At 35.4% G+C, this 143,696-nt stretch overlaps 7 protein-coding genes and 2 pseudogenes across 10 annotated transcripts; 6 read left to right on the top strand and 3 right to left on the bottom strand.

Moving 5' to 3' along the window:
• Nucleotides 1-11,147: 11,147 nt before the first annotated feature.
• On the top strand, nucleotides 11,148-17,335 carry LOC143593219 (cysteine-rich receptor-like protein kinase 2). Of its 2 annotated transcripts, XM_077072922.1 has the most exons (9): nucleotides 11,149-11,639; nucleotides 12,575-12,972; nucleotides 13,060-13,182; nucleotides 13,289-13,419; nucleotides 15,748-15,958; nucleotides 16,048-16,279; nucleotides 16,544-16,703; nucleotides 16,826-16,968; nucleotides 17,007-17,335. In XM_077072922.1, exons 1-9 carry the CDS (start codon nucleotides 11,233-11,235, stop codon nucleotides 17,044-17,046), a joined length of 1,845 nt encoding a protein of 614 aa, XP_076929037.1. In that variant the 5' UTR covers nucleotides 11,149-11,232; the 3' UTR covers nucleotides 17,047-17,335. The 2 variants fall into 2 exon arrangements, with proteins under 2 accessions (XP_076929034.1, XP_076929037.1); XM_077072919.1 differs by having other exon boundaries at nucleotides 11,148-11,639; nucleotides 16,826-17,334.
• A 10,507-nt stretch (nucleotides 17,336-27,842) lies between these two features.
• On the top strand, nucleotides 27,843-59,832 carry LOC143593208 (cysteine-rich receptor-like protein kinase 3). The gene is made up of 8 exons (XM_077072911.1): nucleotides 27,843-28,408; nucleotides 57,056-57,474; nucleotides 57,580-57,699; nucleotides 57,870-57,985; nucleotides 58,181-58,391; nucleotides 58,586-58,817; nucleotides 58,912-59,065; nucleotides 59,172-59,832. The coding sequence occupies exons 1-8, from the start codon at nucleotides 27,999-28,001 to the stop codon at nucleotides 59,439-59,441; spliced, it is 1,932 nt and encodes a 643-aa protein (XP_076929026.1). The 5' UTR covers nucleotides 27,843-27,998; the 3' UTR covers nucleotides 59,442-59,832.
• A 485-nt stretch (nucleotides 59,833-60,317) lies between these two features.
• LOC143592206 (cysteine-rich receptor-like protein kinase 3) lies at nucleotides 60,318-72,789 on the top strand. Its single transcript, XM_077072172.1, has 9 exons — nucleotides 60,318-60,554; nucleotides 68,003-68,193; nucleotides 70,393-70,811; nucleotides 70,917-71,036; nucleotides 71,208-71,323; nucleotides 71,518-71,728; nucleotides 71,863-72,097; nucleotides 72,198-72,351; nucleotides 72,520-72,789. The coding sequence occupies exons 1-9, from the start codon at nucleotides 60,318-60,320 to the stop codon at nucleotides 72,787-72,789; spliced, it is 1,953 nt and encodes a 650-aa protein (XP_076928287.1).
• Nucleotides 72,790-75,577: 2,788 nt separating this feature from the next.
• Nucleotides 75,578-79,177, top strand: LOC143591454 (protein SRG1-like; annotated as a pseudogene). Its single transcript, XR_013145682.1, has 4 exons — nucleotides 75,578-75,812; nucleotides 75,895-76,141; nucleotides 77,652-77,976; nucleotides 78,639-79,177. The product of XR_013145682.1 is annotated as a protein SRG1-like (transcript).
• Nucleotides 79,178-82,587: 3,410 nt separating this feature from the next.
• Nucleotides 82,588-84,737, bottom strand: LOC143593266 (cytochrome P450 CYP72A219-like). The gene is made up of 5 exons (XM_077072954.1): nucleotides 84,441-84,737; nucleotides 84,019-84,236; nucleotides 83,693-83,937; nucleotides 83,172-83,556; nucleotides 82,588-83,088 (listed from the first exon to the last, which is right to left on the bottom strand). The coding sequence occupies exons 1-5, from the start codon at nucleotides 84,718-84,720 to the stop codon at nucleotides 82,660-82,662; spliced, it is 1,557 nt and encodes a 518-aa protein (XP_076929069.1). The 5' UTR covers nucleotides 84,721-84,737; the 3' UTR covers nucleotides 82,588-82,659.
• Nucleotides 84,738-86,967: 2,230 nt separating this feature from the next.
• Nucleotides 86,968-89,342, top strand: LOC143592201 (uncharacterized). The gene is made up of 3 exons (XM_077072167.1): nucleotides 86,968-87,046; nucleotides 88,824-88,897; nucleotides 88,965-89,342. Exons 1-3 carry the CDS (start codon nucleotides 86,968-86,970, stop codon nucleotides 89,340-89,342), a joined length of 531 nt encoding a protein of 176 aa, XP_076928282.1.
• Nucleotides 89,343-96,698: 7,356 nt separating this feature from the next.
• On the bottom strand, nucleotides 96,699-101,754 carry LOC143593257 (cytochrome P450 CYP72A219-like). Its single transcript, XM_077072945.1, has 5 exons — nucleotides 101,414-101,754; nucleotides 98,138-98,355; nucleotides 97,776-98,020; nucleotides 97,301-97,685; nucleotides 96,699-97,219 (listed from the first exon to the last, which is right to left on the bottom strand). The coding sequence occupies exons 1-5, from the start codon at nucleotides 101,700-101,702 to the stop codon at nucleotides 96,794-96,796; spliced, it is 1,563 nt and encodes a 520-aa protein (XP_076929060.1). The 5' UTR covers nucleotides 101,703-101,754; the 3' UTR covers nucleotides 96,699-96,793.
• Nucleotides 101,755-112,606: 10,852 nt separating this feature from the next.
• Nucleotides 112,607-114,082, top strand: LOC143591447 (microtubule-destabilizing protein 60-like). Its single transcript, XM_077071651.1, has 6 exons — nucleotides 112,607-112,837; nucleotides 112,917-113,003; nucleotides 113,075-113,227; nucleotides 113,427-113,486; nucleotides 113,592-113,686; nucleotides 113,796-114,082. Exons 1-6 carry the CDS (start codon nucleotides 112,805-112,807, stop codon nucleotides 113,905-113,907), a joined length of 540 nt encoding a protein of 179 aa, XP_076927766.1. The 5' UTR covers nucleotides 112,607-112,804; the 3' UTR covers nucleotides 113,908-114,082.
• Nucleotides 114,083-114,624: 542 nt separating this feature from the next.
• On the bottom strand, nucleotides 114,625-120,636 carry LOC143592190 (transmembrane 9 superfamily member 2-like; annotated as a pseudogene). Its single transcript, XR_013145871.1, has 7 exons — nucleotides 120,602-120,636; nucleotides 120,185-120,322; nucleotides 119,937-120,093; nucleotides 119,139-119,251; nucleotides 115,861-116,232; nucleotides 115,012-115,263; nucleotides 114,625-114,938 (listed from the first exon to the last, which is right to left on the bottom strand). The product of XR_013145871.1 is annotated as a transmembrane 9 superfamily member 2-like (transcript).
• Between the last annotated feature and the right edge of the window lie 23,060 nt (nucleotides 120,637-143,696).

Raw genomic sequence — 143,696 nt, 5'->3', positions numbered from 1 at the left:
TCGAACCAGCCTGGAAAAGATATTTGAAATTTTAGATACGTTCAATAAATGAATAATCAGGTATACATTCGCATACAAGCATTTTATTAGATGACACCTTCCATGATAACTAGGAAATCGACATCATAGTAGCTTTTACCTACACTAAAGCTGTATATATAATTATTTCCTGATGCTACCAAATATAGTAAATAATATGTAGAAGTTATTAGAAAAATAAAAATTTTGAATTGGAATAGTACGAATGCATTTGAGATTTCAAGCCAACTTTTTATGAGTTTGAGATCGAGATTCGAGTTCCAAGAGGTATTTTGAATCGTACAAATTGCTTATCCTGTGGGAAAATTTTCAAACTTTTTACTATAATCCCAAAAAGTATTATTGTAAAGGTATATTAGTTTTTATACTCTCAACTTTTACTCATTGGTAGATAATACTTCTAAGTTACGTTTTGTCTTCCACCACTCCCAAGTCCCAACTTGTAACTTGTTTTCTCCTGTCACTTCTCAACCTAACAAGACCTAAATCCGTTAGTTTTTTTTTTGCTGACGTGGCAAGTTTTTTATGCTACCTTTAGGAATAATATGTAGAAGTTTTTTTCTCCTGGCAAGTTTTTAGTAGTTTGGCGCATAAGAGACCTACTTGTCTATTTGGAGGCACCTGATTGGTGCACCTTTTTATTTTTTTCATTTTTTGTTTAAGTAATTTATTTTTATTTTTTGGTTGTCATTATTACTACACTGTTGATACCGGCCGGATTCGCATTGATTCATGCCTGCAAAATGTGTTGGTTATTATTATTCCTTTTGGTTCGTAGAGCTTTTTTCAAATATGTTTGTTTGTTGTATTTGTGCTTGAATTCGCATTGGTTCATGACTGCAACACGTTTTTTTGTGTTTGCCTAATGCCATCACCTTTGATACCAGTCAAATTTTCGTCAGTTTGCGGTGGCAACGCACAAGTTTTTCTTCGCCCAATTTTGTTGCTGAATTTTTTTTTGTTTAGTTTCGGTGTCTCGATACCGACTGAATTCGTGTTGGCGCGCCACTATCACACGTAGTTTTAATTCTTTTTTGAATTTGTTAATTTGTTGTATTTGGACATTGGTAAATTTAGTTTTTTTACCGACTAAACTACTAGCCTAGCGCAACATGCTGGGTGCGATACCTAATTATATTTAAAATGCAACTTGTCTTTATGAGATAAAAGTTACTGTAGCTAGGTAGTAACAATTCATTAAGCCATGGTTACATGTAATTAACGTATGAGCCTCCTAGGATGATTGTGAGTTGTCTTCGTTTGCATGTGGTGATGGAAATTTTTTGTATAACTGAGTGCGTTTGGAAATTATTAAGTGCTCGTAGGTGGGATATTAAAAAGTGGACTGCTTACAAGCGGACTCTAACCAATTCATAACCAACAAAATGAGGTGGTACATTGAAACTCGCACCTGTTAGTCTGCTCACGTGTCAAGCAGACTTGTATAGTCTGCTCACATTGGAACTTGAGATTCTTAGTCTGCTTATGTGTTAAGCAGACTTGTATAATCTGCCTCTTGAACAAGCAAACTCTAGCTAAAAGAAAAAAATATATGTAAGAGAATCTAAAGCTGAGAACGGATTGTACAAGGGGAAAATTTGTCTATAGGGAAAAACGGTAGCAGATTCTGAACCATTAAGATCATCTGATCTAGGGCTGTGATTGGTCTTTGTGAATGTTTACTACCGAACCTCCCAACAGATATATCATCTGTTTAGCAGCCACTGTTGACATTCGAAAACTTTAAGGTTTAGCAGAAATCCTTCTTCACGTTCTACAGCTAGATTCATGGAATATGTTTCTTAATCTATACTATTTAATAAATAAAACTTTCTAAAATACCACATGTCATCACTATATTTATCCTTATAAAATTTTCCCTCCCCTCTCTCATATTAAATACATTTATCTTTTTAATATTTCATTTTCAATTTTTAATAATTCCATTCTAACTTAAAAGAATTAATATCATCACAAATATGTTAATTTGTTTAATATAAAATATATTGCATTAGTTATTAATATTAGATTTTTATAAGTAACCAATACGAAACGGGTGGGTTTATTAACTGAGTAAAGTATCAAAGATTGTTCATGTCAAAACCGTTTAAGATTAAAATAAGTTTTGGTCCACGAGTTGGTTTAAAAAAGTAGCAATTTACACCTAAGTTTTGATATAGAAAATAACAAAGAAATAATTTATGATTTTCTAATAGCTTTTTATTTCCAAATTACGTAATCAAGGTTGCAAAAGTCGCTAGGCGGACCCTAGGCGGTCGACTGGGAGTTGGGAGTACTCGACCTTAGTCGGTGAGTACTCGGCCTTAGTCGGAGAGTACTCGGGGATGGCTCACCGAGAACTCGGCCTAGGCGGGGATTACTCGTTGAGTACTCGGCGCCTAGGCGCGATTTTTACAACCATGTACGTAATATGTAATTTTTTTTACCGTATAATATATCTTTATATATGCGATACCTTTTTTTTGTATTTCACATTATGTTATTATTTAAAAAAAATACTTATTCTAACCCGTGTGCTACACGGGTAACTAACCTAGTTATTTATATATAAACTCCAATAATAGTTAGAAGGAAACAATAAATAAAGAAACATAAATGGACACCGAGATGAGCTTGTAACAACATGAAAAAGGCTGGTTGACATGTGCGATGGTGGTGGTGCTGTAATAATAGAAAGTTAGAAACAACACCCTGATAAGATACCATTGTAGTTATTATCTAGTTGCTAACCCAAGGTATTTCTTGAGCAACCTCAACATCACTCTTTCTAGTCTCGGTAAGCAGTTATCGATCAATGGTCTGCCAGGCAGTTTGTTTAATGGTGAGTCCGTGTGTGGCCTTGCTTCGTGTCGCGGTTATGTCTCCACAGCTGAATGTGTTGCTTGTTTCAACTACGGCGTCGATCAGCTAAAAGTATGTGGGTATGGCACTGGGGCTCATGCTGTTTACGACGACTGCGATGTCAAGTGATTTGAACTTTTTCTTATTTGTTTTTAGTTGTAAGTTTGGGATATAGTTCTTTTAGCAAACTTTTCAAGTAGACTGTTAATTGGCCTTTTTATTCAAGGGATGAGCAATAGAATGGGATCTCACTATGCTTCATGATTTCTTCCAAACTTTGTAACTTTCTTCATTGAAGTACTGTTAGGGAATTAAAAAGATTACTACCCAATTGAGTCACTATTCCTATGTATCCAACCTAAAAATCATTAATTTACAATCAGTTAATATGATTTATGATATGTCTAGACAAAATTGAAGCGTGAGAAGGATTTGTGACCACACATGGTCACAAAAAACTCCTTAAAAATAAATTCAAAATATATAATAAAAAAATCATAACTCAAAATATAAATACAAAACAAAAAAAATTTAATAACTAAAATGTTTCTGCCATCATTCTCGTTCAAGAAAAAAATTACAAAAAATAAAAAAAATTGACGAAAAGACACAACGCCAAGATCAAAGGCACAATGACGAAAATGACTAAATCAAACTATTGATATCACTCTTTCCAAGTTATTTGGAATTTTTACTGAGGTTGATATTTGGTTAATTAAGTATAACAGCACAAAAATAACGCAATATTTGACATGTAGAATGACAGGAGGAATGTAATGAATCATTGTGAGAGAATGAGAAAATGGGTGTTTCGTTGGTCAACGGAATTAACCATTACACAAATAAACAATAAATCTCATTCCATCAAAATTATTCATTCCTATCTCTCCACCCCATCCCCCTTTTATGTGATCAGTCTGTGATGACTACCACAAAACTGTCTTGGACCATGTAACTCATGCTCGTTTTATGTTGGGTCTATTTCGACCTGTCTTGTTTATATATAATATAGTGCCTAGATGGTCCATGCAGTAGTTGACAAGCTCTTCGATCAACTTCTTACCCATAGAACTTTGTGATTAGCCATTCACTTTAAATCATGTTTTCTATATCACAATTACTCTAGTTTCGTATCAACCATTTCGACGGCATTGTATATCTTACAGGAGATTCAAATAAGAAACGATACATAATTGTGAGGGTTGTTGGAGATGCTTTCTGTTGCTGGCATAGTAATTATATTTTTTTATACTACATTTGATGTTGTATCAGTTAGTTTACATTGTTTAATATAAACCTGAAAATATTGTGATATTGATTGCCTGATTGGTATAACTTTTAACACTTATAAAAGTAAGTTTAATAAATTTAAGAATTCCAAAAGTAGCTATCTTTAATACAATTTAAATATTTATTTAGTTATTATCGTCCTTGAAATTAGTATTTAATAGCTATCAGCTAATGAATAACTGGTAATGAAATATTTTATATAGATTTAATTGGTTTTAAATTATGAGGATTATTGTGAAGTGAGAAGTGACAACATTGAAGCTTTTTATTAGATACTATAGATAATTTTTTTTAAAAAGCCAATTTTATAAAAGAAAAAAAAGGAACCCAAATAAGTTACTAGGGCCGAAAGAGTACAAATGTTATCAAAATTACAAGCAACATATAGGAATTATAGTGATCCCTAACTCTTAACATTCATAGTTCCTCTATATTAAAGAAAGGAGGCAGTCTTTATAATTTATATCACTCAGAATTTTTCTTGTTGCAAAAGGTTAGTTATTAAAATTTAAAAAATCGTTTCTTGCTTTCCATAACAACCACATTGTGACCACCATCACTGCTTGAACAATTTCACATTTTCTTTTTATTAACCCGTGTTTATTTGAAAAATGTATGTCCCCTAACGCTTGATCCGATAAAAGAATAGATTTTGTTCTTGATAATCGATCGACACGGGTGCGTTGAATCAAACGATCAAACATATAATGTAAAGATAATTAAGGATAATGAACGACTCCGTAATCGGTTTAAAAGATTGATAATATTAAATGAACCGATCCCACTCCCCTTGGGTGGTTGATTACACCTTATATAAGGCTATGCGTAGTTGAGGGGCTACAAATTGAGGCGAATTGCGACACGTGGCGCGCAGTCAACAAAGAGTGATAATTTGTTTTTGGGGTATAATGGTGTATGGGCTATAAATAGTAATATAATCTTCGATATAATAAAAGAACTGGTTCTCCACGTGTTTCCCCCAGGTTATCCTTGCTATCGTGTTCGACATACGCTTGGCCACGCTTCCCCTTCAACAAAAGCTTCCTTCCTATGAAAGCTTCTCCTTTTTCACACTTTCATTTAACAAGCAGATTCAAAATTCAAATAACTTCATCTGATTATTTCTCCATTCATACTCCACATAACCACAATCTTCTTTTGAGAAACCTTAATACCTCCATATAACAGTCGCATATGGAATGTTGATGCAAATTAGCTTAAAGAATCCTGCAATTCAATCTGCTTCTTTTCACAAGACAATGTGAAAATTGAAACCTCTCTTCGATTGGGTTGTCTTTGTCTATATTGTTGGCGACCAATTTCTTCAATATCAGTACTTGGTTAGGGTTTATAGTTTTACTTTTATCCTGTCTGTCTAGATTCGTAATGCGAAGTTTACAGTTTCTTATATGAAATTTTTATGGTTCGTTTTGTTTCTATTGAATCTAAATTTTATTGTTTTGTGTTGCGTTTCATCATAATAATTTGGATGATATTTGTGCTAACCTCACGCACATTCCAATTTGGAACGGGCCCAACTGGAACAAAGTCTTGCCTGCACATGTGTGCTACTCATACAAACACAGAGACTCATGAAAGTCTTTAGATATAGAGAGGAGAGGGACAACATTCGCCAAATTAATAATTTTTTGGAGGGTTTTAGGTAATAATTGACAAAATGGGTAATTTTTAACATGGTTCAGGTTGGGTGGCTGAATAACAGTTTTTTGTTATCCATTACGGGGTTGTTTGGATGTGCGTTTTTAAAGTGATCATGTACAAGACATTCTTGTGCATAAAAGATATTCTTCTTTAGGAGATTGAGTAAAAGTCATATGATGCTTAGGCTCAGTTTTGTAATATTGGATATACCTTTTGCTATTATGGGTATGGACGAAGTAGCCACATTTATAACTGGTAAAATTTATAAACACTTAATTGCTATTAATTGTTATTTACCAATTTTAGATGGTCTTTTTAATTTTTAAATTTTTATAGTGATACATTTCATGAGAACATGCCACCAACACAGAGGACCCTGAATACATTTCTTCGCTGGTTGTTGCAACTTTTAATTCAATGCAAAGTGGTGCTAATGATGGTGTTTGGTTAATGCAGGTAAAAAAAAAAACTCTTATCAAGTGATGATGTTTGGTTTATTTATTAATATTGTGTGTGTAGGGATGGCTATTTGCATATGATCCATACCGGAGGCATATGCAGGTACTAACAATGAAGATAATACTTAAAATCATTAATTAGTTTTGATGGAAATTTCTGATGTAAAATAACTTATTTCAGGCACTTCTGCATGCTGTTTCTATAAAAGTCTTAAGTGGAGTAGGAAAAAATGGAGTTAAAAACGAGGGGCATACTAGGAATTCTATAAAAAAAGATCAAGTTAATAAAGGGTATATTAGGAATTTAAAGATTTGAAGTGGGTTTTGAGTAGGTTTGACCACGTGGTTAAAATATTAGATGGGGACACTGGTAATAGCGAGTACTGTAGCCCGTAAGCTAATAATGTTATGGACTTATGGTTCTCTTAGTGGAACTCATTTTTGGACTTTATTAATTTGGCTTTTCATAATTAGTGTGACCCATTTTTATATTATAAGTATAATACAAAATATAAATAATAAGATAACACCCGTGAAGCTAATATGAGCAGATGAACCCAGTGAAAATTGTTAGCAACAAAGCAAAAAATATATGAATATATACGATAGTAGATCAGCCAATATACTTGGAAATCGATTTTGGATGTCAAAATACTTTTGAACAAATTTTAAATATTTATTCATCTTTTATGGCATCTAAGGTTACACATTTTATTTGATTATAAAATCTTAATAGATTATATTTATTAATATATTTCAAAAACAATTTTTTAACCCGTGTATTACATGGGTATATAGACTAGTATATATATATATATATATATAAAAGATCAAATAAGAAGTTTGATTATCCTAAGAAGGCTAGGAAGGAGAGTATTTTGTCTAATATATATTGAAAACCCACTTAATTTAATTTCAAAAACCAACTTAATTAAAACCCACTTAAATTTTCACTTATCTCCTACAACTACCACCGCCCACCGCCACCACCTTGCCAGAAAAGTCTTCGGAAATTTCGTCGTAAAATAAAACACTATGAAAAACACAATGAAAAAGACGCAATATAAAAAACACAATGGAATAAACACTATGAAAATAAAAACATAATGACAAAAACATAATGAAGAACACAATTTAATTACATAATGTAAAAAACACAATGCAAAAAACACTATGAAAAAATAAAACACACTTGTATAACATAATTTTGTAAAACACAATTTTGGTAAAACACACTTTGTAAAAAACCCACGATTTTTTTTTATTTTTATGTAGCAATATGGTACTCATATAAAAGATAAAAAAACACTCGTCAGTAGGTGATATTGTTTTGAAAAAAAAATGTTGTATAAAAAGTTATGGCGTTTTAAAATGATGGGGGTATTTGACATGTGCCTTGCATATAGAGAGAGAAAGTCAACAAATGTGTTATCCCTATTATACCATTACCCTTGTTTTACACTTTTTGATCTCTCTAATCTAATCTCAACCATTCAATTTTAAAATGAATGGACAAGATTATTTCCTATCATTCTTAGGAAAACTAATCTTCTGATTATAACTCAACCCTATATATATATATATATATATATACACACACACACACATATATATATATACACACAATACACATAGTAATATAATAATAATAAAACCAAAACTCTTTCCGGCGACAAAACCCTCCTGCCCCTTATCGCCCCAATATCGCCCGGGGGGCGGTGTCCCCCCCCCACCAAAAAAAAATCGCCCCATTTCGCCCACTACGTAGAGCCTAACACACAAACAAAGACAATACAAGTCCCTATTTATAGCTAACCAATAAACATTCTAGAAGCTTTCCCCATTTCTCGTCCCGGATCCGGATTGTTTGCCAACATTGACCGATTGGTTGACCAAAATAAGTTTAATAAGTTTCGCCACATTGATATCGCAAGTCACAATATTTGGCCTTATAAAAAATCTAACAAGTTATGTGTTGATGAGCAGTCTTAGGGTCCTGATAGCCTCAACCATTATGATACAACAGACCTGAGTTTATACAACAATTATAAACATTCTAGGAGCTTTCCCTGTTGAAGCTAAACGTGTGTACCAAAGCTCTCGTCCTATATCTGGATTATTTGCCGACATTGACCGATTGGTTGACCAAAATAAATTTAATAAGTTTTGCCACATTGATATCGCAAGTCACAATTTTTGGCCTTATAAAAAATCTAGCAGGTTATGTATTGATGAGCAGTCTAAGGGTCTTGAGCTAGCCTTATCCATTATGATACAATAGACCCGAGTTTCCACCTCCCTATCACATAACACACAATTTAAATTGTCAAAATATATTTTCCTCTTCCCGATAATGCACCCTTTGTTGCAATCCGGTCTTGTAGCAAACGCCAAATGAAGCAGTTTAACTGTATCGATAACGTTTTTAGCCAACAACATAATTCTATTTTTGGACGATCAATACTATCTAGCTCGTATATGAGGCCTTTGACTATGAGTGGGTTATCCATATGGTTGTTCCTCACCATGACTGTACCTGGTCATCCGGTTTATTTATGAATTCCACCTTAAAGAGCATTTGCACAAAGTTCACATAGGCTTATGAATTGAAATAAACCGGAATAAATAAGGTACTTTTGAATTTTGTAAATTCGCAGTCATTCAAGCATAATTTTACTTTTATCAATCAATCAATCATACCTAGTGGAATCCCACCAATAGCAAAGCTATAAGTAGGGTCTGGGGAGGGTGGGATGTAGACACACCGTACCTCTATTCGATGGGATAGAGAGGTGGCTTTCAGGGAGACCCTCAGCTCAAGATAACATTGTATAGGAGAAAAAGAAGGGGCATCAAAGTACAATAGTGATAAAATTGATAATAGCACGTAGTAAAATTAATAATACTAATACATGTATAGAAAACCATACTAAACTAAATGAGAAGAGAAAACATAATGGTGTGTGACCAAATTCAGGTAAAGAAAAACCGCTAAGGTATTCCTTTCTCCCTAAAAATCCTTTGCCTTAATTATAAGTCTCCAAGAATTTCTTTCCTCAACCATGTCCTCTGAGAGGCTTAGGTCTAGCAAATCATGTCTAATTCTCTCATCCCAAGTCAATTTAGGTCGGCTTCTACCCCTCCTCCCCCCTATAGTAATGTTTTCTACTGATCTAACAGGGTTCGTCACGTGTCTTCTCTTCACATGTCCAAACCATCTCAATCTCCACTCTCTTATCTTGTCGGATATGTTAGCTACCCCTAATCTCTCCCGAAACACCATGTTTGTTATTCGGTCTAACCTTGTGTGCCCACACATCCAGCGTAACATTCTCATCTCTGCTACCTCCGATTTCCGCTCTTGTGTCTTCTTGATGGCCCAACAATCTGTTCCATATAACATTGAAGGTCTTACTACAACCCTATAAAATTTTCCCTTTAGTTTAGTTGGGAAACTCTTGTCGCACAATATACCTGTGGCTGCTCTCCATCTACACCATCCTACCTGAACTCGATGTGCCACATCGCTGTCTAATTCCCCATCGCTCTGAACAAATGATCCTAGGTACTTGAACTTCGTTACCTGCGTAACCACTTGCCCTTCGATGGTGATCTGAACGTCCTTATTGTCATTTACCCCGCTAAAATCACAGTGTAGGTACTCCGTCTTAGAGCGATTAATCCTTAATCCTTTTGTCTCAAAGGCTGTTCGCCACTCCTCTAGCCTCCCGTTTAGTTCTTGTTTACTCTCAGCAATTAAAACAATGTCGTCTGCGAACATCATGCACCACGGGAGTGTCTCTTGAATTGACTTTGATAACTCATCCAAGACTACTGCAAAAAGAAACGGACTCAACGCCGACCCTTGGTGAAGGCCTACCTCCACAGGGAAGAAATCAGTATCCCCCACAGGCGTACGAACACTTGTTGCACTCCTGGTATACATATCCATAATTACCTCTATATATTTCCTCGGAACCCTTCTACCCTGTAGGCACTTCCAAAGAACTTTGCGTGGCACACTGTTGTACGCCTTTTCTAGGTCAATAAACACCATATGAAGGTCGCGCTTCTTCTCTCTATACTTTTCCATCAATCTTCTTATATGTGTATTGCCTCTGTGGTGGAACGCCCCGGCTTGAATCCAAATTGCTTCATCGTAACCTGAGTTTCCCGTCTAAGTCTAGCCTCCATCACTCTTCCCAAAGCTTCATAGTATGGCTTAGTAGTTTGATTCCTCGGTAGTTACCACAACATTGGGCGTCTCCTTTATTCTTATAAATAGGTACTACGACACTGGTCCTCCACTGGTCTGGCATTTTACCAGATTTGAGGATAATGTTGAACAAAGTAGTTTACCACAAGAGTCCTTCTCCCAGGCACTTCACACCTCGATGGTATGTTGTCTGGGCAAACCGCCTTAGCCCTTCCCATCCTCCTAATTTTACTTTTATCATATATATATATATAATCAACAAAAAGGTTGCAGTTCATTTTGAAAATTAGAAAACTTTCACAACTTTGATTTTCTTTTCACTAAGTTGATTTTTTATATGTTATTCTGCGTTATATATACACATAAGTAATATTAGAACAGTATATTTAGAGTTTGCTGGTAATTATCATTTCATGTAAATTATATATCTAAAAAGTATAAAGAATTTTTACATATTTTTTTATCATACAAATCTTTATTTTCAAACTCAATATCTGAGGTGAGTGGTTCCAGTTTGTCAACGGCTGTGATTGGTTCAGCTGGACGGCTGCTAAATAATATTCAAACTAATTTGCATCCACCTTTGACCATGGATAATGACTTAAAAATTGTATATTACAAGTTCCATGAACTATAAGTCTATAATTATTGAAGCCAGCTAACCAAGAAATCCAAAAATAAAAAAACAAGAACAAGAAGATTAACATGAAGCAACCAGAAAGCAACTGGTTTTCATGGCGGCTAGCCTGTGTGATGGTGGTGACGATGGTGTTCATATCCATGGCAGAGCCAGTTACATCACAGTCCAATAATAGAAATAGTACCTTGATGAGATATTATTGTAGTTTATATTATGGTAGAAGCGCCAACTATTTCTTGAGCAATCTTAACACCACCCTTTCTAGTCTCCATGAACAATTATCGGTCAACCGTGTACGTTATGCTGTCGCGCGCACTTTGCTCAATGGCGAGTCTGTGTGGGGCCTTGCTGCATGTCGCGGCTACGTCTCAACTTCCGAATGTGTTGCTTGTTTCAACTATGCTGTGGCTCAGCTGAAAGTGTGTGGAAGTGCCAATGGAGCTCATGTTTTTTACAATGACTGCGATGTTAGGTAATTAATTTAACTCTTTCATATTTAGTTTGGTAACTAACTTTGCTGTAATCTATCCATCCAACCATTTATAAAAGTTGTGAGCTAAAGAATCAAATCTTGTTTTCAGGAAATTGAAAAAAATGATCATGGTCAACTTTAGTATTTTTTTGTTTCAAGAATTAATATGATTAATATATAACAAATTGGATTTAATAATTCAAACAATAAGTTTTGAACAATAATAATTCATACGGGTAATAACCAATGACACAACTAGCTTTCACTTTAATTGGTTAGCGCAAAAATCCCACTCTAACAAAAAACTAACTTAGATGACCAATTTAATGATTTTTATCCTAATAAGGATGTTATCATATTTGTTAAATGACATTAATGAAACTTAGGAGCAAATAGAGGTACTCCGTTGTACTTGGATTACCTTAGTTAACGAAAACGAAAGCTAAATTTAACGAAACAACCTTTGATATTTTAAAACTGTCAATCAAACAGAGCGTGACAAGTGTCTTTTAGCGTAGTGGAATTCAATCTCACACATTTAATCAGGTGTCTAATTTGTTAGTTTTTTGCGACACATGTCCTCGTGTGATTAGTGAAAATTATTGGAAATTAAAAATAAAACAGTCAAACGACTATTTGTTAATGTCATTGGTCAAAATAGATATTTTCATTATTTTTCCTTTTTAAAACAAATTTTCTTTAATAAAATACCAGATATTTTAAATTCTAAATTGGTTATATTGTGGAAATACATGATACACATCCACAAAAATTAAAGCAAATTAATCCATGGGGTTTAATTTGAAATATAGTGATTACTGAGTAGTGACTACCGACTATCAGGTTTATGTCAATGGCTTGGAGACAAAAATTACAATTATACGAGACTCATAAGATATCATGACTTAAATAAGACGGAAAATATTTTTATGCAGGTACGAGAATTTTAACTTTTACGCTGACGCCAATATTCGGGCTGGTGTGGTAATATGTGGCAATATGACATCACCTCAGCAAGCAAACTTTAGGAAAACAGTAGAAGGTTTGATGTCAGACCTTCGAACTGCTGCACCAAGAACCTCTGATTATTATGCCGCTTCAACAAGACCGGTAGCTAATAGCAACCATACAGTGTATGCAATTGCTCAATGTAATCTAAACTTAAGCCAGAGTGTTTGTCAGGAGTGCTTAAACTCCAGATATAGTTCTTTAGATTCGTGTCTTCCTGTCACGAACGGGAGGGCCATTGACAACGGATGCTTTATGAGGTATTCTAGTACTCGGTTTTTTGAACTAAACCAGACTACTGATATCACACCTTTCCTTGGAGACAGTGAGGCCTCTACTATTCTAGATGTATATTCATGTTTTTGTTCACAATTATGTTAAATTTTAAACATTGCATATCAATGATTTACAGGAGATTCTAGTAAGAAGGGGTACATAATTGGGGGGGTTGTTGGAGGTGTATGCTTTCTTTTGCTGGTAGTACTTGCATTTTGTTTATGTCGACGATCAAAACATGCAAGTAGTCGTCCCCAAGGTTTAATTTCTTTCGAACTTATGCCAATCTAACATATTACTGGATCGTTTAATGTATTTACAACCTTCATGGTTTCCATATTAAATTTATGATTTCCAATGCTTAGATAAATCAACTGGATCAACCGACTTGCTTCAAGGTGCAGCAAAATACAGCTATGATGATATAAAAATAGCTACAAATAATTTTAGTGATGAGCACAAACTTGGTGGAGGGGTGTTTGGTGAAGTATATAAGGTACTACTGATGTAATTACTTGCAATACATTTGGTAGTTGACGCATAATGTGTTAAACGTGTCCAACACCAAATCAAATTGAAGACTCCTAGAATCTCAGAGAATATTTAATATAATAATTAGTTTATTATTATAAGATAAGTTAGTCTTATTTATTTAATCCTATTTGTTTTTTTAATTCAAATTATGTATTTGAGTTAGTATAGGATTAGGAACCATGGGTTTATATATACCATTGGTTCAATGTGTTAGTTAATTATTAAGTTTTTCTCGTTTGTCGTTTTCTTATTAAAAGAGTCGATCGTGTGTTGATCAAATCTCGTGTTTGTGTTCTTGATTCGCTTGCTCAAAGTTTAACAAGTGGTATCAGAGCCCGACGCTCATACCGGGAAGCGGTTTGAAGATCGAAGGTAGCCTCCGCCAGCGGGTGTGTCCGTCAGTGGAGGGCACGCATGAAAGATTGGCTTCTTCCGCAACCAGAAAACATAACATCAGTAGATGGAGACCAGTGCGGTGTTTCGTTCGACCGTTTTCATGTCATGCGAGAGTTCCGTTTGGGACGACAGGGGTGTCCGAAAGTCCGTGGCTGTTTTACAACAGATAAATAGTGGTGGCCAATCTTGGTTGGCTCATGTTAAGAAGTTTACCGTGTATCTAGTTTTCTTTATCGTAAGTCGATTAATAAGAAAAGCTCTTCGAGCAAACCATGTGACGGTGCGCGTGTTGCGTTGTTCTAGATACCCACTTCCAAGGAAGAACACGTTCAAGAAAGAAAGTTATTGACGTGGAGTGGAGTAAAAGGAAGCAATGAGCAAAGGTTTTGAGTGGTATTTTATATTTATTGGTGAGCCCCAAGAAAAGATTTCGATCAATGGTGTGTCCAGGATCGGATGTGTCCAGATTCCGATTAAACCGCTTGTGGTGAGTTTTCGATCAAAGGTTAGGCAGAATTGTAATGGCAGGAGCAAAGAAAACCTGATTGCTGTAGAGAATAGTTGACAGTTAACACAACATCAAAAGACGACAACAGATGTGAGGGTTGTCTACAGGTGTTAAAAGGAAGTTACAAGGTGGTTCGGGTCCGCCGATATAACGAGTCCAACAAGGTTGTCTGTCAACTTTGTTTTGGTGCTCATCGAGTTGAATGTTTCGGTGGTGATGTGCCATCACCGTGTGTCGGGATGGTTAAACCTCTGTGTGTCGAGCAATGATATTGTGCCATGACCGTGTGTCGGGTTAAATATCCGTGTGTCGGGGTAGTTAAGTGGGCTGGATTGATGACCCAACAGTCCCGAGTGATAACATTATTGGGCTGTCCAAACGGGACAGCAACATCATATGTTCGGGTCCGGTTTCGGGACTAGATCATGGCGTACGGAGCTGCAGCAAATTGAGGTGTTTGGAAGCTGCATGGGAGGTAACACTGGGCTGAAACTAGTGGTCAAGTGCTACCAAATAGTAGCGGTTTTGAGCTGCCAACTAGGACCATAAATAGGAGATCACGTTCGGTAAGATCGGATGTGATTTCGAGGCTGAATGAACATGTGTGGTTTGTTCATAGGAGAGTGTTGAAGATAATGAATACATGCAAGTTGCAACAAAGGTTGTTTGGATGTGAGTTGAATCTGTCTAAGGGTCTAATGGTGGTTCGTAACCAAAGGCCGAGGCAAGTGGTGAACAAATTATCAAAGCAAGGAGGTAAGCAACTTTTGAACCGAGTTTGAAGAGATCTTGCGTGGATCAAGGAGTAATCGACTAAGACACAACTTCATGTGAAGGCGTGTGACGAGTCCGAAAAATCAAGTCCAAAAGAGATACGAGTGTTGCAGGGCGTGAAAGACCTTAAAGTAACAAGTATGGATCTAGAGGGAGTGTTGAAATTCAACATTTGAGCTGATGTCAGAAGACGTGACATGTTGTGTTGAGTCGCGGGTTGTTTCAAGTCGAGGTGCTTCGTGTGTGTCACGGTTAGAAGAAGTTTGGTGTTGAGAGGGAGTGTTAAACATGTCCAACACCAAATCAAATTGAAGACTCCTAGAATCTAGGAGAATATTTAATATAATAATTAGTTTATTATTATAAGATAAGTTAGTATTATTTTATTTAATCCTATTTGTTTTTTTATTCAAATTATGTATTTGAGTTAGTATAGGATTAGGAACCATGGGTTTATATATACCATTGGTTCAATGTGTTAGTTAATTATTAAGTTTTTCTCGTTTGTCGTTTTCTTAATAAAAGAGTCGGTCATGTGCTGATCAAATCTCGTGTTTGTGTTCTTGATTCGCTTGCTCAAAGTTTAACATAATGTACGGTGATATGATACAGGGCATTCTCAAGAACGGGGACACTGTTGCAATCAAGAAAACAGTTATGGCCACTACTAGAGGAAAGACACACGTTGATGATGAACTTAAGATCATATGTAATGTTCACCACCGGCATCTTGTACGCCTTCTTGGATATTGTAACAAAGCGCCACTTCTATTTCTTGTCCATGAGTACATGGACAATGGCAGCCTTGATCAATTTCTCTATGGTGAGTCATACATTTTATTTCGTTCACAACTGCTTAATGTCTTTAAATCCTAATGATATCCATTCTGAATCAAGTAAACTTTTTTGCAGGTGACAAATCAAAGAATCTAAACTGGAGACAAAGGTTTGACATAATCTATGGGACGGCACGAGGTCTTGCATATTTACATGAGCAATATCACGTTACCATCATTCACAGGGATATCAAAACCAGCAACATTCTACTTGATAATGAGTTTCAACCCAAAATTGCTGATTTTGGGTTGATACGACTACTGCCAGAAGACAAGACTCATCTGAGCACCAATATGGCAGGATCCATGTAGGTTTAAATTAATAAATTTGTTAAGTTGGCATTAGTTTTGCTTATATATAGTGGTAGTGAATTCTCTAGAAGTACAAGAACTTTTAAACAACGCCTAAAAGTACTTAGCAAAATCCTAAACCAGGTACTAGCTAATCCCAAAAGGTACTTAGCAAACTACTCAATTACTACACTCAAGACCGAACAACATGTACACTGGATTTTGTTTCCCTTTTCTAACTCTCTTGAGGGTATCTCTAAAAAGATAGTTAATCTTAACAGGGATAGTGGTTACGTTGCACCTGAATATGCCATTCATGGGCAATTATCTGAGAAAGTAGATACATACAGCTTTGGTATCGTGGTCCTTGAAATCATTAGCGGGAAGAGGTGTCACAATGTCGAAGGCGATGAATCAATTGGTCAAAGCCTCCTTGATCATGTAAGTATCCCAAAGATACGGATTTATATTTTAAACACCAGTATATTTAATTTGGTTCTATTCTTTATGGTCAATTGGTACTAAGTTCTCATTAACTTCTCTTATTGTGTTTGCATTAATAGGCATGGAATCTATACGAAAGTGGCACACATTTGAATCTTGTGGATGAAAGACTTGATCCAAATGAATATGTAATAGATGTGAAGAAGATCATAGAGATAGCATTGATGTGCACACAATCACCTGTTTCTTCAAGGCCTGCAATGTCTGAAGTGGTTACACTTTTAAGTGACAAATCACAAGAAGAAATGCCACCGGTAAGGTCTACCTTTCACGAAGATGACAAAAATATTAAAGTTGATACATTGACATCATTGTCTTCCAATGCAACTGCATCCAGCATTCAGCTTTCTGGTCGTTAAAATTTCAGCTATATTAGATGATTCACATTACATATTTACACGTTGTTAATGTATAATAAGATCATGCGGTTGTGTTTCTCCCCGTATTTTCTATATTGATTTCCTCCCTTCTTTGGAGCTCTAGAGAGAAATCGTTCTCTTCATACATATGAATTTTGATGCACCAGTTTCATAGCTTTTAAGTTATTTATGAAATGTTTTTTTTCATACAAATATCAGTAACCTATATACATTTATGTTATAAATGTTGGATTTAATGGTCGGTTCGGGTCAAGTCAACGCGACCGACCCGAATGTGACCCGGTATGAGTTACACCGGGGGTAACGAAATATAAACCCACTTAAACGTTTACGTTAACTGGGCCCTACACAATCACTTGAAATAATAAGATGGTGTTTTAGGCTTTGGTTGGATAATTGGGCTCAAGCCCAATGGGTTTTATTTGATTAAACCCTATTTAGCTTTCTATACATAATAACATATTGTTATTAAGATGGTGTTTTAGGCTTTGGTTGGATAATTGGGCTCAAGCCCAATGGGTTTTATTTGATTAAACCCTATTTAGCTTTCTATACATAATAACATATTGTTATTAAGATTGAAACCTAACAAACTAAAACCCTAATTGCCACCATTTATTCCGGTGCCGTTTTTTGGTAACTCGATTTTCCGGCAGTCACTTCCGGCCACCGGAATTGCGTGTTAATCATCTTCTCCGGCTCCAAGACATAGCATATCACCACCCGAGCCCTTATAGGCCACTCGTGCTGTTCGTTGTTGCTGTCTGTCCGTTTGCAGCCGGTTTCCGGCGAACCCGACTTTCCGGCAAGCTTTTTCCGTCCACCGGAAAAACGCCACCACCCTCCAACGGTCTTTAAAACTTCGACGGAGTGCCGTCAAGTCAGTCGGAGCACCACCGCAGCCAACCCTCCATAGCTACGCTGCTGTTGCCGCCTCTTACTAGCCACTGGAGTTCCGCCGCCACTACTTCCGGACACCCACTGACCGCCGCCGCTGCAGCTGCTGTTCCGCCATCAGTGCCGCCGATCAGTTGCTGGATTCATTGGTTGTTTGGTTCTTTGATTGTGTCATCTAGCTCATATCGTTAGCCATCGGTGTCTTCACGGTTTCGATAACCGAGGTATATCGACTAACTTAACTATGGTTGATTTATTATTCGTTTATACGTACTCGTTTAACGTTGTAATCGGATCCGGGTTTTGGGTTTCGGTTTTGGTTCGTTTAATCGTTTAATCGTTCCGTTGCGTTTTTATAGTTTGTTTATATATCCATGTTTATTAATATTGATTAATAACTATCGAAACGAAATAATTACTAAAACGAGTTTAAAAGGTTTATCCGTTTTCGTGCCGAACCACCGTTGAAACCCAACAGTGGTATCAGAGCCGCGGTTACAACGTACGAGTCGATACCGGTTCGTTTAAAACCGGATCTACATCATAAATTTAAACCGTTTAAAGTTTTGATCTAGATTTATTTTCGGGTGATTTTAGATTTGGTCAAAGTTTTGTTTATTTTATTTGACCAAGTCAAAACGACCCGAAATTTTATTTATTTTGAATATGTAAATCCGGCCCCGACCTATGTTTGTTTGGTTGTGTTTGGTGTTTGAGCTTGTTTTGGCCATATGGTTGGTTCAAAAGTTGTAAAAGGTTATTATTTATTTTTCGGTTTTCTTTTGGCCATAAAGATGGTTCAAATTTGTAATAGGGCAAATTATTGTTAGTTTATAAATTTGTAATTAAAAAGATGCGAAGATAATCGAGGACGAGCTCAAGGATTTCTTGGAGTTAGTGGGAGTTCGGACAAGATGACGGGATGCACATAGAAGTCCATCCTTGTGGTTGTTTGTGTTGTGAACCCCTTGACCTGATCGGTCTCCCTAATTGGCTCTAGCAAGACCGATCACATTTTGGCCATAAGGATTTACATATTATTGTTATTTGCTATTTGTGGTTGCTTGGATTGTTTATAATAGAATTATAATATCACTGACCTAATACCAAATAAATTTGAAAATAAACATTTTATTAACCAATTATGTTTTGCAAATTAAAAACGTTTTGATTTTCAAAACTAATAACTTAATAGATTTTCTATTAACTTAAAATTGGTTAGTCATATCGTGACAAACTTAGTTTTTAATAGGTTATTTAAAACTAAGTGTCCTGAGAGATGAAAGGGTTCATCAATTCGTCCCGATAATAAATACAGTAAAATTTGACTTTTACTCTATTTTGGTAATTTTAAAATTAATCCTAATTTAAAACCAATAGTTTATGCCAATCCTACTACAAGTCACACTTGAGGCATACTGCGAAATTTCGAGTGTTTGGAGCTACAGCACCGCACTCGTTTTCTAGCCTATCCCATCAAGTTGAAAAGCGTTTCGTTGACACATCCGGCGCTTCACAAGTCACGGTACTAGGAAAACTATTACTTTACTCTCCTGTTACGTGCTAAAGCTGTCTGGAGACTTAAAGTAGGCAAAGATGAGGCTAAACGTATCTATACAGACAATCGTTGTCTTTATAGGCCTCATAACCGAGAGTTGTGCTCTATTCACAATTGGCAATCGTTGTCAGTCTGCCTAACCACTTATTAATGTTGTGTGCTACAGTTGCCTTTAATAACTGGAAGCCAGATTCTCATAATCATAATTAATTAATGTTATTGGGTCATTAATAATAGGACTACAACATCGAAAATACTAATTAAATTTACTTTTGCTTAATTAATCAGATGTCGTCAAACGAAATCTCACCCTACGCCCTTAAGACTATCCTTGAGAAGGATAAAATGAACGGTACCAACTTCATCGAATGGCACCGTAACTTGAGACTTGTTCTCACCATGGCAAAGAGCCTGTATGTTCTCGATGGACCTGTTCCAACCGAGCCTGAAAACAACACAGCCGCTGCACGAAAAGTTCTTGACAAGCATAAGGATGACTCGGCTGAGGTCTCCTGTATTATGCTAGCCACCAGGACTTCTGAGCTTGCTAAAGGCTTGGAAGACTTTGGTACCTATGAGATGCTTGAGCAACTCAAGGGCATGTTCCAGAAACAAGCCCGTCAAGAACGTTTCGACACCATGAAACAACTCATCAGTTGCAAGATGGCAGAGGGGTCTCCCGTCAGTTCACATGTTCTTAAGATGAAGGGGCACATCGATCAGCTTAAGAAACTTGATTATCCCCTGCCCGATGAGATGACATATGATTTCATCCTCAACTCTCTCCCCAAATCATACGACCAGTTCGTAATGAATTTCAACATGAATGGTTGGGTGAAGAAAATGCCGGAGCTTCATAACATGCTCAATACGGCTGAGATGAACATTCCTTCAAGGACCAATCAAGTTCTGATGATCCGATCTGCTGGTGTCAAGTAGCCTAATCCCAAGAACCGGGGTTATAAGGGTAAAGGCAAGAAGAATGTTACCATTGCTGCCCCTCGTGCCACCAATGCTAACAAAGGGGTTCCAAAGATACCACCGCCGCCTCCTGAGGAGCGCAAGTGTTACCGATGCAACCAAATGGGACACTGGATGCGAAACTGTCCCGAATACCTTGTTGAGATCAAGATGAAGAGAGCCAATGGTGAAGGCTCTTCTCGAGGTATTTCCATATACGTTATTGAACTTTTCACTGTCTCTAGCAACACATGGGTATTTGATACCAGATGTGGTTTCCACATCATTAATGTCTTGCAGGAGCCTGAGAAGTGGAGGAAACTGAATAAAGGCAGCATGGAACTCACCGTTGGAGATGAGAAGCAAGTACCAGTTCTGGCAACTGGAGCTTTTCATTTTTACTTGTCCATCTGACCTAGTTTTTCATTTGAATAATTGTTTGTATGCTACTGGTTTGACCAGAAACATCATTTCAGTTTTGTTGTTGTTTGAAAAAGGATTTAAACATGTTCTTAATGGCATGGCTATTTCTGCTTACTTAAATGATATCTTTTATTTTGAGGCTAAACCTCGAAATGGTATTTATGAGATTGATGTTCAACCTGACAATAACGTATATCATCTTTCAAAACGTATCAAGACTAGCATCAATGATACTTTTCTATGGCATTGCCGACTTGGCTACATAAGCAAGGCAAGAGTTAAAAGACTCCAATCCGAAGGGATTATTGAATCCACAGGACCGGACTCTTTTGACGATTGTGAATCTTGCTTAGCTGGCAAACTCGCCAAAGACTCCTTCACTAATAAAAGTGAACGAGCAAGTGATCTGTTAGGACTCATACATACTGATGTATGTGGACCGTTCAGAACCATGACTAGAAACCATGAAAGATACTTCGTTTCCTTTATCGACGATTATAGTCGATACGCTTATGTGTATCTTATGAAACACAAGCATGAAACTTTTGAAAGGTTCAAAGAGTTTCAAAACGAAGTAGAAAACCCACTTGGTAAAACCATTAAGATACTTCGATCAGATCGAGGTGGAGAGTATCTCAGCTCAGAGTTCATCACTCATCTAAAAGAGCATGGAATTGTTTCACAACTCACTCCACCTGGCACACCCCAACATAATGGCGTGAGCGAGAGGAGGAATCGAACTTTGCTAAACATGGTTTGATCGATGATGTGTAGAACCATCTTGCCTCACTCCCTTTTGGAGTTTCGCCCTTATGACTGTTTCCCGCATTCGTCAAATACTACTACCAAAGCGGTTATTACTTCTTTCATCCTGATACAAATATGATTTCTATCAAGAGGAAATACCACTTCCTCGAGAAAGAATTTCTCGATCGTGAACTGGAGATTATTTTGTCGATCTTGAAAAAATTCAAGAACCAAAAACAACCGCTGAGAAGCTAGAGTGTCTGATCAACAAGTTGTTGTTGTTGATACATCAGACATGAACACGAGCGTTCGCAGAAGTACTAGGACTCTCGCACCCAATCCTAGATACCTATGGCATCTGGATGTTCCGGAAGTCATATTAGTGGCCGAGTCTGGCGACGAAGTTACTAACTACATATCTGCAATCTTGGATCCGGAATCTGAGAAACGGCGAGATGCCATGACGCCGAGATGCAATCTATTCATGACAATCAAGTCTAGAACTTGATTGAGCTACCCCCCGAAGTTCAGGCAATAGGGAGTAAGTGAATTTTAAGCAAGCATCTCGAAGCTGGAATCTTCACTTGATGAGAAATTCAAAGAGTTTGGTTTTATCAACAATGAAGATGAGCCTTGTGTTTACAGAAAGGCTAGTGGGAGCACTATATCATTCCTCATCTTGTATGTGTATGATATACTGATAATTGGAAACAACATTCCTATGCTTAATGGAGTTAAGCACTGGTTGGAATCTTGTTTTACAATGAAAGATCTTGGAGAAGCTGTTTATATTCTGGGAATCGAGATCTACCGAGATAGATCTAAGCGGCTTCTAGGGCTAAGTCAAAGTACATACATAAGCAAGGTCATGACACGCTTCTCAATGGACAACTCCAAGATAGGAGCTGTTCCATTGTTAAAGGGACTGTTTTAGCAAATCGCAATCTCCGGCAACGGACATTGAGACAAAGCACATGCAAGAAATTCCATATGCTTCAGCAATTGGCTCTGTCATGTATGCCCTATTATGCACTAGACTTGACGTCTCGTAAGCGTGTTTGGAGGAGTGGAAGAGGAGCTCATTGTAAGATGTTACACTGACGCTAACTTCCAAAATGACCGAGATGCTTCTCGCTCATAATTTGCTTGGATGAAGAAATTCATAGCCAACCTCGATCTAATTCCAAGTTTAGGAAAATGATCGACGTGATATGTGATAACACAGGTGCTATTGCTCAAGCCAAAGAGCCCAATTATGGTCACATGGCCAAGCACATTTTTAGTTCCACTATGTACGAGTAATACTGGAACGAGGTGACATCATGATAAGCAAAGTAGACACAGATCAAAATCTAGCTGACCCGTTCACTAAGCCGATGACTCAGGACAAGCATAGAGATGCTATCAGGCTTAGATTTGCTAGTGATTTATTTTTGATTTAGTATTTGGATGTATGAACATTCAAACAGTTGTACTTTTCAGTTCACATTTGATTTAATGGTTAAATGCAAACGTTGAATGATACAATTGTGTTCTTTTTAATACGTTTAATCCATGAATATTATCTTCTAAACTATCCGTAGTCGGTCAGACTCGTGGGAACGATTCTGAATTAAGACTATTCTGACTTTGGACTCAAGCAGTTGACTTCCAAACTCACAGACCTCATTATGAATGACGTTGGATGTAACTCGCATCAAATCATCTTCATGGATCTTGATCATAAGATGTTTTGATAATAGTATGCTCATTTAGTATCCTAAGACCTGAGATACATATTAGAACTTTCGTTTACCGAGGAATATTCTTTGATCATGTCAACCGCTGTTGCGTAACTGCCAGCCATAAAGGCATTGATTGGGAATGTTCTGGAGTTCAGTGGGAGTTGTATGTAGTCAAGATGGGATTCTGTACTCTTACATTAAAATTTAACAGTTAGACATATTAGTGTCCTCGTTGATTCAAACTGGTAATGTGTGAGGCCTCACCCAAACTTACTGTGGGTTTGATAGACCACTTTGACTCTATATCGAGAACTACAATAATTGAACACTATATGAGATTGATTTGATCCATGTCTCATTGTTCAATTAAAGTCTTATACAGAAAGGGTAGATGACAACGATTACTATAAATTCATTATCTTGCAATAAGGTATTCCAAGATACTTTGGTTATGGATTTAAAAATTGTCATATTTGGTTGGGGACAGCTATGTGTAGCTAGAACGCCTCTGGCTGTTAGCGTTGTGATACTTGACCCAAATCCGTCCAAGTGGGAGACTGTTGGATTTAATGGTCGGTTCGGGTCAAGTCAACGCGACCGACCCGAATGTGACCCGGTATGAGTTACACCAGGGGTAACGAAATATAAACCCACTTAAACGTTTACGTTAACTGGGCCCAACACAATCACTTGAAATAATAAATTGGTGGTTTAGGCTTTGGTTGGATAATTGAGCTCAAGCCCAATGGGTTTTATTTGATTAAACCCAACTTAGCTTTCTATACATAATAACATGTTGTTATTAAGATTGAAACCTAACAAATTAAAACCCTAACAGCCACCATTTATTCCGGCGCCGTTTTCCGGTAACTCGATTTTCCGGCAGTCACTTCCGGCCACCGGAATTGCGTGTTAATCATCTTCTCCGGCTCCTAGACATAGCATATCACCACCCGAGCCCTTATAGGCCACCCGTGCTGTTCACTGCTGCTGTCTGTCCGTCTGCAGCCGGTTTCCGGCGAACCCGACTTTCCGGCAAGCTTTTTCCGTCCACCGAAAAAACGCCACCACCCTCCAACGGTCTTTAAAACTTCGACGGAGTGCCGTCAAGTCAGCCGGAGCACCACCGCAGCCGACCCTCCATAGCTGCGCTGCTGTTGCCGCCTCTTACTAGCCACCGGAGTTCCGCCGCCGCTACTTCAGGCCACCCACTGACCGCCGCCGCTGCAACTGCTGTTCCGCCATCAGTGCCGCCGATCAGTTGCTGGATTCGTTGGTTGTTTGGTTCTTTGATTGTGTCATCTAGCTCATATCATTAGCCCTCGGTGTCTTCCCGGTTTCGATAACCGAGGTGTATCGACTAACTTAACTATGGTTGATTTATTATTCGTTTATACGTACTCGTTTAACGTTGTAATCGGATCCGGGTTTTGGGTTTCGGTTTTGGTTCGTTTAATCGTTTAATCGTTCCTTTGCGTTTTTATAGTTCGTTTATATATCCATGTTTATTAATATTGATTAATAACTATTGAAACGAAATAATTACTAAAACGGGTTGAAAAGGTTTATCCGTTTTCGTGCCGAACCACCGTTGAAACCCAACAATAAATGCATGTTAATGATCTTGATGTACAAGCTTTGGAATAAAACAATGTATTATACTACTTTGCTATGATATACTCTTAACATGTCCGACAATTTTTATATATCAATTTCCATAAAGAAATATTTTCATTGATAGTTCAATGAAAATCCATGTTGATAAGTTAAACCTCACATGCATATTGCTGTTCTCGAGAATCACTAACATTAAAAAGAGCCATGATTTGAAGAAAACCCTATAAATAAATGAGATTTCTATATAATAAATCTTAGTCAACGATGACGACCATTCTGGTGCCTAGAAACTCTTCTTGACATAATCATTTATCTTCAAAGTAACCATCCATCCCAGTTCTCACAAAAGAAATTGTTAGTTTCATATACATGAGGGAGACCTCAGTGATAGTTCGTCACAAACCGTAGTCAATTTATTGGCTCGTTTGTTGGAAACCATCGGAATGTAGAGTTGTTCATGTAGCAAACACTATTTGGAGTTCTATTCAAAACTTACAGTGGGTCTAAAGCCTTTGCTTGATAACATGGGCCCACAAGCCGGCCCTACATATGGGTGATTATTTTTACCATAATTTAAATTTGGCCTAATATATTAATCTACTGATATATAACATGTAACATATACATCCTTACTAGCACACTCACAGGAGTACTAGTTATTGACAAAATAAAGAGGTGGTGGCCCCAGTTATGTAAAATGACACCACCTTAGGTCATGTGTAGTGGATGAGCTACAATTAGGGGCGAATTGTGACACGTGGCGCCCGGTTAGCATAGAGTGGAAATTTATTTTTGGGGTGTAATGGTGTAGGGGCTACAAGTTGGGCCCACAGGGTGTTTTTTTATTATTTTCTTTTTATAATTAAACTAATTAAATAAAAACCAATTTATTTAAATAATTAAATAAAAATGTATTAAAATTAAAAAATAAATACAAAAAAATACATAAACTAAAAAAAATACACGAATAATAAAAATAAATTATAATAAAAAAACACACAAAAATAAAAATACACATAAAAATTTCTATAAAAAAACTAATATATTCGTCTTCATCTTCGTCTTCGTCCCCGTCGTCGTCATTGTCCTCCTCCTCGTCTTCGTCCTCGTACTCATCTCCGTCCTCGTACTCGTCCTCGTCCTCCTCAATGGGACGATTATCCCACACGTGTTGAACCAAATCCGCCTTCAGTTGGTTATGTATATCACTTGATGTGAGCTGGTGAATGTTATACGTTCGTTGGTCTTGGGTTGGTTCAGGGAACTGTTCTGGAACGCTTCCTGGTATATAGTGTTGACATATTGCTTTTCCCTTGTCTTCTAAAATCATATTATGCAATATGATATACGTATACATGGCATCGCTCATTTTTGCCAACGTCCATACACGACAAGGGTTTTTCAAATAATGCCAACGTTTTTTTAGAACACCGAAACACCTCTCGATATCCTTTCTCGTGGACTCTTGCTTCTTCTTAAAATAATCTCTTTTTTCTTCGATAGGGTCTTGAACGTCTTGACGATGATCGAGTACTCTTGATATATCCGATCTCCCAAATAGTATCCGTGACGATAGAAGGTATCGTTGGAATAAAACGGTAAGACCGGTATGCTACGGCTTATGTAATACTCTAACACGGGTGACGCGTTGAGAACATTTATGTCGTTGTTGGACTCGACTGAGCCGAAATAGGCTGACCAAATCCAGAGGTCGTGTGAACAAATGGCTTGAAGACTAACCGTTGGCACTCCATGGTCACCACGAGTGTATTGACCTCGTCATGCGGTTGGACAGTTGGCCCACTCCCAATGCATGCAATCTATACTCCCGATCATGCCTGGAAAAGAATGTTTGCTTTCGTGTACATCATATATGCGAGTCAGGTCGTTTGAAGTAGGAATCCTCAGATAACGACGAGAGTATAATTGTATTATCCCTATACAAATAAATTATTAAACAATATTTATATTAAAAACAATAGTTAATACAAACAATTTAAATATTACCGATGCAAAAATTCTCCAACGCATCTCTCGTTGTTTTCTCAGCCATCTTTAAATACTCGTCATTGATATCGGTCGTGTTGCCGTATGCGAGGATGCGTAGAGCCGAAGTACACTTTTGGATGGCGGAGAATCCTAAATATCCTCTTGCGTCGGGTTTCTGTTGAAAATACTCATACTCCCGCTCCATATCTCCAACGATGCGCAAAAATAAACGCTTGGACATCCGAAAACGACGTCGAAACATAACGTCGTTAAATGTAGGTGTGCCGTCGAAGTAGTCCTTCATCAAACGAGCGTTCGCTTGCGTACGATCCCGAAGGATATATGACCGTCTACGTGGTGCCGTAGATGGAGCAAAGCCGGACACCATGTTATTGGCGACGGCCCGAACTGCGTTCGTGACTTGTCGGTGAATCTGATGAATCATTCGACTCTCGTGGAATCCGGGGAACTCATTGAGTTTGAAAAAGTATGAAAATAATAAAAATGATTGGTATTTTTATGTTTGAGTTTGTGTATGATAGGGTGAAAATGGTTAGATAAAGTTTGATATATATGTTAAGTTTTTAAATTAATTTTTTTTATATTTAGCCGTTACCCAACGGTAAGATTATTATTATTATATTATTATTAATCAATCTCGCAGGCGATAAACTAACCCCGCCCCCGCCCCATTTTGCCCAAATTTCGCCCAGGGGGCGGTGTTCCACCCTAAAATTGTCCCAAATTCGCCCACTTTCTCGCCCACTACGTTTGGCCTTATTAAAGATTCTTTCCAACCAAACATTTAAGAGAGCCATTATTGACTCAATGTCCAATTGTCATACTGGGCTATAACTAATAAAAAGTCAACGATGAGAACCACTCTCGTTCCTACAAAGAGGACATTTCTCTTAGTCTTCTTGACTCAGTACTCACAATGGGGAAAAAAGGCCAAAGCCCCAACACAAGCATCTGGATATCATCATGGATTTTCAGCATGGTAGTTGTCGTGTTCATAGTGATGGCTAAACAGGTGGCTTCACAGTCAACTGCTAACAAGACTTTGCTTAGAAAGTATTGTAGAATATACAAAGCGTCGAATGGAGAGTCATACTTAAGCAACATCAATATCACCCTTTCTAGCCTCCAGAGGCAGCTGTCCAATCCACAGGTATACTACGCCTTTGCACAGAGTAACAGTGGTGAATTTGTCTACGCCTTCGCTTTGTGTAGGGACTATCTCTCGACCACCCAGTGTCTGGCTTGTTTTGAGTCACTGGTTAACGAGACGAAGTCGTGTGGGACTTCTGACGGTGTTAACTTGATTAATGATGATTGCAGTGTCAGGTTAGTATCACATTTGTCTGTAATTTTCTTACACATGTTTGGAATTTATTAAAGAAATTGATATCTATAGGAACTAAATTTTGAATCAAAACATCATAAAAGGAAATAGAATAGAAGATATTAAAAGGAATTGAAATTTATGAAATGATTTTAAAATTGAGGGTGCGTTTGTGGAATCTTTTCGAAGGAATTAGAAATTACAAAAAAAATGGAATCCGTAATGTCGACCGCAATCTAATTAACATCACTAACCGACGTCTGACGCGTTAACCGGCACCAGACGCATAACTGACACCAGACATGTAATCAACTACATACACCTTATGCGTTAACAGGTGTTAATTAGATGCCTAACTGACGTCTAGCACGGTAATCAACGTTGGGTGCCAGACGCGTCATCGATTTAACCAACGCCAAACGTATACCGACAAGCATGAATCTTATTAGAATGCAACTAGGGTCAGAGATTCCATTTAATTTGGGTGAAATCCTTCACATGTTGGAAGATTTGTGAAGAGTTTAAAATCCAATTCTAATTCATTTGAACCAAACACGTAAATAGAATAAATTGAATTCTGCGAACCAAACGTGATCTAAAACTCGGCATAATTAACCTATCCACGTGAATTTGTTGTTCAATACTTCAATACAATAAGTTTAGACATCAAGTTGTGAAGGTTTTAAAAAATATATAAAAATTATAAAAATACTTATTTTAGTCTAATAATTAGAAGCCGCCGACGGCCACTTGTGCAGGTCCTTCACTATAAGGCTGAGGGGTGTGGGGGGCTCTAATGGGGGCTCTAGTGGGGGCTCCAGCCAATAATATTATGACGTGTTGCAGAGAGAGAAATTGGATAAGGGGGGTGTTGGAGCCCCCGTTGGAGCCCCTGGCCCTGGTGTGGAGGGGCTCCAGCCAATAATATTTTTTTTTAATTTTATAAGAGCTCAACGGCTCTTTTTCGAACTCCAAGACACCTTTTATCTCTCTTCTCCCGCGACCAGCCTCACGCCTGCCTGGATTTCCGCGCTCGCGCCCCTGCTCGCGCCCCGGTGGTGTGGGGTTCGCGCCCCGGAGGGGCTCTAGCGCCCCGGTTAGCGCCCCACACCCCTCATCCTAATATCAACGTCATATCGTTTGTGCACATTGCCAACTTGATTTTGACATCTTTGAGAGTTGAGACTATATTGACTTAAAATCAACACTATGCTAGTAAAGATGGGTTATTAATCATTATTAATTCTAGGTTTTTTATTTTAAAAGTAAGAAAAGAAATACACACACACACCCAAATTCACAATTTATTGTTAAATAGGAGCGGAAATCTTTTATGTCGTTAAGCAATTTATAAACGTCTGTTATGCCGTTACGCAATTTATAAATATCTGTTATGCCGTTAAACAATTTATAAATATCTGTTATGTCGTTAAGCAATTTATGGAGTTTATTATTGAAAGACAACAATAAGTCTTCAAATGCTTGAAAGTTTTTTGAAAACCCTTCGTTTATTAATTTTGTCCTTGTAAGAGACATCATAAAAAAGTCTTCAATTGCATGAAATCTTTTGAAAACCTTTTGTTTATTGATTTTTTTATAAGACATGAGTATATGTCTTTGGATTTATAAAAGACATGAAGTCTTCATTTGTGTTCTTAGGTTTATTAAATTTCCAATGAGAAATCATTTAGTTTTGATAAAGATTAATCGAGTTTTGTTTTGAGAAATCAAATTTTGTAAAGATGCTTAAGGAGAGATTATAACAAATACTTTTTGAAGTAAATTAACAGTTATGAAATAAACCATACATCTTCTTCTTATCCAGCTAAGTGAACCTTTTAAGTTGAATTTTACAAGTGACCAACCCAACCAATCTGTTCCCTACGGCCTCCCGCCTCAACGGTACTCTTATGGCTCCAGGTTTTACAAAATTCTTAAAGATGAACTTGATGGATAATAAGAACTGATATATTTATTTCACAACTGTTCTTCCCGAGGGAAGAACTTCTTAGTACTTACATAATACTCTCCTTTAACAAGGAGATTACTCACTAATACACATGATTACAAGAGAGAAAAGAAAGATAGAATGGGATCGAGAATGAGATGCCTAAACTTAAGAATTATTCTCCTTTATATAGGAGGAGAAGATTTATACAATGGACTAAAATGCCCTTCTAATTTCGTCATGCATGACGTTTTTAATCGACATACCCATGTGTTGGGTCCAGTTCCCTGATGTCTTCATCCGAGTAATAGCTGTAAAGTTGAGAGCTATTATCTTCTTTTGTACTGTCTGAACAGTATTCGCAATTATGATTTTCATAAGTGCGCTGAAGCTCCTGACATAGTCTTTCTTTTGTGACTGGCCCTGCTTCTACTTTATTAAAGATGATTCATTGTTCCATTTTTTCTAAAGCTTCTTTCTCTTGCTTTGGTAGTGGAAGACTACTAAAGCTGGTAATTACACAGTGGTGACTGTAATAGTTTACTTTATTAAAGCTTCCAGCTTTTATTTTTTGCAAGTTTTCAAGAATTTTTAGAAAACTCTTGACTCTTATTTCAACCCAGTTGCTTGGGTCTTCATATTTTTCTTCCATGACTTTGGATGGGTTCACGGTTCTTGTTTTAGCAAGACCGATTTCCAGATGATGGTAACTTTGGGAGGACTTTCCTTGGTGCCAATCTGGGAGTGTAGAGGTACACTTGATGAAGATGTTAGCATCTTTTGCTGCTGCAATCTTTTTTCGAAAGTTTTTGATAGCTTTCTTCATTCCTTTGGCCATTAAATTAATTTCTTGTAAATTAGAGGAAGGATAAATATACTTAACTAACCCAGCAGAGAATGCTAAGGAGATAAGTTCTGGGCTTGCGCCTGGACAAAAGACAATTAAACTTTTAGTAGCCTTATCTTCTGTGTAAATGTGCTCGGATTCAAAGTCATTTTGACTTAAAGACTGTGCCTTAGACCATAATGGTCTAAATTCATCAAGAGATACAATATCGTGGGATTCTTCTTCTTTCTCTTCAGAAAATTTTAATTTTGAAGGAAATGGGGAAGCTTTTATGAACTCAACGGTTTTTTCTTGTTTTCCTGGTTTTAAAGGTTCAGGAAAAATTGTTACCTTCAAAGGTATTTCCCTCTTTCCAAGATTTGCTGAATAGCGGGTGGCTTCTTGTTGGGCTTGTGCTAACGTCCCAAACTTTTTGAATGGATAGCTTCTTCCATCCAAGTAACTTTTGACTGTTGACCGGTCTTCGTATATCCCTCTATGCTCACCGTCAAAGATAACATAGAACCTTGTTTTTGGATTTTCTGGTCTCTGTGTGATTTGAGAGTAACTTGGTCTTAATGAGACCTCTTCAGTTTTTGGCAAACTGTCAGCCATCAACGGATTTGATTTGTCTTTACCAGAGCCGTTTGCTTCTGGACTAGATGAAGATCTTAGTTCTTCATTAACTTTTCTTTTGCTTTTTTCCAAAGCAACAGGAGTAAACGAACTTGTTTTTTCTTTACCCTTTGCCGTTTGAAAGGGAATAGATTCAGATTGTCTCCTTTCGGATTCCCGCTCTGAATTAGCAGTTGTTTCTAGACTTTCGTCATAGAGTGCTATTTTTTCTTGAATAGACTTTAATTCTATAAGAAGAATTTTTTCTTTGAGACGTAATGCCTTTAGCTCTTCCATGGGTTTTTTTCTTTTTATGGAAAAGATTTGTATGCTCCATTTGAGGAAGGTTTTAGCTCCTTAAATAGGAGAAATAAGGTGTGAATAGTTTTCACGATTATTGAAAGTCTCGTGTCAGGCAGTCAGCCAACACGTTTTTGGTTCCCTCAAGATGCTCAATGTCGAAAGCATATCTAGAAAACCACATTTGCCATCTGACTAGACAGCCTTTGATATAATTGGAATTTGAATTTAAATAAACCAATTCATTTTTCTTTTGAAGATTTTTTCGAAGATTTTTATAAAAATTGTCCGGGTATTCATCTTCATTCATCCCCCAGTTTAAAAGTTTTATTTTATTCATCTCGAACTATTAGAGCTATTGCTACTGTCTGAAGATGAATCATACATTATTTCAATTGAGTATACCTGCATATAGTCATCAAAAATATTTTTCGAAGGATAATATCCTTCAATTTCTGCCTCAGAAATGAATTTTACATTTTCTGGGAACTTTTGTCTATTAGGACATTCGTTGGCATAATGCCCCTCTTCCGAGCATATCCAGCAACGGCATTTCTTTTTTCCTTGGGGACAAACCTTAGGTTTTTCTTTTGAAAAGTATTTTCCAGTGACGAATTTTCTTTTCTTGGGTTTCCAAAACCTTCTTTTAGTTTTATATTTTCTTTTATATTTCTTTTTGAAATATTTGTTTTTGTCCTCATCACACCCAAAAGATAATTGAGGTGTATCAGTAATTCTATGGCAACAATTTTTGTTAAATCTTTTTAACTGTTTTTGCTTGTTGGAAAACTCGCAGTAAATAGCAATTTCTTCTTTAACAATTCTTGTAGCAAAACCTAGGGAGTGTTTTGTTAAGTCGTTCTTTTCCTTATTCCATCGTTCTTTGGCTTTTTCGCCAATAATAGGAATTTCCATTTGGTAAACTTCTATCCAAGAATGATATTCACCTGTACTTAGCTTGTATAAGTTTTGTTTAAAAAGACAAGTAAAATCATCTAAAAGACATATATCACAAAGTTGTGATTGAGTTAATATTTGTCTTGCTTTTTCAAGCAATTTTTGGTTCTCATGATCTTTATTTGTAAGGAAATCAAGACCTAAGAACATCATATACATGGCATTAATAATTTGATCAAAGAGATCATCCCCATGTAAATCTTCATTCCAAGTTGTACCTTTAATAAAATCTTGGACTATTCCTGCGGACTTATGTTCTATTAATAACAATAAGGCCTTGGCATTGGAAAATTCTTCTGGATTAGACTGGATAATCAGACTAATCTCAGTGTTCCATTTGTCGATTGTTTCTTTTCTTTGATTAAAATAAAAAATACAATCAATTTTTATGGTACCAATTTCAGTTGAACTACCATTATTTTTATCTGAATTTGGTATCCCCTTATGATAGGGCATAGAGAATTCATATTGTGTGTTCTCTTTCTTGTAGGATGGCTTGCGGTTACTACTACTAGCAGCGCTGGATTGATTCATCCTATGTTTTGGAATTTCTTCTTCCGAAGAATCTTCTTCTTCAGTTTCGGGTTCTTTTAAAGCAAAGATTTTTTCTTTATTTTCTGGAAAATATTTTTCTTTTAATTATTTATTTTCAGAAAATTTCTTTTCGCACCCTTGATCGCTTAAGGTCATGAGTTGGACGAGTTCCTGTATTTTTTCGGGTGAATAGCTTTCCAGCTGCTCGTCAAAAATTTGTTCTAATCTTTGTGTGATAGAACTCATTTATTTACAAGACAAAATAGTTTTATTATTTTGAAGATTTTGTATTTCTTTTTCGAAATTTCGTTTTTGTTGCATCAAAAGATCCAGTTTTTTAAGCTTATCGCATGGATGGATGCTTAAGTTATTTTGAAGCTCATTTATTTTTTGAAAGATATTTTGAAGATTAGAATAGTTCATTCTAATTTCTGGATTTATCTTTTGAATAGGATTTCTCATCTGACTTTTATTAGTCTTTTGAGGTAGATCCGAAAGGCCATTCCAAAGCGTTAGGACTTTTAGAACTTCCTAGTGAAGGATTTCCAACATTAAAGTTGGGAAAAGAGTATTTTTGAAATCTCTTTTTCTCATTAGAAGTATTTTCTTTATGTTCTTCAGGCTTTAGTGTTTTTTCTTCTTTAATCTTATCAATTTTGTCTGAGACATCCTTGATAATTTTTGCCGCTATGGCTTCTAAGCCTTCATTGGTAGTTAATTTTTCTACCTTTTTGATTAATTCTTTAATCGATTCTTCGATTTTTATTAGACTCATGCTATAGAAATTATTGCTTTTCTAGCCTTGAGATTGTCAATTCTTTTTCTAATAGCAAGAATTTCTTCTTTTAAAGCTTTTATTTTTGGAGTTTTTGCTTTATGACTTGTCATAATATCTACTCTAACTTGCTCTATTTTTATAAGAAAAATTTGTATTGAAGCTTCTTCTTGAATAATTTCTTCATTTAGAAGCTCTAAATTTTTAAGGATTGGCTGTGATGAAGTCATTTCCCAGCTATTTCCTTAAGAATTTCATCATATCTGTCAACTTTTTCAGACATAGATCTTATTAATTGTGATTCAGTAAAACTGGATTCTCCTATTCTCAAAGGGTTTCCAGTAAAACTGTGTCTAGGTCGGGACACTAGAGGTTGTTTATTGCGAGCAATATTAATTGCCCAATCTTCTTGTAACTGTGAAGGTTTAGAAAATTTACTTCCTTCGACAGTTCCAATTTCTGAGAATATATCATCAATTGTTATATTCTCTTTCTCTTTATAATCAATTGAATGAGTACTATTTGTTAAAGCATACGAGATTAAATAATTAATCGTAAATACTTTATTACCCGGTTCCATAAGGTCGGTTCTTTCACATTGATGTATGAAACTTAATGTTTTATCGAAATCTTTTGAATCTCGATGTAAGGCAAATTTAGGATATATGGTAAACATAAATTTTCCATATGCTAAATTTCCTTGTACTGCTCCTAAAAGAGCATATTGTCTGTTAACAATTCTATTGTCAACTAGAGCCATTTTTATAGGAAAATTAATTCCATCTCTAAATTGTGCTTTTAGAAGAATTTTTACTGCTCCTATATGCACCATGTTCATAGTTCTTTTTAACTCAGGTTTCATAGTCAAAAGTCTTTTTGATATTTCGCCTAGGTATACTTCTCCTGAAGTATCTTTTATATCTACTGAAAGTTCTTCATTATTGAAGCAGTAGAAAATCTTATTTTTTCTAGAGAAAGCCCTTGAGACTAAACTCTGTAAATGATTAGGTTGATTAAAAACAGTTTTTGTGTCAAGCTTGAATTTAAGCCTGTTAATTTTTTCTAGTTGATTAAAATTAATCATATAATCTGAAGCAAAACCGTTTTCATTTTCTCTAAAGTTTATTACTTCAGTTATTTCTTGATTGTTAGATGTTTCACAATCAGTTTCTTTATGATCTATCTTAAGAGACATTTGATTGCTAGTAATTTTTTGATTACTAATCCCACTTTTTAAAAACGAGCACGAGGATCTGATACCAGAATGCAGAAATCTTTTATGTCGTTAAGCAATTTGTAAACGTCTGTTATGCCGTTAAGCAATTTATAAATATCTGTTATGCCGTTAAACAATTTATAAATATCTGTTATGCCGTTAAGCAATTAATGGAGTTTATTATTGAAAGACAACAATAAGTCTTCAAATGCTAGAAAGTTTTTTGAAAACCATTCGTTTATTAATTTTGTCCTTGTAAGAGACATCATAAAAAAGTCTTCAATTGCATGAAATCTTTTGAAAACCTTTTGTTTATTGATTTTTTATAAGACATGAGTATATGTCTTTGGATTTATAAAAGATATGAAGTCTTCATTTGTGTTCTTAGGTTTATTAAATTCTGTCACAACCCCCGACCCCTATACTACGGGAGGGGAGCCGTGAACATTGATTGGTGGTATCGGAGTTTATTAAATTATTTTGCAGTGGAAAATTTCATCAGGACCGTAGTTAGGAAAAATGATCAGAGTTATAAAAACACCATGTTTATTATTATGATAAACCGGAAACTTAATCCCTTTTAATACAAACATAAGTTTTATAGGGTTAAACCCTAATTTACAAAACACGTTTCTTTATTTTGGAGACAAGCCACTTATTTAAGCTGGAAGCCCGCAGGCATCCTTCCTTTGTCTCTAACAAGTCACCTGAAACATGTTTAAAATATTTGATCAGCAAGAAATACTGGTGAGTACATTCATTTGTAAATGACACATTTTACAGTTACAACATTAAGATGTTTTACACCTGCCTGCTTACAAATTACCGAAAAGTACTTGTCACTCGACCGTATCTATGACTGTGGTTATATTACTTATTGGCTAACACTTGTCCAATAAGTAACGTGTAATAGCCCAGTAGGCAAGCCTTGTATACAAAACCCCACAATACCAGTAGTAACCATTCCGTAAGTCTACAGAGACTTAATCACTGTAATGTATTTAAAATACTTTAAAAATATATTTGAAAACATTTAGACAATCTATCATGGGTTTTATAGGTTTTGAAATCACCATGACAGTGTCAGAAAAATAGTTGTCTCACACAAATGTGAGTGGTACAAAAACTCGAATGTCTCACCTTGCAAGTTTACAATTAAGTAACACCTCCTGGTATTAAGCACCTAGGATAAACACAATGTAGTATAACTAGATTAGTATAAAACCAATAATCATAACGATAATCACGAGAGTAGAAACTTTACACAATGGCACAATGTCATACCTTAACAGGCAGAGCTTTCGGATTCGTGTATATCTCTTTCGATCGGATATCGTTACGATACTCGGGTATTATACCGTTATCTTAATATATAAAAGTATATGTGTGTGAAATCAGAGAGAAAGTAGAGAATTCTGTGTGAAAAATGAACGTCCCATTCACTTCCTATTTATAGCAGGTTTTGAACCCCATCACGCTACGCAATGGCCATAAATAGAAAGCCATCGTGCGAAGTGCAAAGTGCGCCATCAAAGCGCCACATTGCGCCCATCGCACTTCGCCCGTGCCCGTGCGCGTACGGGTGCTTCGCACCCTCCGCTAGGACCACTTAGTGTGATATGTCTTATAATAACATTAACATAGAAATTTCCTTTCTTATAAAGAGCTCACTAGTTTGTTAATCTAGCGATGTGGGACAAGAGTTTACAAACCTATTTATACTATGGTGGTTCCTTCTCCATTTCTTTCCTCCACCAATGTGGGATGAAATTTCCTTCACTTATCTCTTTACTTTCATTTTATGGTTTGTTATAGTCTCCCCTCCTTATTTTGAATCTCGTCCTCGAGATTTGATTTGAATAAGTGTGGGTACTTTTGTTTCATTTAGGATTCCAATTCCCAAGTATATTCTGGTCCACGCTTTGAATCCCACTTCACCTTGACCAGAACTATTCTTTTATGCTTGAGATTCTTGATCTTTCTATCTTCAATTTGCAAAGGTTTCTCAACGAATTTCAACTTTTCATTTACCTTTATATCTTGAAGGGGTACTTCAAGTGTTTTGTCAGCTAAACATTTCCTTAAGTTACTTACATGAAATACATCTGTATACCTGACATTTCCTCTGGTAATTCTAGCTGATAGGCTACTGGTCCAATTCGTTTGAGAATCTGAAATGGTCCAACAAACCTTGGACTTAACTTTCCTCTCTTACCGAATCGGATTACTCCTTTCCATGGAGATACTTTCAGTAGCACTTTGTCTCCAACTTGAAATTCCAATGGTTTACGTCGATGATCCGCATAACTTTTCTGACGATCTCGTGCGGTCTTTAATCTTTCCTTAACTTGATTTATCTTATCAGTACTTTCTTGTATGATTTCAGGACCAGATAATTGTTTTCCTCCTATTTCTGCCCAACACACTGGAGTTCTACACCTTCGTCCATAAAGGGCTTCAAATGGGGCAACATTAATACTTGTATGATAACTGATATTATAGGAGAATTCTATCAGTGGTAAATGGTCATCCCAATTTCCACCAAAATCTATTACACATGCTCTCAGCATGTCTTCCAATGTTTGTATGGTCCTTTCACTTTAACCATCAGTCTGTGGATGGTATGCTGTGCTCAAGTTTAATTTTGTTCCCATAGCTACTTGGAATCTTTTCCAAAAATGAGAAGTAAAACGACTATCCCGGTCCGATACAATGGATAATGGAACTCCATGTAATGTGACAACTTTGTCCACATACAGCTTAGCCAATTGTTCCATTTTGAAAGTTTCCTTCATCGGTATGAAATGAGCTGATTTTGTTAATCTATCCACAATCACCCAGATTGTGTCATTACCTTTTCTTGCGGTAGTTAATTTGGTAACAAAATCCATTGTTATTAATTCCCATTTCCATTCTGGCAGTTCTAATTGTTGAAGTAATCCGGATTTCTTTTGATGTTCTGCTTTAACTTGTGAACAAGTTAAGCATTTTGTAACATAACTAGATATGTCCTTTTTCATTCCTATCCACCAATAGATTTTCTTCAAATCTTGATACATTTTATCTCTTCCAAGATGCATTGTGCATTTGGAGTTATGGGATTCTTCGAGAATCTTTTCTCGTAACCCTCCTATGATTGGTATCCAGATCCTGTTTCCCATTCGGAGAATTTCGTCATTTCCTTTGACAAGTAGATCAATGGTACCATTTCTTTTTTCATCGGCAATATTATTTTCTTCTATTGCTTGTTTCTGAGCATTCTTTACTTCATCAATTAAATTGATTTGAAGTTCTAACCTTAAGGCTCGCACTCTTTTAGGTTTCTCATGCTCTTTTCTGCTAATGCATCGGCTACTATATTTGTCTTACCTTCACGGTATAGGATTTCACAATCATAGTCGCTAAGAATTTCCATCCAGCGTCTTTGCCTCATGTTAAGTTCCTTTTGCCCAAAGATATATTTTAAACTTTTATGATCTGTGAATACAGTAAACTTACTACCATATAAATAGTGTCTCCAGATCTTTAGGGCAAAAATTATTGCTCCCAATTCTAAGTCATGTGTTGTATAATTCTCTTCATGCTTCTTTAATTGTCTAGATGCGTAAGCAATAACTTTTTCACGTTGCATTAGTACACATCCTAATCCTGATTTAGAAGCATCACAACAGACTGTGAAGTCTTTAGTTCCTTCTGGTAGTGCAAGTATTGGGGCATTTGTTAACTTTTGCTTCAAAGTTATAAAAGCTTCTTCTTGCTTAGGTCCCCATTCAAACTTGACATTCTTACACGTTAACTTGGTTAACGGAACTGCTATTCGGGAAAAATTTTGAATGAAGCGTCTATAGTATCATGCTAATCCTAAGAAACTTCGAATTTCTGTAGGAGTTTTAGGAATTTCCCAATTAGTAATAGCTTCTATTTTGGAAGGGTCCACATGAATACCTTCATGGTTAATCAAGTGTCCTAGAAATTGTACTTCTTGTAACCAAAATTCACACTTTGAAAATTTAGCGTAAAGATTCTCTTTTCTCAATAGTGTCAAAAGTGTATGAAGATGTTTGACATGATCTTCACTGGTTTTGGAATAAATAAGTATATCGTCTATAAAAACGATTACAAATTTATCAAAATATGGTTTACATATTCGATTCATCATATCCATAAAGGCAGCTGGTGCATTGGTTAACCCAAATGGCATGACTGTAAACTCATAATGACCATATCTTGTCCTAAAAGCTGTTTTAGGAATATCTTCTTCTTGCACTTTTAATTGGTGGTATCCTGAGCGTAAATCAATTTTAGAGAAATATCGAGCTCCTTGGAGTTGATCAAATAAATCATCAATTCTCGGTAAGGGATATCGATTCTTAATTGTGACTTTATTTAATTCTCTATAATCGATACACATACGCATTGACCCATCTTTCTTTTTGACAAACAGTACTGGTGCTCCCTAGGGTGATAAACTAGGTAGTATAAAACCTTTTTCTAGCAGTTCATCTAATTGCTTCTTTAATTCTAACATCTCTGTTGGCGCTAATCTATATGGTGCTTTAGCAACTGGTGCTACTCCTGGTATTATATGAATTCTAAATTCCAATTCACGATCAGGCGGTTGTCCGGGTAAATCTTCTGGAAAGACGTCAGAGTATTCCGATACTACCGGAATTTCCTTTATCTCTTTTCCTTTGGCGCAAATGATTACAGAAATCATATATGCTACGCCTTGTTTCCTTAGATAGCTTGCCACTTTCATTACTGATATGAACTTTCTAGGCTTGAGCATCTTATCTCCTTGGATTGTAATAATTTCTCCTGTTGGCGAGCGAATTTCAACAGAATTCGTATTACAGAGGATTCGAGCATGATTAGCTGCTAACCAGTCCATTCCTAGTATAACATCGAATCCAGCTAGATTCATTGGGAGTAAATTTGCTTTAAACTGGTGGCCTAGTAAGTTTATGTTTTCTTCTTGGAGTACTTCATGAGTATGAATGGAATTTCCATCGGCCAATTCTACCGTGCAAACTTGATGGAGTTTGGTTAATGGTTGATTTAAGGCTTGGCAAAACTTCGTGTTTATAAAACTTTTGTTTGCTCCGGAATCAAACAATACTTTAGCGTAAATGTTATTGATAAGGAACGTACCCGCAATGACGTCTGGAATCATTGCTGCTTCTTGTGCAGTAAGCTGAAAAGCTCGTGCATTCTTCTTAGGTCCATCTGTGTTCTTTGCTTTGTTGTCAGGCGCCTTTATCAGCTTTGGACATTCTGGACGGATGTGGCCAGGTTATCCGCAGTTGTAGCAAACACGACTTTCCTTTCTTCTACATTCTTCATCCGTATGTCCAGCCATTTTGCAATAATTGCAATACTTACTTTTCTTAAAAGCGCATCTCCCTGAATGCCTTTTTCTGCAAGTTTACAGAAAGGATGAGCATATGATTGCCCTGTTCCTTTCTTCCGAAATTCTTGGGAAATTTTCAGGGCTAGATCTTTCTTTTTGTTTTCTTCCTGAGTTCGGACTAATCCGCGTGTCAAGGTATTAGCTAGCTCAACTGTTTCTTCAATAGTCTGAGGTCTAGCTGACTTTACCAGATCGCGGATTTCACTTACTAATCCCCAAATATAACGAGAAATTAGTACTGATTCTGGCGAAGCCAAAGCCGGTACCATTCTTGCATATTCGAAGAATTTTGTCGTATACTCACGACACTTCACACCCTCCATCTTGTGGTTTAAGAACATAGTAGCAATCTTTTCTCTTTCATGAGGAGAACAAAATTTCATTTCTACTATTTCTTTAAATTCTTCCCAGGTCATAGTATAGACTACGTGACTTCCTTTTGATTGGAGAATCGTGTTCCACCATTCCATTGCTTCATTAATGAAGAGGTTAGAAGCATATATTATTTTATCTTCTTCAGCAACACTTACTGATTCTTATTATAGTTTATGTCTTTTCTAACCAGCGTAGTGCTGAAATGGGTCCTTCTAGGGGTGTACACGGACCGGACCGGACCGAACCGGACGAGAGCATGTCCGTGTCCGTCCGTTAAGCTTTTGACGGACAAACGGACGGTTCACGAACACTCTACCGAACAAAAATTAATGTCCGTGTCCGTCCATTAAGAAATTGAGTTTGTCCGTGTCCGTCCATGTCCGTCCGTTAATATTTTAAACGGACGTTAACGGACAATAATGGGCAAACGAACACTAATGGACATTGATGGACAAACAAACATGTGAACATTAATGGACAACGAACACTAATGGACAAATATAAACGGTTACATATTAACACCAAGCATATATCTAAACAACTTCACATACAAATTAGGAATTACACCATATAACATTCAAATATACTTAACACTTAATATATTAACATAAAGTGGATCACTATAATATAAGAGACATCAAACATGTGTAGTAATATAAAAGTGTTATTAATAACACTAGAAATTCCGCAGTTAAATTACAATGCTGGATAGGTATAAACACTAACGATACCTGTCGGACATTACCGGACGTAATCGGACGAACGTTACCGGACGTTCACGAACACTATTGAACGGACTTGTCCCTTGTTCGTGTTCGTCCGTTAAGCTTACCGAACGAATTTTTTATGTCCATGTCTGGTTCGTTTATTAAACGAACGAACATAAACGAACTTCTTGCCGAACAGACGCCCGGACGTCCGCCGGACGTCCGGTTCGCTTACAGCCCTAGGTCCTTCATTTCCAGAGAATTCGGTTGGTTTACAAGCTAAGAAATCCTTGTAAGTACAACCGTAGACTTTTGACTTTTTGGGTTGTGGGTTGCTATTCCCTCCATTCACGCTATGACTAGCCTCATCGTTAGACTTACGTTTATTACTCTCGGTCTTATGCCTAATTACAGAAACAGGTTGCCTAATAGCATCAACAATTAAAGGAATTGCTTCAGTGATTTTCAGAGCTATCATATTTTCAATAGCATTCATATTCAAACGACTTTCTTGATTATGAATTTCATGATTATGCTCGTTTCCGGGATTGTGCTCATTTACGTGACTATGCTCATTTTCGCGATTGTGTTCATTTTCGCGATTGTGCTCATTCGACATCTGAATTACAATTAAGAAAGAAATTATTAATATCGTAATCAAATAATAAGGTAGCAAGATATTATTAACACTTAAACATAAAATAACACATAGGCACAGAATATGTCAAAATCGTCGATCTTTGCGACATTTACTCTTTTTATATATATGCATCATTATATTTTACATCTACACACTATATATATGCGTCACTACACACCTTTCTTACATACATGCACTCTTTATATATATATATAGAAGAAATTACGATAATGAACATATAAATATTATATATATATATATATATATGGCTTTATATATAAGGCTCTCGGTCATAGTATTTCCAGAGTAGGGTCTCTCCAATATTCCTCAGTCTATTGGCGGTATCCACCAATTCATCTCCATAGTGACGGAGATCTGTCGTCATTTCCGGCGTCATGGTGGGGTAGTTTGCGGTTTCCGCCTGGAATGGTGCATAAGGATTTGACATCATTGTTTGGTATTGCCAATCGTTTGTCCACCATTCTTCCATTTGAGATTGACTGATGATGTCATCATGGGGAAATGTATTATTTGGGTCTTGAGTTGGCATATTAGGGTTGCTGGAACTTCCTGCACCTATATCGTTGAATGCTGGTTGGAAGATTTCACATTCATCTAGGCATCTGCCTAGTCTTTCTTGCAGTGGTATTGTTGACATAGGTGGTGGTAAAGTTGGCGGTGGTTCAATTTGTTGTGGTTGTTGAGTTGGTTGTGATTGAGTTAATTGTTCAGGTTGTGGTTGAGTTGATTGTTTGATTGTAGTTTTTCCTTTCTTATTTCTTCTCAGTCCTCGTTGCCAATCTTTGAGCCTTATTCTTCTTTTAGGCTTTGGTTTCTCTACAGGTAGAGCTTGAAAGATCATGGGTTCAGGTTGTTGTTGACTAGCTTCTCCTTCTTCTATATCCGTGGAGTTAACGGATATGTGTTCGAAAGCTTCAACTAGCTCACTCATGCTGTTAATCAAAAACAATAAAACAACGAACTCCAAAAGAAAGTTGTTTTTATTTTCACGTGTGATTAGAATCTTATACGTATGGTTAACACATAGGTTAAGGCATGTATTTCCTAACTTTTAATTTAAGGATTAGGTATTATTAAAATAACCATAATAAACCAGTGGCTCTGATACCACTTCAGCTGTCACAACCCCCGAACCCTATACCCCGGGAGGGGAGCCGTGAACATTGATTGGTGGTATAGGTGTTTATTAAATTATTTTGCAGCGGAAAATTTCATCAGGACCGTAGTTAGGAAAAATGATCAGAGTTATAAAAACACCATGTTTATTATTATGATAAAACCGGGAACTTAATCCCTTTTAATACAAACATTAGTTTTATAGGGTTAAACCCTAATTTACAAAACACGTTTCTTTATTCTGGTAAAAGGCCACTTATTTAAGTTGGAAGCCCGCAGGCATCATTCCTTTGTCTCTAACAAGTCACCTGAAACATGTTTAAAATATTTGATCAGCAAGAAATACTGGTGAGTACATTCATTTGTAAGTGACACATTTTACAGTTACAGCATTAAGATGTTTTTACACCTGCCTGCTTACAAATTACCGAAAGGTACTTGTCACTCGACCGTATCTATGACTGTGGTCATATTACTTATTGGGTAACACTTATCCAATAAGTAACGTGTAATAGCCCAGTAGGCAACCCTTGTATACAAAACCCCACAATACCAGTAGTAACCATTCCGTAAGTCTACAGAGACTTAATCACTATAATGTATTTAAAATACTTTAAAAATATATTTGAAAACATTTAGACAATCTATCATAGGTTTTATAGGTTTTGAATCACCATTACAGTGTCAGAAAAATAGTTGTCTGTGAGTGGTACAAAAACTCGAATGTCTCACCTAGCAAGTTTACAATTAAGTAACACCTCCTGGTATTAAGCACCTATGATAAACACAATGTAGTATAACTAGATTAGTATAAAACCAATAATCATAACGATAATCACGAGAGTAGAAACTTTACACGATGGCACAATGTCATACCTTAACAGGCAGAGCTTTCGGATTCGTGTATATTCCCTATTCGTGTATATCTCTTTCGATCAGATATCGTTACGATACTCGGGTATTATACCGTTATCTTAATATATAAAAGTATATGTGTGTGAAATCAGAGAGAAAGTAGAGAATTCTGTGTGAAAAATGAATGTCCCATTCACTTTCTATTTATAGCAGGTTTTGACCCCATCGCGCTACGCGATGGCCATAAATAGAAAGCTATCGCGTATCGCGAAGTAGCTTGTAGCTATGATGAGTCAACCCTAGGCCTGCTACGTGGCACGCCACGTGGCAGGCTACGTGTCCACTGCGTAACCTCCACGCCGCGGTACGCGATGGGTAACCCAAACCCGTCGCGTATCGCGATGGAAGGATTTTTTTTTTAATTCCCAACAAAAATACTAAGTGCAAAGTGCGCCATCAAAGCGCCACATTGCGCCCATCGCACTTCGCCCGAGCCCGTGCCCGTGCGCGTTCGGGTGCTTCGCACCCTCCGCTAGGACCACTGTGTCACACCCCAACCTACGGCGGAAATGCCGGGGCGCGAACTGATTGTCACAGCTCTCAAGGTTACTATCATGCACAATACTTAAATGACAATATCTATTAATTGAATTCAATTATCAAATAAATCAAATACAAACAAGTACATAATTCATACAACAATACAAATTTTATATTTCTTGATTAAAATATTCTTCTAGCTAAATTCTTCACTAAGTCTTCACCAACCTGCATATGCGTATAAAATAAAGTTTTGTCAACAACACATGTTGAGTGAGTAACACACCAGTTTAGTTGTACATATAGTATATATAACAAAATACGTAGCTGCAACAAGTCATATGAAAATAACAAAATAACCAAATGAGCAAGTATAACAAGTATAACTGAGATGTCGAGAAGCACAAAGGCTAACGACTGGCGTATGATCATACTAGACTGAGATTATGTTGGACCTCTCCGAATGCGAAAGCATACAAAGCAAATAAGCACATAAACAAGTAAGATATAAGTTGTTAACACATAAGACAAAGTTGCAGTTTTGTGTATAAGTATATATGAAAAGTATATTTACGCATATGTCCCCAAAACATTGAAAGCGGTAAAATAGGGGAATGTGGTACTCACCTCGATAGACGAACAATAGTGAAAATAGAAGTATTAAAAATGATGATTTGCGGAAATCACGCGTTGACGATCAGGCCTAATAAGGAAAATAGAATGTGAATACGCTGAGTTAATGAACTAGATCGGGTAAGCGAGTTCGATAATTATAATTTTTATTAAGTTATATTATTAGTTTAGAAATCCTTTAAAAGTATATTATATGCTTAAAAATACATCTTTAAAAATTATTAGTTTGTCAAGTATATAAGTATAGATAAAGTTTATATGTATTTATTAAATCAATAAAATTAATTTACGTGATATTATATATATATATATATATATATATATATATATATATCTATACTATATATAATACATCAAACAAGGGCAAATTAAGACACCCATTTTTAGGTAATTTACAACACTTAAAGCATGAAGTGCATGTGTAATTAAGGGTAAACTTGTCTTTTAAACACAATTCACTCAACTTACAAGTTTGCCCCCTCATCTTTAACCATACCATGTTTTTAGTTTCAACTTTAAACCAACTTCTCACCCACGATTTTTAAACGACAATAAGTTTTTTATACGTTAATATTTTTGTAAAAATATTGCATCATAAAAACGAGTATTTTATTCTCTTTAATTTGTATATAATATTATTATAATTTTTTCAGTTGAAAAAATTAATATGTTACACAGGGGTGTTCAATGTCGGTTTTGTTTTTAAACGAAAACTAAACCATAAAAAATTGAAACCAAACTATTATTAACGGTCTGGTTCTGGTTTGGTTTAAGAGTTTAAGCTTTGATAATAAAATTTGCTTAAAATGATTATTAATATAACCGTATCATCAATTCCAACTAAGTCAAAATATGATGCTTGAAATGATAAAGGAAGTAAAAAAAATGACCGAAAGTAAACAACCCAGCCGGGAAACCAAACCGATGACCAGTTTAAACGGTTTCAAGGTTTTAAACCGATCCATGAACACTCATAATTGTTACGTGATTAATAGATTCCGCGTTCAAAGACACGCTGCATCGCGCTGGCACTCGTCTAGTACATATATACTTATATATGTATGTATACGTAAGTAAACATGAGTTAAACGAGTATTAAAATGTCGGTTTTAATAAAAATAATGTTTATTTAACATTTAATATTAATTAAAATTTGTTATAAACATTTAAAAACCCTTAAAACTAAAATAAAAGGACAACCGCGTCCAGGGGAGGCTCGAACCCGCGCCCCTGGCCGGTTCAACAAATTAATCAACACCCAAGCAGCCAACTGAACCAAGTGGTCAGATGGTCATTAATTAAGAGGAGTCTATTAAGTATAACAGTTCAGGTAAACCCCCAATCCTTATGAACCCTAAATCCCAAATCGCTAAATCCGTTTATTGTTTCGTTTAATTGTGTTAGGGTTTTTATTAAACAAGCAGTGGCGATTCAGATACACTATTTAATTACCTCGAATGCTTTCGTTTGATGGGTTAAATCCGACGAACAGAGGACGGCCAGAAACAACAGCGAACGGAATATCAAACGTGGATGAAAACTCAATTGGTTTGAGGGTTAAGGACGGCTATGGTTAGGTGATTAAGTCTGGTAGATTAATTGGATTACAAACATCGTTTATATGTTCAACGAGTTAGGGTTAGGGTCGGCTACGAGGAGAAACGAACAACCAACCAAACAGCTAAGATAATATAATTCGTTAGAGGGGTATTTTCGGCGAGGTTATAAGGATCGTATCCTGTAAATTAATTGAAATATAACAAGCGATTTCGTGATCAACAAGCAATAGGGTTGTCGGTTTGGATAAAAAGGAAAGAAGAATCAATAATTGATATTATGAACTCAATTAGATCGTTAATTAGGCCGAAAATGATATATTTACGAGATACACAGGATCAATTGCAACTTTTAAACGAATATTGTGGTTCATGTTATCAAGATCTGAATTCGGGTTCAAGAAAACTAATATGGGACGGGTTTGGTAAACGGGTATCCAGTTTATCATAATAACATTTTCAACTTGGACCTTGAAGTTTGAAGATTGGATAAAATTAAAAGAAACAATTAAATATTAACAAAATAATCCATTTGTTAAACGCGATATTTCGTAAATGACCCGAACACCGAAATGGGTCGGGTTTATAGGTTTCGAAAAGACCGAGTTGTTACACACTGGGTGTGATATGTCTTATAAGAACATTAACATAGAAATTTCCTTTCTTATAAAGAGCTCACTAGTTTGTTAATCTAGCGATGCGGGACAAGAGTTTACAAACCTATTTATACTATGGTGGTTCCTTCTCCATTTCTTTCCTCCACCAATGTGGGATGGAATTTCCTTCACTTATCTCTTTACTTTCATTTTATGGTTTGTTATAAATTCCCAATGAGAAATCATTTAGTTTTGATAAAGATTAATCGAGTTTTGTTTTGAGAAATCAAATTTTGTAAAGATGCTTAAGGAGAGATTATAATAAATACTTTTTGAAGTAAATTAACAGTTATGAAATAAACCATACCTCTTTTTCTTATCCAGCTAACTGAACCTTTTAAGTTGAATTTTACAAGTGACCAACCCAACCAATCTGTTCCCTACGGCCTCCTGCCTCAACGATACTCTTATGGCTCCAGGGCTCCAGGTTTTACAAAATTCTTAAAGAAGAACTTGATGGATAATAAGAACTGATATATTTATTTCACAACTGTTCTTCCTGAGGGAAGAACTTCTTAGTACTTACATAATACTCTCCTTTAACAAGGAGATTACTCACTAATACACATGATTACAAGAGAGAAAAGAAAGATAGAATGGGATCGAGAATGAGATGCCTAAACTTAAGAATTATTCTCCTTTATATAGGAGGAGAAGATTTATACAATGGACTAAAATGCCCTTCTAATTTCGTCATGCATGACGTTTTTAATCGACATACCCATGTGTTGGGTCCAGTTCCCTGATGTCTTCATCCGAGTAATAGCTGTAAAGTTGAGAGCTATTATCTTCTTTTGTACTGTCTGAACAGTATTCGCAATTATGATTTTCATAAGTGCGCTGAAGCTCCTGACATAGTCTTTCTTTTGTGACTGGCCCTGCTTCTACTTTATTAAAGATGATTCATTGTTCCATCTTTTCTAAAGCTTCTTTCTCGTGCTTTGGTAGTGGAAGACTACTAAAGCTGGTAATTACACAGTGGTGACTGTAATAGTTTACTTTATTAAAGCTTCCAGCTTTTATTTTTTGCAAGTTTTCAAGAATTTTTAGAAAACTCTTGACTCTTATTTCAACCCAGTTGCTTGGGTCTTCATATTTTTCTTCCATGACTTTGGATGGGTTCACGGTTCTTGTTTTAGCAAGACCGATTTCCAGATGATGGTAACTTTGGGAGGACTTTCCTTGGTGCCAATCTGGGAGTGTAGAGGTACACTTGATGAAGATGTTAGCATCTTTTGCTGCTGCAATCTTTTTTCGAAAGTTTTTGATAGCTTTCTTCATTCCATCGGCCATTAAATTAATTTCTTGTAAATTAGAGGAAGGATAAATATACTTAACTAACCCAGCAGAGAATGCTAATGAGATAAGTTCTGGGCTTGCGCCTGGACAAAAGACAATTAAACTTTTAGTAGCCTTATCTTCTGTGTAAATGTGCTCGGAGTCAAAGTCATTTTGACTTAATGACCGTGCCTTAGACCATAATGATCTAAATTCATCAAGAGATACAATATCTTGGGATTCGTCTTCTTCTTTCTCTTCAGAAAATTTTAATTTTGAAGGAAATGGGGAAGCTTTTCTGAACTCAACGGTTTTTTCTTGTTTTCCTGGTTTTAAAGGTTCAGGAAAAATTGTTACCTTCAAAGGTATTTCCCTCTTTCCAAGATTTGCTGAATAGCGGGTGGCTTCTTGTTGGGCTTATGCTAACGTTCCAAACTTTTTGAATGGATAGCTTCTTCCATCCACGTAACTTTTGACTGTTGACCAGTCTTCGTATATCCCTCTATGCTCACCGTCAAAGATAACATAGAACCTTGTTTTTGGATTTTCTGATCTCTGTGTGATTTGAGAGTAACTTTTGGTCTTAATGAGACCTCTTCAGTTTTTAGCAAACTGTCAGCCATCAACGGATTTGATTTGTCTTTACCAGAGCCGTTTGCTTCTGGACTAGATGAAGATCTTAGTTCTTCATTAAATTTTCTTTTGCTTTTTTCCAAAGCAACAGGAGTAAACGGACTTGTTTTTTCTTTACCCTTTTCTGTTTGAAAGGGAATAGATTCAGATTGTCTCATTTCGGATTCCTGCTCTGAATTAGCAGTTGTTTCTAGACTTTCGTCATAGAGTGCTATTTTTTCTTAAATAAACTTTAATTCTATAAGAAGAATTTTTTATTTGAGACGTAATGCCTTTAGGTATTCCATGGGTTTTTATGGAAAAGATTTGTATGATCCATTTTAGGAAGGTTTTAGCTCCTTAAATAGGAGAAAAAAGGTGTTAATAGTTTTCACGATTATTGAAAGTCTCGTGTCAGGCAGTCAGCCAACACGTTTTTGGTTCCCTCGAGATGCTCAATGTCGTAAGAATATCTAGAAAACCACATTTGCCATCTGACTAGACAGCCTTTGATATAATTGGAATTTGAATTTAAATAAATCAATTCATTTTTCTTTTGAAGATTTTTTCGAAGATTTATAAAAATCGTCCGGGTATTCATCTTCATTCACCCCCCCCCCCCCATTTAAAAGTTTTAATTTTATTCATCTCGAACTATTAGAGCTATTGCTACTGTCTGAAGATGAATCATACATTATTTCAATTGAGTATACCTGCATATAGTCATCAAAAATATTTTTCGAAGGATAATATCCTTCAATTTCTGCCTCAGAAATGAATTTTACCTTTTCTGGGAACTTTTGTCTATTAGGACATTCGTTGGCATAATGCCCCTCTTCCGAGCATATCCAGCAACGGCATTTCTTTTTCCTTGGGGACAAATCTTAGGTTTTTCTTTTGAAAAGTATTTTCCAGGGACGAAGTTTCTTTTCATGGGTTTCCAAAACCTTCTTTTAATTTTATATTTTCTTTTATATTTCTTTTTGAAATATTTGTTTTTCTCCTCATCAAACCCAAAAGATAATTGAGGTGTATCAGTAATTCTATGGCAACAATTTTTGTTAAATCTTTTTAACTGTTTTTGCTTGTTGGAAAAGTCGCAGTAAACAGCAATTTCTTCTTTAACAATTCTTGTAGCAAAACCTAGAGAGTGTTTTGTTAAGTCGTTCTTTTCCTTATTCCATCGTTCTTTGGCTTTTTCGCCAACAATAGGAATTTTCATTAGGTAAACTTCTATCCAAGAATGATATTCACCTGTGCTTAGCTTGTATAAGTTTTGTTCAAAAAGACAAGTAAAATCATCTAAATGACATATATCACAAAGTTGTGATTGAGTTAATATTTGTCTTGCTTTTTCAAGCAATTTTTGGTTCTCATGATCTTTATTTGTAAGGAAATCAAGACCTAAGAACATCATATACATGGCATTAATAATTTGATCAAAGAGATCATCCCCATGTAAATCTTCATTCCAAGTTGTTCCTTTAATAAAATCTTGGACTATTCCTGCGGACTTATGTTCTAAGATATGTTTTTGCGGACAATGTGTCCCTTGGTCTATTTCAAGACCTAAAAAATTTACTTTTGTTTTGAAAAGATTAGCTTTCTTTTTTGATAAGATAATTCCATATTTTTCTATAGTCTTTAGGACTGATAAAACATGAAAATAGTGCTTATCTTCAGAGTTAGAGAAAACTATGATATCGCCAACGTAGACGGTACAATAATTTTCTAAACCTTTTAAAGCATTTTGCATATGTCTTTGGAATATGCTTGGTGCTTGTTTTAGTCCAAAAGGAACTACCTTCCATTGGTAATGACCATCAGGACATGTAAATGCTGTCAACAACTGAGACTCTTTATCTAACAGTACCTGCCAGAAACCGCTTTTACAATCGAAAGTAGAAAAATAAGTTTTTCCCCTTAAGAGTGTTATTAATTCTTGCATGCAAGGCAAATTATGGCTATCGCCTTTGGTAGCTGCATTAATTGCCTTATAGTTAACTACCACTCTCTTTTTTCCTCTTATTTTTTCAGCCTCATTTTCTACTAAAATGCAGGAGACATGTGAGGTGATTTACTTGGGACAATAAGTTTTAAGTCGAGTAACTCTCTTATCTGTCTGCTAAATTCTTCTCTGTCCTGTGGGCTGTACTTCATAGGTTTTACCCTGATTACAGTCTTAGGATCAATAAGCTCTATTGATGCTTTCATCCATTTCTTGAATTTTTCCGAATCAATAGGGTTTTCTGAGCATACTTTTTCAAGTAATTCTTCTATTTTTTGGTATTTATGTATTTCAAGAAAATATCTTTTGAGGAAATATGTCTCCTCTGGTTTTATAATTTCTTTACTTGTATTAGAACCTGGGGTTTGTTTTGTTTTTGAATCTTTTTTCATTGATTCTAGAAATCCTGGTTTTCCAACTTGAAAAGCTTTTGTTATCTTTTTTATTAAAATCATTTCCTGATTAAGGTGAAAAGATATTCTGTCCAACCATTGGGTGAAAGGCCCGTATAATTGACAGAAATTATTTCCAAGGAGTAAATCTATTCCTGTTTCCTGTTGATAAATTGTAGGAATGGGGAATGGTTCTTTTGAGAAATACACTATGAGGTTTCTACAAACCTTATTTATTTTAATTGTATCTTGATTTGCCATTGTTACGCTGATGTCTTTGTGAGTATTTTCCCATAGCTCTTCAGGTATAACAGTTTGCTTGCTATGCAGAGACTTGCCCCTGTATCTACATAACAGTGTAGAGTTATTATTTTATATCCTTTTAGGAAAATTTTTCATTTGATATAAATGGAATTTGGATTAGTTACATTTGAATAAACTAATTCATTTTTCTTTTGAAGATTTTTGCAGAAAGGAATATAGTTTGGGTCTTCATCTTCATCCCCCCATTTAAAAGTTTTTATTTTATTCATCTCGTACTATTATCCAAAGATGAATTATACTTTTTTATTTCTTTTTGAAATATTTTTTGTTCTTCTCTTTATTAAAAGATAATTGAGGTTTTTAATGAGTTTATTGCAACAACTTTTAAGTTTATTGCAGCAACTTTTGTTAAATTTCCTTAACTGTTTTTTTGCTTGTAGTAAATAGCAATTTCTTCTTTAACAATTCTTATAGCAAATCCTAGAGAGTGCATTGTTAAGTTGTTCTTTTCCTTATTCCATCTTTCTTTGGCTTTTTCGCCAACAATAGGAATTTTCATTAGGTAAACTTCTATCCAAGAATGATATTCACGTGTGCTAAGCTTATATAAGTTTTGTTCAAAAAGACAAGTAAAGTCATTTAAAAGACACATATCACAAATTTGTGATTGAGTTAGTGTTTCTCTTGCTTTTTCAAACAATTTTTGGTTCTCATGATCTTTATCAAGACCTAAGAACATAATATACATGGCATTAATAATTTGATCAAAAAGATCTTCCCCATGTAACTCTTCCTTCCAAGTTGTTCTTTTAATAAAATCTTGGACTATTCCTGCGGACCTATGTTCTATTAATAACAATAAGGCCTTAGCATTGGAAAATTCTTCTAGATTAGTCTGAATAATCAAACTAATTTCGGTATTACATTTGTCGATTGTTTCTTTTCTTTGATTAAATTCAAAGATACAATCAATTTTTATGGTACCTATTTCTAAATTTTTAAGGATTGGCTGTGATGAAGTCATTTTCCAGCTATTTCCTTAAGAATTTCACCATATTTGTCAACCTTTTCAGACATAGATCTTATTAATTGAGATTCAGTAAAACTGGGTTCTCCTATTCTTAAAGGGTTTTCAGTGAAACTGTGTCTAGGTCGGGACACTAGAGGTTGTTTATTGCGAGCAATATTAATTGCCCAATCTTCTTGTAACTGTGAAGGTTCAGAAAATTTACTTCCTTCGACAGTTCCAGTTTCTGAGAATATATCATCAATTGTTATATTCTCTTTCTCTTTATACTCAATTGAATGAGTACTATTTGTTAAAGCATACGAGATTAAATAATTAATCGCAAATACTTTATTACCCGGTTCCATAAGGTCGGTTCTTTCACATTGATGTATGAAACTTGATGTTTTATCAAAATCTTTTGAATCTCGATGTAAGGCAAATTTAGGATATATGGTAAACATAAATTTTCCATATGCTAAATTTCCTTGTACTGCTCCTAAAAGAGCATCTTGTCTGTTAACAATTCTATTGTCAACTAGAGCCATTTTTATAGGAAAATTAATTTCATCTCTAAATTGTCCTTTTAGAAGAATTTTTACTGCTCCTATATGCACCATGTTCATGGTTCTTCTTAACTCAGGTTTCATAGTCAAAAGTCTTTTTGCTATTTCTTCTTTAGTTAGAAGAGGTAGGTATACTTCTCCTGAAGTATCTTTTATATCTACTGAAAGTTCTTCAGTATTGAAGCAGTAGAAAATCTTATTTTTTTAGAGAAAGCCCTTGAGACTAAACTCTGTAAATGATTAGGTTGATTAAAAACCGTTTTTGTGTCAAGCTTGAATTTAAGCTTGTTAATTTTTTCTAGTTGATTAAAATTAATCATATAATCTGAAGCAAAACCGTTTTCATTTTCTCTAAAGTTTATTACTTCGGTTATTTCTTGATTGTTAGATGTTTCACAATCAGTTTCTTTATGATCTGTCTTAAGAGACATTTGATTACTAGTAATTTTTTGATTACTAATCCCACTTTTTTAAAAACGAGCACGCGGCTCAATGTCGAAAGAATATCTAGAAAACCACACCCTCCAATCAGTGTTGTAAAAATTGTTATTCGCTAGTCAGGCAGTGCGGTGGGGACTAGCGATTAATTAGGATGAATCGAGATTTATCGGGATTTTGGATCATACTTTAATGTATAATTTATAATTTATATATACACGCACGCATTTTAATATCTAATTTTCAGTTTTATACATACACAAAAGCATGCCTGCAATTGGTTGGAATCTCCCTGGAAACCGTTGATTTTGGCCGAAATCTCACCGGAAAACGCCGATTTTGGCCAGAACCTTATCAGAATAAGCCGATTAATCTTGATTTTTGCCGGATTTGACCATTGACCGATTAATTAGCTGATTAGCCCAAAATAAATCGGTGAAGTAGGACTAACGATTAATCAAAGAATAATCAGCGTCTAATCAAGATTTTTGCAACACTGCCTCCAATACATTTTGACTATCATTTAAGAAATTCTTTTGGGAATCAATTGGTGAAAGTAGCATACACAATAATTTATCGATGTACTACATCTATATCTGGTGTGGCTAATGTGATTCTAGATGTTATGCCAACGAATATTAGCACAGGTTCATCGACGTTATATTTAGCAACAAAATATTACATCATGAAGAAGTTGTCACCGTAAGAGTTTCACCAATAGTTTTACTAGATAATAGCATACATACTAGCGAGTAGCGACAACTTAGTCACCATTTGTATTTTGCATAAATTTAAAATACATTTGTTGTTCGTTAATATAAATAAATGTAAAAAAACAGTTGTACATTAAACATAAAAGAATTAAAAATATAATGATAACATAGAATACGTCGATAAACAATATATAGAACAACATATAGTAAAGGAAAATGCAGTTAAGTGTGGTGACTCTTATAAAAGTAACCACTCATTGAATTAATCTTAATATGGTACCCTGCCCCCCCCCCCCCCCTCTCACCTCTTTTAGACCATACAAATAGCCTAAGAGCATCCACAAATTCTATAATGGTGAATGAGTAAAAAGAAACTAAACACGTCACATCAGTTGTCATGTTAGACTTTCATTCATTCACTTTCAAAAATCAAAAAGTCTCATTTCTTCTCTAACACTATTTCCATTTTTAAACACCTATATATTCCACATAATCAACTAATATTTTCTTTCTAAAAATTAAAATACTTTTATAAGTATCTTAATTTTTTATTTCATATTATTTAAATATTTATAGATGGTTACTACATTTAAAAAAAAATTAAGTTGATCGATAATCATTGATATGTTGCTTAGAAACAAATAATATTTTTACCATTGAAAGTATAAACAAATAAAAAAAATTATATTTTAATTTAAAAAGAAAGATAATTAAAGTGATGGTTGAAATTGGTTTCAAAATTTATATGAAAAATGAAAATTAAATACATTGAGCCCACTTATCATTATCATGTTTGCTTTCATTCAGTTTTGTGGATATGTTTTAAACTGAACATCACATTCAATTAGTATTTGTTTAGTTCAGAATTCTGAATCAGAATTAAATATGACATTGGAGTTGATCTAATGATGAGTAAGATTTTATTATGTAAGTTTGTTGTAGCCGTTCATTTTTGAGCGATCGGAAATGGTGCATCGTAATTTGTAGTGAGCTCACCTCTGATTCTCATTCCACGTTTTGTGCCACCACTTCTTATTTTAAAGCAACAATCTATAAGCAGTAAACAAATGATTAGTGGTATTTTATTGACTTATCTTTTTTTCGGAAAAGAGTTCCCAAAACAAATGACTTGCCATACTTACCAGTTTCGCGTCCCTAGGTCACATGCCAATGAAATTCAGTTTGCAAAGTATATATGGTACGCGCCAGTAATCCAATTTGAGATATGCACGATTACTGATGCTTGTTTTAGTTTTCCTTTTTTTTTTGTTTTCTTTTTTGCTTTTACTGGATACACTACAGATATATAGCTACAATTTTAATTTATCAACTAATTCATCATTTAAAAAAATAAATTCTATTGTAAAAGCGTACCATTAAATATTTTAAAAGAATATTTATCACAAAACTGGTTTTAATGAATTTATTGTGAATTTGACGGAACTACAACGTAAACAACCATAACCAAAAAAAAAAAATCTAGAAAAAGAATGTATAAATTTTTCTTCTTTGTCATGTCGATAACAGGCAACAGAGATAAACTTCAGTAGGACCCAAGTTATATTAACTTTAACTGGTAGGAATTAATCTCTTTCAAGTTATTAATGACATTTGAAGATGTTTTATTTCAATCTAACTTGTGACAACAAAGACATACGCATTCATGAGAAACTGACGGCCTTTTGTGTACAGGTACGAGAACTTTGGGGTAAATTTTGCTAATTCAGCAGTGATATTAGAAGATGATGCCCATCCAGGCGCGGAGTGTAGCGATGAATCAGCATCTCAGCCAGCAACAACATTTAACCAAGTGGTAGAGAATCTGCTATCTGATATTCGAGACGCTACTCCAAGAACATCTAATTACTATGTAGCATACACAAGGCAAGTCTCGACAAGCAATGAAACAGTGTACGCAATTGCACAGTGTGTTAAAAATGTAAGCCAAGCCATTTGCCGAGGCTGCTTGAATACAGCATATAACAATTTACAAGGTTGTCTTCCTAAAAAGGAAGGAAGTTCCATTGACTTTTTTTGCTTTATGAGATATTCTGATACTCCATTTTTCCAAAGCAACCAGACAACAAACATTGTATCTTTCCTAAGTCGAGGTGAGGCCTCCTACACATTTAAATTTAAGTTGTAAATTAATTTTCATCGGCATGTATTGAATTTGGAAAACTATATTAAGAAAAATGTGCAACTTTCCATGACAGGAAGTTCAAGCAAGTCAGCAATGATAGCGGGAATAAGTAGTGCTGTCGGTGTTCTGTTCCTTCTAGTTGCTTTGTGGATATGGTATCGTAAAATAAAGAAAGCTAAGATTGTTGAGGAAGGTAACAATATATATGTACACCATGAATCAACATAATGTTCAATACAATATCTTCAAGCATATCACCATTCAATATTCTTAAATATATTATAATTACGCTCCATGTAAATATATGTATCTTTATTACAACTAGTGCTAATTGTTTGTAACATGCACGTTGGGAACTTATAGTTGAATCTGGACTGCAACCGGAAAAAAGTTATAGTTATCAGCAACTGCGATTAGCGACTCGTAATTTTGGAGATGAGTATAGGGTTGGGAAAGGAGGATTTGGTGAAGTATACAAGGTAATTTAGCCTTTTAAATTGTATTTTTGTTTTCTACATACCTCCCTTGATCTAGAATATTTGACCGCAACAATAAACCTAATGAAAAGAAGTTTGCAACGAAAAAAAGTGTTATGCTAATTATTGGCAAAATGCTGTACAATAAGAATTATTTAAAAGTCATGATGTATGCTTAACAATTTGTTCCTTCAACAGGCACTTATAGATGATGAGAATGTAGTGGCAGTGAAGAGACTTCATGTTAGTGACGCTAGAACCAAATCAGAATTTGAAAATGAAGTGAGGCTTATAGGTAATATTCAACATCGGAATCTTGTACGACAACTAGGTTGGTGCATCGAAGGAACTGAGCTGCTTCTTGTCCTAGAATACATCCCACAAGGCAGCCTTGACAACTTCTTATGGGGTATGATACTATTTCTCAAGCATTGTTTAAAAGTATTGTATCTTATATATATATATATATATATATATATATATATATATATATATATATATATATATCCTTCATACATTTATTTGGCCGCATTAGAAAAAAAAACTACCTTAATGAAAATTTTAGATAGACATGTATTTAACAAGTTAATTAATCACGGACAGGTGAAAAAAGAGGCTCTCTGAACTGGGAGAAAAGGTTTGACATTATCTTTGGGGTTGCTAGGGGTCTTGCTCATCTTCACAACGAATTCCATGTCAAAATAATTCATAGAGATATAAAGTTGAATAACATTCTCGTGGACCATGATTTTCAACCCAAAATTTGTGATTTTGGGTTGGCAAGACTACAACCGGAGGATCAAACCCATGTTAGCACAAAGCTAGCCGGCACACTGTAAGTGTAAATCTTCCCTTTGATCTATTTTTCGATCCTATATGAATACCTTACTTTTCACATGAATATGCTTAATGATGAGATCAATATATAGAGGATACATGGCACCCGAATATGCAACAAAAGGACACTTATCAGAAAAGGTTGACACCTACAGCTTTGGTATCGTGATCCTTGAAATTATTAGTGGTCGAAGATGTACCGACGAACACTTTAGCGATCCTGAAACATCTCACCTTTTCGAACATGTAATATACAACTCCCCTTAACCGTTCTTTTTTCTCTTTTGTACGTGAGCTTAAATGATTACAGAGTTTATTGCAAATGTATGATAAGTATTATTTTGCTTAATAGGCATGGCAATTGTATGAGAGAGGTATGCACGCAGAGTTAATTGATCAAGAATTAGGCTTAGAAGAATCAAATAAAGCAAATGTAATGAAGACCATTGAGATTGCTCTAATGTGCACTCAGTCACCAGCTTCTTTGAGACCAACAATGTCTGAAGTTGTTATGATGTTGTCAAGTGGGCTATCTGTGGGGCCAGGAAAACTAATCAAGCCTAGTTTCATTGATTCTCGTAGAGTGATCCACATAGGTGGAAATGCGCCACCTAATAAATAACTATGTATGTGTGTGTGTATCATGTATGCATATGCATATGGACGTATGTAAATGAGCAAATTTAACTTGTATATGCAGATAACAACTTTTTTGAATTCAGTTTGCAATAAAGCTTTAATCCCTTGCTGCAATTTCCTCTGTGTGTTGTAATTCAATTATAGTGCATTCCATTGATGCTTTCATCCATCCCAAAATGTAGGCTACCGGTACTACGCTGAAAACGTAGGATGAGCGGCTGAAATCAGTGCAGGAATCGCATATACAAATACAACCAGCGCAATCTCAGCTGTAACAAGATGTCGGTCCATTTCAACTTCATTAGTGGAACATAAGAAACTGTTACATCAAGTTTTAGCTCAGCTTACCCTTTGATCTGCCAATTCCAAACAATCTGAAGAAGGTGCCATGTATATGGGGGAGACTTCAATGATGAATTCTCAGTGTTATTTCGTCACAAACCGTAATAAATGTATTGGCTTGTTTTGTTGGAAACCATCCGGAGCGTTGAGTTGCTCATGTGGCAAACACTATTTTGAGTTATATTCAAAATTAAGTGTGGGCCTAAAGCTCTTTTTGATTTCGTGGGCCCACGGGCTGCGCTACATATGGGTGATTATTTTTACCTTCATTTAAATTTGGCCTAATATATTACTAGCACACTCCTATGAGTATTGAGTACTAGTTATTGACAAAATAAAGGGAAAGTGGCCCCCAATTATGTAAAATGACAACATCTTATTAAAGATTCAAGATGGCCATTATTAACTCTATGTCCAATTGTCCATATTGGACTATAACTAATCAAAGTCAATGATGAGAACCATTCTCGTTCCTACAAAGAGGATAATTCTCTTAGTCTTCTTGACTTAACCATCCATGCCACTTCTCACAATGGGGAAAAAAGGCCAAAGCCCCAACGCAAGCATCTGGATATCATCATGGATCTGCAGCATGGTAGTTGTGGTGTTCATAATGATGGCTAAACAGGTGGCTTCACAGTCAACTGCTAACAACACTTTGCTTAGAAAGTATTGTAGAATATACAAAGCATGGAATGGAGAGTCTTACTTAAGCAGCGTCAATATCACCCTTTCTAGCCTCCGGAGGCAGCTTGTTGGTATGGAGAGCAGATTAAAGTCAGAGAATACAATTGAAACAAGGAATTCAAAGATGAAGATTTTGGAATTAATTGAATAATCTCACATACATAGCACGTAGACTCCAATATAAAGAAAAGAACCCTAGAACTATTCTTAGGAAACTAACGTAAACTTCTTAAAGACTAGGACTTTGAAACAGACTGGGCCAATGGCCTCTTATTCAAAAACAATTAACATGTGCAGAAATAAAATAAACGTGCATGATCAATTAATTCATCTTTGCTAGAAGGGTTTGGGTCATTCTTCAATACCCTCCCTTGAGCCAAACTCCATGACTCCAAGTTGATGCCGAAAATACACAAACTTTTCTCTGGATAAAGCTTTAGTCAGCACATCAGCAAGTTGTTGGTTTGTGTTGCAATACTTTAACTTCACAACATCTTGTGCTACCATATCTCGAACAAAGTGATGCTTTAATTCAATATGTTTTGATCTACCATTAAGAACCGGATTCTTACTCAGATTGATTGCTGATACATTGTCACAACAGATTGTTGTAGCTCCTCCCTGATGTAGATCGAGATCAACTAACATCCTTCTTAGCCATATGGCTTGACACGTTGCTGCAGTGGCCGATATGTATTCGGCCTCAGTACTCGATAAAGCCACAGTTGTTTGCTTCTTAGAACTCCAACTAACAGCCCCGCTTCCAACAGAGAAAACATATGCGGATATACTCTTCCTATCATCCAAACAACTTGCCCAGTCGCTGTCCGAAAAACCGCATAATTCAACCTTGGTTCCTTTCTTGTACCAAATACCATAGCCCACGGTTCCAGAAACATACTTTAAAATTCGTTTTGCTGCTCCAAGGTGTACTTTAGAGGGTGTTTGCATGAACCGTGACACTATACTCACCGCGTGACTGATGTCGGGCCTTGTGTGAGTTAAGTATATCAATCCCCCTACCAAGCTTCGATAAACTGTTTCATTCGTCTTGTTTGCCTCATCATTTACTTGAAATTTATCATTGGCATTCATTGGTGTATTCTCCAAATTACATTATTCCACTTGAAACTTCTTTAAGAGATTCTTAGCATACTTTTCCTGTGACAAAAATACACCATGCCTGGTTTGTCTTACTTCTAAGCCCAAGAAATATTTGAGGAGACCAAGATCGGTCATCTCAAATTCCTTTTTCATACCACTCTTAAATTCAGCAATCAGTTTGGGAGATTGACTCGTGCAAATGATGTCATCCACATATAAGCACACATACATCAGCCGATTACCTTCTTCATTCTTTACGTACAAGGTTGGTTCATTTTGGCTTCTAATATACCCGTTTTTGATGAAATATCCATCAATTTTTGAGTACCAAGCTCTAGGAGCTTGTTTCAATCCATACAAAGCCTTCTTCAACCTGTAGACTTTCTTTTCTTGACCCGATACTTCAAACCCTTATGGTTGTTCAACATAAATTCCTTCGTTTAAGTCACCGTTAAGGAATGCCGACTTAACGTCTAGTTGATGAATGAACCAACCCAATTGAGCTGCCACCGATAGAACAACTCGTATAGTTTCAAATCTAGCAACTGCTGCAAACGTTTCTTGATAGTCAATTCCATGTTGTTGTGAGTACCCTTTGGCTACCAAACGAGCCTTATATTTTAACACTTCACCTTTAGGCCCAATTTTCGTTTTGCACAACCATTTCAAGCCCACCAGATTTTTTCCATCAGGTAGGTGAACAAGATCCCACGTATCATTCCGTTCAATGGCATTGATTTCTTCTTTCATAGCATTTTTCCAAACTTACTTATCAGCGGCTTCTTTGAAACAAGTCGGGTCTGCAGCTGTAAGAGCGAACTGACAGGTATCAAAATAATCATAGACGGGATCTTCAACTTCAGCTGCACGGTCATAGACTCGGTTTAAAGAGTGTATTCTGGGCCGAATGGGTTCGGACGGGGTTTTAGGTGTATTTGAGCGGGATGCTTGTGTAGAAGGTGTGGTGATGTTAGAAGGCTCGGTTTGTTGAGAGGTCCCTGATTGGGCAGATGGAATGGCTGAGTGTGAGGCAGTAGTATGAGGATTTTGGGGTGATTGTGGAGGGTAGGATAAGGGAGGATCTAATGACTCGGATGAGGGCATATTTATTGGTTCAGTATCAATAAGAAATGGGTCAATGTAGTTTGTATCATAAAGTTTTGTAGATGGATCCTTAGAGAAGTCCCATCCAGAGTCTTCGCTAAACACCACATCTCGGCTTGTTAAGATTTTTTTTTATAAGAGGATTGTAGAGTCTATAACCATGAGATTGGCCAGAGTACCCAATGAATATGCACTTCTCCGATCTGTCATCAAGCTTCTTTCGGTTCTGGGCCGGAACCAACCTGTGTGCAACACATCCAAAGATCCGTAGGTGACGGACCGAGGGTCTTGATTTGTTCCACGCACCCTACGGTGTACAATCAGTTACGGCTTTTGTTGGAGCAATGTTAATAAGATACACCGCAGTGGCTACACCTTCAGCCCAAAACTAATTAGGTAACCCTTTGTGCTTAAGCTTCTGGTAAGACCCATGATAGTTCGATTCTTTCTTTCAACTACTCCATTATGTTGAGGAGTGTAAGGAGGAGTGAGCTCTCGTTTAATGCCGTGTGAGTCACATAAAGCATTAAACTCATTGGAGAGAAACTCACCTCCTCTATCACTTCTTAGGACCCGACCTTGATTGAGTTACCACTCTCGTTTTCAATAAGAGCTTTGAATATTTTAAACTTGCTGAAAGCTTCAAACTTGTTAGTAACGAAGTAGACCCAACACATACGTGTTAAGTCATCAATGAATAATAGGTAGTAAAGACTACCTCCCAAGCTTGGAACTTGCATAGGGCCACATAAATCCGTATGAATAATTTCACACTTCTTAGTGACCCTCCATGATTTAGAAGTGAATGAGTCCCTCGATTGTTTCCCGACAACACAATTGTCACACGATTCAAGGAGTTTGATACTTGGAAGACCGAGTACCATACCCTTGTCGTGCAGATGTTTTAGCCCAGAGGTGTTATAGTGACCATACCTTGAGTGCCATTGGATGGTGGTAGGATCAGCTATGGATTTGGCAGATTTGGAATTATCCGACTTTGAAGCATCAACAAGAAACATATTGTTGTTAGCAAGTTTCACCATCATGAGCACAAACTTGGTAGCCTTGCATGTGACAAGACATTGGTCATCATCAAATAAAAGAGAGTACCCCTTCCTCATTAGTTGACCCACACTAAGGAGATTGTACTCTAGATCAGGAGCCAAGTAAACATCGTTTAGTAGCTTGTAGCTGCTATCCGACATGTCAATCTTGGCGTGCCTTTGCCTTCAACTTGAATTTCTTTCTTGTCACCAAGATGAACAACTAGCTTAAATGATTCGTCAAGCTTGGAAAAACTATGTTTGAGACCTGTCATATGATTAGAGCAACTGGAATCAAGAACCAAAAGACACGTTTTGTTACCGGTAGTAGTTGTATTTGTCATCAATGACAGTTGTGGTTCTGGAACAATGGCCATGAATAATCAGGGTTCTTCCTTAGTACTCTCGACTGTGATGTTATCTTCATCATTTGCCACATTAACATGCTGCTCTTCATTATGCCAACAGTCACGTTTTTGGTGCCCGAATTTATTGCATAGGGTGCATTGAGGAACTTTATTTTTGTCAAAGTTTCTTCCTCGTCCTCGACCTCGAGAGGAATTTTTGTCTCTTCCTCTTGATCCAGACCCGGATTGAGTCCGATCAAACATCACTTGCAGGGCTTGTTCGTCTGTTTTGTTTTGTTTCTCGGGAGTACTTCGGTTCAACCTTTCTTCATGTGATTGAAGCGACCCCATAAGTTTAACTGGGGTTAACTTTGACAGGTCTTGTGAAACTTCTATTGAAGGCACAACATAATCGAACCGTGGGGTTAGACTACGTAAAACTTTCTCAACTATAGACTGATCTTCAATGACTTCACCATACGCCCGTCTTTGACTAACAATACACATAATTCTGGAAAAATAATCACCTATTGGTTCGTCATCTTTCATTGAGAGGTTCTCAAATTCACGTCTTAGACCTTGAAGTTTGATTGATTGAACTTGTGTATCTCCTTGGAACTCCATTCTGAGAGTCTCCCACGCTTCTTTTGACGTATTTGCGGCTGCAATACGGGAGAACAATTGCTCGTGTACGGCCTGCTGAATTATGGCCAAGGTGAATGCATCTCTTCTTTGAGTATTTTTTTGATTTTGAACATCCCCCTTTCCATCGATGCCAGTTTCTACCAGCTCCCATAAGTCTCTGGATCTCAAAATAGTTTTCACCCTTATGCTCCAGTACTCGTAGCCTTCGCCTTTGAATACCGGAATCAGAATATGTGACAATTGTCAATTTCAGGTTAACTCCGTTAACTCAACTCCGTCAATTCAAACTTAAAGATCACTGAATCTATAACGCACACCTCATTACATTTAAACTAGGGTTTAAATGACGCTTGACACTTACTACATGTGTAGTCTTTCGGGAATTGCACCGAAACGCAAACGAGTTGACGCAAACAATTGGTGAATAAACGAAAAACGTCAAAACAATAATTATGTGATAATTATGTGTTAGGCTTATGTGTTATGTGATTACATTGTTTAAGAAGTTAACTCAAGATGCAAACTAATTACTTTGGGCTAGTAAACTAATAATTTGAAGTGGAGGGACCTAGATGTAACATGATTATTATTAATAATATTATAAACCCTAGCCTCTCTTTCTCTCCTCTCCCTCTACCCCGATCGGACCCCCTCCCCCCCTTGCTCACGGCTGCCACCATTCATACACACACATACAATCAAGATTTTTCAAGTTTGATTGAAGATTAAGGTGCTAGGAAGGTATAAACAACTATCCTATGCATTCTTATTGCTTAATTTCGACTTTTAATGGGTTAATTGTGAACCCTAGGTTCAGAAAATTTTCATATATGGTGCTCATATGATTTGTTTGATTAGATGATGTATTGATTGTGATTTGATAACTAGAATTGATGTTATTACATGTTAATTGTTTGTGTCTTTGATTTTGAGTTCAAGCAAAAACCCTAATCATGTATGTAATGTGTAATTTATGTGCATGGATGGTGATATTGGTGTCTAGAATGTTATATGAACGGATTATGGTCCATAGATAGTTAATATGTTGAGTTTGGATGCAAACAGTTTCTGGACAGATTGTGTTATTGATGTTTAATTGACTGTAACGGGGTGTAAATGTGAAAATTGGTGGAGATTATTGATACTACAGTAAACTAGGTTGAGTCTAGTTTCTAAAGAATATAAATTTGCAATTTTTGGACGTGTAAAAGTTAACCTTTATGATTTTACAAAAACGTTGTGCAAAGCTGAGTTGTTAGACCTGCTGTTAGGTTGTTTTGTAAATGTTATATCTCATGAACTACGAGACCAATTGGGTTGGTTCCACTTCTGGAAGTTGACTTGTTGAGTTAGGAACCTAACCCAAGTGGTCTTGCATTTATTGGATTTTTCGTTTAACGGGAATTTCAAATAACATTCTGTTGCGCATGAATTTGACTGTTATGAGTTGCTGTAATGTTTTGATCATTGTGAGGAACATATGTGGAATAAAAATAAAATAAAATATGTTCTGGAAACCTAATACATGTATGCTTTTGTGATGATTTTTGGTAAATTAATTGAGATGCTATGATCGGTGGAATAGACTAGTTTTTCAAGTAGAATTCTGTCGTTAAGAAACTAGTTGCTGAATTTTGTAAAAGTTGCATGAAACATGGTAATTGCTAATTGATTGTCATGTTTTGACCAAAATGCCCTTGCGGGGAATAATTGCTAGTAAATTGTTATGTGTTGACCAAATTGCCCTTACGGGGAGTAATTGCTAGTGATGTACATTATTAATACATGACACGTAAATAATTGTTCACACATGTATCGTATCACAAATGTACTTGTTAAGTCACACACGATTCACAAACGAACACGAAACGTATCTTGTGCTTAGGAAATTATGTGCCGGGTCTAGAGACTCGATATTAGTTCCGATACTTAGAAAATCTCCTTGTTGTTTTAGAACGCTAGAGAGAGTTTTCTGTGACGCGCATCACTTGGTGATTTATTTTGGGAATTCTTCGCAAACAGTGAGTTTCACTTACCCCTTTTTAAACTGTTTTCAAACGCTTTTCACTTGGGGAGATAACATACTCCGAAAACGCATTTAAGATTTTGTTAATATAGATTATATATCACTTGTAAAGACTAAGTGGCAAACGCAATAACTAAAGTCCTTCATTCACATCGAACCGTTTAATATTGGATAATAACGAGTCATTGTTGAGTAGTACTACTGGGTTTGACAAACCCCACCCAACGCTAAACTCGACTGGAGGTCGAGTGGGTGTAATCTTGGCTAAACAAATACCATGGTCGGGATAGACCTGGTGGCAAGGCAAATGATAAACAGTCAGCTTCGGTGTCGAACACTTAGTAATACTTGTTTTATAGGCTAGCTACCTATAGATATATAATTGACATAACACTATCTGGTAACGCAAAACGCTTAACGCAAAACGCTGAACGCAAAACGCTTAACGCAAAACGCTTAACGCAAACGCTAAACGCTTTATTTTATATAAACTTGTGAACTCACCAACCCTGTGTTGACACTTTTAGTATGTTATTCTCAGGTAGCCGAGGCGGGCGCGCGGTATAGGATAATGCATTGCTTGAAAACGCTTTTGTTATGCAAACTATTTTAAAACTGTTATCATTGGGTTTAAGTCGTCCTGCATGACGCAACATTTATTTTATGGTTTTTACGCTTCCGCATTTAATTACTCGTAAACGTTTTCATGGTTTTGAAACTTTGTTTTATGGTTTGATTATAACTAATGAATCCGATCCTGTTAGTTCACACCCTCTGACGGTAAAACTCCGTTAGTGGATTTTGAGGGTGTGACGGTAAAACCTCGTTAGTGGATTTTGAGGGTGTGACAGAATAGCAGAATTCGAACTAGATCAGCCATGGGGAATTAGGGTTTCGATGAGTATGAGAGATTAGGGCACTTCAACCAGGCTCTGATACCACAGATGTTGGTATGGAGAACAGATTAAAGTCAGAGAATACAATTGAAACAAGGAATTCAAAGATGAAGATTTTGGAATTAATTGAATAATCTCACATACATAGCACGTAGACTCCAATATAAAGAAAAGAACCCTAGAACTAGTCTTAGGACACTAACGTAAACTTCCTAAAGACTATGACTTTGAAACAGACTGGGCCAATGGCCTCTTATTCAAAAACAATTAACATGTGCAGAAATAAAATAAACGTGCATGACCAATTAATTCATCTTTGCTAGAAGGGTTTGGGTCATTCTTCAATACAGCTGTCCAATCCACAGGCACACTATGCCTTTGCACAGACTAACAGTGGTGAATTTGTCTACGCCTTCGCTTTGTGTAGGGACTATCTCTCGACCACCCGGTGTCTGGCTTGTTTTGAGTCATTAGTTAACGAGGCGAAGTCGTGCGGGACTTTTGGCGGTGTTAGTGTGATTTATGATGATTGCAGTATGAGGTTAGTATCACATTTGTCTGTAATTTTCTTACACATGTTTGCGTTTGATTAAGGGTGCGTTTGATCTATGATGTTTTTGTTTAGTTAAGGGTGTGTTTTTTTTAAAACGGCGACTTTCTTGTATTTAGGCTACCGCACTCTCCATAATTGGAGAGCCCCGATGCCTAACTCTGGCAGATATGTTGTCTTAACCGGGCTCACGATGTCTTAAGAGTTTGGTTTGCCGCTTGGGCGTTCCCTCGGGAAAACATACCGCTGGCTGCCACTTGACAGTTGTTGTGCCATCAAAGGGCAGAACTCCCTAGCGTAACGCACGTTGGGACGAAACCCGCGTGAGCTCTGGGTTCGAACCGACAACCTTTGAACAAGACTTAGCTCAAATCCTTCATTGCCAGTATCCACCCAAATATGACACAAGTGGAATTCAAACTTGAATCTCCACTGGAAAACCTAAGCCTCATACTACTAAACCACAAATGAATGATATTACTTAAGGGTACATTTGATTTGTGAATTTTTTTTTGTTGTTGACATATTTGGAATTTATTAAAGGAATTGATATTTATAGGAACTAGATTTTGAATTAAAACATCTTAAAAGGAATTAGAAGAATTTAAAGTAATTGAAATTTGTGAAATGATTTTAAATTTGAGAGTACATTTTCTTAATGGAATCTTTTCGAAGGAATTATAAATAATAAAAAAAAATTGGAATCCTTAATTACGACCACAATCCATCAACGCTAAACGACGTCTAACATGTTAATCGGCACCTAGCGTATAACTAACACCGAACACATTATCGGCACCGGGCACATAATTAACTACAATCGTGTATGATAAACCATAAGTAAGAAAAAGAAACCTATTCAAAACCAAATAACAAAAAAAACAAGGAACGCTTATAAACCAGCTTAATGAAATTGTAAAAGTATTCATACTTATTTACTCAAATTAATCGATCATTTAACACATTACTAATCCACTCAATTTAACTAATTAATAACTAACATGAAATGTTTTAGGGTTGTTTAAAATTCAAACCAATCTAATTGGTCTAACTTTACAACTAACTTAAAGTAAAGGGGGTTATCATGAAAATAACTTTCAATATTGAATTACTCCCATTCATACTTCTAAGTTCTAATTATTCTTACTCGGAAGTTAGAAGTTAGTTGACTTATGTGGATTCTTACGCTTGCACATGTGGTCCGTTAAACAAACGTAAAAGATGGCTGGACAGTGGGCATTTTGATTCCACATTTGCAACTTTAGGCTGCCATTTAAAGGTCAAAGATGAGCTAGACAGAGTGGATGGTGAGCGCAGGCCCATCCTACCAAAGTTATGGCTCCGCCTCTGACTATATACGTCTAGTATATAAAAATCATGAAAAATTATTATTTTAGTCTAATAACTAGAAGCCGCCAACGGCCACTTGTGCAGGTCCTCAACTAAAATATCAACGTCAAATCGTTTGTGCACATTGCCAACTTGACTTTTGACATCTTTGAGACTATATTGACTTAAAAGCAAAACTATGCTAGTAAAGATGGGTTATTCGTCAACCTACATCCACTTGTACTTGTGAGTTGTGACTTGTGAAGACATCCACATATAAATGTCTAGACTACAATAAGATTTTAGTCTTTCTTGGGTAATCATTTTAGTGTAAAAGTTCTAATTTGACTTTTTTAATCATTGTGGTTTTACTTTCGTTTCAATTATATAACACCGTTGGAATTCACTATTAAAAAAGGGGTACATTAGTCCTTTTAGATATAGGGATAAAATATGCAAACAAATACAAAGTAAAGGGACCATTTAGCTAGTGACTCTCCATTCTTTCTGATTCTCTGTCTTTGCTAAGAGCATTGATAGAGTTAAGAGTGGAAGAGATTTGATAGAGTTAAGAGTGGTTGGTTAGTGATCTGGCCGCTTAGATTTAAAAAGTTAGGGGATGTTGTCGATCTCGATAATATTTCTAGCTAGAAAAAAGGTATAAAATTTCTAGAAATAGTAGGTATGAAATTCTCTTCGTTGTCAGGTCGATAACTAGGATAAACTTTTATAGTGGCCAAGTTAAATTACTATTAATTAATCTCTTTCAAATTATTAATGACATAAGAAGATGTCTTATTTCAATCTAACTCGAGAGGACAAATGTATAAGCACTCATGCTAAACTTGTGTTTGTGTATAGGTACGAGAACTTTGGTGCAAATTTTGATAATTCGAACGTCATATTAGATGATGATGCCCGTCCAGGCGCGGTATGTAGCAATGAATCCGCATCTCAGCCAGCAACAACATTTAACCAAGTGGTAGAGAATCTGCTATCTGATATTCGAGACGTTACTCCAAGAACATCTAATTACTATGTAGCATACACAAGGCAAGTCTCGACTAACAATGCAGCAGTGTACGCAATTGCACAGTGTCTTAAAAACATAAGCCAAGCCATTTGCCAAGGCTGCTTGAATACAGCATATAACAATTTACAAGGTTGTCTTCCTAAAAAGGAAGGAAGTTCCATTGACTGTTTTTGCTTTATGAGATATTCTGATACTCCATTTTTCCAAAGCAACCAGACAACAAACATCATATCTTTCCTAAGTCGAGGTGAGACCTCCTATATATTAACATTTAAGTTGTAATTAGTTTTTCATCAGCATGTATTGAATTTGGACAACTATATTAACAAAAATGTGCAACTTTCCATGACAGGAAATTCAAGCAAGTCAGCAATGATAGCGGGAGTAAGTAGTGCTGTCGGTGTTCTGTTCCTTCTAGTTGCTTTGTGGTTATGGTATCGTAAAATAAAGAAAGCTAAGACTGCTGAGGAAGGTAACAATATATATGTACACATTGAATGTAACATAATATTCAATACAATATCTTCAAGCATATCACCATTCAATATTCTTAAATATATTATAACTACGCTCCATGTAAATATATGTATCATTATTACAACTAATGCTAATTGTTTGTAACATGCACGTTGGGAACTTACAGTTGAATCTGGACTGCAACCAGAAAAAAGTTATAGTTATCAGCAACTGCGATTAGCAACTCATGACTTTGGAGATGAGTATAGGGTTGGGAAAGGAGGATTTGGTGAAGTATACAAGGTGATTTAGACTTTTAAATTGTATTTTTTTTTCTACATACTTCCATTGATCTAGAATATTTGACCGCAACAATACACCTAACGAAAAGAAGTTTGCAACGAAAAAAAGTGTTATGCTAATTATTGGTAAAATGCTGTACAATAAGAATTATTTAAAAGTCATGATGTATGCTTAACAATTTGTTCCTTCAACAGGCACTTATAGATGATGAGAATGTAGTGGCAGTGAAGAGACTTCATGTTAGTGACGCTAGAGCCAAATCAGAATTTGAAAACGAAGTGAGGCTTATAGGTAATATTCAACATCGGAATCTTGTACGACAACTAGGTTGGTGCATTGAAGGAACTGAGCTGCTTCTTGTCCTAGAATACATCCCACAAGGCAGCCTTGACAACTTCTTATGGGGTATGATAATATTTCTCAAGCACTGTTTAAAACTATTGTATCTTATATATCCTTCATACATTTATTTGGCCGCATTTACCTCAATGAAAATTTTAGATAGACATGTATTTAACAAGTTAATTAATCACGGACAGGAGAAAAAAGAGGCTCTCTGAACTGGGAGAAAAGGTTTGACATTATCTTTGGGGTCGCTAGGGGTCTTGCTCATCTTCACAACGAATTCCATGTCAAAATAATTCATAGAGATATAAAGTTGAATAACATTCTCGTAGACCATGATTTTCAACCCAAAATTTGTGATTTTGGGTTGGCAAGATTACAACCAGAGGATCAAACCCATGTTAGCACAAAGCTAGCAGCCGGCACACTGTAAGTGTAAACTGTAAATCTTCCCTTTGATCTATTTTTCGATCCTATTTGAATAACTTACTTTCACATGAATATGCTTAATGATGAGATCAATATATAGAGGATACATGGTACCCGAATATGCAACAAAAGGACACTTATCAGAGAAGGTTGACACCTACAGCTTTGTTATCGTGATCCTTGAAATTATTAGTGGTCGAAGATTTACCGACGAACACTTTAGCGGTCCTGAAACATCTCACCTTTTCGAACATGTAATATACAACCCCCTACGTTCTTTTTTCTCTTTAGGACGTGTGCTTAAATGATTATTAGATCATGATAACTTGAATTAAAAGACCTATGTTCACCCTTTCATATGAAAATTGAACTCTTACAGAATTTATTGCAAATGTATGATAAGTATTATTTGTTTTTAATAGGCATGGCAATTGTATGAGAGAGGTATGCACGCAGAGTTGATTGATCAAGCATTAGGTTTAGAAGAATCAAATAAAGCAAATGTAATGAAGACCATTGAGATTGCTCTAATGTGCACTCAGTCACCAGCTTCTTTGAGACCAACAATGTCTGAAGTTGTTATGATGTTGTCAAGTGGGCTATCTGTGGGGCCAGGAAAACTAATCAAGCCTAGCTTCGTTGATTCTCGTAGAGTGATCCACATAGGTGGAAATGTGCCGCCTATTAAATAATGTATATACATATACATATATATATATGCTAGACGAGTGTTCACGTGATGCAGTGAGAAACAAGGACATGGTAATCATGTAACAAGTTTATTGGAATATTTTCGACATGTATTTAAAATTGTTTACAAGCATTTGAAATCAAGTTTTATATTATTTTTTACATGTAAAATGCATGGTTCCCGAGTTCTCCATTTTTTTAGAGTTCCTCGTTTTATATATAGTTTCTTAAGAATGACAAATATGGCATAAAATTTAAAGTTAGAAACTATGTTAGTCTGTCTAGTAAAGATAATGGTGGTGTTGTAAGGCCCTAACTGGGTCAAGTGGCACCACATTTATCAAACCATGTCTTTTTCTTTTATGTTTTAATTTTAGTACAATAACAAATATAATGGTAATCGATTGAACATTATTTTTTTAACCGACTAATAGAATCCGGATACTCTCACTGTCTCAACGCTCGAGACCGACAATGCTCGAGTTTTGAACAACGCCTGGGTTTAGTAATCGCCTCACCCAGTTGATCCAACTCAATTTTTATATGTTTTTCGCTTTAGTTCTGGTATCGTGATGAATGTAACCGAACAAAATTCTCGTAGACTCACCACCTCAGCGACCGTGATCGACAACACTCAGGTTTTACAAACACCCAATTTTAACGACCGATGTCACCCCATATTGTTCCACCTCAATTTTTTTTGTTTTGTTTTGGTACCGTAATAAACGCAACTGAAACTGTGGTAGACATGACGAAAACTGATTGAATTCGCGTAGATTCACCGCCTCAACGTCCAAGACCGACAACGTCCGGGTTTTACCAACGTTGCTTATACTGTAACGAACGTAACCGACACTGGCTGAATTCAATTCGACTCACCAGGTTTTACCAACGTCCAGACACCAACAGCCGGGTTTTTTCGCTACATATTTTTAAACATGTTAATTTAACGAATTTTTTTAAGTTTAGTTCAATACCGTAACGGACGTAGAACCGAATTTACGTTGACTCTCAGCTACCACCCTTGGGGTTTACTGACTAATTCCCCGCACAACACACAGGTATACTATTGAATTTAAAAAGGAATAAATTAAGAACATAATAAAGTGGCGTTACTCGTCTTCTCTATTATTACAAAACACTTCTTATTTTTTAGCTAATGAATCCAATCATTAATCGATGTAATCAAAACAACCAACTTAAATTAATCTATCCAAAACCAAACCAATGATTCGTGAGAAATTCTCTCTAGATTCTGCAAAAAGAAACCCTGGAAAACACAATTTCTACACAAATCCAATAAACATACAATCACTTTCAAAACGCATATTTAAAGCCTTCTTGATTAAAAGCATAGGTGATAAGAATATATACCTCATGTGGACCTTGTTGGAACCTGTAAAAGGACTTACCATCTACTTGGAATAGTATAACTCTATAAATAAACTCAAACGCATCAAACACGAATCCAAGACCTCAAGCTTTAACATGAAGATTCATTCACATTAAAAATGAATTCACATAAGTAATTATTTGACTAATCTATTGCACTGCTTTGGCTCCTGTAATTTTCATGGATCATAACCATAACCATAACCATAAGCCAAACAATCTCCATGTTAGAAGATATTCGTTAGGGTTTTATATACAATTATCTCCAACAAAATATGGGCGTATGATTAGATACATCACATGTTTTTATTATTTAATTTACATTATTGTTGGATCAGAATTGAACACTTAACAGTTTTAACTAAAACAATATGTTCGGACATTTATAGATTAGATACAGATTGATTGATTTGATTCTCATGTGACTCTATCAATTAGATTTATGCAACGGATATTTAAATAAACAAACTAAGAGATCATATGTAGAAGCATTGCACTAATTGAAATAAAAAGATTGTAATTCTATAAGATGTGCTCCCCTTCACCCTAGCTCATCAAATTCATCTGTTTTCATACAAACTTGCATTTTACAGAATTCAATGTGTGAAAAGTACTAATGCACAAGTGATTCTCTTGTTCGTTTTATACAGTGTGAAAGTGCTGATTAGCTAAGATATGATAGTGATATGTAATACATTTACAAGAAACAACTAACAAATTAGAAAACTATAAACTACCGACAAAATACAAGTAATATAACTAAACTGCTGATCTCTTGATACCAGCTAATGAGGCTTCATCAATAGTTCTTCAGTAGTTTCTTACATGTCGGCAGTTCATTAGAATCCTCAGTTGTTTTCCATGTTGTTGCTTCTTATCAGTAATTTGGAATCAAATCTTTATTCTTTATTGTTTTAAATGGAGAACAACTGTTTTTTTATGATCAGTTGTTGTTTGATCTTTGGCACATCATTCCTTTCCAGGTTCAACAATTAATATGTTTTTTATTCTTTTATTTCAGACTTTAAGCGATTTGAGTATAGCCGAACACAAGCCCTGCCCGGCTTATTAATTAAGTAGTTTGATGGATCAACCTATTTCTAATGAAGTTGTTTAAACTCAACCCAAAACCTTATTATTTGTACATCAAGTTTATCTTTCTAGCTTCTTTCTACATTTTTAAAACTTTAAATATTTTTTTTCCCATTTTCTCACTTCATAAAAATACAAACAAAAAGAGAAAAAAAAAACTACTTATTCTCAAGCGACTGTTAACGCATATGTGGTATTTTCTTATATCAGATACTTCAAAGTGAGAACACCTTTTTTTTCTATTTAAAGCAATAATTTAGGGCTGTTTTGGTACCCCAAACACCATTACAAAGATATATACTCTGAGACGGCTTCTTTGCAACACAGCCATGAGAATCTTCAAGAGCTTGCAAAAGAACTCAGGATGGCGGTCCCTGACCGCTACTTTCAGGAACCACAACAATTCACGTTTGTCTCTGAGGGTTCTTTGCCCTTGCCCTCTATCCCAGTCTTTGACATGAACGACATAATAAAGGTGCAAGAGTCCGATATCCATATCGAGCAACTGCGCTCCATTTGCCATGAATGGGGAATTTTTCAGGTAAAGTGTCTCTAGGCACTAACTTCATTTTTACGTTTATTGACCATAACCATGACCATGAAAAACCTAGTTTCTTCTGCAGTTGGTGAATCATGGAGTTGATAAATCGCTGGTGGAGAATATGAAGAAAGAGATGGTGGATTTTTCAACCTGCCGATGGAAGAGAAGCTGAGGTACAAGTTGAAGGCAGGTGAATATGAAGGTTATGGTCAGACTACACTCCATACTCAAGATCAGAAACTTGACTGGGCTGATCGCTTTTATATGATCACTAATCCTCTTCATAGAAGAAAACCACACTTACTTCCACAGTTCCCTCCATTACTAAGGTATCTCTTTCTATTTCTAGTCGTTTGTAGTTTTGATTTAGATTTGAAACCTAAAGATCTAGAAGAAAACTAACAATCTTACAATGCCGTCTCCAAGATTTCGGATGTCCATAAAAATAAACTCATAATTTTATTTTTACGTATGCATTCAATCAGGGTCAGCCCAACCATTTTGGTGGCCCAAAGCGAAGTAACATTTTGAGGCCCTTTTCCAAAACATATTTTATTTTTGCTTGCGGTCCTCGGATGCCGGAATATGATAATATTAGGTAATACATTTTTACGTGGAATGTTGTGTTAGCTACTACAATTCATACTGTTATAATGTGCCAGTTCTGATGATTTATTATCTAGATTAATCGGTTGAATAAAAATAGATTAAGAACAAGAAATGATGAAATGAAAATAAATTAAACAATTGCTTAAGGAAATTTTGTATCACACCATATCTCCAAAATGGAATATGTATTTCACTTAAACATTTTATCAAAAAACTTATGTGCATAAGAACCTATCACATTGTCATACACACAATATTAATATCCAAGCCAGAAAGCTAATAATATCCAATCCAAAGTCAAGATTTACAACAATAAAAAAAAGAACAATTCAAAATCACATTTTTGCTATAAACTCAACAAATAAATAAGAGTTTGTTTCTATGCGACCAGAATGTTAAACCAGAGAATTAACCTAGGAGTAAAAATTGGGGGCCTTAAAAATGTGATGGCCCTAAGCTAGGGCTTTGGTTGCCAATGCTTAAGGGCCGGCTCTACATTCTACCTCCATAGAGTTATCATCCATCTCTTTCAAATCTGCAATACAAAAGCATGTTTTAGTCATGCTAATTGTATATATGATGTTCTCTTTATATGTCATTTATAATAAAACATCGATCTTATTATCTTTTGTTAGAATTCGATATTTCATTAAAAAAATATAATTACAACTTATAAAATCATTAGGTGCATCTTTTTCGTGATTATAAAAAAATTGCGTGAAAACGCACCACATATTCGTATGAATATTCTATTAGAAAATATAACTTAAAACTTAATTAATAAACTATTTAATTTGATAAAATATAGGGTTTTTTTAATTTAATCATTTAATATTTATAGTTTAATTGTATTTCTTTTGAGCTTTACGTACGTCACGCGGGTTCTAAAACTAGTATGTTATAATACAATTTGGGTTTAAGTTACTTAATTTTTTTAATTTTTATTTTAAAAGCATCATGTCTTACTATTTTGATATATATATATATATATATATATTAATTTTGGGCATCTGCCGAGAACGGACTATAGACGATGACTGAGCCTTGTATCCTCTCTCATCAGCTGACCCTATGACATTATGTAGTTGTGATCTTCATGGGTTGTTAGGGAAGACACACAAATAAAGTAGCAAACAAGCATCAGAACACATGCCACGAAGTAACATGATTCATTTGATCGATCTGTATCCAAAATTGGAAACCTTATATATCTTCACATTTGCTCAACAGAGATACCATTGAGAACTACTTGCAAGAACTGCAAAAACTTGCCTTGACTTTATTCAGTTTAATTGGCAAAGCAGCAGATATTGATGAGCAAGAGATGGTAGATGTTTTTGAAGATGGAGTGCAATCGGTGAGGATGACTTACTATCCTCCTTGCCCGCAGCCAGATCATGTTGTCGGTTTTACCCCTCATTCTGATTCTGCTGGGCTTACCATTCTTCTCCAAGTCAGCGACGTAGAAGGTTTGCAAGTTAAAAAAGACGGTGTGTGGATCCCCGTGAAATTTCTTCCAGATGCCTTCGTAGTAAATATCGGTGACATTCTTGAGGTTAGAGCATTCACATCTCTTCATCATCTTTCATTCTATAATTTAACTAAAAATTATAATTTTAAAATATTTTTATCTATCTATATATCATTTTTTGATTGTGTTTCCTCTTTCCTTTTATTATTAATTACTCTTTTTATAGATGTGTGCCTATGTGTATGGGTGTATGTGATAGCTTTTTAAATTTTGGACAAATGTTTGAATTTTTGTTAAATTTTAGAGGGTGTAGATAAAAGATAATAGATAGAATTTGGAGATGATTGTTAAAATTTTGAAGATAATGTGAGAGACGGTAGTCAAAACATTTAAGTGTTGATTCCAATTATCTTTGACCACTCTATATAGTTAGCTAACCATGCATCTAAAACATGTTTAACACTTACTTTTTCGACCAAAGCTACACATGATAAATATTTTATCACGTGAATATCTATATTTTTGTAACAACAAATTTATTTCCATCAAAATCACCTTAACCTTGCGCTTACAAGGATTTGGACCCACCTGCTCTATATTGTAAGGATGTACACAATACCACTAGACCATTAGGTCATGGGTGTAAGTCATATCTATATACTATATCATAAAATATTTAACATGCTAGTTTAAACACTTTTTAAGTTTAAGAGTTTTACACATTTAATACTTAAATGGATTTACAGATAATGAGCAATGGTCTGTACAACAGTATTGAACATATGGCGACTGTAAATGCAACGAGTGAGAGGATTTCAGTCGCCTCGTTCTTCAGTCCAAAGCTTCATGCAGAGGTTGGGCCTACCAAGAGCCTCCTAAGAAACACCGGAAATCAACCGTTGTATAAAGCACTCGTAACAGAGCAATTTATCAATAAATTCTTCTCGAGCAAGCTCAACAAAAAGTCATTTCTCGAGAAAATCAAGATTGGTGATGAAGCCATTGAAACTTGATTCAGTATCCAAGTCTTGTATTAATAATCATATTACTCAACTGAAATAAGTCGCATGATTGTCTTATATGTAGTTTGTATAATAGCTATTAAATTATTGTTTACCTTGTAATTCTTTAGTGAAACTTATGTGGTAATCCATCGGCAAAATTACAGTGACGATCCGGCCATGACCCATAATAGTAATCTAATGCTTAATGTCTATTGGTGAAAGCGAGTTTTTCTAAAATCACCCATAATTGGGTAGTGTTTGTGTATTTTTGTGCCATTGCCTATCCAGAGAGTTTCTCTCTTTTATCGCTTAGAGCGTTCTCATCCCATCCTATAAGATCGAGCGTAGTGGAAACATCGTGGCGGCGTCGACACCATACAAAACAGCTATTAGCAACCCTTATGGTCTCAAAATGACTAAGCAATAAATTTGATGGTGTTGACATAAAGCTCTTGTCTCAAACTGTAAGGCCTCGAACCTGGTAACCCTACTGGATGTTGGATTTACTCATTAACATAATTCTAAATATCTAAGTTGATTAAAATCTTTCCCAAAATAATAAAATTTCAACCATTCATAATTACAAAACATCCAATCTCTGCGAAACAAACATTAAAATGGTCTTTAATCTTAAACATAATAATAAACATGACAAAATTCTTCTTTCTTCCAATGTCGTTCTTTATTCTTCAATTTCATGTGTGCTCCTCAAGTCAACTGTCTCATTAAATTTTGTGTACGTGGTATACTAAAAGTCTGTTACGCTGAATGAGTTCTAGTTTAACAGGCCATATGTCATACGTTCACATGCATTCACATACACATACTTACATACATATTTTCTTACCATAGTTATCGTACTTAGCACATACTCATTCACATATATTATAAGGGTCTGTAACCCTAACATTCAAAAAGATTTATGTTAATAAACAATTGTTTGGTTCGTAGATTTTTTTTAAAAAAAAGTGATTCGGTTTGTTTAGTTTTGTTATAAAAAGTGGTTCGGTTCGTTTAGTTTTGGTATAAAAATGGTCCGGTTCATTTATTTTTATTAAAAGAAAGTGGCTCTGTTCGTTTATTTTTGCTAAAAAGGTAATTTGATTCGTTTATTCTTGTTAAAAAAAGTGTTTCGGTTCGTTATTTTGGTTAAAAAATTTAGAGTAAATTGCAGTTTTCGTCCATGTAGTTTGTCCAAATCTGCGGTTTTAGTCCAATAGTTTCAAATTTGCGATTTCTGTCCATGTGGTTTCATTTCACTTACAATTAAACCCAAATTCATTAACCCTGTTAAGTTTAGTCGTTAAACTCATCAGTATGTCCTTCATGTGAGGGGCAGTTTTGCCCTTTTTTTCCCCAAATACAAGCCAACCCCTCACGTGAGGGAGCTTACACATGCATGATGTTTTCAGTTTACAATTTTCTTTTTACAAACCCGGTATGCTACTACAAGGGATCGTAAACCATGTTCAACAAATTTAATAATCACATGATGAGCCCTACGCTCAAATTCTGACTTATTATGTCCATATAGATTTCGTCCGTCGAATTAAAGTATCTAAACAAGGGTGGATCTACGTATATAAGTACGGGCTTACAGGAACCCACTGAGTTTCAGATTTTATAGAGAAAGTCTACATGAAACATGAGAGTGAACCCATATATAAATTTTGAGTGAACTCATAGCCAAAAAGAGAATCTTTTCCGGTGGCAAACACCTTGCCTTCTTGACGTGAAGACCTGGGGTCGATTCTTACTGTTTGTGTGTTTTTAAGATTTTTATCTATCATTTTAATTTACTACCCTTCCGCCTCTCTTTTAAGTTAACTGATTAGGGGTGTGAGTATAGGCGTATAGCATAGAAAGCAAGGGGTAAACATGCCAATGCCGTAATAATAAGTTGGATGTATCCATACAGACATACAGTTCTTCCATAATTTGTGGGTGATATTAGAAAAATTCATTTGTATAGATATCAAGTGACTGTATTTTTTTTCTCTCTTTATTAGTTGTTATATCAAGTAACGAGACCATAATGATGCCGTAAGAGACGAAGACTTCATTTCCACCGCAACGCGCGGATTAAGTTTGCTAGTTTGTTGAAATTTGAATAAATTAGACATTTAATATTATTTAAATTTGAAAAAAACCATCGTATTTTTATTATGTATTTTTTAATGTTATAAGGGTGATAATTGTTTTTTTAAATGTATTGTATTTTATTATGTGACAAACCTTGTCGAACTGACCCGAACCATCAACCAAACCAAACAGTGAACCCATCGAAAAAAATTTCTGGATCCGCCACTGTATCTAAATATAGATTTATAGAGTTGTATTCAAAATAAAATATATTTATGTTATCCTAAGTTATACGAGAGTTCGGTATCACGCGATCGTTACCATGACAAACAAACCCATCTCTGACCAGAAAACATCGGTACCGACATTGGTACATCGGATACAATATCGGTATTCGTTATTGTGGTTCTTGCAATTGTCTTTATCTTTTCTCGACATTCAAACACAAATTTTGTTGAAGACGTAGTTGTATCCAAAGAACAATATTTTTTTGGGATCGTAAGCTATACACACCGATACAGTGACGAATCGAATCAGTTTCGACCAAACAACATCGGTACATACCAGTATCGGTGTTACTGGAACTAGTATCGATGTTTTTTATGGTTTTTCGATTGATGTAAAACATGTGTCGGTATTGTTTTAGACATATCACAACTATTTCTTTGCGTTTTGACATTCGGTTGCTACAACAAATGAGTATGCGCTTGAATGTAAGCATGACCTATCATCCATAGATTGACGGACATATTGAATGAGCTATTAAAAAAGTAGAATATTTGCTATGAGATTGTGTGATAGATCTTGAGGTAGTTGGGACGATCATCTACCTATTATTGAATTTTCGTCGTCTGACAAAAGCTATCACACGAGAGTCGCTAGGTCACACCGTTTGAGGCATTATACGGTTGCAAATGTCAAACGCCCATGTGTTGGTCTGTAATTGAATAAATCAAACTGTTACAACCTGACATCGTTCAGGAAACAACTGACAAAGTATTACAAGTCCGAGAAAGATTAAAGATAGTTAGAGATAGAAGAAAAAGTTACTTCAGCAACCACCAAAAGTCGTTAGAATTTAATGTTGGACACAAGGTGTTGTTAAAAGTTTCATCTTGGAAAGGCATAATGAAAAAGAAGAAAAATAAGTTTGGAGGCGGTCGTCGAAGGATAAGAAGAAATAAGCAGGCACACAAGCACGTCAAGAAAAACAAGGTCGTGTAACATCTCTTCGTATACATATCATCGTCGTATAATTTCATCTCTAGTTGGTAAATTGGCGTGATGTAAGTCACCATTAACTAAATCATGTTAATTACGCGTAAAACGTGAGCTGTGTTGATTATCTGATTATCCATTATAACTAAATTTGTTGTTTAAAAGTGTTATTTGATTAGATTTAAGACATATATAAAGGTTTGTAGCTCTACCTCCAGAATTTTTTTTATAAAAGATACACGAAATGTAATATTAGTTAATTGGGATATGAAGCCAAGAATCGCAAAGAACTAGTGGAGCCACAGGGCCGGGCTGGGGCAATATTAGTCGAAGATGAACGGTAAATAATAATAATAATAATAACAACAACTTAAATTTCACATTATTTCTTAATTAACTTTAGTAAATCGTAGAACTTATTATAAAACTTTAAAAATAGTAATCTTTTAATAAGAAAGAGCAACTATTGGAGTTTATGCAATATCAGATGCGCCCCATGTCGGGGCTGAAGGGTGAGAATAAGATTAGGAGCATGGACATATGATGGTGAAAATTCAAAAGAGAACCTTTGTAAGATCATTACAAGGGTAATTTTAGCTTCAAGTAAAGCAAAGTTTTGTCCAATGCAAATTCGAGGTCCCGAACCAAAGGGAAAGTAAATGACTTGGTTTTTGGTTGCCTTAGAGATTCCTTCAGAAAATCTATCGGGATTAAAGCTCTTGGCATCACTGCCCCAAAGTTCTTCATCGTAGTGAAGATGCATGATCGACAATCCAACATTAATCCCAGATGGTAGCGAAAATCTGCCATGTGTGATATCCTTCTCAACCTTGCGGGCTAGTCCAACAACAGGAGGATATAGCCTCAATACTTCATAGAAGATCATATTCACCTGCAGGGAGAATTAAAAGAAGATTAAAATGTATAGTGCTAGTATAATTCATGACTTCGTTAATTGAACATTAAAACACTTACAACTTTAAGATGATTCAGCTTATCCGCATCTATATCTCTGTCCCCAAGAACATTGAAAACCTCTTCTCTAGCACGGGACTGCCATTCTTGATGTCGACTTAATAAAATCATTGTCCATACAAGCAAGCTAGCTGTTGTTTCTTGTCCAGCAAAGTAAAAAAGTTTACACTCTTCAATAACTTCATTAATGGTCATTCCGTGAGTCTTGTTTTGATGTTGCTCGACCTCTTTCATGTTAGATTCAAGCATTATTCCTAACAAATCCTCATAGTTACTACCTTCTACCTTCTCTGCCTTGAGCCTGTTGTCAATGATGCGTCTTATAGATAGATTTACTTCTTTATCTATTGCTTTCATCATTATGTTCTTCTTTGTGGGAAGAAACCTATTACAAAACAATAATCCAAGCAATTATTTCGCCTTATTTGATTTCACTGTTTATGATACACGACTTTTTGTAGGAGCAAAAATATACCACATCTTATGTAAAAGTTAACATGAGTGTGAGATTACCAACTTACCAAGATCCAGGGATGTAAAGTGACCATAGTGACTCCATTACAAGTTTACTTTGTTCTCTTATGAGTTCAAATATTCGAATACCTTCTTCGTAACTACTTCCAAATGCGGTTCTTGATATTATGTCACTTGTTAAAGCTTGAAGATGAGGCCAAACATCCAACTCGCATGATCCGTTTAAGGAAACCAATTTCTCCCACTTCCCAAGCACTTCACTACAACTCAGACGGAACGCTGGTACCATATTCTGGATACAGAAAGGGTGCTTGAACTAAAGGATTTATATAAAAAACAACGATATGAACATGAATTTTAGATAACAAGTTACCTTTAGCTTTTCCACATGGAAAGCAGGGTTTATTAATCTTCTGTGCTTTACCCACTGATCCCCTTCGTAGGTCACTAATCCTGTCGCTATAAATTTGAGAAAAGGATTGCTTTTCGTCTTTTGAAAGTCATTTAACTTTGTTAATACTTCTTTGATTAGCACTGGCTCCATTATAGTCACTCTTGGGTTCCATCCCATCCATGTGATGAAACATCTTCCTGCAAAAACAAATTTTAAAACATTTGGATTCAAATAATATTTTACTATGTTATAGATGTCCCCAAATTACTTATGGGATATTGCAACTGCTGCAAAGGAGCAAACAGAATTAACATAACAAATTCATATAACTTCATTTGGATTCAAAAAAAATTCTGTAATATTTCTGAATAAATCTTGGAGGAATTGGAGATGTAGCTTACCATATTTTTGCTTAGCTTGAAGGTTGAATGCACCTATGTGTAACAGAATACTATTTCCATCATCGATATCGATATGCATAGATTTGGATTGTTTAGATACCATAGCGAGTTCTTTCATGTCCCCAAACCAGAACTTGTATTTGTTTCCATTCAGGCCTTGATCCTTCAGGAACTTCTCTAGCTTCTTTGGTTTCACCCACAACATGTTTACAATTTTCCATGCGCATAGTCCAACTACTATAGCACATGTGATAAGCAATGTGTTTGTTACCTTATCCATCGTGGATGTTTCGCCTGTTGTTGTATGGACAAATAACTTGTTATATATGTATCTTAAATATATAAAAATAAAACATTTAAAAGCTCTTTGGTTGCATTCTACATTCACATAAATTATCATATTGTTTTATTTATAAATAGAGGTTTGTTATGCATTTGACCCGAATTCACGGGTTTGAATCTTACCAAACTCATATAGTCATCAAACGATATATAGCATCTCATTAGATTAAAAATTAATCTCACCAGATATTTGATATGAAAATCCAATAAAATATAGATACACTAAAAATTAATATCCATTTTTTTTAAAATATTATTTATAATTAAGAAACAATTTTATAGTAAACAAATAAACGGGTCATATGTCTCACCAAACCCAGATAATTTTTAAACCGGGTTATAATCATCTCATTTATTTGTGAAACACTTTCATTATCAAATCTTAAGCATATTATTTAACCTTGTTACAATATAAAATTAAAATCCGAAAAGATATAAATGTTAAAAACGAATAATATAAAACAACCTCGTAATACGGAGGATAAAAGCTAATATGTGTGTTTATAGGAAAGGGTTAGTATAAATTGGATGTGGCTCAATGGTAGAACACTCACTTTACTTGTGGAAGGTAGGGGGTTCAAACCTCACTATCACCAATTTATATGGGAGGGATGACTCTGGCTTGCCAGGGTTCGAGTATCTCACCCGGTTTTACCGGCTCCTCGCTGTCGTGCCATTTGGCGGGCGTGGAGGTCCGGTTTTATCCGGTGAATCCCTCAATAGGTGGACTGTTAGGGGCTCCGTCCGTCCGGACTAGTGGCCAGCTCGGGCTACCTTTAGCCAATGAGGGCCGCGTACGAAATACCCGGCGTTGTCGTTAAAAAAATATGAAACCCTCCACTATACTAGGCACCTTTGAAACCCCATCTCTAATCATTCATTTTTTATCCAATGGTTAAGATCAAATCAATGTTCATGGGACCCACAAGTTTGGCCATTATTTTTGCAATTAAGAAAATAGAAATGGTATAATTGGAACATAAAAATGTTCTCTCTCCAAAAATCAGCATGTTTTGTAGTAATAAAAATTAGATCTTGGAAGGTGTGCTTCGATTTTCTCTCCATTTTTATATTATTGCCTTCTATAAATGTAAATGTAAAACGTAAATCGGAATGTATGAAATGTAAATCAAAATGTAAGCAAAGTAAATTGTTTTCTCTCTCTACCTTTATATAATTAGACGTGTTTTACATCGGTTACAACTTATACATCATCTACATATTTGTACATTAAGCAAAAAACAGACTTTCCGTGTGTTTACATATCTTACATGCTTTACATTCATACGTGTTTTACATCTTTACATTCATACGTGTTTTACATCTTTTGCATACTTTACACATGAAAGCTAGTGAATTCTTTTGATAACACCAGTAAACGTAACAATCGAAAATTGGAATGTAAGGAACATAAATCATTTTCTCTCTTTACCTTTATATAATCATATAATTTGTTTTACATTTTGTCTTCTCTATCTATAAAAGACCAGATCTAACCATTTGATTTTTGTTTGATAATATTTGTATTAAAGAGATAGATCACATATCTCTTTAATTGTGGACCGCAAGTTTTATACTTTAATAAAAATATGCGGTTGAGAATGATTATTTAGAGTTTCTTGCTCGACGCACGGGCACCCGTATAGTGACTATATATATATAGATAGTCAGTCCATAGCATATATATTGAACTGTATTGAATAAAACCATTATTACACGTTTGAACTATTACTTGATTTGTTGTAGGGTATCTTGGATCGAATGTTAGAATGTCGAAATATTTCACTGGATTATAAATTAGTTTGTGTTTTTTTACAGAGTTATCTCGTGACATATATAATACCTAAACATACATAAACATTTAATCATTGGAACAATATGTCATTCCTTAATCCTTGCATGTTAATCAACATAGTCGATAAATTCCATGAATTTTGTTTTTATTTTATTGGTCACTAAAAGCAAAAGCGTTTATTTAATCACTTAAATGTGAAACGTTAAATCAGAACATTTGGATGGAGTTGGCATTCACAGCTTTTAATACAAGGTGGTTCCTGGTGGTGTAAAATAAAGCAATGACTTTAGGTATCCACTCCTTTAGGCTATCCGTTGTGGCTTGCCAACGGCTAGCGCGAGGGAGTGGTGTGAGCCACGTCGAAGGCGAACACCACAACACGGTGGCATGATGGATGGCGCCAGTGAGTGGCCGCGAGCCGCCTTGCGGCTGGTGAAGGAGAATTTGGAAGCGGGGAAAGGAAAATTGGGTCTTGTTCTTTACAATTTCTTTATTTAATAATAAAAAAACAGAAAAAAAAATGATGAAGTAAAGATGCAGCATGTATGAGAATGGGTTTTTCTTTTGGGCCTTTGTTTTATAAACAAATAGATAGTTTTCTTTTAGTAACTTGTAGCCTAATTTTTAATATCTATTTCATAGCTAATGTTATAATATTTCGTATTAATTTGTTCGGTTTTGTTCAAAATAAAACAAATATATATTAGTTTACAAATTTAGAAAGTAAAAGAAAAAATAAAAAAAATGAAAAAGCGTTGAGGCCTCGTTCACTTGTATTTTTATATGCTTGTTTAATGCTTTTATTTAATTATAAAAATTAATTTTTTAGTTTACATTATAGTATTATATTAAAAAAATCAAAAATCAAAAAATTCGTTGACCCAACGTTTGCCTGAACCACAACAGGCTCAGACAGCTGTGGTTTTATCGAGTGTCCAGTTAGCACTGCATGACACAACATTATTAGATGGATAAATTCAACAACAACACGTAGTCTTAGAACATCTAATTCTAAAAAGTAACAAATTATTTGTAATGTAGTTTTAGCTTTGATATATTGCTTCATGGTAGGGTTTATGATCTATAGTTATGCATACGCATAAATGACATATGATCCCCATAATCTAAAACGTTTTTTTTTTAATAAATGTAAAAAGCTCCAATTTTGTTACGCACTTCAGGCCCTCATAAAGATTGGGACAGCCATGGCCGAATGCATGTCGTTATCCATTTCTTCCTTTTTGTAACGTCTTCTCGTCTCTTCTGATGTAATTACATGAGGTGTTTTGACTGTTTGGTAGTCCTTATTGATTAAATATTATATATTATTACACATCCAGCTATTTATTAGTTTATAAAAAAAGGACAATTATTGTAAAGGACGTTTCATATAACATTAAACATATATATAAATCTATGCTGTCGTGACCAAGGCTTTCTTTCACTTTTAACGACAAAAAGCTAACACGGAAATCTATGTATCCTTTCGTAACGGGGTTTGCTAGAGATACACTACTTAGCTTATTTATACACCATTCCCCCATCTAATCATAGGCCTCATACGTTGCGTATGCTGGCATACGCAACGTATAGAATAATAACTTAAGTTAGTCAGATCAACGAAGCCATACGAGTCATATGGAAAACCATACGAGTCATATGCTTCAGAAACTATACGAGTCATATGCTTTTGTATACAGTTTGTATTATATGGAAGACGAGACGTATAAGATTTCATACGAAGCATGTAAATCTAACATAAACATATGAACCGTATAAGAAAGAATACGAACCGTATAAGTAAGAATACAAATCTTATGCATGTAGGTGTTTGAAAAATCATGAAAAGTAATCTATACGAACTGTATAGGAAATAATACGAAACGTATAACGGTCAATCTTTAAAATTGTACAATTACTTTTGCAGGAAGCGTGAAACGTATTTAATCCATCAATCTCTCACATATATTTAGGCCTCATTGATTCTTTGACCATATTGTAAGACTGTAAGACGAATATTAGGAATAAAAGGAATCTCTCAACCATATAAATTGTGTGATCTCATAGGGTTTTTTACCCACTTACTTCTTTGAACGATATGCATCTAACAATGAAGTGTGTGTATATTTTACTCACTTCTTTCTCCCCCTTCATCCCTTCCAAATGTTGTTAAAAATATTACCAACCTAAATTTATTTTTCCAACCACATTGATAAATTTCGTTGATGAAATGCATAATTTTTAAGAAAGTTTTGTGAAATCCGATGAATCTTTCGCCACCGTTTTTGTGGAATCTGGTCATTTTTTCACAACCGAACAGGTACAGGTTTTCTATTCATGTTTGTATTACGTTATCCTGTTATTAACAAAAATGAATCTTATTTTAGGTGTTTATGTGTTTCGATGAGTTGAAGCAACGGGCGTACAACACCGGACTTAACAATGGTTACGTGATAATTACCCAAAGGTCTAAGACAAATGTTGCTGGCAACAAGAACAAGGTGTTTCTTATATGTGATCATGGTGGTGTATACAAGGGGAAGGCAATTGTCAGACACGTTGGTGGTACCAAGAAAATCAACTGTCCATTTCAGTTGATTGCAAAGTACCACAAAGAGGAAGATGGTTGGAAACTAAAAGTTGTGTGTGGTACACATAATCATCCGCCTTCTCTATATATGGAAGGTCATGAATTTGCAAAGAGGTTGAACCCTGAGCAAAAAGTTTTGGTTATGGATCTGACAAACCAAAATGTGGATCCCTAAAACATTATATCAATAATAAGAAAGCAGGACCCTCGTTGTGTGTCTACGGCAAAAAACGTATACAACGAACAACAAAGGCAACGAGTATCCCTCCACGGTAACAAGTCTCCTATGCAAGTTCTTTTCACACTCTTGGCTAATGCTGGTTACCTTCAAGAGCATGAGGTAAATGAATCCACTCACAAGTTGGAGAGGCTATTCATCGTTCATGAATTATCGTTCCCGATTTGGCGTGCATTCCCGCATGTGTTGTTCATAGATGCAACATAGACAAATAGGTAAGGTTTGTCATTTGTTGAGATTGTAGGTGTAACTTCTACCCGTAAAACCTTTTGTGTAGCTTTCGCTTTTATAAGTGATGAAACAGAAGATAGTTACACGTGGGTCTTAAGCCAACTAAAAATGACATTGGACAAGTGTATGCAGCCACGTGTCATACTAACAGACAGGGAGTATGCTTTGATTTTGCGAAAGGTAGGTTCGCTTGATGAAGTGGAACAAATCATTGGGTTGTCGGGGGCGACCCCCTTTAGGCGGTTGTTTGACATAGTTCTTCCAGCCTACAAGGAGCTTTGTCTTGAGTTCCTTAGTACCTTTTCATTCAATCCGTCTGATGATTTTCATTATAATAAAGCTGTTTGTTTTAGAATAAACAAGGTCCAACAAGAGTTGTCATTAGCAGAATTTGGCATGCTTATGGGGTTATACACGGCGGAAGAGGTTGAGACAACAATGTTTACCGATGGATTGAGAGACATAACTCGCCAACAAATGATAGAGTTTTGGCCTAATATAGGTTATCGTGAGTTTGTAGGAGTTGGAGGTATGAAGCAACGAGTAACGATGATCAAAAAACCATTTCATAGGTACCTACAGAGGGTGATTGCATCTACTGTTTGTGCTCGTTACAGGGGTCAAGAGTGGTGAACTAAACGTGATTTATTCCATCTTTATTGTTTGCTGACCCCAGCTAATTGCAATCTGGCGTATAACATGGCAATGTATTTCAATTCTTATAAAGTAAGGAAGGCACCGGCAGCATATGTGGCAGGCCATACATTACAAAGATTGCAAAATCTTTGGGTTATACAAAAGATATAATGTGGATGTCCTCCATGACTGTGTTCCCTCCAAATGAACTCGACAATAACACAGTTACACTCATGGGTATTGCCGATGTTTTTCCCGATATTGGTCTGCAATGGCCCTTGCGGCCAGGACTTTTGTGGTTTCCGGGACAGATGCTAGAGGTGGAGGAGCGAGATATAATAGCTGCAGAGCTGTTGGTGGCTAAAAATCAGGGGTTGGGGAGCGGTCAGGTATATCGTGAGGCAGTATTTAATTATATTTTAATACTAACAATTGAAAATAAACCTTTTTTTATGTACAGGTTCATGGGTCAAATGCCGGTCAGGAGCAGTCGCTTGTGCAGGGGCATATGTAGGGACATGGACAGGTATATGATCAAACATAAATTGTTAAAATTTAGATGCAAACCAAATAAAACCAAACCAAGTTACTATTTAAGGATTACTTTAAATTTTATAAAGCTAATTTATAATATTGTTCAAATTGTTGTTCAAAACTTTCTTACGTTTAAATAAAAAGGTTATTTATCTGTTTTACATTTAAATATGTGTGTGATATAATATTGTTCAAAGGTTATTTGTCGGGTTTCGGGTTTTCCCATCGGGTTCGAGTTTCACTGTCATCCCTACTTACATTGCCATCCTAACGTTTATGTACTTGTTCAGGGGCCACGTGTCGATGAGGGGCAGTCGCATGGCAATGCCGGGACGGTGAATCAGGATATGCGATTAATTAATATGGAGCAGCGTATGATAAGGATGGAGAGGATGATAGAGTGGTTGGTTAGAGACAGGAACGGTCCCACTGATGATGTGCCACCGCCAAAGGAGTCGCGGCCGTAGAAGGAGTCGGGCTTTCATGATGTTGGTGATGATGCTAGTGATGACGGTAGTGATGATGCAGGTGATGATGATGCTAGTGGTGTTGGTGATGATGATGATTTAGGTGATAGTAGTGACGAGGATCATGGTTTATGATGATGCCTAGTATGATAAATGCACAATTTAGCTATTATGGTTTTATCTTTTATTATTGACGCACGTAAACGTTATCTTTTTTTGTTGTATGTGTGGATTCTAGTAATTTGGATTGATGTAGTGGTAATTTTTTTTTTCAAACTATGTTGGGGTTTGATGAATGTTAATGCTTTTATTTTTATGTATTTGTTATACAACTATGTGAGTTTAGTATTTAGAAATGTTCATGGTTTCATCTTTTTTAAGTCAAACCCAAAACCGACCCAAAGTCTTCACAATTGAATGAACATGGCCTATGTTCGTGTTCATTCATTTAGTTAATGGAACGAAATTCCTTGCTCGTGTTCGTCATATATTAAAAGAGCATACATCATCGAATGGCCCGCCAAACAGTTCTTCAAACATTCGGTTCATTTACAGGCCTAGTTAGGTTACACTTTGTTCTCCAGTAGAAGCAGGCTGCAAAATTCATTGACATGAAAATAATTATTTAAAGGGATCATTGAATTAGTGTTCTATTGTTCTTGAATTCAAGCTAAATCATTATCAAATTCATTTAAACCATAATTATTGTCCGGTTTATTCATCTTTAGATGTTAGTTATGTCAATAATTGATCACCGGTTCATGATTTCTGATTTTACCAAATAAACCATATTTACTAACTGCAAATATTATTATTTGCAGTTGAACCAAAAAGGATGTCCTGGTGCAAGAAGCTCACATGCAATCACTATTGTTGGAGACAAAGCTTACGCCTTTGTTTTAGATGGTTATAAGTAAAACTTATTTTGTTACACATTCAAATACGAACGGTATACATTTATATCCTTTTTATACGAAGCGTTTATTAATTTTACTTAAAATTTGTTCATATGAATCATATGCTTTTTCATATTATTCGTATTGTTTATACAAAAGCCATATGAACCATATAACATTACATACGAAGCGTTTATTAATTTTACTTAAAAGTTGTTCATATGAATCATATGCTTTTCATATTATTCGTATTGTTTATACAAAATCTATATGAACCGTATAACATTACACACGAATCGTATGATATCTGAAAAAGTATTACAGCATACGCAACGTATGCTGAGCATACGAAACGTATGCTGAATGGTGTACAAATAAGCCTACTTAATAGGTGTAGATGGTGTACCTTTAGAATTTGCCTTCGTAACAAACAATTCAATAAGCATAAGGCCGTCCGTTGTCCACCACCAACGCCTTTGGCATTTTCATTACCACATAGGTTCCATAACGTGTGCTACACCGCATCATACGCCTAAGCATTTTAGGCCGGGTTTGACAAATTTTAGGTTGGAATAACATAATTCAATGAAAGTAAGAGTTACAATAATAGTTAGCATAACTATGTTGGCAATTTTAGTACCAAGTGACTAAAAGCGTCTAATAACTAACAAAGTTTCACAAAACTAGAGTAAAAGAAGTCAAGTAACAAATGTTAATCAAGGTACTTAGAATTTGAGTAATAAGCGAATCCTATTCAAATTCGAGTATTCAATGCATAACTTAAGAAATCGAGTAATTGTAGGTCCTATATAATGGGATCTCACAACTTTACTCGGATCAGTACGTATTATTAGTTAGCGGAAATCAATAATAACACTCGGATATCAAATCTTAGTTTTGCAAACACAAAAGAAAGAAAAAGATGACGTTTTGTGAAGAGAGAAAGTAAAACGTGAGATGTTAAGAGAAATTAATGAAAATGACACTATTATAGGGTCCCTTTTTTTCATAGGTTTTCATTTCATGGGCCAAGTATGGTTACTCAATGGGCTTTTGTCGTACAAAATAAACAAACTTAGTACGTAATAAACCGACTACGGGGGTGTTTGAGATTACTTATTTAAGGTAAAAAGACGTTGAAAAGGTCTTATAACTTTCTAATAAGGAGTTTCTAAAAAAGTGTTTGAATTAACATAAAACAATAAATTGTTTTTTAAAAATGTTGGTTTAACTTATTGATTTAAATGACCAAAAAGGACATAAGTTAGCAATGGGTGGAATGGAACTTGAAATGGTGGAATGAGTATTATAATCCTATAAGGAGATAAGTTAACAAACTCCAATTTACTGAAGGAAAAGACCTTATGTATTCTCAAACATTTTTTTAACACAAAAAGGACTTATTCAACCATCATAAAGTCATAAGGAAAGGAAAATAAGGAATCTCAAACGCACTCTAAAAGCAAACCGAAAAACATACACAATCCTAATAATAATAATATAGAATATTAGCCCTACAATAATCAAACACAGTTATACAAATAAATTTAGATTGAAAACAGTATATATAAGAAGTAAAACATATTGATGCCCGAGAGGAACCGATTAAAGCCTATCAACAAAAAACAGAGGATACCAAAATCCTCAATTGTTTTTCTAGTAATAAAATAAGATGCAACAAAGTTGAATTTTGAGATGTAGACACTCGTCTAGTGTTTTAGTCTAATGTTTTAGGTTTCGTATGGTTGAACACAATTCACACAATCATAAACAAAAATTAAAATAATAAAAAAAAGGTGGCCTCGTTGCTCATTACTTGATTAGAAGCCCAATATACAAAAAAATTTCGTGCGCATTCATGTTAATTAGAAGCCCATGTCAATTAGAAGCCATATAAAATATTTTTTTGGATTTAAAGGTCTACTTTGAGGGCCCTAATCAATGGGTTAATTTACATAGTGAGATATGTTATATGTAGTGGGGCGACAAAAGGAGCTGCAAGGGGCGGTTTTTTTTAACACCGCCTAATTGGGCTGCAAATGAATATTTGTCGCCCTTCATCCTTTACTTTTATTAGTATTATATTCAAATGTGTGTGTGATATATAGGGGCTACAAAACCACTACACCCCTAAAACAAAAACTCACACTTTGCTGACTGGAAACTACATGACACAAAACGCCTCATTTTGTAGGCTTTCTACAACACATAGCCTTATTGAATCGAACAAACAACAAAAAAGACGATGCAATTTTTAATTCAACAAACAAAAGATACAGTCAACAATTGTTCTAGGGAAAGAATAATAAACAGATATAGCAATCACCATTGTGATGATTGAATACAATCGCTAAAGAATCCAAAAGAGGCGATCAAACCCTAGATCATAAACAAAGAAGAAACAAGATCTAAGTTCATGAGAGTATCTCAAATCTATAATCCATACGCTCAACACAACTTTTATGTTATTCCTAACAAACGCATGGGCCTTGACCTTTTAAGCTTCCATCCAATCTATTAGACTTTAGCCTATCTATCCATAAGCAAGTCCAAATCCAATTCCATGTGCAATCCCAAGTTCCCAAACATTAGCTCCAAGCCCAATAACATGTGACAAATAATAGAAATAACAATTATGAAAAATAACAAATATGTGTTTGATATTTGAATTGCACTATATACTTTTAACAGAGTCGGCCCAGGGCCCCTTCACCCACGACCCACTAATAATTCTGCTATTGCTTGCTGCTCATGCAATTATCACTAGAGGTGTATAAAACTGGTTTTTTCCCCAACCAACCTGGGGTTCTGAACCTGTGAACCGTACGGGTTGGTCAACGCATGATCAAACCGGTTTGACCCAAGCTGTTTCAGTTTAGAAACCGTTTTAGGAATAAAATTGTTTGAACCGATCAAACCGGTTCGGTTTTATAAACCAATTAACTGTTAAAAAGCCAGTTGGCCAAAAACACGGTTTTTTTCTTTTCAAAATAGGGTCAATTTTAAAACCAGTTTGGTAATTCAATGTTCGAACTGCTATACGGATTGCCGGCCTGGGTCGGTTTGGAAACCGTCAATCCGGTTTTAGGTTAGTACGGTCGGGTTCTAAACCGGTAAACCGATTTGGAATCATTTTCCTTTTGTTCTTCTCTAGTTACCCCCGGTTCACTTTTTGTGAAACGTCTTCGTAATATAGCGATGTGTTTGGAAACCCGGCCCGGCCGGTTGGACCCGTCCGACCGGGACCCAGTCGGGTCAGTGTATTTGGGCCGTTTTCAAAAAACAAAGCCGGTTTTGCGGGTGAGCGGTCGGCCCGGACCGGTTGGACCGGTTGACCCGGCGGGTGAACCGGTAATACCATTTTTTCATAAATCATACATATTTAAGAAGCAATGTACAAAACATAGATAAACATTAAAGTTTGTTATTATTATTGTTATTTTTGGTTATCATTATTTTTTATATGTATATGAATCATATATATGTGTGTGTGTGTGTGTGCGCGCGCAAATATATATTTATATTATTTATGCGGTCATCCGGGTCAAACACTGGTCCGCCTCATTTACAATCACCTTAAATCAACCTAATTTTTCACTAAAAACTAATTTTTATTTTCTCCACCTGCACAATCCAACCAAACTTAATGTTCCGCACTTATTAGCAATTCAAACCAAGAAACTTTTGTTAAATATATAAAGTTTATGGTTATTTTTCAATCTATAAAAGAGTTTTTATAAATATAAAAAATAATTATTTTATGTCAAAACTACTAAATTATTTATCTCAAAAACATATAAGTTAATGAATTTTACTTTTTCATAAACTATTTCATAACATACTAGAATAGAGAATCGTGAATGGATACTGAACTATGTAAATAGTATACCCTGTAACTATATATAGAAAAAAAAATATTGCAAACTTTGGTAATATACAAAAATAATAATAAAAAAAATCAGTTAATGTTAATTGTTTTAGATATAAGTTTTAGTTAAAATAAAGTATATATTGAACCAATGGTACTGTGCCATTTGTCAAAGATAAGGAAAAACAAATAACAATAACAACTAGGGTTTCCCGATACGTTACATCAGTGCTTATTTTGTTCGATTTTATCTTCATTTATTTTTTAGTGGAATGTCTGGAACGAAAAATTAATCGATTGTCTGATTTTGAAAGTACGCAAAACAAAAAGAAACAAAAAACAAAAAAAAACACCTTAATCCAACGGATGATGAAAACATAGTTAGCGAAAAGGGCTGAAGAAAAAAGATTTTCTCATGTACAAAAATGAGGCGAGCAGACAAGAACTTTAACAGATGAAAAAGAAAGTTTATCTGTAAACATAAGTGGTGTAATTAGCTGAAGCAAGCCAAGGAAGCCTACAATAGTAGGGACAAAATAGATAAAACTAAAATAACAATGAGCAAACTTACATAAACAAAATGTCTATAGTAGACTTTTGTTAACAACAACAACAATAATAATAATAATAATGTCTAACTTTTGTAACGTCCACATAGATTGCATCCTTATTTCTTAATAAAGTATATCATTAGTAATACAAATAGCATGTATGGTACAAAATTAGAATACAATAAGCCTTTAAGAAGAAAGATGACTAGAGTTTACGCAATATCAAATGTGCCCCATACTGGGGTTGAAGGGTGAGAATAGAAATAGGAGCATGGACATAGGATGGTGAAAAATCAAAAGTGAACCTCTTTAAGATCATTGCGAGGACAATTTTAGCTTCCAACAATGCAAAGTTTTGTCCGATGCATATACGAGGTCCCCATCCAAAGGGAAAGTAAATAAGCTTGTTTTTGGTTGCGTTGGAGATTCCTTCAGAAAATCTATCAGGGTTAAATTTCTTGGCATCGCTATCCCAAAGCTGTTCATCGTAATGAATTAGCATGATTGGCAATCCAATTTGAGTTCCAGATGGTAGTGAATATCCTCCTAATGTGATATCCTTGTGAGCCTCGCGGGCTAGTCCAAGAACAGGAGGATATAGCCTTAATACTTCATAGAAGATCATATTTACCTATGTGGAAAGAAATAAACATGATTTGGAAATGTTAGGCTAGCATAAGTCATGAATTCACCACATGTATTAAGTACTTACAACTTTAAGATGATTTAGCCTATCCGCATCAATGTCTTTGTCCCCAAGAACATTGAAAACCTCTTCTCTAGCACGCGACTGCCATTCTTCATGTCTACTCAATAAAACCATTGTCCATACAAGCAAGCTAGATGTTGTTTCTTGTCCAGCAAAGTAAAAGAGTTTGCACTCTTCAATAACTTCATTAATGGTCATTCCATGAGTCTTGTTTTGATGTTGCTCAACCTCTTTCATGTTAGATTCCAGCATGATTCCTAACAAATCATCATAGGTGCCTTCGCCGGCTTTCATTGCCTTGAGCTTCTTGTCAATGATACTTCTTATAGACACCTTTACTTCTTTGTCTATTGCTTTCATCCTCCTGTTCCTCTTTGTTGGAAGAAACCTATTACAAAACCGTAATCATTTCTTATTAGATAAACGCTACCACATTTTATGGTAACATATTAACATAATTGCAAGAATATGAACTTACCTAGATCCCGGGATGTAGAATGACTGTATTGCATCATTTGCATGTACACTTTGTTCTCTTATGAGTTCAAATATCCGAATTCCTTCTTTATAACTACTCCCAAATGCGGTTCTTGATATCACATCACTCGTTAAAGCTTGAAAATAAGGCCAAACATCCAACTCGCATGATCCGTTTGTTGGAATCAACATCTCCCACTTACCAAGCATTTCACTACAACTCAAATGGAAAGCAGGTACCATATTCTGGGTACAGAACATGAGTGTTATCACTAAAACAAAATTTTAACTTGGTATTGGAATTTGTACATATATGGTTATTAATTAGAAGATTAATTTTTATTAACACGGGTATGAATATACCTTTAGCTTCTCCACATGGAAAGCTGGGTTAATTAACTTCCTATGCTTGACCCACTGGTCCCCTTCCAATGTCACTAAACCCGTCGCGATTAACAGAATAAACGGATTGGTTTTTGTCTTTGTAAAGTCATTTATCTTTGTCAACAACTCTTTGTTGAGCTCAGGGTCCATAATACTCACTCTTGGGTTCCATCCTATCCATGTGATATAATTTCTTCCTAAAAAAACCAAATTAATATAAATTTCAGTCTTCATTAAATGTCATGTTTTGTTCCTCTTATGTACCGACGTCGACTAATTGCACTTTCGAAGGCCACGATCTACATTTAGCTTGGTAGTTTATTTCTATTTTTTTCATGCATGTTCTCTATGATTTCATATCCTTCCCATGTTTTCCATTTTTCATTCCTAGTTTTTAGCAAGTAATTATTGTCTATTTACATTTGCACATTTCTTGGAATTACGAAAGATGCGCATAAGAATGAGTTGATCTAAGTTTTCTCTTTGATGTCATTTTAGCTGAATATGTCATTTCATTATGAGTATGACTGACAAAAATCTGCATAGCTCATACTAAGAATTAAGTTGACATTCATTTGAACATTTTGTATCATTTTAAAACTTCTTTATTATTTATTATTTATTATTTACCTTTAATTGTGTTTTCTTCTATGTTCAACATATTACATATTGACTCAACCCGTGTAATGCACGAGTCATAAGGCTAGTAATATATATAGGAGGAATACTTTTATACACTTTCATTTATGTGAGCAAATTAACAGTCATAACTATTAAACCGAACCATAAGCGACATATCTGAATCGATTTTAACTGATAATTTACATAACCGGTGGGGTCGGTTTAACTAATTTTTGAAAAACGTCAAATGCGGGTCAGTTTTGGTTAAAGATAATTCCAAACTACCATAAATGAACCGTCCCATGTACATGATTCTCAACTTTATGAAGAACAATTAAAAGATGTGATTGATAATTTGGAAAAAATAAAAGAAGGTAATAAACTAATAATGCTCTTATTTTTTACCATATGTTTTATTATTACTAAAAAATTTATGCATTTTATTGTTTGTTTGTATATTTGGTATTAATATTATGAATTATATATTATTGGAGACCAGCTTTTTAAGATTTGGGACCGCCAGTGGCTATAAAATGAATATAGATTATTATCGGTCAATACCATTCGATATAGACTATTAAAATTCAATAAACCTTATATATTTTGTTGGATTATGTCATGTAGTTTTTTTCCCCTTAATATCTAGCACCAAACTTTTAGGTTGAATAACATTGTTGTGGTCACGGTTAACTAACTCGTTATAACATTTAAAACCGATTAATTGAATTGCCATTACGGAATGGCTATAGTAATCTATTGGCCAGCGTATAGGTTATGGCTATGCGTTTGGCCTACACCGCCCCAAACCGACCCATGATGCCTCTACTGTATCTTCATCCTATATACCATGTATCTTCCTCATATTTCCTTGTGTACCAAGTCACGACTCCATCCTCCCCAGCTCAGTCTCGCACACAAATCAACTGGGAGAAACCGTAGGGTAATCCCCTAATTCTGTGGAATAAAAACCCTCTCGGATCGGGTACTGGGGAGGGTGGGGTTACCAGATTTCCCCGGCCGGCTCCGGTGTTTCCACGGGATTTCTATGTGTGCTCTAAACTAAGGTGAAATTGAAACTTATATTATATAGTACATGGTGAAATTGAAAATTAGAGTATAGTGCATTGTATAAAAACCTATATGAATTTTATATAACTTATCTCATAGAAACTAAAAGCAGATTAACAAAAGTGCAAAACAAAACGTAAATCGAATGATTTAAAACCACATAGACGGTTTGCCATTAAAATAAAATAAAAAAAACAAAACAAAACAATTGGCAGTTAACTTAAAGGTTAAAACTACCCATTACTCCCGGTCATCTTAGGCTAAGGGTAATGGGGCTTGATTGAGCTCCAAGTGATTCAATCAAAACCCGACACGTAGGTGATGACATGGCCCAGGATCAAGCCCCAGAGGGTGTCGTGGTCCAGGTGATCCGGGACCTAAAATTCTTAAAAAATCTTCTTCATCTTCTATATCCTAAACCTAATAACCTGCAACTGTCTAAATTCCTACAGCTTCTTCTCTACAGCAACAAAAAAAACCTTCTTTTCTTTAAAAGCTTGCCGCCAACGGCTCTTTGAGCCTTCCAATGCACCAACGTCTCTTTGATGTCACGCGGTCCGGCTCACGGGGAACGATCGCGCCTCGATTCGCAGAGAGGGGATAGTGATGTGCGCGAGCCACCTTTGCAGCCACCTGGATCACGCCCTCAGTCTCACGCCCTATTACCCTCTGCCTTATCCAGATGGCCGTTAACAAAAAAAACTCCCATCATGTTATTGTAAAATGTGACATGCAATCTAGAAACTATACAGATAGGACCACTGGCAACATTTCTGCTCCGGCTGGTAAGTTGTACACTTGTACAACATTGATTGGAACATTACGGGGAAAAAGTTAATGGGGATTAAGACTTTTAACTAGTTTTCAATATAACTTTTATACTTTGGTAGTTAGAGCATAGTTATTCCCTATCATATATCTGTATATATATATATCATATAATTACAATAAAATCATTGTATTTTCTCTTTCATTTTAATTAAATAATATATTTTAATACCTTTATCATTATATTTCTCTCTTTTTCACTCATAACAACTTTTAGAAAATATTATACGGTATAAACAGTAAAACTCCAAATTTAACTTTCCCATATAACATTTTTTTCTCGTATCTGCTCACAACCACTCATAATCATACCATATAATTTATAAAACCCCCTCATATAAATATAGGGAATATGTTGAGAATGTCCTTAATAACATTATAACAATACTCTTTTACATCAAAATAAAAAGGAAACAGCTAGCAAATTGTTTTTAATTGGTTTTATCATTATATAACTTTCTCTTCTATTGGATTGATTCAATTCTTGTTCTAACCCACTTTGTCCAAAATTTTTAAAAGTATTAAATAGATAACAAATATCATGGTGTGTAGTTTAAACTTGTGATCATGTAAGAGTTTTGGTGTTTTGTAAAGTTGATCACGCTGACCATTTTAATATATATATATATATATATATATATATATATATATATATATATATATATATATATATATATATATATATCCGAAAAAAATAAAAACAAAAAAATCATGTTTTTTATGATAAAAAAATCATACCATGTATTTGCAAAGATCGACGGGGAAAAGCCACAACGTGTGATAGAACCTCATCTCCATCATCGATATTGATATGTTTAGATTTGGATTTGGATTGTTGAAACATCATAGACACTTCTTTCATGTCCCCAAATAAAAACTTGTATTTGTTTCCTTTAAAACCTTGATTCTTCAAAAGCTTTTCCAGCTTCTTTGGTCTCACCCACACCGTGTTTACTATCTTCCATGCACATAGTACAACTACCATTGCAAATGAGATAGCAACTATGTTTGTTACTACTGACTCCATAGTGTTTTAATTTCTTTCTCTATTGCAGGGACATGACATGTGGTTGTTTGTATTAACAACATATATATAGAAAGAGAGGGATTAACAACACACATAAAAAAAATAAATAAATAAAATAACAATTAACAAACACAATTATTTGGGGACATAACATATTAACCACATGAATAGCTATTTGATAATATATTTATTAATTTTTTTAAAAGTGACCCAAATAATGGAAACACATGCATAGGATTAGTTTTGACTTTGTTGCTGCTAAAATCTTAACGTTTTTGAAATGACATAGGCAATGACACAATACAAGTCCTTACCATTTTGTCTTCCTTCCTACGTGGTAACATGTAATGGCCTTTAGATTACGTGTGTCAGTTACTTAATCTACAAATATGTTCTTCAATAATTTACTCTCTAGCGTGAAATTGAGATCTTCCATTGGTCTTTTTCCATTCTCACTTGCAAGGGACTTGAGAAAGAAAGAAATCCGGCTAAATCTCCCCTGAATAATCAAATACCCAATTGTTTATTACTCATTATTCAACTTTATAGGTATACATGGTTGTAGGGTTCAGCTCGATACAATACTGGTACTGATATATATCCCAAATTTCCTAAAAACTTAGTATCGGACACCGGTACTAACAAAATGCCCTGTTTGATACGGCACGGTAGGCAAAAGTGTGGTAACCACTTACGTTTTCCTCTGTTCTTTTTGGCACAATATGATATATATTAAAATTTCGAATATACATTGAGCTTTTTTTGGGATCGTAAGTTGTACGTACAGATACAGTGAAGTACCGAATTAATTTCGACCAAACAACATCGGTACTAATATCGGTATAACGGAACTAGTACCGGTGTTGGTTTTTATGGTTTTATGATTGATGTAAAACATATGTCGGTATCGTATATATCACGACTCTTTTCTTTGCGTTTTGATACTCGATTGCTATAGCAAGTACACGATAACGACCAATCTCCCACCACTCCACGTGCGAGAGTTCCAATAGTTTTATATGATAATAAGCATTTAAAAAGTGTTATGCTTCTAGATAAGAAGACTTTGTCTATTACTTAAACAAAGTTTATATTATTTTAAACAACGTTTGAAGTACTCACAATATCCAACTAAGTCATTTTAAAACGAAATGTTAACTGTCTGTTTTAATATTGAAGCTTCAAACCTAACTCACCGAGAACATCATAACTTTGTTCTGATACTGAAGCTTCAGTCCTGACTCACTAAGAACATCATTAAGAATGAAACACACCGCTGTAAGAAAATTCCCGTAAGTCTGGAATCGAACGTAAGTCATAAAAGTTCTAAGCCTTAGCTATCATCTCATGTCACTAAACCAAAAGACCAATTTTATATTACAAATTTGAAGGCTAAAAATGTTGGTGAATCAAAGTATATGTCTCATTATACGTCATCCAAATTCATTTTTTTATTTATTGGTGTAACATTATGTGTTTTATAAAGGATGAAACCCAAGTTACAGTGAACTAATTTGGCTTCATGCCGGGGCGTTCCACCACAGAGGTAATACACCTTATAAGAAGATTGATGGAAAAGTATAGGGAGAAGAAACGTCACCTGCATATGGTGTTTATTGACCTAGAAAAGGCATACGGCAGTGTGCCAAGACAGGTGCTTTAGGAGTGCTTGGAGGGTAGAGGAGTACCGAGGAATGTATAGAGATAATTATGGATATGTATACCAGGAGCGCAACAAGTGTGTGTGCGCCTATGGGGGATACTGAGTTCTTCCCCGTAGAGGTAGGACTTCACCAGGGGTCAGCGTTGAGTCTGTTTCTTTTTGCAGTAGTCTTGGATGAGTTGTCAAAGTCGATTCAGGGGACGCTCCCGTGGTGCATGATCTTCACAGACGATATTGTGTTACTTGCGGAAACAAAACAAGATCTAAACATGAGGTTAGAGGAGTGGCGATCAACCTTAGAGACAAAAGGTTTAAGGATTAGTCGCTCTAAGACGGAGTACCTCCACTGCGATTTTGGGGAGGTAAATGACAATGAGGACACACAGATCACCATTGAAGGGCAGGTGGTACCGCAGGTAACGAAGTTCAAGTATCTAGGATCATTTGTTCAGAGCGATGGGGAATTAGACAGTGATGTGACCCATCGAGTCCAGGTAGGATGGTGTAGATGGAAAGCAGCCACAGTTATATTGTGCGACAAGAGTTTCCCAACTAAACTAAAGGGAAACTTTTATAGGGTCGCAGTTAGACCTGCAATGCTATATGGAACATATTGCTGGGCCATCAAGAAGGCACAAGTGTGGAAGATGGAGGTAGAAAAAATGAGAATGATACGATGGATGTGTGGGCACACAAGGTTAGACCGAATAAGAAATGTTGTGTTTCGGGAGAGATTAGGGGTAGCGAACATATTAGACAAGATACGAGAGTGGAGATTGAGATGGTTTGGACATATGAAGAGAAGACATTCGACGAATCCTGTTAGATCCGTAGAAAACATGACTATAGAGGGGAGGATGGGTAGAGGACGACCTAAATTGACTTGGGATGAGAGGATTAGGCGTGATTTGATAGACCTAAACCTCTCCGAGGACATGGTTGGAGATAGGAATTCTTGGAGAAGTAGGATTAAAGTTAAAAAATTTTAGGGACAAATGAGCACCTTAAGGCTTCTATTTACCTTATTTTGCTCGCACACCATATAGTATTATTATTATTTTATTATTACTATTATTGTTTTTATTATTACTATTATTATTATTATCATTACTACTACTACTACTACTACTACTACTACTATTATTATTACTACTACTATTTCATTTACTATATATTGCCTCATACATATGTATTACAGAGCTGAGGGTCTCTCCGGAAGCCACTTCTTTATCCCGTTGGATAGAGGTACGGTGTGCCTACATCCCACCCTCCCCAGACCCTACTTATAGTTTTGCTGTTGGTGGGACTAAACTGGGTATAATTGATTGATTGATTCCTTTTTTCTAAAATAGACCGCATGTAACATAGATACAAGATATAACACATAAACAAACTATATCATATATAGAAGAAGACAATAACATGTAGTCCAAACTAAGCCCCTTACACTATCCTCTATGGTGGGGGCGTCAAAGCCCTCCATAGTGTCACGTCAACATCATGTAAGCATCAGAGGCATCGATGCCTCAACCAATAATACCCTGATGTGGTTAAAAGCCCATTGGTGTCCTTATATTATATTATATATATATATATATATATATATATATATATATATATATATGTGTGTGTGTATGTATGTATGTGTGTGAGAGAGATGGAGAAGAACGGCACCCATCTTCCGGATGATCCTCACCCACCACGCCCCACCACCAAGGGCGCCCCTTGGTGGTTTTCCGCGCCCGGCCAACACCTCTTTAGCGCCCATACAATGGGTCTTAGAGCATTCACAACAAGATTCTTTATTCCTAGGTGTGGATCTACATGGCAATGGACTAACGTGAATGACACAAACCTCCTTGTTATGATTTATGAAATGAAGGTTTTTGATGTAAAGTCCTTTCTCGCAAACTTCTAAACACATATATATTATACATATACATATTTAATATTATTTTAATGGGGTTTGTGGAGGTTTGTTGTTGTGGAAGAAAATGATGTTTTTAAGAAAAGTTTGGAATATGAGGTGGCGATGATATGACAATTTGTAGGAGTTTGTTGAGCATCCACAACAAGGGTACAATACCTTAGGTTTGGATGAGTTGGCAATAGAGGCAAACAAAAGTGAGCTTAATTTATTGTTGTGGTGCAAAGTTTGTGAGAGTAGGTTTGAATATGCAAGCCTACAACAAACAAGGGGGTGGTGGGTCCAATTTTCCACCCTCTCACATGCATATGTACATACATTATACATATACAGTTTTAATAATATTTTAATGAGGTTTGTAAAAGTTTGTTGTTATGGAAGAAAGTTTGGGTTTTTAAGAAAAGTTTGGAATCTGACGTGGCGTTGATGTGTCGGTTTGTGAAGGTTTGTTGTTGTGGATGCTCTTATAGATGCTCTAAGGGTGTGTTTGGGATTGCTTATTTAAGTGAAAAAAGGACTTTTTGTTAAAATGACTTATTAACTTATGAACTTTTTAAAAGTTTTCAAAAAATGTTTGGATTAGTTTATGTGTTGGGTTAAACCAAAATGACTAAAAATGACACTCTTTTTTAAAATGGGTGTAATGAGTTAAGTTAATAAGTTAGAGATTCCTAACTTTTCAAAAAAAAATTATTTGACTTCTCCATAAGTTAAAATCCATAAGAGGGGAAGGGGCTCTCACACCGACCAATCATACACAATTATTTCATTTATACCCTTAAGTACTCACAAACCATAAAATAACTGGAAACACATACCCACAAGTACCCTAAAACTTTTTTTGTTTAAATTTAAAAATAAAAAACAATTAAAGGTAATTAAAATTAAAATTTCATTGAAATATTAATGGATGTTTAATTTTTCAAAAACCTCCAATGGGTTTGCCATGTGGTAATCCTTTGCCACAAATTGTAATTTGGCAAACTACCCGCATAGTTAGTGGTGGGTTTTCCATATGGTAAGCAACCCATAAACCTTTCCCACACTGGTGCCCATTCTCCTCTAAGGTCTTATGGTTTGCCAAACACCTTATACACCTTATTAACTTTTTAAAATGTTTATAAGTTATAAGTTGATAAAAATACGAAATCTTCCTTTTTTTCAAAAAGTCATTCACCTTAATGATCCTACGTCGCCATGAACTCCTATCCCCTAATAAATCCTACGGCCTAATACCAATTTAAAGATGGTAATGAAGAATGGGTTGGAAGATTATTAAAAAATTATGTATAAATTAAAGAAATTATATTTTTTAATTAAACTTTTTAAATGAAGACAAAGAATCCATTGAAAATGCTCTAATACTCTCTAGCATGAAATTAAGATCTTCCATTGGTCTTTTTCCATTCTCACTTGCAAGGAATTTGAGAAAGAAATCCGGCTAAATCTCCTCTGAATCAAATACCCAATTGTTTATTTCTCATTATTAAACTTTATATGTTTACATGGTTGTAGGGTTGAGCTCGATACAATATCGATACTGATATATCCCAAATTTCCTAAAAACTTAGTACCGGACACCGGTACTAAAAATGCCTAGTTTGATACCAGTACGGTAGGCAAAAGTGTGGTAATCACTTACGTTTTCCTTTGTTCTTTTTGGCATAATATGATATTTATTACAATTTCGAATATACATTGAACTTTTTTTGGGATCGTAAGTTGTACGTACAGATACAATGGCGAATAGAATCAATTTCGACCAAACAACATCGGTACTAATATCGGTATTAACGGAACTAGTAACGGTGTTGGTTTTTATGGTTTTCTGATTGATGTAAAACACGTGTCGGTATTGTATATATCACGACTCTTTTCTTTGCGTTTTGACATTCGATTGCTATAGCAAGTATATGATAACGACCAATATCCCACCACTCCACGGGGGAGAGTTCCAACAATTTTATATAATAATGATAATCATTTATAAAGTGTTATGCTTCTAGAAAAGAAGACTTTCTCTATTACTTACAGATTTATATTATTTTAAACATCGTTTGAAGTACTCACAATATCCAACTAAGTCATTTTGAAACGACATATTAAATGTCTGTTCTGATATTGAAGCTTCAAACCTGACTCACCAAGAACATCATTAAGGATGAAACCATATTCTGATATTGAAGCTTCAGTCCTGACTCACCAAGAACATCATTAAGGATAAAACCCACCACTGAAAAAAAATCCCCGTAAGTAGGGATCAAACGTAAGTCATAAAAGTTCTAAGCCTTAGCTATCATCTCATGCCACTAAACCAAAAGACCAATTTCATATTACAATTTTGAAAGCTAAAAATGTTGGTGAATCAAGGTATATTTCTCATTATACGTCATCCAAATTCATTTTGTTATTTATTGGTGTAACATTATGTGTTTTAGAAAGGATTCCTTTTTTCGAAAATAGACCACCTGTAACATAGATATAAGATAAAACACATAAACAAACTGTATATAGAAGAAGAACATGCAAATGCCACATAACATGTAGTCCAATAATGCCCCTCCATAATGGCACGTAAGCTCCAAAGACATCGATGCCTATAATGCCTCGTTGTGGTTAAAAGCCCATTGGTGCCCCTATTTTATATATATATATATATATATATATATATATATATGGGAAGTCTATGAGAGAAGTCATATTATTGCGATAAATTAATTGTAACCCTTGATTAAGATTGATCTATGGACTATAATGATTATGCATTATTGTAATTGTTGGATCCTTGTTTTTAATGTTTAATAATAAAAAAAAGAGCAATGCTGTAATTTTATTTCTACATATTAAACTTCAAAATGTACGTACTTTAATGATAACCCCCCCCCCCCCCCCCCAACTTTCTTCTTTTGTCATTCATAATTCCAATTTAAGCTTGTCGGGTCATTAAATTAAGAGATATATTTCCATATCAATCTTTGAAGACATTTATTATCAAGCATTTAGAAATGAAAATTTAGAAATGAAAGTTATGATTAAAATTAATTTTTCAACATTGAGATATACATTATGAATTTTAAATCATATGTTTATTGTAAACCTATATCTAATTAGTAATTATTATTATTAGTTTTACGTATTTTGGTTTTCCTACACATGCGATAAATGGGGGAAATTTAAGCATGAATAATTTGTGTAGGATATTTAGTATTTGTATGTAGATATTTGTTATAGTTTATCTATTGTTTTATTAATGTGTAGGAAAAACGATATGTCGGTATAAATACATGTTTGTTGTGTTGGAATAAGCTAAGACAACCACTTTTTGAGATGTTATTAATTATTATCATGTTGGATTTCTTGTGTAAGACTAATTTTGGGATGTTTGTAATAAAATGATATCTATGCATTTCGAGAATCTTGTTGGTCTCATGTATGTATGTATGTATGTATGTATGTATGTATGTATGCATGTATGTATTTTATTTATTTACTTATTTTTGTGTTGTGTCTCGTATACATGCGTATTGTAAGGCCCCGTTACCGGTGCCTTACTTAGGGCGTAGGATTTACTCATAAACACAGTTCTAAATATCAGAGTTAATTAAAACTTTACGTGGAATATAAAAACTTCAAACCAATATATTACATAACCATCAATTCTTGTCTTAACGAGTATTCAAATCGTTTAAACATAAAACATTGTCTTTTAAATATCATAACATTTCCTTGAGATGCCAGTATCTTTAATTCCATGACATGTGTTTCCCCTCAAGCGAGCTGCCTCAATCTACTCACCTGCGTGCATACTAAAAGTCAGATACGCTAAGTGAGTTCTAGTTAATCATACAACATACAATCAGTTCACATACTTGCACACATGCCCGAAGGTGTGTACATCATACATACTTTACTTTACATACATAACTATCCATACTACGTAAAGAGCCTTCAGCCCTATAACCTCGCAGATATTATAAGGGTCTGGTCCCCAACATCACAGATATTATTAGGGTATGGTCCCTACTCTCACGGATATTATAAGGGTCTGGTCCCCATCCTCACATATATTATTAGGGTCTGGTCCCTATCTTCATATATTTTATTAGGGTCTGGTCCCTATGTTTCGTGCAACTATACCATACCTGTCTTTACATACTTACATTAACACTACATGCAATATCCGGAGATCGTTCACGTACTATCAATATAACATACATACATCATTCATACATCATATATATATCAATCATATCTTTAACTACCACCTGGCTGTACATGCAATATCCGAAGATCGTTCACGCACCGTCAAGCAATCATCATACATGAATCATACAAGGCATACACTTACCAATTAAGGTAAGTGTATTAACTATCACATCGAGTATGCACACAGGAAAACATAACAAGGAAGTGGGGCTAAAAACTCACCTGAATTCGGTTATGTTCACCGTTAATGGTAATCTCTTTCTTTAGTTGTGCACGGCTAACTGTATAACAATTACATGTATCAATTAACTATCACTACCCATATCACTTTCTAGTCTAATTATAACCCCCAACGAACGGGGTCCGGGGGGCAGCGCCCCTGGCAGCGGGGTTCTAGGTGTGGCAGCCCCTTAGCGGGGTCCAAGAGGCAGAGCCCCTGGCTGGGGTTAAGCTGTCAAGTCAGCTTGAAAAAATTTTATTTTCATTAACTGTCTTAACACATTTTCCATTAGGATTTCATGATAATATTTTATTGTTAACCTCTTAATCCTTTAAGGTATCTTCTATAATTTAATAAAATCCAAGGGCTATTTTGTAATTAAATCATTCTTTTCTAAGTCCAAGGACCATTATGTCATTCTATTAAACTTCTAGTTCGTTACCTAGTCCTTAACGAATTGAGTTCATAACGAATGACCCATTCGTTACTTTATAACGAAATGACTATTATAACGAATTGATCCTTGCAACGAATTGAACCCTATAACGAACTAGTCCTTTGACGAATTGAACTTCATAGCGAAATGAACCCATATAACAAACTGAACCTTTAATGAACTGAACCCTTAACGAACTGGGGGTTCATTCGTCAGTTCTCCCTTAACGAACTACTTAACGAATTGGGCTTAGTTCATCATTCATTTCTTAACGAATCAACATAACGAATTGAGGTTAGTTCGTCATCTCGGCTTAACGAATTACTTGCTAATTCGTTATGTCTCCGTTAACGAATCAGGGTTAGTTCGTTACACTCCCGCTAACGAACTAGGGTTAGGTCAGAACATTCCCTGACACCACCTTAACCTCGTACCACATTCTCCGGCGCCGCCTTCCGGCACCGTCGTCGCCGGAAAATCGGGATCTCGCCGGAAAAGCGAGATCTCGCTTGTTTCACCACCGTTTTCACCGTTTTTCGTCTCGTTCGATCCAGATCTGAGCTAGGGTGATCCATAAGCTCATCTTTTGGTCGGTTTATACCCGATTCCATCCGGATCTCATAACTTTAACGGTTTGAGGTGTCGGCTCGTCGTTTCGCGGCTAGATCTAACGAGTTTGGATCTCTACAATATCATACTATCATTACCTCGGGTCGGAAATCGATTCTTCTTCTTGGTTTTCGGCTAGAGAGAAAAAGTAGGATGAAGATGTGTAGCAAGAAATTATGTAGCATATGATGAAACTGAATATATGTAAGAAGAATTTGAAGACATCATCATCATCATCATCGTACTCAGTATATCCCACCAATAGCAAAGCTATAGTAGGGTTTTGAGGATGGTAAGATGTGGACAGACTTACCTCTACCCTTTAGGAATAGAGAGGCTGCTTTCGGTGAGACCCCCGGCTCGATAGTAGTTTTGCATCAAGCCTTGGATATAAGGCAAATAACACTCAAACATCGGGACACTGCCGATTGGTGCATGTACCCTTGTCTTTCGGCTATCAACGTCACCACATGATGCCTGATTAACCTTCCGCCACTTTTAACGTTATTTTCACGAGATTAGTAAGATAACGTCAAAATTAGTGCAATTTCACTTTTGCCCACCCGAGGGTTCACACATATATACATTATATGCACGCACCGCAAGCAGGGCGAATCGTATAGGAAAAATTTATGAAAGTGTGGAAGAAATTGAAAATATGTAGGATGAATTTGAAGATGTGTAGGAAGACAATATACGGTGAAACTCATGGCTTTGAATTTTTTGTAAAAAAAACAAAAAACAAACGATGTGAAGAAATCTGCATAGTTTAATTCAAGTAGTAATTTAAAATTGATATTTGGTAAATAAAATATATAAGATTACATACATGCCTAAAATTGTGGAGTTAACTAAATTAATATAGCCAACCAACTTACTATAAAATTAATTACAAAATGAAAAGAAAATTTTTGATGGGTAAAATTGACTTCTTGCACTTCTCGCATTAAAATCACTTCTCTCCCGAACTTAATCATAAATATATATACACACACACAAATATATGTATGTGTGTGAGAGAGATGAAGGAGAACGGCGCCCATCTTCCGGACGATCCTCACCCACCGCGCCCCACCACCAAGGGTGCCCCTTGGTGGAGTTCCACACCCAACGGCGCCCGGCCAACACCTCTTTAGCGCCCATAGCAATGGTCTTAGAGCATCCACAACAAGCTCATTTTCCGTAGGTTTGAATCTACATGGCAATGGACTAACTTGAATGACACAAACCTCCTTGTTATGATTTATGAAGTGAAGGTCTTGGATGTAAACTTCTAAAGAACCAATGATGTGGCACCCACTCTCACATGCACACACATATATATTATACATATACACATTTAATATTATTTTAATGGGGTTTGTGGAGGTTTGTTGTTGTGGAAGAAAATGATGTTTTTAAAAAAATTTAGAATATGATTTGACAATGATATGACAGTTTGTAGGAGTTTATAGACCCACCTATAAAGCATATGTACCTTTTTTTTTCTAAAAGTCATTCACCTTAACGATCCTATAATGATCCTACGTCACCATGAACTCCAATCCCCTGATAATTCCTACTGCCTAACCCCAATTTAATTTAGTTCTACCGCTACTACTCCTCCCATCCATCATGATGATTTCCACCGCTAACAAATATTTATAGGTATATGTATGAAATATTTTGAATAAAACAGTGCATTTAAAAACTCCAATATTTTAAACTGGAAAATATTTTTAATTTAGAATTAGAATATAGACAGGATCTCTACACAAGAATACAGTCTCACAAACTATTATTAATTATACATGTGATTGATGATTTATACGAGTGATAGGTTTCAACAGAAAGTTTGGTGCAAGAAAGCATGCAACTTTCTCAACATGTTGGTGATGTTCCAGCAGCAGCATCCAGCAAAGTTCATCCTAACATACTATGATAGCAACACATCTCCAAACACCAACTCAATATATATATATATAAACACACACTATACACGCTACAAAACACACACACACACACTTCACTTCACTCCACTTAACTTATTTTTACAATATTCATGGAAAGCCCAAGAATAAAAACTACCCAAAAGGTCCGTATTATCATCACTCGGTTCATCTTTCATTTGAGCGCGTCTAACATGTTTTCGCTTCTTTTTATTCTTATTATAGTGTGTGAAGAACACTTGCCACAGCAATGAACATGTTTGTTCGCGAAATGGAACTATGAAATTGCTTACTATTAAAGCAAAACCCTTGGTACAAGTTTTTTATTAATTGAATGTGATGTTTCGTCGATGCTAATTAATGAAAGTAAAACGTTAATGTAGTTGCAGGGTCCCCCGACGAAGGCATATGTAAAAGAAAACATGAAACCTTTGGATTTCAAACTACAAACAATGGCAAAAGAGAACACCAAGTCTATGGACGTCAAACTTCAAACCAAAGAAAGAGCGGTTAAACGAGCTTTCTTTAACTACTCGGTCAGTTTTCTAGCAACAGTTTGCATACATTTAGCAACCCTATCTTAGTAATTTTAGTAACGTCATGACATCACGTTCTATGAATGTTATTTTTAAAATGACTTAGTTTTGCTATACAAAAAGGGCTAGCGGTAACATAACCGGCCTGTAGATATAGTGTACTCTTTAACTCTTAACAATGTGGATGGTTTATATTCAGGTAGCAACAAAGCTCTATTTAATGGAACAACAAAAGAGGCAAATAGAGAGGATACAAAAGGCATGTATAATGTAACTAGCAAAATAATTGTGCCTAAATTCATCTATCTCATTATTTTAATTTGCAACCTTATTAACATTTATATTTAACCGAAACCGAAACCAGATAATCGAGGAAGAAGAAGTCCGAATGCTAAGAAAGGAGATGATCCCGCGAGCCCAGATGATGCCATTATTTGATCGGCCTTTCGTTCCAAGAAGGTTGCCAGTAAATTTTAACCAAAAAGTAATTTGTTTTTAAAAAAATCATTGATTCGTGTGTTCTTGTCATTAGTTTATGTTTGAGTAGTTAAATGGTTCTTTTTTACAGATCTACAACTCCCACAAAAGTTGCAAAAAAGCTGAGTTCTCAGGAAAAGCGTAGAAACGACTTTTCATGTGCGCGGGAATTCTACGATTATTCACAAAATGAAGCACATTGATTACCACCATCATTGATCATGTATAGAACAAGCTCATGCTTGTTGGAAGTGTTAGCCATTGATGAGGTGTTTAGACTTATAGAAGTGTGGATTTTTTTTATCACTGAAGAATTGAACTGAACTAGGATACATTGTTGAATTAAGTGAAAATAACTGAAAAGAACCTTATTTTTTGACAGTTTGGTTTGCTTATGTAATCATGTATTTGTTTTGAATGGAAACTTATGGATTTTTTTCATCTGTTTATTTCACTTCCAGCCATTTATGTGATCCTTCTAAACAAAGTATTTGTTGCAAGAACACAAGGAATTTTAATTTTCTTTTAAGAACTTCACACTGTGATCATCGCCCTCGGCCACCTCCAACTGAGCACGCCTGAAATCAGTAATGTCAACATGAAATTGGAAAACCACAGAACTTAACATAACACAGTTAACAATAGTAGCGAGTTGGATCGAGATCACAAGATTGCAAGAAATGAAACCACATGTACTTGACGAAACGGAAAAAAGAAACTGGATGAAAGTGACAAGGGTAACCAAACTACACACAAGTCATCTGTCCCTCCCACTTATATTGTCCAACACTATAAGCGACAACTCAACAACCGCACTCTTCTTGGACGAATGAAATCAACCACTTCCTGCTGTCGCCGTCTGAAGCATTAAACTTGGGTGACTTATAGCCCCTGTTACTAGTTTTAACTGATTCTAATGACTTGATAGAATCATGCATAAGGACACAACAACCATCATCACATATCATACAGAATGCCAATAGGGGTAAAGATATAGAAGCCCTGTTTAAAACTGAACAGAACAAGAGTTCAATTATAAGCTACACTTTCAAACCAAGAGTCCATATCAAAATCGAGTTTGTATACTTCAAAATACCTACACATTTAACATCATTCCGTCTTATTAACCTAATAAACATTAATTTAGAAGGCACCAATTCCAGCATCCTCGTCACATGTAATCAAGCTCTTGTTACCTTTACTCTTTCAAATCAGGTAGTAGCAGAATCAACACCTGAAACCCACAACGTTAGATGCATCATATTTAGCATGTTCATATTGTATAAACAGACACGTGTCACATGTACCTGTCTGAGTACTGTGGTTGAATGTTGACTTTCTATTCACACTTGATTGACCGGTATATGTGTCGGACAAAGAATAATGCAGCACGGAAACCAACCATCCCGAGCATTAGAAAAAAACCGTAACAGATGCATGCCATGTAACCAAAGAAAAACGAGGTTTGCATGAAGCCCGACATGTCAGACCGCTCATAATAATAATACAAACAATAACCGAAGATGAAAACACCCGTTGACCCACCACAGAGAAAAGACCTGATAATAATTTACCCCAAAAAAGGTCAACTAATGCACCATATAAATCCAATAAGTCAAATAGGCTTGTAAACAAACTGAACATTGTTTAAGTTCGTAAATCGTTCGGCGGGAAGTTCGTTTATGTCCGTTTATTTAATACACAAACGACACTAGAACACGACACATGTTTTGCTCATTCATTTATGTTCGTGAACGTTTGTATACATTCATTCATTTATATTCGATTATATCCCTTTGTTTACATTCGTTTATGTTCATTAATTTACATTTGTTTATGTTTATCATTTGTTTACATTTGTTAATGCATTCATTTAAATTTATTTAATAAACGGACGAACATGGAACATGATGCATTTCTTTCTCGTTCGTTTAAGTTCGTGAACGTTCATTATGTTTGTTCATATAAATTCGTTTATATCCGTCTGTTTACAATCATGAACCGTTCGTCAAACAAACAAAACATGTTCATTTTCTTAACAAACAAACATAAACGAACAAAACAAGTTCAGTTTTTAACAAGCGAGCACAAACAAGAGCACCATGTTCGTTTAGTTGTTCATGTTCGACTGTTTGCTTGGTTTAAGTTAATCGTACCTCCACCACCATTGATGGTCTTCAGCAGCAAGTTGGAAATAAGTCAATGCAACAGTGATAAAAGCAGTAACGATAAGAAGAATAATAAAAACTATAAATAAAATGCTGTATATTGTATAAATCCGGTGGCCTCACACGCTAGCGAATATGTAATAAAGCTCGATGTAGATTGCACTAAAAGGAAGAAAACCCGCCATCGCCATTTGAGGGATGGTTTTGCGGTACCAAGGCAAAGGCGGAATCTCTCGAGGGTACTTTGTGGTTCGAACGGGTGCCTGAAATTCAGCCTTGCTGTTTTTTCCAGCAATACCCCCCAATACTAGCAATGGTGATGTCACCAATGTCCATATTAATACAATCACAACAATTGTGTTAGGATTAAACGCACACACAAAACTGAACACACACACGAAAGCAGTAAACGAACACGAGGATTTAACGTGGTTCGGTCTAAACTGACCTACGTCCACGGGTGGCAACTAGGTATATCTTTATTGAGTGACCAAATATTACAAGTACATAATGTTGTTTATATAGAGACTGAACTAGGGTTAGTAAATTATTATGCAAGAAATCTAAACCGGGCCGGGCTTGGGCCCGACCGCCCACACCCGTCTCCTCTTTTGACTTCATATAATAAACCGGGCCAACAAGGCCTACGAACCCAACAATCTCCCACTCGGAGGCCTTGAGTACTCTCGTCTGCACTCCTGATTGTACTTCTGTAATCTGAACATTAAACTTCTTCTAGTTGCCACCGCCTTCTCATCAATTAACCTGAAGGCCCGTTGAAGCTCCCCGGAGCTCCAACACGTCAGTCATGGCTGAAACTGCCCCTGACCCGTTCTCTGTCCCTACCGGCTCCCACTGTAACGAACTACCGGATCCTGAGATAACCTGAGAACAAACACTCTCCATATTCAGCAAGTAATTCATTGGAGAGACTTTTACAGCTGGAATACTGGTTTTCTTAATCCACTGTCGACCTGGAACTGTAACTGAAACACGACCTGTGCTCCCACTGTCACGATGTCCCCCAACTGATTTAACCTTCCTAGCTCGTTCATCCTGAATCTTCACTTTGGCTCTGGGTTTGTTACTTGCAAAACGAACCTTCTTCTGCCCACGAGATTCTGTGAATCGGATTTTGTCTTTCACCAAAACTGGATCCACTCCTTTTGATGACATGCCGACCATATACAATGAACCAATTTTCTTTCCACGAGCAACAACGAGATTCCCTTTGACTACTTTCCACTGCCCATTCCCGAACTTAACATCGTGCCCTTGGTCATCCAACTGCCCAACTGAAATCAAACGTTTCTTCAAACTTGGAATAACCTTCACGTCTTTCAAAGTCCAAGAAGTACCGGCTGAAGTTATCAAATCAACGTCTCCCATACCCGTAACCTCTAAAATATCATCATTCGCTAGTCGAACCTTTCCAAAATCCCCAAATTTAAGATTCTTCATCGTTTCACTTCAGTGAGTGGCATGAAACGATGCACCAGAATCCATCACCCAAGCATCAACGCTACTCTCAACACTACAAATCAAAGCCTCATCACTACTGACCCCGTCATCTGTGTCGTCTTCTGTAACGTTCACCTCTTTCTTACCATTCGGACACTGATTCCTGAAGTGTCCTTTCTCTTTACAACCCCAACATTCAATATCCTTACGAGTCTTAGACTGACTCCTCTTCCTGCTCCCACTGCCTCGCTGTTTTCCCCTACCTCTACCTTCTGTGACTAGCATATTGCCTGATGATTCACCTGAACTTCTGCGTCTTGAATCTTCTCCCAGAATCAGATCTCGAATCCCATCGAAAGTAATATTTGTAGACGAACTACAAACTGCAGTCACTGTTTGCGACCAACTGTCGGGCAAAGAGGATAATAATAAGAGGCCTTGAACTTCATCATCAAACTTAATGTCAACTGACACTAAGCGGGACAAGATCGAATTAAGATTATTGATATGAGTTGTAACTGACCCACCCTCTTTCATTCTTGTTGTCACTAGCTCTCGGATAAGATAGACTTTATTCGCTGCCGAAGGCTTCTCATACATGTTGGATAGTGCGTCCATCATACCACGGGCTGTGGTTTCTTTCATGACGTTAAACGCCACATCTTCCGACAACGACAATGTAATACAAGCCCTAGCTTTCTTGTCTAACTTCTTCCAATCTGCTTCTGACAACTTTTCTGGTTTTTCATCCTCAAACACTACATCCAAGTCTTTCTGACAAAGTAGTGCCTCAATCTGCATCTTCCACCAACCGAACTTCTGTCCGTCAAACTTCTGTATCGAAACCTTTCCGTCTTCTGCCATGGCAATGACTAAAACGAAAAACTGAATAAAACATAGACAGACACAATAATGGCACGGGCCTGAACTTAACAACTGTTCTACTAAACTCTGTTAAAAAATCAACCTATTTATACGCAGCGGAATATCGAACTGAAAATCAGAAACCGAAACTTTAAACTGAAACGATAAACCTGACAAACGCGGTTGGCACTGGTTCTCCGTTTCTTTAACGCTTCTTCTGACTTGACAACGATTCTTCAATGAAAAATAGAATCCTGATTCAACTTGTTCTTGGTTCGGTTAGGCTGATCAGCGATAACAGGTAATCAGGCCGGCTTCACTGCTCGGCTACCACACTTATACTTCGACCACAAACCCGTAACGGCAGCTGGTTACTCAGTTCTGTCGGCTAGACTGCCCGACACGACTTTTAGCGGTTGATGCTTCTTGAATGACGATCGAACAAATCGGTAATAGGGTGGCGGCGCTACTGCCGGCAAACCCTAATCGAACTGATGACCAACAAGACGAACCCGGTGACCGCTGGGTTAATTTGGCGGCTGCCAAAAAACGAAACCCTAGATCAACCCTATCTTCTGCAATCGTTAAAGAAAGTGTTCTTCGTGTGTAACAAACCTAAGCTCTAGATACCACTTGTTAGGATTAAACGCACACACAAAACTGAACACACACACGAAAGCAGTAAACGAACACGAGGATTTAACGTGGTTCGGTCTAAACTGACCTACGTCCACGGGTGGCAACTAGGTATATCTTTATTGAGTGACCAAATATTACAAGTACATAATGTTGTTTATATAGAGACTGAACTAGGGTTAGTAAATTATTATGCAAGAAATCTAAACCGGGCCGGGCTTGGGCCCGACCGCCCACACCCGTCTCCTCTTTTGACTTCATATAATAAACCGGGCCAACAAGGCCTACGAACCCAACAAATTGTACCAAAAGGTAGTGCCGCGGTAGAGGTATACGCGATTGCAACCGTGTTTAGAAAGCAGAAAGTTAGAAACAGGGGCCCACAAAACAAGCAGCCGGTTAGTAGTAAGTTCCTCACCTATGGATTAAATTAAAACATCAGATTAAGATAACTGTTAATGTTGATTAAAAGTAATCAGCCTGTAAACGAACCAAATGTTCAACAAACTATTTGGCGGGAAGTTCCTTTTATTTTTGTTTATTTATTAAATGAACTGACATGAACTTTTGGGTCATTTAATTACTCAAAACAATCGCATACACATGTTTTGTTCGTTCATTTACGTCCGTGAGCGTTTATGTATGTTCATATATGTTCGTTTATTTAAATCTGTTAATGTTCGTTCATTTTTCGTTTGTTTAAATATCTATAAAAAATTCAAACATATATATACGCGCACACATATATAATATATATGATAATGCTTATTATTTATAATATGTTTTTAATTTCAAGATGGATATTTTTGGTAGAACCATGATGGATTTTTAGAAGAATCATGCACATAAAATGGATACTTAATTAAATAAACTTGTCCGTTTGCGTTCATTTATGTTCGTCAATGTTTGTTCGTGAATTGTTCGTTTAGATTTTAACAAACGGACACAAACATGTTCATTTTCTCAACGAACAGACATGAACAACCAAAAAATCTTGATTGATCATGTCTGTGTTCAGGTAAAGTTAAATGAAAAAGCATGAACAATGACCCACGTTCGTATTCATCCGGTTTGTTTACAGACCAAAAATTAATGTAACATACCCAGTTAGTTCCTTCTAGTTGGTGATAAAAGGAGGCTGTAGTGTAGCCCGCAATCCCAGAAGTAAGTGCATATATAACCACCAGTGCTGTAAACAGAGCTCCTCGATTGTATGGATAAAATACACCAACAAGAGCTAGCATAAATATAAAAAGTGCCCTGAAAGAACAAAAGATGTAACAAATGTTAAGTTGTTAACAATTAACCACTGAATATAACAAAATAATCAGTTTACAGATGTTTTACTTACAGAGCAAATAGCTGGCTTCCAGAACCGAGGGCTGCAGCAAACAGGGACTTGTACTTTGGGTACCTGAAAACATCACCATGAATGTACTTCCACCTGGTTTCCTCTTGGTCATCAGCTGCCTCCTCATCATGAGCATACCTTTTTGTAAATCATTTAAAAATATAATAAATGGAAAACAAGAAAAAGGGTAAATGAAAGTATAGGGGGCAATCATGACCCGATAATAAGTTTATTATAGCAAAAGTAAACTGTATATGGGTTCATCTAGGTCATATGAAATAAGTCAACGGGTCAATTTGGGTTTACCTAAATTGGTAGAGGGGTCAAAGCGTGTAAGTATTATTAAACTTGTTAACTTAAAAAGACCCTAATCGGTTAGTACCGCCCAAAACCATTGTTCGTCACCACCACCTACACCTTTTCGCCAACACTATTGCAGCCGCTACCGCCATCAGTACCGCCGACGCCACTTACCGTCATTTCCACCACCGCCTCGCTGTCATCAACATGCCGCTGCCACTCTACCACTACCGCCGTCAGTCCGTCACTACCTTCAACACCGCCGCCGCCCTCCCACACTACCTCAGCCTATTTTGGTACTTTTTTCTAAAACGACTCACTTCAACCAGACTCCATTTTGGCCAGAACCAGTTTTAACCTGTAGTTATAATTAGGGTTTTAGCCCATGTAGTTGATTAAAGTCCATGGGCCTTTTATGGGTTGAAAGCTAGGGTTTGTTTGTGTATAAATAGATGTAGTTGTCTTTGTATTATTCACACATTCAAGTAATAAACATTACTTTCACTACAACCATCTTCTTCTTTACATGGTATCAGAGCTACGGCTCTCGATCCAAACCCTAGCCGCGATCTGACCCGAACCCGAGTCTGACCAGCCGTCACCAGCAGCCTTCAGATTTGAAACAAGCTCCTGCCTTGTTGTTCTGTCCTGTCACGAAATCCTTTTTTTTTCGACCGTGAAAGTACTGTTCACCGGGCTGGTCATCGGAATACTGTTCACGCCGGAATCACTGTTCCCGGAGTACTGTTCATCGCCGGAATTACTGTTCACACGCGGAAATCACTGTTCCCGCCGGAAGTTACTGTTCACTGCCGGGAGTTATTGTTCGTTTGCCGGAATTTCTGTTCACTGCCGGAAAGTTACTGTTCGTTGCCGAAATTACTGTTCGCTGCCGGGATTTACTGCTCACGACGAGTAACTGTTTACGCCGGAATCTGTTCCCGCCCTCCACCCGCACTTGTTACTGTTCACAGTCAATTTTCAGTTTCGTGTATCACTATGGGCGAAATAAATACCTGTATACATTTACTAAAGAGGAGCATGATCTTATTCAACGGTTTCTTACCTCCCAGTTGCCTCATCCTCAATCAAGCTCGGCACATTCAGGTAAACCTTCTAGCCTTGACTTATCATGGGTGATTGATTCTGGAGCCACACATCACATGACTGGGAATCGGGGTATTTTTTCTAGTCTTCAAAATGTTTCCCATGCACCGGTACGTCTTGCCGATGGATCTTCATGTCCCGTTCTCGGCATAGGATCCATCAGTAACTCGGAAAACCTAAAACTGTCTTCTATCCTATTTGTTCCTAAATTTCCTACCAGTCTTTGTTCAGTGAGTCAGATTACCAAACCATAAGTATATTATTAACTTTCATAAATATTAATTATAATTAAAAAAAACAATTTTATAATAAAAAAAATAAACGGGTCTTGGGTTTCATCAAAACCATATAGTTTTTAAACCGGGTTATAATATCTCATTTATTTGTGAAACAATTTATCATCAAACCATAGGTATATTATTAACTTTCATACAATAAAAAAAAATAAAAATTCGCAAAATAAATAAATATTAGAACAAACAGTATAAAACAACCCCCGTAAACGAAGACATAAAAATCATACGTGTCACGATTTAGTCGTTTCCCCTTTTTTTGGAGTCACCAGATTTGCTTGATTTTTAAATGGAGACTTCTCATGCATTTGACCCTAATTCATGAGTATGGGTCTTACCAAACCCAGATATTCCTTAAACGGGTTATAACATCTCATTAAATTAAAAATTATTCTCACCAAATTATTGATGTAAAAATCCTATAAAATAGGATATAATAAAGATTAATATCTTATGTATTTTAAAATATATATATATATATATATATATATATATATTATTTAAATTAAAAAACCAATTTGATAGTAAAAAAAATAAACGGGTCTTGGGTTTTATCAAACCATAAGTATATTAGTATATTATTAACTTTCATAAATATTATTTATAATTAAAAAACCAATTTTATAGTAAAAAAATAAACGGGTCTTGGGTCTCATCAAAACCATATAGCTTTTAAACTGGGTTATAACATCTCGTTTATTTGTGAAACAATTTATCATCAAATCATAAGTATATTATTAACTTTCATACAATAAAAAAATATAAATTCAAAAAATAAATAAACATTAAACACTAAATTATTCTAAAAAATATTAATCATTAATTAAAAAAATGATATTCGTTCTTTATTATTATAGAAATATGAATTATGTTGTATTTTTTAAGTGAAAATAGACCAAAGTTAACCGACTAGGTGTGATTCTGACTAATGTTGACCACCTTTGAACAATTTTTAGTAACTAGACGGAGTTAAAGAAACTCCCCTCGGCACCATACCTTGTAGCGAGTACTCGGCCTTGTAGACATACTTTTACAACATTGATTAGAACAAACAATATAAAACAACCCCCGTAATACGGGGGATAAAAACTAGTATATATATATATATATAGGTTTAGGTTCATTTCAGAAGTATTTTTAGCGTGAGAAGTGCGAGAAGTAGTTACAACATCATATCTTTTCTTTTTGTTTTCATTTTAAATTATATATAAGGGTTTAATGGTAATATATCATAATCTCATATTTGGTAAATGTTTATTGTAGGAGGTTTCAAATATTTTTAATTTCTTTGGTAAATATACTTTATTTATACAACATCAAACGTTCAATAACACAAACATCGTCCCAGTTCACAATCACAGGTTTTAAGCACCACCATTGCTAATTCGATATCTAGTGAAGATTGGTATTGAAATAAAATTGTCTAATTCGATGCTAGTATTCAACAATAGTCGATTTAGCCTAATTTTATTTTGCCCTTAATTGATTTCGATTTCGCATAATTTGGTATATACTAATTTTCACATTAGGATGACACATCAATCGGTATACCCTAAATCGATTTCGATTTTGCCTAATTCGGTATGCCAACATTTCAAATGATACCTACTTTGCTCCTTATAATTATATATGACTTTTGCTTATTCCGGTTGATGTCTTGTATCTTTTGTAGGTAGATTATTGAAAGCAAGTGTAGGCATCAATATATTAGTTGTGTATGAGTTTTGATTGTGTACATGATGTATATAGCTATGTGTATGTTATGTTACACGTAACCGATGTATATAACATATTGAGTTTAATTCTATTATATATTTATTTATGTCTAGATGTAATGTTAATTTGTTTAATATGGTTAATGTCTTGTAGTTGTGTAGGAGGTGAATTAAAAACAAATGTAGGTGTTCACACCATAGTTGTGTATGCATTTTAGTTATGTGTATGATGTATATCATCTGTGTGTAGATGTTTGTTGTGCAAGAGATTATGTGTAGGATATTATGTTGGTATGTTGTTTGTGGAGGAAATGAGTTCCCATGTGTTGGTTGAGCAGGAGATTTTGTGTCTGTGTGGTTGTGTAAGAAGTGTTGTTTCATGCGTTGGGTGGTTATGATATTATATTTTGATGTTGAAATTTGTGTAGGAAGTGATTTTTTGTTGCGCAAGGTATAATTTTCATGTGTGAGATATAATGTTGCTTGTGTAGGAAATGTTTACTTTGTGTTGGTTGTGTATATTATATGTTCAGATGTTGATTGTAAAAGAAGTGATGTTGGCTTGTTTGGATGTGTAGGATATGCTGTTGGTTTTTTTTTTAAGAAAACAAGTATAGCATGTAATGTTTATGTTTATCATGTTATGATTTTGGGTGGCGTATGAAGTTCGTTACTTTTGTGTATGATTAAATGTTTGATTTTTAATAAGTTTCTTTTTTTTACTTTTTGATTTTTTGTCAACAGAATGAACGGTATTTGGGGTTTAAAGGTTTCATAGCCTACAGAAGCTTGGCTATGGTAAAAATATTATTTAATAGGCCCTAAATAATGATGAGACTAAGATGATGTTAAAACCATTTGATAATTTTTTTCATTCCTGCTTCAGACAATTAATCTCTATTATTTGGTGTGTTTTAATATAAAAAAAATCTTTCCGTAGTGATTATCGACAATATATTCTTTTCATTTTCATTTATCGTGCAGGAATTTTTGTCGTTCGCAATTACACAAACGGTAAAAAATGAGTTAATAAAGGGAACTACGTAGTTTTTTATATTGTTAGTGGGTTGTTGGTTTCACGCACAATTATAACAGTGAATTGCATTCTAAAATGCACATTGTATTCAATCTGAAATATACTACAGAGACAACCAATATCTATGTAGGCATGTATGAGTAGGATTATTGAATGTATTTTTAATATCGCTTCACTTATTTAACATATTTTTAATAAGAACATGACAAACGCCAAAAACAGAAGACCAAACATATTGAAACCTATTTTAAGTTGCACAAAATAATATGGTAGGATAAAAATAACAATATACAAAACACTGCAACATATTTTAAATAAAATATAACACTTAAAACACTTGACCAAAACATTATAACATACTTGAAATAAGATAAACAATTTAATTAATCGACGGTCGATTCGTTTTCTTCGTATCTTCTTCTCACTTCTTTTTCTTACAGGTGAAAGAATCAAGATCGTTAAGATACTTAAACCATGTGTGACAATCTTTTTGGTTTCTTGATTCTATTTGCAGTTTTTTTGCTTGGGGGTTGATCGTGCAACAAGTACCAGAACCTTTATTTAATATTCCTTTTGGTGCAGTGACTGAGATAGTATCCGGATCATCACACCTACACAAATCTTGAATTATAGATGACTTCTTGCACTACAACAAAAAGGGCTTTTTAGTACGCACAAAAGCGTCCTAAAATGCTATTTTATAGGACCTTTCATTTAATAGGACCAACGAGAAAAGCGTTTCATGTAAAAGGGTCGTAATAAGTCTCGGAACTCAAAAAATGTCCTGATACCCCAAATAAGATTATGAAACCAATTTTATGGTCGCATAATATATCCATTAACAAGCCAAAAAACGTCCCAATAAAAACATATTAGGACACTTTTACTATATTTTGACATGTTCTTACCTAATTGTAAACTTTTGATACACATCCAAGCGTCCTTAAAAATTAATTTATAGGACCATGATGATGCAACATTATAGTACCAAGAAAAGGATCCTAATATCCCAAACAAGATTATGAAACTAAATTATATGGTCGCATAATATATCTATGAACAACTTAAACGTCCTAAAAACATATTACGACACTTTTACAATGTTCTAACGTTTATAACAAAAATTAGAAGTCCTAACAAATCATATTATACAACCATTTTTTAAATGTACACACACACAATTTTACTATACGGTTATGGACATCTAAATATTGAAAGAAATAAAATTTCATTATAACAAAAAAAACTAAACAAAAATAAGTTATAGCATTATCCAACATAAACTGTTGTAACATTAAACAAAAAAAATTAAAAGCAATAAAAGAAATCAGCACCATTAAATCCCGAGTCATCATGCGTACGTCCTCAATACTCACGCACTACCTACAAATAAATTATCCATGTATAAGCATTAAGTTCCATGTTATTAAAATTATTCGTATCACAAGTTTAACAAATACATACCTAGGTGAATGGACAAGGCCATGCGATGGATGCACCGATACAATCTTGAATTGTGGAAAACAACCCATATGGTCTCACGAACTTTTCATCTATTTTTATTGGTACTTCAACATTTACCTCACACCATTTTGGTCCAATCTCTGTACCACCAACTAGCTCATTTGGGTCCAAACTCTTCACCAATCCTCTTGCTACAGGCTCATTAGGGTTTGGAATACTTTTGAGGAAAACTTCATCTCGGACCTAGATTTTAGTTTTCAACAAAAAGTTATATATTAAACTTGAGTCATTATAGTGCAAAAATCATTTAAAAAAAAAGGTTTTACACTAGCAGGCTAACATTTTATAGAAAAAATAATATGAAAAAAAACATCAATAGACATTCTGCAATATGAAAACAGGTATCAGTACCAAGTGATGAGCTCTTGTGAACCTGCAGGTCCTGCACCATGAAAAATTATCAGGTAATCACATATAAAATGTGAATATAAGTTGTATCATACCAGCCTCGCGAATAGAAATAATGAGCTTTGCAATACAATTTGGCATAATTACATCCCCGTAACAAAAGCAGCAACAACGTCTCTTATATATTGTCATTAGAAAAAAAACAAAAGTAGAATAAATTGCAAAATATAGTTCCCAACAAAAAGATGATTCTAAGCCATTTAATCAGGGTCAAGGTCAAGAAGCTTACCAAAATAGTCAAAATGTCATGTTTATTGACATATAAGTATAAAGATAAGATATCTTTCAGATAGTGGGTTCAAAAACAACATCCACTTTGAAGCTACACCAAGTGAACACCACATTGTAAAACAAGAATCGCCATTTCGAGTGAGTAACTGTTGCTTTCAACCAGACGCGAAAATCTACTTTTCATTCCTATATTATCAATTTCTAATAACCGAACCCATTTGTATGCATGTTCATATACAAAGTAGTTTCATCATTAAAAATTTAAGATAATGACAAAAGTAATCACATAAACAAAACGAATGGAAATCACAAAGTTTCTCCTAAGCATTAGAAGTTAGATTTTGTAAAAGTAAACAAAAAAAAGTACCTAAAAGATAAGACATCCATGAAAGTCTCGCCAATACAAGTTGTCCTGGTTTAAACGTCCCAACACAAACAACCGTCTTCCCCGCTTCCTACTAAAGTCTTATCCATCCCGGGTTCCTAAAGCCAGTCACATACTATTTCGCATCAAACCTACAACACAACAACAAAATTTCAAAACAAATAATCTTTTGATTTTGAGTTTAATAACCAAAACTGAGAAGACTTAAATGAAGTTTGGTGCTATAGTCACAAGATTGAGTGACTGTTAAAAAAACCTTATCAAAGTAGCTAGCAAGTCAATAACCAATAACCAAAATAAAAGTCATTGTCTATCACCATCAACCAACACGTATTATAGTTTTATTATTTGCAAGGGGAATTTTCACAGCCTTAAAGCCACCTTAAATGGAACAACCATTCATATTACATATTTTGTTTCAATTAATAAGAATGCAATATCTCATAGCCATTTAGTCGAACACCTTGTATGCACACAATAATATAAACAAAAAATCTAAAATTCATGTTAAATAACACCATCATAGTATACTGCAACATAAATTGAGCAGAAGGGTATAGTTCGACAACATCATATCCAAAATCAAACAGAACTGAAATTCGAGCACACCAGACATCAAACAAACATATGTCCCAAAACTGAAATAACCAAACCAATTTTTGAGAACTTAGTTCATTCCAATTTTTTATGGGAACTATAATGCACATCTCATTTCATTTAAACTAGGGTTTTAAATGACGCTTGACAATCACTACACATGTAGTCTTTCGGGATTGCAACGAAACGCAAATGAGTTGACTCAAACCATTGGTGAACAAACGACAAACATCAAAACAATAAGTAATTGATAATTATATGTTAGGCTTATGTGTTATTTGATAATATTGAGTAGAACATTAACTCAAGATGCAAAAAGCTATTTTATGCTAGAAAAGTAATAACTAAAAGTTGAGGGGCCATTGTGTAATATAATTATTATTAATTAATAACAAAAACCCTAACCTCCTCTCTCCCTCCCAAACCCGATCGCCCCCCCCCCCCCCCCCCCTCCCTCTCTTCTTGGCTGCCGTCACACTACACACACATACACACAAGGATTTTCAAGCTTTTGGTTGAAGAAATTAAGGTGCTAGGAAGGTATTAACAACTACTCTAAGCATTCCATATGTTTAATTTTGATATTGAATGGGTTAATCAAAACCCTAATTCACGAAATTGATGATTTAGATGAGTTAGGGTTTGATTATATGCTTGATGATGATTTGCTAATGAAATTGATAACTTGTTGTGTTATTGTTGTTTGTTAATCATTGTTCTTTGATTTTAAACTTTCAAGAAAAACCCTACTATGTGTGTAATGTGAGATTGATATGCATGGTTGGTAAATATTGTGTCTAGAGTGTTATATGCATGGATTATGGTTCATAGATTGTTGTTATGTTGAGTTTTGATGTAAACTGGTACTGGACAGATTGTTAAGTTTATGTTTAGACGACTGTAATTGAATGTTAATGTGGTAATTGGTCGAAATTATTAACACTACAGTGTACTAGGTTGAGTCTAGTTTCCATAAAGTCCAAGTTTGTAATTTTTGGACGTGTAAAAGTTAACTTTTATTATTTTACAAAACTGAAGTGCAAGTCTGAATTGTGAGGTCTGTTGTTAGGTTGTTTTGAAATTATCATATCTCATAAACTACAAGACCAAATGGGTTGGTTCCACTTCTGGAAGTTAACATGTTGATTTAAGAACCTAACCCAATTGGTCTTGCATTAATTGAAATTACCATTTAACGGGAATAACAAATATCATTCTGTTGCGCATGATTTTGACTGCTGTGAGTTTACTGAAATGTTTTGGTCTTTGTGAGAAAACTATGTGGAATAAAAATATAATAAAAATAGTTCTGAAACCTAACTCATGTGTGCTTTTGTGATGATTTTTGGTGAATTAATTGATATGTTGTGATCTGTTGAATAGAGTAATCTTTCAAGTAGAAATCTGTCTTGATAAAACTAGTTGCTGAACTATACGAAATTACATGAAACGTACTTGTTAGATAATTGCCATGATTTTGACTAAATTGACCTTGTGGGGAATAATTGCTAGTAATGTACAATATTAATACTTGACACGTAAGTAGTTGTTCACACATGTAACGTATCACCAATGTGTTTGTTGAGTCACACACAATTCACAAACGAAACACGAAACGCATCTCATGCATAGGTATTATGTGCCGAGTCTAGAAACTCAATAATAGTTCCAACACTTAGAAAATCTCATTCTTGTTTTAGAACGCTAGTGAGGATTTTCTGTGACGCGCATCTCTTGGTTGACTTGTTTTTGAATTATTCGCAAACAGTGAGTTTCACGGCCTCTTTTTACTCTTTTTAAATGCTTTTATTTGGGGGAGGTAACATACTCCAACGCTGTAGATTTTGTTTAGTTTTTATATATCACTTGTAAGGCTAAGTGGAAAACAAACCAACCAAAGTCCTTCATAACATCGAACCGGTTAATATTTGTATAATAGCGAGTCACTGTTGAATAGTACTACTGGGTTTGACAAACCCCACCCAACCCTAAACTCGACTGGAGGTCGAGTGGGTGTAATCTTGGCTAACACATTTTCCATGGTCGTGATAGACATGGTGGCAAGACAATTGATAAACAGTCAGCTTCGGTGTCGAGCACTTAGTAATACTTGTTTTATAGGTTAGCTACCTATGGATATATAATTGATTTAACATTATCTGGTAACGCAAACGCAAAAACGTAAACGCAAACGCTTTATTTATATAAACTTGTGAACTCACCAACCCCGTGTTGACACTTTTAGTATGTTATTCTCAGGTAGCCGAGGCGGGCGCGCGGTATAGGAACATGCATTACATTGAACTCTATCGTTTTTGCAAACTTGTTTTTAAACTGTTATTAATTGGGTTTTAAGTCGTCCTGCGTGACGCAACACTTGGTTTTCTGATTTACGCTTCCGCACTTATTTAAACTTGAATGTTTTGTGGTTTGAAAACTTTATTTATAATGTTTGATTATAACTAATGATTCCGATCCTGTTAGTTCACACCCTCTGACGGTAAAACTCCGTTAGTGGATTTTGAGGGTGTAACAAACACATAAAGATATAATGTATATAAAATAGTATTTTAGAAAAATAATTAAATGGTAGATATATACCTACTAAAAAATAAAATTATATTCATTTAAAATTAGCGAGGTCATTGATGTTCCTTTTGTTGGGTTTTATACAAATTTATCAAAGTTCAAGTTAACCATTTAACATGAAAAACGCAACGGAAGCTTATATCTTAAAACTTGTTAATGAACATACCATTATGTTAAAACTAAAACCCAAAGCCAAGGATCAATATTACAAGAACTAAAATGCTCACAAATATAAAATATACCTTCTTCTACCTTTAGAAGAACAAGTAAGTGGATGAAGATGATGATGTCTTTGAATGGCTAGCCTCCAAAGAAGAAAACCTCAAGCTTTTGATACCCCAAGCTTTTGCAACAACACCAAGTGATTGCTAGGATTTATGAACACTTGGTCAAGCTCAAAATTCACTCCCAAAACAGCCCCTATTTGGCCGTGAGTTTGGAGAGGGAAAAGAGAGAGAGAGTTTGATATTTTTGCACTTGGAAATTCAAAAATGAAAGCATGAATACATGTCTTGGAGGATGGAGTAAATAATAAAGTGGTCAACCAACCAAGGAAGTTTTGATTGGACCAAAAACCACCACCCACATGGGGTGGCCGGTTTTGTTATTGTTATTATTATTATTATTTTTTTTTTTTTTTGTTGTTTTGTTTTAACAATTAAAACTATCTCCTTTCATTTTATAAAACCATTTTATAAAATGTACATGCATTTACATAATTATTTAACCAATTAAATAATTAATTTATATAAACAAATTATCCAGATAATTTATTTAAATCCTCAAGTGTGTTTGTTTAGAAAACCAATTTTCTAAACGCGTAGTGTTCGGTATTCGTTTAAATGATCAAATCATTAAAGAATACATTTGGTGTTGTCTAGCTTGTTATTGGGTATGACCCGACTTGGATCAAACACAGTTAGCCACATTAGTATAAGTATGTGTCTCGGGCATACGTAATTCCAACAATCTCCCACTTGCACGAGATACATAGAAAATTAATGCAAGTGGTGAATACCGCCTAACAACAGTTCACCACCCCTAATGTGTTTGACGAAGTGCCATTCAATAACATCATGCCTTCAAGTCCCTTACTTGATATGATTTAGGTGAATCTATCATTATATCCCTTTGTTACTAGATGTCATGTTGAATCTAAGAGACATAGGTGATCATTCTCTTTTCAATTCAACTTTATCAGGCCTTAGACATCTAAACTCTCAACACATAAGAGGAACAAATTCCTTCTTGACTGTATACGCCTCTCACTATCACTTTTATACTCCACCTGAGCTCATCCTTATGTACCATCTTTTACGAATAGCGAAGGGGAGAGTCAAAGTGTAATACTTGGTGAAAATCAAGACCCAGTATACATCTCAGGTCTAAGGATAATATGAAATTCTCCTTTACTCAAAATTACTAATGATCAAGTCAATCGACTCCATGTAGTAATATTGAGAGCGGGTCAGTCCAATATTTGTATCCCACAAATATCTATGAACCTTGGCAGCAAACCTATGCTCCATATTCATTCCTTATGAATATCCACCAATCCTAGTTCATAATAGTCTTGCTTCATATTTGTTCCCACAAATGTGATCGACTACGGACTTTTAGAATAAGATAACTTATTCATGGATTAAACATGCAAAATCAGAATTTAACTCAAGATTCCATAATCATATAAAAGAGTTAAATTACAAAAGTCTTTTAAACTTTAATACAAAATAGATCAAATCCAATTACTAGAATATCGAAGTCCTAAGCCACTCGCATGACGCTCATGTTTCGGTCTTTCTAGGAGCTTCGTGAATGGATCCGCAAGATTTTGATCAGTTCCAACTTTGCGAATACATATCTTTCCTTTTTCAACTTCATCCCTTATGTAGTTGAATCTCCGCTCTATGTGCCTTGTCTTTTGGTGCGAACGAGGTTCCTTGATTTGTGCAATCGCACCCTCGTTGTCACAAAAGATTTCTAGGGGGTCTTGAATGGAAGAGACCACCCCTAGATCAGTAATGAATTTCTTCAACCATGCAGCTTCCTGAGCTGCCAATGAAGCGGCGATGTATTCTGATTCTGTAGTGGACAATGCTACCACTTCCTGTTTTGAGCTCTTCCAAGAGACAGCTCCTCCATTAAGAGTGAACACATACCCAGATTGTGATCGAGAATCATCTCGATCAGTTTGGAAGCTCGCATCCGTGTAACCTTTTATAGCGAGTTCCTCCTCACCAGATCCATATATCAGAAACATATCCTTAGTTCTCCTAAGGTATTTCAATATGCTCTTAACAGCCATCCAATGACTGTCTCCTGGATTCTGTTGGTATCTGCTTGTCATGCTCAAAGCGCATGACACATCCGGTCTAGTACATATCATCGCATACATGATGGATCCTATAGCAGAAGCATATGGGATTTGTTTCATCATGTCTTGCTCACCCTTTGAGCTTGGACATTGAGCTGAACTCAATATGGTCCCTCTTTGAATAGGTACAAAACCTTTCTTTGAGTTTTCCATCTTGAACCTTTTCAAGATTTTATCAATGTATGTACTTTGGTTCAAACCTATCAAGCGCCTTGACCTATCCCTATAGATCTTTATTCCCAAAATATAGGCAGCTTCACCAAGATCCTTGATGGAAAATCTACTTCCAAGCCAAGCCTTAACGCTTTCCATGGTTGGAATGTCATTTCCAAATAGTAGAATGTCATCGACATACAATACTAAGAAGGTAATTATACTCCCACTAGCTTTCTTATACACACAAGCCTCATCAGCGTTCTTGATGAATCCAAAACTTTTGATTTCTTCATCAAAACGATGATTCCAAGTTCTAGATGCTTGTTTCAATCCATAGATTGATTTCTTTAACTTGCATACTTTATTAGGATGTTTTGGATCGACAAAACCTTCAGGCTGAACCATATAGACATCTTCCTCAAGATATCCATTTAGGAAAGCGGTCTTGACATCCATTTGCCAAATTTCATAATCATAATGTGCAGCTATGGCAAATAATATCCTAATAGACTTAAGCATTGCCACAGGCGAAAAAGTTTCATCATAATCAACCCCTTGAGTTTGAGTGAAACCCTTAGCTACAAGTCTTGCTTTATAAGTATCCAAGTTTCCATGCATATCAGTTTTCCTTTTGAAAACCCACTTGCTTCCAACAGCTTTGGAGTTGAGTGGTGGTTCAACCAATTCCCAAACTTGGTTGTCATACATGGATTGCATCTCAACGTTCATGGCTTCAAGCCATTTGTCACAATCATTCTTGGACATTGCATCACGGTATGTGGTCGGTTCATCCGAATCTACCACGTAGCAACCTTCTACAAAAAATCCATATTTTTCAGGTGGATTGCTAATTCTACCAGATCTGCGAACGTTTTGTGTGTTTTGATCAACCACTTGATCACTTTCAACAACCTCTTGTTGAGTGCTAGTATCAACCAATTGTGTATCATCTTGTGATTCTTGATCCTCATCAAATTTCACTGTTCTACTATTAGTTCCTTCCTCAAGGAACTTAGTTTCCAAGAACTTACCCTTTCGAGCAATAATAACATTTTGCTCACTAGGATCGTAAAAGTAATATCCTAAATCATCTTTAGGATAACCTATAAAGATACACTTAGTGGATCGGACTTCTAATTTGTTTGGGGTGTATTGCTTTACATAAGCTTCACAACCCCAAACTTTTAAGAATGATAGCGATGGAGCCTTTCCATGCCATACTTCAAAAGGTGTCTTCTCCACTTTCTTGGTTGGAGCCATATTCAATATGCGAATAGCGGAAAGTAAAGCATAGCCCCAAAATGATAGAGGTAAAGTGCTTCTAGCCATCATCGATCGAACCATATCTAATAGGGTACGATTTCTCCTTTCAGACACACCATTATGTTGTGGTGTTCCAGGTGGAGTAAGTTGTGAAATAATTCCACAACTCTTAAGATGATCTTGAAAAACACCACTTAGGTATTCACCTCCTCTATCACTACGAAGTACTTTGATTGTTGTCTTAAGTTGTCTTTCTACTTCAGTTTTGAAGTCTTTGAACATTTCAAAAGCTTCATCTTTGTGTTTCATTAAGTACACATAACCATATCGACTATAATCGTCAATAAAGGTAATGAAGTATCTTTCACCATTCCTAGTCATTGGTCTAAAAGGACCACATACATCCGAATGTATGATACCCAATAATTCTTTTGACCTTTCAAAAGTTTTATTAAAGGGTTGCTTTGTCATTTTGCCTTGTAAACAAGATTCACATACATCAAATGAATCATACTCATTTGTTTCTAGAATACCACTCTTGCGAAGAGTTTGCATGCGATTCTTGCTTATATGTCCAAGGCGACAATGCCAAAGATAGGAATCACCCAAGTCCTTCTTGAGTTTCTTGGTGTTGACATTGTACATTGAACTACTATGTGACATACCACTTTGATCTATTTCATATATACCATTCATGGGTATAGCTTTAAAATAAAACATGCCATTCATCAAAACATGAATATCACAATTTATAAATTTAAGATCAAAGCCACATTGTTTTAAAAGAGACACGGAAATAATGTTTCTCCTTAACTTAGGAGCATACAAAACATTCTTCAAAATTACTTCCAAACCACTTGGAAGCTTTAACAAGTAGTCTCCTTGGGCTTGGACTTCAACTCTTGCTCCATTGCCCATAAAGAGACTAATGTCCCCTTTGTTGAGTTGTTTACTTCTTTTGAACCCCTGCAACAAATTGCAAATGTGAGTTCCACATCCGGTATCAAGTACCCATGTATTTGAAGAAATAACATTTAGTTCAATATGTATAGTAAAGATAATACCTGAGGTATGCCCCGCATCCCTCTTATCTTTTAACGCATTGAGATAGGTCGGACAATTCCTTTTCCAATGACCTATCTCTCCACACTCAAAGCATGGATCTTGCGCCGCAACCTTTTGCTTCTTTTCCTTCGGTTTGATGGGCGTGATGGCTTTCCTCTTTCCCTTTCCTTGAACGTGGCCCTTGCCCTTAGCAACACTTGCTTTGGGGTTGGAGTTATGTCCCCTTTTCCCTTCATTGATTGTTAGAACGGGTAAAACCCTTTTACCCATTCCCGCTTCGGCCGTTCTTAGCATTGCGTGAAGCTCACCAATGCTTTTGTCCCATCCATTCATGTTATAATTCATGACAAAGGTTTCAAACCTTTTGGTCAAAGAGTTGAGGATCAAATCCGTAGCCAACTCATTAGATACGGGACAATTCAACCTACGAAGCTTTTCAATGTAGCTTTTCATCTTTAGGACATAAGATGAGACGCTTTGGGTTTCCTCCATACGACATGCATGAAACGCTCGAACCGTTTCGAAACGTTCCGCTCTAGCTTGTTGAAGGAACATTTCCTTCAATTGAGTTATCATGTCGTATGCCCCATGATGCTCGAAATCCTTTTGGATTTCGGGAATCATAGTCCCTAACATGAGGCAAGAGGCTTGCACCGAATCTTTGGTGTACTTGACCCAATCGTTATACGCCTCCTCATCTTCCACGTTAGGCTCATCGGGAATGGGATCGTCTAAGACATATGATATCTCTTCTTGTTTGAGAACTATTCTCAAGTTGCGATACCAATCCATAAAGTTATTATGGTTTAGACGATCCTTTTCAAGGATGGTTCTTAAGGATAGGTTACGGGTGTTATGGGTAGAGGTGTTTGCATTGTTAGCGGCCATCTACAAAATTTAACAAAGTTTTATTTTAGTATTATAAACAATTTAATTATTAATACCCTTTTATTCCAAATTTTTAAAATAATAATTAAATTTTAGAATCCAACGATAAATCAAATTTCGGTTAGGTGACCTTTATCCCGTTATTTGATTTAACAAGGTAGTCAATCTTGACAATTGCAACCCTTTGCAACTTCTAGAGGTATGGGACCATTCGAAATCCTTATTTCGTGTTGGCATGTTTATCCCATCAACACCATTGGACCCCATGCTTAGGTGACCTTTATCACATGGTTTCCAATTCAAGTCGTCCTACTTGTATAAACATGTAAGATTAACATATAGGTGGTTAGGTGACCTTTATCCCACAAATATGTTAATATTACCCTAAGTATATTAGTTTGCTCAAAATGGTTAGGTGACCTTTATCCCATTTAAAGTTCCCTAATACGTTAAGTGTCATACAAAAGGATGGTGTTAGACTTGTTTCCTTGGTTATTATGAAAAAGGGATTTTTAAGTTTTCCAATATTCTAGTTTGAAAAACATTATGCCATATCCTAACATGCATTTAGTAATATGGCGATTTTGAAAACCAATTTTCAAGGTTCAAGTTATAATAAAACCAATTTTATTATATGTGAGTAATCGCTTAGTTTTAATAAACCCATTTTATTAACTAATTGACGCGATATTACCAAATATATATAGAACCCGTTTTATGCTAGTTGTCGTTCCTATGTGACGGTTTGGATATCCTAATATCTATCAACCACACATTACATAAAGTAAAACAAACAACCAAGCATACATGCAAAATATAGTCATAACCGAGAACCGCTAAGTTTGACTATACTTGTTAGCCGAAACAAGTATAGGTCATAAGTCTCACCTAAGGGACAAAACATGACACAAGGATGGAATGTTGACTCCCACTTGATCTTGCATCCAAATGCTTCAAGTATCCTTTCCAAGTTGTTGTGTTCTTGTTGGGCTTGTAAATGGGCTCCAAACTTCCAAAAGTCTTCTTGGGCCCAAGAGTGAAATTTATGGGCCTAATGGGCTTGAATCCCATGATGGGCCGGTGAGGCCCAACAAGCCCAAAATTTGGTCCAAGGCCCAAATCCACCAATTCTTGCATCTTCAATTTTTACAAAATGTATCCTAATACATATTTTTCTAAAACAAAGAAAATGCAACTAATCTATTTATTACATACCAACTTATGAATAAATAAATTACACAAGCCTAAAATATGAATTATTACAACCATATTGAATAATAAATATAACCAACATACACATAACAACAATCAACACATCCAAGGTCTCGGTTTCGGTTATGACACATCCAAACATACCAAATGTTCTAAGCATGCAACCTAAGCAACCATTGCCCAAAAACATCAAAGGAATCGGCCCCCCCCCCCCAAGAGGCTACGGCCCAAACCCCCCCCCCCAAAATTTTACAATTTTCAACATGCAAATGTTAATAATGGTTTCCTAAGATCTTTCCATGCATGTCAAGATCTTACAAAACCATGGGGGTTAAATCCACCAAAATTTCGGACCCCTTTTTCACCCATGAAAAAACCCGAAATTTATGAACATGCAAGGAGCATAAGTCCTTGTAACCGGCTCTTGATGCCATTGTTGGGTTTTATACAAATTTATCAAAGTTCAAGTTAACCATTTAACATGAAAAACGCAACGGAAGCTTATATCTTAAAACTTGTTAATGAACATACCATTATGTTAAAACTAAAACCCAAAGCCAAGGATCAATATTACAAGAACTAAAATGCTCACAAATATAAAATATACCTTCTTCTACCTTTAGAAGAACAAGTAAGTGGATGAAGATGATGATGTCTTTGAATGGCTAGCCTCCAAAGAAGAAAACCTCAAGCTTTTGATACCCCAAGCTTTTGCAACAACACCAAGTGATTGCTAGGATTTATGAACACTTGGTCAAGCTCAAAATTCACTCCCAAAACAGCCCCTATTTGGCCGTGAGTTTGGAGAGGGAAAAGAGAGAGAGAGTTTGATATTTTTGCACTTGGAAATTCAAAAATGAAAGCATGAATACATGTCTTGGAGGATGGAGTAAATAATAAAGTGGTCAACCAACCAAGGAAGTTTTGATTGGACCAAAAACCACCACCCACATGGGGTGGCCGGTTTTGTTATTGTTATTATTATTATTTTTTTTTTTTTTTTTTGTTGTTTTGTTTTAACAATTAAAACTATCTCCTTTCATTTTATAAAACCATTTTATAAAATGTACATGCATTTACATAATTATTTAACCAATTAAATAATTAATTTATATAAACAAATTATCCAGATAATTTATTTAAATCCTCAAGTGTGTTTGTTTAGAAAACCAATTTTCTAAACGCGTAGTGTTCGGTATTCGTTTAAATGATCAAATCATTAAAGAATACATTTGGTGTTGTCTAGCTTGTTATTGGGTATGACCCGACTTGGATCAAACACAGTTAGCCACATTAGTATAAGTATGTGTCTCGGGCATACGTAATTCCAACACCTTTAAGCCTGGTTAGAGCATTCTCAGTCCGTCTCCCATCCTCATTTTTATAATTATATTAAAAAACATTACATTTTCAATTAAATAATATTTTTTTATCATTACAGTTTTCTCTCTCATTTACTCACAATCAATTCAACAAATATTAAAAAATAAACAGGGAGGAAACTTTATTAAAAAATAAATAGGGGAAAACTTTAACAAAGTTTTCCCAGATTTACAAAAAAATCATTACATTTTCTCTCTCTATTTTATAATTTATACTCACAATCACTTATAATCACATCCTATAATTTGCAAAACCACCTCACATGATTTTAGAATATATGTTGGGAATGCTTTTAGAGATGTCAATTGTCTCAGGTTAGGGGGTTGATGGTTACAAGGGAGGGTTAATGGAATGCAAGTTGTTGGGTTGGTAACCTTTTAAAAACGACTCATTAAACTTATGTATATAAACGTGTCACTGTCAAACAAGTTGATGAGTAATCGGAGTCGTCTTCGATAATCATCATGAAATTTTTTTGGACTGAATGCAAAAAAAAAAAATTTGGGTCTTAAATTAGTTGAGTGATTAGAGATGGCGAAATGAATGAGTTGGGTTGGGTGATGGGTCAGAATGAGTTTGGGTCAAGATGAATTTTTATTTTTATTTTTATTTTTTAAAGTTAGGATGTATATTGGTCAAGATGAGTTATGTAAAGCTTAAAATACAAAGGGTTTTAAAACCCCCTCACAACAAAATTAATAAAAAAACTAACAACTCAAAATATAAACAAAAAATGAAAAAAGTAAAGCAGCTAAAATGTTTTCCCCGTCGTCCTCGTTCATTAAAAAACGGTTTTGTCTGGGTTCAATTTCGGTTTTTTCGGTTCGATTTTGGTTCTTTTTTTCGTTTTATCTGGTTTCTGTTCAGTTTAAATGTTTTTCAGTTTGTGTTTGGTTTTTGTTCGGTTCGTGGGTTTTCTTTTGAAATAAAAATAGGATGAAACTTGTTTTAGTTCATTTTAGCCCACAAACAAACCTACGTTAACCCTCACTTAAGGCTAGTGACCATGAACACTCTCCTGAAGACGCGACAGTGACGTAGGGATGAGCAAATTAGGTACCGGTATCGATTGGTACCAGCATCGGTACCGATTTGGTACCGTTGGTACCGAATTGGTACCAAAGTTTTGAGTTTCGGGATCGGTAAGGTATCGGTATTTCCCGAATTTTTACCTTCGGTACCAGTACTATCCCGGTACCAGTGTACCGAACCGAATATTTCGGTACCAGTACCAAGAATTTGATGTTTTCGGGATCAGTATTTTCGGTACCGGTAAGGTACTGAGCTCATCCCTTCAGTGACGTGAGATAAAACCGTTCAATTTAAGGATCCAACTGATTTATGCCACCTACTTGCCTAGTCTCCCATCATCATTCAGTGCTGCTGAAACTGAATGATGTGGGTAGGAATCGAACATGAGACACATGAAACACTAAGTCTCTCTCTTACCACTCCACCACCGTCTACCGTCTCATTGACAGAAATTTTGTATTATTTATTAGGTATTACTATTTTATAAATTATACTAAATAAAACGAAATGTTGCCTATTAAATAGTCTTTCTTTTAATTTTATATCACATTTTAACATTTATTGGTTTATAAATAATTTTATTTTACTGAAAACTAAAGTTATTATTTTAGTTGATTTCCCGCCTATCAAATCTGTTTTCCCTCCATCTCACAAAACTCCACCAGCAATCCGGCACCTACTTAAAATTAAATTTCCCTCCCAAATATAATCCTGAACCTCTGCTAGATTGAAGACAACCAGTCCGTTCAGCATCTCTTTCGATGCAACATGGTATCCTTTTTATGAGTTCCACCTCATAGAGCATTTGTGAGCACAATTGCCATTCTATTCTCTCAACTCTACTTTTTGGTTGTCGTTTCCATCAATCCATCCCCAGTTCCAAATAATATGTTCATTTGTTCGATTATAGTAGTCTATCAGTTTAACATATTTGTTCTTTTCCAATTGAAACAGAGACAGGAATTTTTCTTTCAGTGGTCAATTCCTAACCCAAGTATCTAGCCAAATATCAATTTTGTCTCTCGTATCAAGTTTTACTTGCAGCTTCTCTATATTTTTTATAGTAACCAAAAAGGGAAGTGCCTAATATAGCACGAGGACATACTCTAATGAATTTTTGATCAAACAACAATTCTTGATTTATAGAAAAATGTAAACACAAAGTTATGACTTTACAATTCACGACTATATAAATATTATTCCTACATTAGTTCTATCGTTTATCCTGCAATATAAGTTATTTAAGTGTCGAATATTATCAACATAATAAAAAAAGTTTTTTTTTTTATCAAAACTTAGCATAATTTTTTTTCCAGCTAATTTTCATTGATTTCAGCAGCCTTTAGAATAAATATTGCATCTAGGTTTTAATGATACAACATTTATATTGAAGCTTCAAATCTTTCAAGAATAATGTTACAACTTTTAGCAAAATGCAAAACCTTATAATCAAAATGTTGCATTAATTTTTTTTCAACTTAAACTTATGCTAAATGAAGTTACATTAGAGTTAAATGCGATATAACTGAAAAAGTGCTACATTGACCTTATTTTCGAGTAGTGATGCCATTTAAATTGGGCCAAGCAAATATGAAACATGTAAAGTGACATTAAAAGCCTAAATTTTACGTGACATAAATGCTGAATGCCACTAAAAATGTTGTCAAAAAAATATAGCACATGAAAGTGTCATTAAATACCTAAATTGTAGTTGTAGTGAAAGGTTAAAGTTATAAAACTCAAGTGTCAAGTGTCGTGTCAAGTGTCGTTATAATAAAACTCTAACGAATAATCGTCCTATAAAACAGATGTTTTATGACTCAAATATCAAATGTCCTATTCAGGTGTATTATAATAACACCACAATGATTAAGCGTCTTATAAAGGTTAAAGTGATAAGACCATTGTGTAAAATGTCATATTAAGTTATGTTCTTATATGACATCGACTAGAAATGGTCCTATAACACCTAACATTTATGACTAAACTACAAATGTCCTAACATTTAGATTTGAAGTGTCTTATTAAGTTATATGATAATACAACCCCAAAGAATCATCCATCCTATTAAATAACTTTTTAGGACACCGGTTCTGTGGCGTACATTGTAAAAGGACCACAAATGTTCATTTGTCCTATTAAATAGATTTTTGGACCCTATTTTACAAGCGTCCCACACAAAAGGTCCTAAAAAGCCTTTTTTGTTGTAGTGTTGTTATATCCTACACATACACGTAAGAAAATTCGTAACGTTCCCTACATAGATAATAATGACCTGAAACAAAGAAGAATTTAATGATTCATATGTTTAGGGTGCACAACAGAAGATGATATATTCCTACACCTATAATAACTACTAGAAATCTATAGTTCATGCATACAACAACTACACATAGCACCATGCACTTACAGAGCATCATATACAACTAACAAATTATTATACCACAAAAACAACTACAAAGCCAATTGTAATCTATATTACAGCCCACATACACAAGAAGTTAATCCACACAAGCATTGCAATAGTCTACATAGACCACAAGCATAGGCAACAAGCCTACACATAAAACAGTCTACACATTACTTAAACCCACATACACAATAAACAACTCGCATACACAAGAAGTTCTGTAACCTACACAGTAAAGAACCTACATACTCAACAAGCATAGTCACCCCTACACAATGATAAAAAATTACTTACTCAACATCCTCGTTAACCTACACAGAAAATAAGAAATATATCAACTACTTAAGCATACACAATGCCGAGTCAACAAGCCTACACAGAGGGAAAAACTACACAATCACCATGTAAGCCTACACAGAATATACCAAATTATTTACATTCATCACCCAAAATAAATAATACTCATCATCCAATATATATAATTATTTTCTCATCACTAATAAGTTGTTAATATGTATACAACTGCACACAAATACACCTCTGCTTAATAATAAATTATTAATATATGCACAAGCTAACTAACTTATTACACTTAGTTTTTAATCATCAATAATTTCTAACTACACAACACAATCAGACTTTTAAACTTCAAAAAAATCACATCAATCGTTACCAACTACACGATACAACCAAATTTATACACTTCAAAAACCCAAACTTAAGTATGACATCTTGCTACTGAATAATCAACCATTCACCTTACACAACATGTATGTTCTTGTAGAATCAAACCTACACAAGTTGTATCACTAACAAAACAAGACAACACAATATGATGAATTCAAGTTTGTAAAAAAAAACCATTTGCTGATTGTTGGGGTATAGAAATTTTATATTACAACCTGATTAAAAAAACTTTTAGAGAATTACACATCTTTATGAAATATAGATAATAAAATCGACATTGTAGGTGTTATATATAGCTTATATTAAACTATGATTGAAACAAACAACATCAATTAGTCTACCTACCTCGAATCCATGTGTCTTGTTTGGACGTCGATTAGGATTATAAAACCCCCAATTACGCTTCAGAAGAACACAGCCCCTATGATCGATTCTTGCACACTTGCGAACATAATCAATGTAGTTAAAGTAGTAGATTTCTTCCATCAATTGCAATTGTGTGGACAGAGTTCGCGTTATGTCTCTGGAAAACGGTTTGGGAGTGAAACTAGGGTTTACAGACGTTACACCTTTTAGTCCTACACATTTAGACTATTTTGCCCTTTTTTACATCGGACATGAGATTACATTATTAAGATATTACAAAATGTCATTCTTTATTTTAAACCATTGATGTGTGTAATCAATGGATGAGATTCACTTCTCGTACTTCTCGCTGTAACATCACTTCTCGCATAATCCATCCCCTATATATATATATGTGTGCTACCCACTAGCCACTGTTGTCCAAATTGCTGGCTCGGTTCAGTTTGAAAACGAGCCTAGCACGAGTAAAGTCTCTCTCACGACTGGTTTGG

This window comes from Bidens hawaiensis, unplaced genomic scaffold, assembly GCF_021521415.1.
Source record: "Bidens hawaiensis isolate Kalapana, Puna unplaced genomic scaffold, B.hawaiensis_p1.1 tig00001685_1, whole genome shotgun sequence".
Classification (NCBI taxonomy): Eukaryota; Viridiplantae; Streptophyta; class Magnoliopsida; order Asterales; family Asteraceae; genus Bidens; species Bidens hawaiensis.
Note: the sequence above shows the minus strand (reverse complement) of the source record. Positions and strands in the feature narration are given on the sequence as shown.

Bases quoted from the DNA above. Each gene is read 5' to 3' on its own strand.
- LOC143593219 (XM_077072919.1), top strand. From the start codon at position 11,233: ATGAAGCAACCAGAAAGCAACTGGTTTTCATGGCGGCTAGCCTGTGTG. The intron at 13,420-15,747 runs GTACTACTGATG...GATATGATACAG, and splicing joins TGTTTGGTGAAGTATATAAG to GGCATTCTCAAGAACGGGGA. The intron at 16,280-16,543 runs GTAGGTTTAAAT...TAATCTTAACAG, and splicing joins ACCAATATGGCAGGATCCAT to GGATAGTGGTTACGTTGCAC.
- LOC143593208 (XM_077072911.1), top strand. From the start codon at position 27,999: ATGGGGAAAAAAGGCCAAAGCCCCAACACAAGCATCTGGATATCATCA. The intron at 57,475-57,579 runs GTGAGGCCTCCT...TTTCCATGACAG, and splicing joins TGTATCTTTCCTAAGTCGAG to GAAGTTCAAGCAAGTCAGCA. The intron at 58,818-58,911 runs GTAAGTGTAAAT...ATCAATATATAG, and splicing joins ACAAAGCTAGCCGGCACACT to AGGATACATGGCACCCGAAT.
- LOC143592206 (XM_077072172.1), top strand. From the start codon at position 60,318: ATGCCACTTCTCACAATGGGGAAAAAAGGCCAAAGCCCCAACGCAAGC. The intron at 70,812-70,916 runs GTGAGACCTCCT...TTTCCATGACAG, and splicing joins CATATCTTTCCTAAGTCGAG to GAAATTCAAGCAAGTCAGCA. The intron at 71,037-71,207 runs GTAACAATATAT...GGGAACTTACAG, and splicing joins AGCTAAGACTGCTGAGGAAG to TTGAATCTGGACTGCAACCA.
- LOC143593266 (XM_077072954.1), bottom strand. From the start codon at position 84,720: ATGGATAAGGTAACAAACACATTGCTTATCACATGTGCTATAGTAGTT. The intron at 83,557-83,692 runs GTAAGTTGGTAA...GTTTTGTAATAG, and splicing joins CTTTACATCCCTGGATCTTG to GTTTCTTCCCACAAAGAAGA. The intron at 83,089-83,171 runs GTAAGTGTTTTA...TTCTCCCTGCAG, and splicing joins AGCTGAATCATCTTAAAGTT to GTGAATATGATCTTCTATGA.
- LOC143592201 (XM_077072167.1), top strand. From the start codon at position 86,968: ATGGATGGCGCCAGTGAGTGGCCGCGAGCCGCCTTGCGGCTGGTGAAG. The intron at 87,047-88,823 runs GTCTTGTTCTTT...ATAATTTTTAAG, and splicing joins AGCGGGGAAAGGAAAATTGG to AAAGTTTTGTGAAATCCGAT. The intron at 88,898-88,964 runs GTACAGGTTTTC...ATCTTATTTTAG, and splicing joins ATTTTTTCACAACCGAACAG to GTGTTTATGTGTTTCGATGA.
- LOC143593257 (XM_077072945.1), bottom strand. From the start codon at position 101,702: ATGGAGTCAGTAGTAACAAACATAGTTGCTATCTCATTTGCAATGGTA. The intron at 97,686-97,775 runs GTAAGTTCATAT...GTTTTGTAATAG, and splicing joins TTCTACATCCCGGGATCTAG to GTTTCTTCCAACAAAGAGGA. The intron at 97,220-97,300 runs GTAAGTACTTAA...CTTTCCACATAG, and splicing joins GGCTAAATCATCTTAAAGTT to GTAAATATGATCTTCTATGA.
- LOC143591447 (XM_077071651.1), top strand. From the start codon at position 112,805: ATGGAAAGCCCAAGAATAAAAACTACCCAAAAG. The intron at 112,838-112,916 runs GTCCGTATTATC...TTCTTATTATAG, and splicing joins GAATAAAAACTACCCAAAAG to TGTGTGAAGAACACTTGCCA. The intron at 113,687-113,795 runs GTTGCCAGTAAA...TCTTTTTTACAG, and splicing joins CGGCCTTTCGTTCCAAGAAG to ATCTACAACTCCCACAAAAG.